The sequence below is a fragment of the Ischnura elegans genome, chromosome X (genome assembly GCF_921293095.1).
Source record: "Ischnura elegans chromosome X, ioIscEleg1.1, whole genome shotgun sequence".
In the NCBI taxonomy this organism is placed as follows: domain Eukaryota; kingdom Metazoa; phylum Arthropoda; class Insecta; order Odonata; family Coenagrionidae; genus Ischnura; species Ischnura elegans.
Window position 1 is genome coordinate 96,121,471 of NC_060259.1, and position 144,179 is coordinate 96,265,649.

A 144,179-nucleotide genomic window follows, 5' to 3' on the forward strand; every position below is an offset into this window, starting at 1 on the left:
ATGCCTTCCAATAGTATATTATTTGTTTCCCCGAGACTGGACGTAATATTTTTCACTAGTTGAGTAATAAACTGGTTCACCGGTGGGAGCTCGTGTGCATTGAGCACGTCCTTTAATCTCGTGATTAGAGAGGGATTGAGACGGAGGGATTTATTTTGAAAAGATTCCAGTTTATTTATTATGGGCATGGATTTCACAGCTGTCGAGTAGGGAAGGTCGGACTGTGGAGGAATACAATGATCGCACTCTAGATCTGTGAGGGAGTGGAGAGGCGGAGGAACATAATGAAAAAATTTACTTCCTTCAACGTTGTCTACAGGCTATTTTGTAATTTTTTGCCCCTCGTACTACATAGGAGAATGTATGTACCACACCCATATCCATCCGAATGAAAAACCACAGGCACTCCTGCAAAACTCCCCCCTTTCATGAACCCATCCCCATTCACACTGCCTCACACAACAGTTCTTTCGATCAATGTTTTTCCCTAACTTTCATTGAAGTTCTGCCAGAGAGGGCAACTATCATCGAGGTGAGAACGAGGGAGATGGCCCACATCTGGGTTGAAACGGCGTTTGAAACGCTCGGGCTAAACATTGCCCATTAACAGCCAAAGCAAACCCTATCCTCCCTCCCCCCCCTCTCCCCTTCCCCTTCTTCCACCCCCACTACTTCACCAAGGAGGGCTACTGGAGGAATTTCCCCTGCCTGTAGCAGTTCACCTTCGGCACCGAAGATAGCGGGTCAACCCGCTGAAACGTCTGCGATGTTTTTGTGAGTGTCCTTTTTTATGTGTTTCTGTGTTTTTCTAAGTGTCATTTTTGTCCGTTCTCCTCGATCGGCCACATACATATATTATCGCTTAGTGTGCTTTCCTCAAGACTTGATATATATTCAGAGGTATATACTTTTAGAAGCATATGTATTTTCCATGTTTTTACAACAATAAATTAATTTAATAATATTTTTAAAAAGCGGTTGAAGAAATAGGGACCAATGGTTTCTTATGATGTTTCCAATTGTTTTGCAACGTGTGCTCATGTTACCACCAGGCCAATGACCTACCTGTAACAATTAAATAATAATTATAATAAATGCAAGCTGGGACTCATTACGCGCATCTCCTCCCTCTTTTTCCTAACGACGTCGTTAAGATCGCCCGCCACCCACCTATTGCGGCGACTTGCGGCGTACTATGTAGATGTAGATAGAAGAAGCATATCCATCGGATCTTGGGGACATCTGCAACAGGAGGACGGTTGGGACGCAGCCGCTTACACTCTCAGCCAATCCGAAGATGCATCATTCATCTCCGCGCAAGCAAAGTATCTCACGCCTTGCACGCTGGGAAGACTCGAGCTGGCAAAGGGGGCATCCCCCCTCCAACCCCCCTCCTCCGGCCCAACAGAAACATTCCAATGACGCGCTCTGGGTGCGAACAAAAAAAAACATGCCTTAAGGATGGAAGCGCCAGCTACGTGGTCCCCTCCAGCAGCATCGCATGTAAAATGTATTTCCGGGGTAATGTGGGGGGAGTAAGATCAAAGTAACTGCGGGTCAAGTAATTTTAAAGAAAGACACTCCTTGATATCTTTAATTTTAAATTGCAAAATAAAATACGATAGCTTTAGCAGCTGGATAGTAAGCATGGGCGTAGCCAGCGAGGGGCAGGAGGGGGCAGCTGCCCCCCCTAGAAGCAAAAATCGCTAATGCCTTTAAGGAAAATAATATTTTTTCAAGCAAATAATTTTAAAAACTAATAAAGAGCTTTTACAGTTTCCTTAAAATGTTGATTTAATTCACCTTTTCCATGCTTAAATCTTACCGACAACTTGAACAACCATGGCTTGCCCTCCCTTAGTTTTCATCCTGGGTACGACCTTGTCAGGAAGCACTTCCGTCGGCGTCAAAATGATATGCCGCTCTACTTTGCAAATTTATATGTGCGCTTTCGCAAATGCTAAAATAATGAATAATACGCCATTTTAAATAAAAATTTATTCTTAATTCTTTTGTATTTTTTGGTTAGTGAAAAATTTAAAATTGTGGACACACCAGTGCAATAAGTGACTCCGCGCACCGTAAAATTAGCGATAGTGTGGTAGGAGAGCGGAAGAACGCACACTCATCGATTGATGGCTGCTGTAGTGGCTACAGTGTTGGCTTCCCACCGCGTGGGCTCGGGTTCAAATCCCGGCTGTGGCAGAGATTTCTCAGGGACTGCTCGATCCCTGCTTAAATGTTATGTGGAGGACATTTCCAGCTCAACACTCCGTCCGTCGAATCAACGGCGTACCCAGGATCATAACTAGGCGGGGGGAGGGGGCAAGCGAAGTTAAAATAATAACTACGCTTAATCCCATTGGTTTCAAAGATTTCCAAGCGAATGGCAATGCTAAATGCCCATGCTCTTTGGCAAATGGCAATGCCCATTTATGCCGCTTTTCATTCATTTGACCTCCATTGGTAATCCTGACCTCATTGCGGTGTTTTTCCCATTAGAGTCCTAAAAATATGTAAACTAAAATATGAAACTAACGTCCCCAAATAAAGGTTTTAAATGGTGAACAAGTGAGTGGCGTGGCACACACATCCATTTTGCTAAATTGTTAACCTCCTTAGGTCATTTTAGCATGGAAAAGATGAATGAAACCAACACTCTAAGAAAATTATATCAGCGCTTTATTAGTTTATGAGATTATTTCCATGAAAAAATAGGTTTATTTTAGTTACATATCTTATGCTAAGACATATCACTTTTCGTGGGTTCAAAGATTTTTTTTAATATTTCAGTTTCAGTTCAGTACTGATTTTGCTGAAAGGCTTTAGCGATTTTTGCTTCTAGGGGAGCTGCCCCCCACTACCCCTCGCTGAGTACGCCTATACATCGAATAGGACGTTAAGCCGTGGTCCCCTTGGCGCCTTTTGTTAAGAGCAAGCTAATGCCTACGCCGGGTTTCTCTCCACCCTTCCTTAAATACACTTCCCTTATGGTGAAAATGACCTCAACTGTCGGTCGCCTCCTCCAAATACGATACCAAACCAATTCTGGGGCCGTATTCTGTAACTCCAAACCGATCGGTGCGGCACCGATTCGTCGGGTGCGACGTCACACCGACTCCCGGTAAGAAGTCGTGCGATTCTGTACGAACCCGATCGGTGCGGCACCGACGAGAGGACGGGAGATCGTCGGTAGCCGTACCGACAGCAAAAAGGTGTCGATACGGCCACCGACTTGTGGGTTTCATGAACTCCCCGGTGCGCATTGTACGTTTTATTTTGTTTTTACCTCATCACCGAGTAAATAATGAGGTTTTCTGCAATGTTATCTTTTTCTGCCCCTTCGAATACGCCTCTATAATTCACTGTGTCATCATCTATATTAATTACCTTGACAGAAATATAAGATAATGGTTAATAAACATGAGGTTTGCTAACATATAATGACTTTCTCTCATTTATGTTACCACTTAAGTGAAATTTCACCCGCTTGTAATAGGCTTTATTTCTCTCTATCATCATTTATTTGCTCCTTTGACATAAAAAAGATATTTTTTATTAAATATGAGTTTTGCTGCAATGCTATCACTTTATATCACTCTGAATAGGCGACTGTTATTTCACTCAATCATCAATTTGGCGTTTCTCTAGGCATAGAAATAAGATCTTTTTATTTAAGTATGAAGTTTGTCACAACGGTATCAGTTTCTTTCATTTGTAACAGGCAACCATATTTCATTTCATCGTCAGCCATCGATTCCCTTGACGATAAAAGAAGATATTTGTTAATAAGTATGAGGTTTACCGCAATATTATCATTTTCTCTCACTTGGAATGCGCAACTTATACATATGTATTTCACCCAATCACAATTTATTTACTTCCTCGTCATTACATTTCTTTTAATTACACCCAGCTCCATATTTTTATAACAATTTCCTAACTTGTGCCTCTAATATGACATTTACATTTGCAATTGAATCCTACGTGCACGTTCCATGGTATGATATTTTCGCCTGCTACGGTGCCAATGGCATAACCTTCCGTTGATAACATTTAGACGGAACCTACTTAATGACAACTATATTACCAAATCATGAATAAATGGCAATGTACGGAACCAATATTTAAAAAAATAAACTACGATCTCAAGGATAGTTTCAATAATTCATTCCAGCAACAACAATCTCCATCACATACAAACTATATTGTGATGTTGTAATATTGTTTCCTTCGATTCTGTAGGTACAGCATTACTACCACACATTATATAAGCATTGTTAACAACCTATCCAATATCGATTATCTTAATCTAGCAATAAGTCGTAATTTCCGCAAATAAAAAGATTGAGAATGACGACAACAAACTGTGCCAATCAGTCTACACTCCTTTTTACCCTTCTCATTGGTGGAGACACGTTAGATGACTTCTAATGTCGGATATATTCGGATTTTCCCTGTTTCGAAGGAGAACAACCGTACCGACTGGTTTGATACCGACGACCATACTGAATCGCTGAATTTGCCGTCGTCGGTATGGAAACCGTCGTCGGTACGGAATGATGTGCTGTCGGTGGGCTGGGAAGGGAAACCGACCGGTGCGGTACAGACGAAATACAGAATACGGCCCCTGGAGGCGTCCGTCGTCGGTCACTCATCCCAGCGACGCATAGTGTACTGAAATCAAAAAGGGCTGGCCAAAAATTATTTTTTTCACTTTGAATTACGACAAAAACTATTGCATTTTTGCTTAATTCCCCGTTTACACTACGCACGTACCGACCGAGGTCGGAACTACTGGCGCGTTAACACGTCTAAAAGTTACAATCGTAACTCAATGATATCCCCGTGAAATTTTGTTGGCTAAAAACTGGCGACGTGACTGCTGGAGGAAATTGCAATCCAAGAAATTAAGTAGGAAAAGGATACTGACGTTTTCAAGTGCTAAAACATAAACTAGACCGAGCTTTTTGTAAAACTTTAATGAATGAAGGATTCATTAAGAGAATCTGACCAAACTTTAACAAAATTCAACACTTTTGCGATGTATTAATTACCATTTATTCTGAAATGATGTGTGCAACCCATCCTTGAATATTGCTCTCCCATTTGGTCAACTGCTTCTCCCAACACACTAAAACTACTCAACCGTCCACTCAATTTCTTCTTAGCAATAGTTCGACATCGCATACCTCACCTCAGATTCTCTTCAAGTGCCGAAATACTTCATACACTAGGACTGTTACACCCCACGCACCGCCGATTGACATCAGACATCAAATTTCTTTACCGCATCATGAATGGGTCCTTCAGATGCACTGATCTCCTGACATTCTTTTCACTCCGCGTTCCAGCTCGCAAAACCCGCAATACTGAAGCTCTACACCAGCTCAATTTCCGTCTGCCAATACCTCATAGATCCCTCTTTTACCGCTTACCTCCTATTTTCAATTCAATCTCAAATACTTCTTCTTCCCTTGACTTCATTGCCTCCCGCAACAATTTTAATAACCAATTGAAAAGACTATCTTTTGACACCGACCTTTTGTATGTATTGTATGTGCTGAAAATGGCTGTTATTTATGAATTTATTTTTATACATGTTTATTTATTATATTTACACCATTTATTTTGATTATAAACCCAATGCAAAGGCCTTAGTGCTGTTTATGGCGTTATATAAATAAATCTATGAGTGATTCATAACAGATAATACTCGCGATGTCGAGAAGTCCTTCTGCATTAATGCACCAAAGTCATGATACGTAGCACTATTTCTACACGAGTCCACCGACATTTTCAGTTGAAAACTAGTAACGCAATACAAACTGGCCACAGCTCATAGGATATATTCGGAAGGATTATGAGCATCACGTAGGAAATTATTTCAAATCCTTCGTAGATGTACGTCATTCTATCTACACAACGTAAAATGCGTCCATTGACATTACATCATCCTGAAGAGAACAAATAGAGTGTAAGTGGAGGTTTCTGGAATTGGGTGGTCACCGATTTCATGAACGGGAATATATGTGCAGCCGAAAGAAAGAAACAGAAATAATAAGATTTTAACTGCGAAGAAACAACTGCTGATATTTGAAATATATCGCAGTAATACTGAAATATATGATATCATATGAATTATAACGACAGCTAATAAGGTATAAATAAGCATACATAGCGCCCAACAGAAGGAAATGAGCCGGTAAAATATCATGCAATAACACCAAAAGCCTTCTTCATCTTGAACTAATGTAGTTCCTGCTTCCACCGCTTCACGCCCTCGTTTTAGGGCAAGCTTGAATCCTTATCCAACTTGTTGTGACAAAGGGAGTCTTCCAAAAGGTTAATATGCGTCAATAAATATCGTATTCGTACTTGGAAGACTTGTGGAAGCGCTCTGTCGCTAGAAGGCTCACAGAAGCGGACTATAAATACGGCCCTAAGTCAACGTAGGGGAATCAAATCTCTCCAAATACCTGTCTCAAAATTATTTTTCGTTCTCTTGCAAGTAAAAGAATATGACGGAAGAAAGTCCTCACATTCCCCGCCACGCGACTACTGATTAGAAAATACCGCATGGTGGCCATATTCGTGATGGGTTATTACGATGTAAGTGCAGCATTTACAGCAGTTACAATGAGATGAACTCGATATTTCATATGGTGCATTTGATTTTTCGCTCGATGTTAGCAGAGAACTGATATTAACTTGGCAACTAATTTTTGTGTATTTCTTCTAACAATTAACTTTACCCCACTGGCGAGTTAGACCCACTTGAGTTAGAGGAATAGCCACTGGGGCAGGCCCTTGCTGGACCCCTTCTTAAGGGCGGTGGACGGCCATGGCCAGGGGGCGCCAGCACTATGGAGCGGGAGGACTCCCGGGGAATTTGGGGGTGTGGAATATAAAAAATAAAGGTTGAAATTTTAATCCCTAGGTACCCTCTTCAGATTGAATTGAATCTTACCAGATTGAACTATGTTAATTTTAATTATTATTTTCTTCACCCAAGACGGTGTTAATTGAGTGGTTTGGAAGCCAAGGGGTACAAGTGATTTCTTTTTTCTATGCACAGTTAGGTACAGAAATTACGTATAGAAAACAAACGAGATTAAATCGATATTTCATATGGTGCATTTGATTTTCCACTCGATGTTAGCACAGAACTGATACTCACATGGCAACCAATTTTTGTATATTTCTTCTAACAATCAACTTTACCCAACTCTGCTGAGAAAAAAATCACATGTACACCTTGGCTTCTCACCCCCTCAATAGGGTAGTTTCCTTCATCAAAGAAAACGAAAGACATTGATTGCGATTCGTTACCCACCATCAGTATTCATAATATAAAAATTATTTGGTTTTAGCAATACCGGTTTATACGAATGGCAATGGTCAATTTTATCCTCATTTGATAAAGGCCAGATTGGCGCCCATGCGATGCCACTCCACGTGACGTCACAGGGACCTAGTTTCCATACGAGTAGATAGGAGTTTTACATCGTCTGAGATTACCAATGCATGCATGAGGCACAGAGCTCAGGGAAACATGTCTTAATAATCACTTATTAAAACTGCCTATGGTCGGAAATATTCCTTCTTTTGATAAGGTATTAATAATAATCCTTATTTAAGTCAAGCGCTACCAGCTAGCAGGGTACTCTGCTACCTGCTAGCATCCTGCGTCGTATCAGCGCTCAAAGCCTCGCCCCAAGGTCACCTCACTTGCGGCAGCGGGAACCAGAACGACGTCTCACGGAGTTTTCCCATCATTCACACTTAGCCGTCGCGTTTTTGCACGCTTGAAAATTTTCACATTTCATTTAATCGCGAAAAATAGATGTCGTCATTTAAAAATCTAAAAGCGTGAAATACGTACTCCAGGAGTAATAATCTTTCGATTTAGGCAATAAAAAATAATAGGAAACCTCCCTATTATGATGATAAATCAGACATGATTAATTGCTCAATGTTGGTATTCTGACAGCAAAACTATGCTGTCAGAATTCCAACCAATATACCAGGATACCAATACAAGATTCCCAGGCTGTAGGGCGCACCGGAATACGTCATCACCCCCGTACTCCTACATACTCCGTATCTAGATGGTCATGGGTACGTCCAGTGTCCCAGCGGCCCTGCACGGGTCTACACTGGGGGTGTTCCGGGTTACAACCCCCCTTTCCCTGGGGTGTTTCCCATACACCCTGGAATGGCCCCGGAATCTCCGGTAACACCCCCTCCCCCATTCCAAATCCTGGCTACTCTACTGAGTAAGAATGGGAACTTTTACTGAAGCGTAGACCAAAATGAAGGCTGAATTTACTTCTCAAACAACTTGATACATATCCTTAGTTTTCCATCGCGCTACGGTAGATGGTATCACGAGAAGAAGGTGAAGGATATTGAGAGTAAAACAGAAGGATTGGAAATTCATTCTTCTATCAAACCCCCTGCCAAACACCAGGGTATTATGTATGTGTACATCTACGAGCCATATTTACAGTGTTTGGTTGGGGGTGATCAATCACCAGTATGCAGTATGAAAGAGGATCCTCATATGCACACCACATAGTCATAAAAATGTTACGCATGCTAACAAAGTTCCTTCCGCATTCTAGCGGAGATAAAAACTTGCCAACTACTCATGAAGGCAATCTGCCTATGACGCTAGAACAAACACAAAATGCTGTTAGAGTAGCTAGGAAAATCAGAAATTTTAGTAGGCTACACTACAAGTCAACAAAACGTCTATTATTAGTGTATTTTATGTCGCATGGAGCGATGCGTGCTTGGCGGGAGCTCACACCGCCTGCAAACATAGGCACGCACTATGGCTTATAACGACATTTATGAGAAAAACGTTAGTAAGCCACACTCAGAGGCCAGAACTTCGAGAAAACTTTTAAGAAGCCCGTTTAGACTTTTATAACCCGTTTTATCGACACTAATTCATCACTGAGCAAAGCCAAGAGCGCCCATTTCAAATCTGAGCTAACCCAGTAAAGTAGCCGAAGCCTCGGCGTGGAAATGAACAGTTCGTGACGGCCAAATCATGCTCGAAACTCACTCAACTCACTGGTCCCAGAAAACGCATCTTAACCATATTTTCTAATTATAGAACAATCAGTTAACATATTACTGAAATAATTGTAGTTCTAACTCATTCTTTTAAGAGCAGGAGACGTTTCTTAAGTTAATATAAAGTGATCTCAAAATTTTTTCCCTATTTTTCTTTGAGAAAATTGACTCAATTGTTTTTGGTGAAATTGCGTTTTATTATAAATGCCTAAATTTAAAGCATGTCATGATTAAAATGAATATTTTTAGAATCCGTTGCAGTGAAAACTTTTACTTTTTTCATAGTTTTATCTACTTTTTATAAAACAAATAAATGTCCTATTTTTCACGTATTTTTAACGTAGTGTAGAGGAAAACTTTTTGTTTTTCACTTTGCTGCTCAACACCACATTACACCACATTATAAAAAGATGTCAACTTTAATTCTAAAAAGAAAATCCTGTCCCAACCTGCCACCCCATCTCTCATATCAAATGAAGTGTTTGAGTGTCCAACTGCCCGACGCGAAATATTTCAACGTTTGTTCCGCAAGCAATGGAGTAAAATTAATAATTCGGAATTTTTAAGGAGATTTATTGTTAGTACTATGTTTTTAGTTAATTATGAGCGAAATGTTGTTTACAGTCAACCTTATTTCATTAACTTTATGATTTGTTTTAAATATCACCATTTTTTGCTAAATTTTTTACTCACTGCTACAATAAAAGTAATTACCGACGCTTGCCGCTCATGAGATATTTACACTAGAATTTAGACTCGAGTCTATATTATTAGACAGGAAAGAAAAATCTTGCTCCAATTTACACCCGTCCGATTTTTTCGTAATAAATCAAAATGATGTCGGGAACTTAGCTTGACATGCAATAGCAATCCGTTTAAGGGACTAGATTTTCCCTAAATCTTGAGTGTATTGAACTCAGCTACTTATTATTTGCGGTACCTTTATGTTATGTGCCCTCTACTGTCGGTTTTACCCTTGGGTCTTTGGCCGGAAGCCGCGTGCGGACGGCAAACGATGACCTTGCGGTTCGCTCTCTACGCAAGCCCTTCGTCCTCTGCGGCTACCCCTTTAAGCTCATAAATTTGTTCTTTTACTTACAACACGTGTAAATGTTTCCATTCTACAAATTGAATTTTCCCAAATTGTGCCGTATAAGCCTACATAAAGTCTTGGCAAGCAGAGGAGGATCCGTGAAGCTGATGAAATCATTCCTATTACAATTTTTATACCAAAAGGTTTTTGTATCACATGCCACCAACTACCCACAAAGTTTTAATACATGGAGCGGTAATTGTGAAGCATGCATTTCTTCCTATTGGACATATTTTTAAAGAGGCGTTGGAAGCCTGGCACAAGTATAAAAGAAGATATCGCGAAAATCATACCAGAAATGTGTCTAGGATTCTACATCTACGTTATACCCTGCGAGCTACCTCTAGGGTGTTTAATCACCAGCATGTAGCATGCAATTGGAGTCACAAATGCACACCACACGGTCCAAGACACCACAAGCCTTCACCTTTTCAATAGGCTTCTAATTACATCAGATCCTCTTGCTTCTTGTTCAGCTGGATTTCCCCTTAATTTTTTTTAAATACTAGAGGATGTGAAAAATCTTCTGGTGAAAGAAGAAAATTATTTGGAATACGTTCGCGTTGTTTAAAACAACTTTTTTTAATATATTATTTATTCATGGGGCTGGTTGTATGATTATGGCGGTGCATCCACGGTGGCAACGGAAGGGAGGGAGGAAAGGAGTCTCCATCACCGTTCAACCCCACACCAAAGCCAAAACCGCGCTTGTTTCTATTTGCTGATGATTTCAGTCCTGCCGCTCAAACGTGGAGAAATTCAGATCCATGAGGGAAAAGGTGTTTTTTCGTGGTATTTCATGTTCTATTTCTCCCTCATTCACGCATTGAAATACTCTGCACCGAGTGTAATTGCTGTGGTGCTCTGACAAAAGTCGGAAAGTATTTCGGGGACTTGTTTGGCGCGGGGTAATGCAAGAAGTAAAATGAATTGCCATGATCCTGACTGCCAACCCAACCCACTGCCGCTCTTTTCCCACTTGTATTATTTTCTCCATTGGCAATGTAATGTTTCCACCTTATTATCTTTGAGCACTTTTTGAGCATCATCTAGACGCGGTGAACCCCCTTGTTTCTTCCTAGTTCTTACATGAATGAACTCCTGCTCCCACCATAATAAGCAAAATCCGGCAGGGGTCAACTCTACATGCACTGAAATTTGCAAGATGACGTGTTTTATACAATAATATGCAACGAAATAAGATCGTTGAGGTAAGTCCTCTTCAACGCGCTTATTAAACATTCAGAGAATATAGAAGATTACTCGTTCAATACTTCCGTTGGAATATATATCAAAAGAGTCTGTCTAGTGAAGACATTACCTTCGTTTTTATGCACACATTTCACATTTCTCTCATAAAAAGACCATTATGACCATCCATTGAACACAGTCATGTTAAAGAAACCCTTGTCAAGATGAGCAACGCACTAAATCCAATGAATTGACGAACTGAGAGCCAAACTTTCCCAGCCGCACACTTGACGCCAGCAGCCAGAACACATGGCGAGTGTGAAGAGGATGACTTTCGGAGAACGTGTATGGTCTTCCACTTAGAAACCAAGTCATGGAAAAATAAGCAGCTCTGAGAATTCGAGAATGCTACTACCATGATGCCGCTGAAAGAATGCTATAACATGGTGTAACAGTACAGTTGCCGTCCTCGGTGGAGGCGGTGTAAAGTACTCGCCTGCCAAAGAAGAGTTCGAGTCCCGCTAGGGTAGGTTGCCCCGATCCAGGGTATGGTTGTTTGTGAGCGTTTAAGAAATTATTGAAAAGCCCCGATGTAAAGGCCAACATGAGTTGTTTTCGGTGATATGAAAATAAATATATAAAACTGTCAGGTTATTTTCAAATGGAACACTTATAAGGATAGGTATATAGTCACGATCGTTAAATAATAAACCATAAAACTATGAAATGGAATTTTTCGATTGTTATACAAGAGGAATTCCACAAACATTTTCTTCTATAGGCGCTAGCAATAAGAAGTAAGAAAAGTGGAGCACTGGATAGGGCTATAGACTCACAGCAATTATTTGTAAGTATGCAATCGTATTTCAGAGACAATGATGTCAATCAACAATGCCTCAATATTTAAGCAGTGCATTTCAATGGAAATGGAGGAAATGCAGTTTTTCGCGATCTGAACCCTCGGAGTTATTGTTTAAATTGGTGAAATGAGTAAAATAGAAATCTGTGGAAAGCACAAAATGAAAGAAAACGTCGAAAGATCTCAAATTTCTTTGCAACTTTATTTATTAGGCGAGTTCACCTAGAATAACAAGGCCCAAGAAAATATATACAAGAAAAAATATATTTTTTTAACATTCCCATACCACCGAAAACAGCACAGCCTTCTACTTCGGAGCTTTTTCAACAAGTTAAAAATTACAAGTGCACCAACAACCATGCTCTGGATAGGGTTAACCCACCGGGACTCGAACACGCGACCTTATATTTGGCAGGCGACGACTCTACCCCGCAGCACAGTGGTCCTGAAGTGAAAATAATATTATAATTTTTTCGACTCTTTCCTAAGAATTTTTGGGAGTAGGTACTACTCGTAAACTGCACTATATGGTCCATGATATCGGCCAGTACTAAGGCTCATTGTAGTCTGTGGAAAATTGGTCCTAAGGGGTAAAAACGCCTGTCGCGTTAAGTCACTCATTTTTAGAGAAGTTCACCTTCATAAAAATAGCTTTCAGACAATTTATGGAATTAAAAAAACTACAGAGCATAAAAAGGTACCTTCGGGTGCAAATATCGATTTTTTTTTAATTTATATTGCTTTATAATTGGAAATAAAAATAGCTTAACTGCATGCTGTTTACCTTGAATTTTGAAATATATATAGCAATATCGTTTTGGGCGCCACCGAGCTTCGGAAATTTTGACATTCGAGGGCCTTTTTTTCAAGCTCCGATGGGTCGAATACAGAAGACGAAGAGGTTGATTAAAAATTATTTCATAGGTAAATATTGAGCCCTTGTGGTTTCCTTTCGTTATAATCGCCTCGGTGGTTGAGGAATTGGTCAGGCCTGTGGACACGCTTTGCTATACCTTCCTCATAGGATGTTTCCGCCGATGACTACCAATGATTTTTGCCTTTGTTCTGAAGCTCATCGCTCGTTCAAAAACTTTTCCCTCCAAGCCGCACCATAATTTCACCGTAAAGATGGAAGCCACACGGCACTCGGTCGGCATTGCACGGGGAGTGAACGAGAATGTCCCATTGAAATTGCTTAAGGACCAGTTGGGCTGGCTGCACCAGCGCTGAGATGAAGGGTGTCGTCATGGATCAGAACACTTCCAGAAGTCAGCATGTCTCTTCTTTTGTTTTGAATGGGAATGGACGTAATGTTTCACACTGTATCACACTCTAGCCACAGTGCATTAAAAAATCTCTTTATCGGCATAATGGTCGAGACATGTCAATGCTGAAGCTATTCGGCGAGTTTTCTGGCTGTCGCTCCGCAGTGCACACTTGACTGGGGAACCAATTGAGGCACTGTGGTTAATGAGATTACTACTAAGCGTAAACTAACAACATACTGCCAGAAACGAACTGAGCGTATGGTGCGGAGGACACGCAGTTGCCGTATGCGTACAGTACCCGCCTGTCGCGTGTATGGTGTTTTTTGCTGAGCTATCGGAGGTAGAAGAAAAAAATGGCCACGGCCAAAATTTGAAAGAGAGGCGAGCTAGCCAATTTGACTCTCGTCCAAACACTCATTCCGCTGCCTTTGAGAGAGTTCGAAATTTTCAAGGACGCAGTTAACCATGATGGAACTTATATTGTATTCTCTAATTTCATCCTCTAAACCTTTAAAGCCAGGAATTCTCTTTTCTTAATTTCTATTTTAAGCAATCTTATACTTAACTAGCTGACCCGGCGAACTTCGAACTTTGGAACAATTTTTAACTTATTTTCTGTTGACTTCAGTATTGGATCTGCTTTAAGGTAAAATAGGCAGAAATAGGCTAAATAGATTTCAAAAGCGTAGTTAGTTTCCTTCTACCACGTCAAGTTTTTTCACTACACCTTGTTGATGGTGACCACTTTTTGCTTGATTGAGCGTCGGTCACAGGAGGCATCATTGCTCTCTAATTGGCTGACATTAACTTTATGCGACTGTTTCCGGGTAACAGACGCCGCAGGAGGCCATTGATAGGTGTATATTTGTTTAGTTACGCAGGAGATCTTAGTGTGCAACGCAGGCACGTAGTCCAAAATTTGCTCAATATGGAGCTTTAATATCGAACGGGTTGCATACTGATACATTGGTGTCATTTCACGCGCAACGGCAAACCATTGCTTTCAATAAACTACCTATACAATTTGTTTGAATATTTCTAAAAGTTTAACTCATCGTTAGTTATTGGTAGGCATTACGAAATGTAATTTTATCAAAAAGTGGAGGGTAACAGTACAGTTGCTCCGGGGCTAGTTACTAACGTGGATTGCGAGTTTTTGCCTTTTTACAGGGCTAGCAGCGTTTAGTTTTTATTTACGTACATATGAGCTTAAAAATTTTCTGTCTTGTATTTGTTTTTTTCAATATGGAAAAATTCCAATCAATAACGCTGGGATATTCGAATTTCGTGTATGCCTGTGTTAGCCGGCGTCAAAAGACAAACAGCAATGAACTCGTCAGGCAAGTCTGTTTTGCCTATTTTAAAGTGAAAAATAGTAATCAAGTTAAATCATGAACACCTCACAAAGTGATCAAGCAGAAAGTATGCCAAGAGTTAACGAACCTGGGGGAAGGGAACACGATACATTCCTATTTGGTATCCCTTTAATTTGGCGAGAGCCCAAAGATCACTCACGTTGTTGCTATTTAATAGCAAAAAAGTCTGAACACAACCAAAAAATCAAATTTAAAATAGATTATCCCAATAGGGTGGTTTCCTATTATTTTTTTATTGCCTAAATCGAAAGATTATTACTCCTAGAGTACGTATTTCACGCTTTTAGATTTTTAAATGACGATATCTATTTTTCGCGATTAAATGAAAAGTGAAAAATTTCAAGCGCGCGGAAACGCGACGCGTAAGTAGGAATGATGGGAAAAAGTCCGTGCGACGCATTTCTGGTTCCCCCTCCCGCCTTGTGAGGTGACCTTGATCGAGACTCTGAGCGCTGATAGGACGCAGGATGCTAGCGGGTAGCTGAGTACCTTGCTGGCTGGTAGCGCTTGGCTTAAAAAAGGTTTATTAATACCTTATCAAACGAAGAAAACTTTCCGACCTTAGCCAGTTTTAATAGGTGATTATTAAGACATGTTTCCCTGAGCTCTGTGCCTCATGCATGCATTGGTAACCTCAGACGATGTATAACTCCTATCCTCTCGTGTAGAAACTAGGTCCCTGTGACGTCACGTGGAGTGGAATCGCATGGGCGCCAATCTGGCCTTTTTCAAATGAGGATAAAATTTGACCCTTGCCATTCGTCTAAACCGGTATTTCAAAAACCAAATAATTTGTGTATTATGAATACACTAATGGTGGGTAACGAATCGCAATCAATGCCTTTCGTTTTCTTTGATGAAGGAAACTACCCTATTATCATGAAATATACGCCCTGTGCTTCACCTAGCTGAAATCTCAGTGCCACTTTTCAGAGTATCTCATATCATACCTTTGCAATTACAGGAATACGAATCTGGTGAGGATAAATGTGATCCCAATGACGACTGTATTGAAATTGAAGATGATTCCGTGCGTAAGGGATTTGACCAGCATGAGTCGAAAGATTTGGTACGATATTTGAGTCTCTTTCAAATAGATTGTCAAAGATGACGGTCCATAGATTAAACATTCCATAAAAAAGCTAGAAGATAAAATATTTACCATAATATTTATGTTTTTCGTTTGGTAAAAACATCGATATTTCATTTGTCGCAAATTTTAATTGTAGTAAATGTATATAACACTGTTATAAATTAAATAATTCTCTTTTAGCAGTGTATAAGGCAAGATTTCCCTTAAAATTCCTTTGTATACACATTTTGTATGACACATGGGACAAAAAGAGGGTATGCTGCAGCTTAAAAAGTTGTCGTGACAGATGAACACTGAGGTTATTTTCGTATCCAGAGACTGAAAGTTAGTCAAAAGCATATCTCATATTTAACTTGACAAATTTTTTGTTCCCCAGTGCAATAAATGATCAGTGGCTGTACCGATTTTAATATTTTTGGGTTAACTTGCCCCCTTCATGGAGCAAGTTTACGCAACGCTAAGCCGACCGATTTGAATGACGCTCAAAATCAGGTGAGAATAGCCCCTAGGGAGCAGCATTAATATGTCATGACTTGTGGTGCGCTAATTTTAACTCAATTCAAAGCACTGCGTAAACGTGTCCCGGTCTACCCAACACATTCGGGTTTATTCTCTTGAGTCAAGTGTCTACTGATAAACAAAAGTTTTTGTTTTGTAATCAGGTGCAAGAACAAATAAAGCGGATGGTTTACCAACTCGTCAACATACCACATGTCAGTCAGCCCTCGTCAACTCGTCAACATACCACAACAGTCACCAGACCATGAGAAAAACATGGGTTTTCTAGATTCAGACCACAAACACTCACTTCTTGATTTGTTAATTCTCATCGCGAATGCAACACGGATTGGAAATCGAATTCCTTTAAACTATACATCATATCGGTTGGGAAATCCTCGGAATGATAACTTCCTCATCTTTGAATTTTCCTTTGAGTATAATTGTGTGAATCACATTGGTTATCAATTTTATTTTATCACCAAACGCGTTCCTTACGATAGTTTTGGTTGGTTTGGATTTCGAAGCATCATGATCACCAAGCCAGCTTTCAGCTGTAAATTGTATGGTCGTAAGCCAGGCATACCAAGTGATTGAAACAATCAGATGAATAGGTGGTGATGGTCTTCGTTTGTAACACAGTCAATAGATTTGAGTGAATACATAGTACCAACGATTTGATTCCGAATTACAAAGTTTAAGTCATCCGCATCTTCGTTCTTAGCCGCCAAAATTGCTCACTCACTCAAAAATTTGTGATTTTTGTGGTCATTATTCATTTTCGGGTACACTTTGTTGATGAAACCATCTTTCGACTTATCGAAATTGCAAAAAATCCGAGTAATAAAATCTATCTGCTCGATTCATCGACAGGAACACGGCCATTACCGTTAGTGAACAATCGCTTGGTGATTTGTTTATACACACACGGTAGTGACGTCTTCGCTGACGACTCAACTCGACCTGGGCTTAGCTTGAATTAAATTATTTTAATGTGTTTTAACTATCAAAACGTTTTTAATATTGATACGAGTCATTAAATTGGTAAAAACATAACAAATCATCGAGTTTTGAGCGAATTGACAGCTTTTGAAGTGTTGCCAACTCCAAAAACTCCAAGATAAAGTTTTATTTTTTCCGTGAACTTTTTCTATTTTTATGCAGTCACCTGGGGCTAAGGTGAATCCAAAAAAAAACAAGTGTTATGGAAATCGGTATGTATGGTCACCTGTGGTATGTGGTATCGGTATGGAAACCTGTCACGGTTCCCATCCAGGCTCGCGTTCACCCCTATCGACGGCGAAGGATTTTCAGTCATTTTTCAATATTTACAAGAGAAATAGCAGTTACTTTAAGGTTTAGTTACGTTTAAGTTTGTTCGAAATACAAGTGGTGCCTACATTTTGAATACCGCAACTTACTCCTATCCTGTAGTACAGCCGAAATCGAGTAATAAATGGTGTAAGTAACACGATTTTTTACTTTATTTTACATAGGCATATCGATATTCTTTAGAGCATTTCACAGAATAGTTCTAGGGGAGAGTAACTTCTAGCCTTATCGTAATAGCTTACCCGCAATATAACTTTGCATAAAGTAGGTACGCATCGATCTATTTTTCTCGTTGAGGGAGGTGTAATAAAATCGATGAGACATGATACGATACCTCTCCCAAACCAATCCTTATCTATTGACGGCTATCCTTAGCCGTTCCATGTATCGGCCATTTGACAATGTCGCAGATTATACGCGTACGGGACACAGGAAACAATAATTATATCAGTCTACAGTCACTTTCAAAAGTCGGTCCACATACCTGGCGCAGCCGTCTTCGTCATTCTCCCAAGTCGACCTTCGCGCATTGCTTACGCCTTCCTTGTCCACTGGGGATCTATTTGACTTCATTTGGTTGTGCAAATGGTGCAACTTGACTTCTTCAACCCCTGCCCAGAGCCCCAAGCACGATTTCAGAGATAGAAAGACCCCGTGAACCCTCCCCCCGCATCAAAACAATTTCACCGTCGAAGAAAGCGGAGAAGAATTTTTGTTTTTTTCGGCGAATAACCCATCGCGCAAGGAAAAGAGAGGGACATCTGAGTCTTTTGGTAGACTTATAGAGCACATATGGTACAAATAAAATTTTCGGAGAATTACGAGCATAATGCTTCAATATTTTTTCTCCTCATCGTGTTGTGAAAAATACGTGGTAAATATGTACGCCGGTGTTAATATTGTTTGCGTCACGGTTCCCATCCAGGCTCGCGTTCACCCCTATCGACGGCGAAGGATTTTCAGTCATTTTTCAATATTTACAAGAGAAATAGCAGTTACTTTAAGGTTTAGTTACGTTTAAGTTTGTTCGAAATACAAGTGGTGCCTACATTTTGAATACCGCAACTTATTCCTATCCTGTAGTATAAAATAAGAATTTTCTATTTAAAGTATTTTAATGTTTCACCTGGTTTCACCTTTTTTCAGTGAAAGAAGTAGCGAAATGTTTAAGGGGATTGAGTAAAATGACAGACTTAAGGACCACAATGCGTAGTAGGAAATGTTGTCCCTTTCTTTCTGTGGAATACTCGTATATTAGTATTTTTCAGAGTTTTTTAAGATTGTAGTACGAGCAATACCAGTGTAGTATTGTGAATCAACCATTTATGATGGTCATGGAAAAGCATAATTTACCCGCTCTTCTGAAATGAAAAAGGGAGTGTATTTGATTATTATTAAAGGTATCCTGTTAATGTTGGATTACATGGAAGATTTTACGAATCACCCTACCTACGCCACTCCCAACGTGAACTCCCACTTTAATTAACACTAACGCTCATTACGCTCTTTCATTCTATCCATATCCTCACTTTTATCATACCCTTTCCTTCTTATCGCAAATCTCTCCACCTTGGATGGCACTTCTTCATTCCTTTTCCTCCCTGTCCATCTCACCTTTCCTGTTCTTTTTTATACTCACATCTCGGATGCCTTCATTCTTTTCTTGTCTCTCTTTCGTCGTCGTCTACGTTTCCGCACCGTAAATGCGCTACTCCCAAGCAACATACTTGGTAGTTAATAAATATATGAATTTTGTATTGATTGCGTAGAAATAGTCATCGGGTACCCAACACGGTATATTTTTGTCTGATGAAAATTAAGCATGCGTAGTTTTGTGTTCTTAGGAATATGATAAGTATTTGTTCACCCGTAAGACTGACTCAGTGCATGCATTAAGTGAGAGTAAGTTCTATTTTTTCTGTGAAACCACTTATATATAATAATGTGGAGGATAACGAAAAAGGGGAAGGACTTAGCTTGACTTCTCAATGAAAGGGGCAAAGATAAAAGGCATACTAAATGAGCCTTAAAATTGTAAGAAAAAGCCAAACAGCTCATGTGCGTAATGTTTCCGATGGGTTTGTAATCATCGAAAATATATTTATGATAACTATTTAGATATTTAAACTTTCGATAAACATGAAGATGTGGGTTAATTACTTACTGACACCTGGAAAATATTGAGTATTTGCATTGAATATTTGCTAAGGGAAATGTTAGTAACGGCTGGGATAAATATCACACCGAAGTAAACATAATAATTTAGCTCACATTAGTACTTTTGATTTCTCGTGTGATGAGACACGTCAAAAACTGTAGGATAATGTACAACCACAGAAAATGCTTAGGAATAATGAATGCACCTATCAGATAAAATACATAAAAATAGACCAATATGCATCGATGGTGTTTGGTAATAATGTGCTAAAGGCATAATCTAGAATGTAATTTCGTAGGCAACTTTTAGCATACTCCTTCAGATGTAAATTCCGATTTTCGTTTCTTCCTTATATGTGCGTTGCGAAGCAGATACGTCTCGGTATTTTTAGTGCAAGCCAGACAACTCAGACCATCTATCTCAGAATTCTATATGAGTGAGATTCGCGTGACTGTGAGAGCTTGTGCTTTGCCTTGCGTTCTGGCACCAGGAGTCTGGGGAAGTCACACAAGACTCAGGCGGACGGTGAGAGTACGTCAAACTGCCCCTTTCAAGGCACAGAAGGCATAAGCAATACCCGAATTTCGAGTTCAGCGGAAAACGTAGTTGCTCGCGCTGGCCGTGGCGACCGACTTTTGAAAGTGACTGTACTTCATCCTTTGTGGGTCCCTCCAATGGATGCCAGCCTTACACCTCGGAGAAAAAATTAACACGAGTGAAATAAGGTGAACCATCCCTAGCTTCGATGAAAATGTACATAGCCAGGAAAATCCGAATGCTAATTAAAGTTGGGGAAATATATATCTTCGAAAGCGGTGAGTAGATTGATGGCAGTCAAATGAGTCAATCCCTTCAGTGGCGCAGCGAGGGGGAATTTTGGGGGATAATCCCCCCCCCCAGAGCTCAGAGGAATTTTTAAGTTTAATCCATTTTCCTTAATTGGATTGATATTGCTAATAGAATAGTGTAAGGATTAATAAAGTATCCCTCAGAAAGCCGTAAAACTCACCATTTTGAACCATTTATCTTGAAATTCCTCAATTTATTTATTTCGCACCTACCGCTTATCCTGATGGATATTCCATACCCCCACACACCCTGGTATTGGTTGCACCTAAACCCCCCCAGCCTTAATTCCTAGCTGCGCCCCTGAATTCCTTGGCGGGTTAACATACACTCTCCCTCCGGCAGATGATTTCCAAGTCATTTGGTTTCAGAGATACTTGTATTTTCCACTTCCAACTGTCATATGAATTCTCCTGTCTTCCAAATTTTTACCGTTAAATAGGAGTTGTCGAAATCAATTGTGCAATTGGTAAGTAGCTCAGTGATGTTCGAGTCTTAGACCAGGTTTCGTCGATATTGATTTCATTTGAACACTCATGTGAATGTCCTCACCTTGGCCCGTAAGTAATCAATCGGGCACTCGAGAAACAATGAGTGATCACGCGGAAAGTCCCTCGCCAATTGGATGGATGTGCGAGCTTCCTTCTACGGACGTCGGCTTACGTGGTCGGGCTTCCGGCCGGAAGTCGATGCGTGTGGGGGGGGGGGGGGGAAGGAGGGCGCGACGCAAGTGGGAAAGCGACCTCTTCATCCCTCGCCTCTTTCACAATCGGGATACAAGCCTTTGGACGGACGTTTTCACTCTGGTGGTTCTCCTTTTCTTCATAAACAGTTTATTCCACGACTCCAATGTGAAAACTCGCGCCGTCTAATGGAAGCAAGGCACTTATATAAAAGGGGGCCGAGGATCGGTATTGAGATTAAATTTGCCGCAGCATGAATAAGATTCATGAATCATGCGCCAAGGAATGGCCGCAACATGCAGCCATATGACGCACAATGGGCTGAAATCGAAAAAAGCTGGCCAAAAATTATTTTTTTCACTTTTTATTTTGGAATTATATTTCATTAGCATTGTAAGCATTATATTTTCTACAATGTTAGCATGCAAGTGTTACAATGAACACGAAATCAAAATGAACGCGAGATCCCAAACAGCCAGAGGAAATGACTGGCCTCCAAAAAAAGAACGCCCTCCGTGGAATGAATACTCTCCAAAAAAGTATGCCCTCCGAAAAAAATACCCTCCACAAGAAGAATGCCGTGGGGGAAAAGAATGGCCTCCGCAAGATGAATACCCTGAGAAAAAGAATGGCTAAAACGAAGCTAATATTTTGAACGGTGATCGAACCGTTCAGTAGCTATCCTGTTCTTCTTCGTGGATGGAGGGGAATGAAAGAGGAAGAAAGGGAGGAGCTCGGTCGTACCTGGTGCACTTCGATGGCCTTGAACGGTCTGCATCTTACCCACCATTTGTTGTAGTCACCAAGCACTTGATGGAGTAAGCTGCAGTTCAAAATACCTCTGGGTGAGCATACCTGATGGACCAAATATGCTGCACGTGTGCAGTGCAGTCATGAACAGTGAACTGGGAGTTTTAGAGAACTGTTCACTTTATAACCGGTTCATTACAGTGAACAGTTCGTTTTGGCAGTTAGGTTCTTTTTGACCCATCATCATCATCATTAGTAAACAATCCTAAGATTGGTTTGACGCAGCTCTCCATTTCTCTCTCCTATCCGCTAATCTCTTCATAGCTACATATTTATTCTCTTTTACATCCTTTATAATCTGTCCTATATAACTCATTCGGGGCCGTCCCTTGCCCTTTTTCCCTTCCACTTGTCCTTCAACGATTGTCTTCATGAGACCACCGTGCCTCAAAATGTGGCCAACTAAGATGTCCCTTCTTCTGCTTAATGTTTTTAGGAGGCTTCTCTTTTCTCCCACTCTCCTTAGCACTTCCTGGTTACTTCCTGGTTTTTGACCCATCTCTAGAAATAACAGACAACAGTGAACTGGCTCTCAACAGGTAGGGGCAGGTTGGTGGTATGTTTCCCCGCACAGGCAACTAACGTAAAAATTACCATGTCCATGAAAGGCATGAAATCAATGTCCTTAAGGACCAAATAATTGATTTTTTTAAGTATCTGTTTATGAAATGTATGGTCCACTAAAATTAGATACGCCCCTCAGAGTACAACCCCACACTGCCAATATGTGAGCTGCACATTTTACTTTCCCTTCTGCAGAGTTCTTCTCTGCCATTGGAAATGCATTGGATAGTTGATATTTTCATATTGTTTGCAAAGAATGTCATATTTTTCGATTTTATTCACAGCTTTTATCACTAAGTGGATCTTTACACTGACTTTTAGCCCTTTTTTATGCCGTTTTTTTTATTTTTATAAACCACAGTCTGGGAGCCCTATTCATTAAAATAGAAAATCAAAGTTCTAATCAGTATCCGAAGCATATCTAACGGATATTCACCTCATTTATTCATTATATTGACCCCTTTGGGTTGAAACAAACACTAGATAAAATCAATATATATTTGGAGGTTACCACTTTGTACTAAATTATTTAGTTATACATATTTTCTATTATATTTACCTACCTTAACAAATTGAAATAAAAATTAGCTCTTCACTTAGGGGCTTTTTAAAATGCTTTTGGTATGTTTCCATTCAGTGGCAGATCCAGGATTTTTTTTAATTACCATTCAACTTATTGGCTAAGGGCCATAAGGCTTACAGGCTGGGGGGTAAGAATAAATATTCACAGGCCAGATTGCACCTGTCAGTAACATTAACCCTTTTAATGCTATCCTTCTTCCCAGGGTACAGTCGAAAAATGCGGAGGGTATTTTAGTAAAATGTAGCAACTAGGAAAAATTAACATTATATAGTTAATTTTTTAGATATCTTTAAGCTGTTTTTTTTAATTAATGAGATTAAATTGGACAATAATCGCAAAATTTTAGTACGTTAACTGATACATAAGTTTTTTTATTTTAATGTCCTCAAATTTAACAACAATAATGTAAAAGACGATACATCGGCGCGCCGCACCTTTCAGCCGAGCGGTAAAAGCCGATATATCGGTGCGCCGCACTAAAAGGGTTAATGGTGTTAAAAATAGATTAAATGTATTAACTAACAGCTTTATTCCCATTTTGTGTACATGATCCACATCTAACAGAAATCAGTGCTGTTGGTAGGGTTTCCTTCACGGTCACAACTGAATAACTTTGAGAAATGCCCACCACGGGTATTCAAAAGACAATAGTACAACCAATGCAGAAACTATTTACATGATCAATAACACATCTACTACAGCCCAGCGAAACAGTGTGTCTATTTCATTCAGCACAAAATTTTGGAAATAAAATCAATATCAGAGTTACAAGACACCATAGTGCATCTATTTTCTCTGCTAAAGTTAGGTACTTGGTGTCTTTCTTACGTATGATACTTTATCCAAATCAACCATTCTTTTTCATGTTTTTACCCATATTTTATTAAAATGTGTTCTGTAACTGGAGCAGATATTACTAAGCCAACAGGTACTAAATCCATTTATTTGAGGTGGCAATCTAAGAATAACTCGAGACCTAAGTAATCTCGAAAAAAAATCGTAAATGAGAAATTGCCAGCACTTCATAGAAACATTTTACGAGGCACGCTTTTCAAGCACCAAGTTGTCTATGATGATCCTTTATTCCCAAGAGATTGGTAAAAATATTTTAGAAAGTAGGTGCAAAAAATATAGGAGAGCTAACTTTATCTTACATACATCTCAATGACATCAGGGGAGAGAAGAGCTTGAATCTAAAGATAAATATCACCAAAATTTAATGTCTGTGAAGTGCCTGCTTTAATAAAAGAGCACAAATCTCATAAGATTCATTAATGATCTCCTGCTCCCACTTTTCTTTAGAAAAAGCTCTCTTATCTCTGTATAAATTGGCTTTTTAGGTGATGTATCATTAATAAAGGGATGGCTTTCAATTGTTTACATGATATTTCACAGCCATTACCTCGATTCTGAAGAGGCTAGAGGCAGATATTGAACTTGCAGAGCTCCATATTAAGTTCTCATTCTTTTCTAAAGCTCTTTTAGCTATACAATTTTTTACCGCACCACCCAATCCTATCAAACAACCATTCCTCAACTCACACAGCCAAAGGTTAAACAAATGCAGCCTTACTTTGCATAAAAGCAAGCACACAAAATTAGGCAGCACAAAATTCTCAGTGCTTTGAGTGGGCCTGTGAATACATTACTCCAGATTTCAAGGCAATCCTTATCCACTATGACACCCAAGAAGCGATGACCAGCATACAATCTTTAATGTTCGAGGGGTCCATTCTGAGACTGTTGCAATGGATATTGCAGCTGCCATGAAAATAGCACTGACGCATGCAATTACTTGACAGCAGATGAGAAGACAAGAAAACCCAGCTTATTCCCATCATGCACAAACAATGTTGGAACATGCAATGGATCATAGGGACTCTTGGGTGATGCAATGACAGCTAATCGTTGTTCATGGACTCCACACAATCAAGCAACCAAAAATTCCCATACTTCCCAGGATTAGCATATGCTTATTCCACTCCAATAAATAACAACATTATCAACAGTAAAACTAAGAAGAGAGAGGTCAAAATAAATCCAATTGTTTAGTTCAGGATTAATAATAAAAACTAAATTAAGAACCTTGTCCTAATAATTTCTAAAATTATCCAAAAACTCTACCTCTAACTCTACCTAAGTACAACAAAATTATCCTTTGGGATACATGACAGAATGGACTAATAGTCCTGATGTCACCTTTTAAAGAAGATAAAAATAAATAAATCAATCAATACATCAATAAGTCAATCAACATATAAATATATAAATAAATACCTATATAAAATGCTGCTTTACGGTCCCTTTCATAATGGAAACAGAAAAAAAAACGATCAAGGGCTCTTTAATGTTGGATTTTCATCTTGCTGTTTCCAAAAAATGTCTGAGAGTATATAACAATGGTGACAAAAAAACAACAGAGGAAAGCAAAACTGCTTCCACTAAATTGAGATGCTCCACTCCCACAGTCAGTTGCATTCTCCTGCAAATAATTGAACTAAGAATTAATGTTCATCACATTATTAAATGAAATGATAAACAATATAACAATATTAATTGGTAGAACAATATGAAACAGAATGATATTAACCTTAGACATACATAAAAACTGGGTGGAAATTGAGATGGTTTTCCATTAAGTCTGCCTCTTCCTAGTTGAAGCTCTCAGCCAACTTTGCATACAGAGATGACCAATACTTCCATGAGGAGAGCATAGAGTTCTGTTTTGTGTAAGGCATGAGCTATTCCACCAATTTTGACTCTATTTTAGTGAGGGACTCGTCCAGTATAGTTAATGCTACCAAGGGAGGGTAAGCTTGACACTGATCAGAAATAGCCTGATTGCTTTCTTATTTCAAGCTGTTGATTCCGTTGTTGGCAACACAATGGGACTTTACTATGATTGAAAATTTTCATTCAGACGATGAGATGAGATCATCTAGTCATAGGATTGAAAAATTTCAATCATCAAATCCCAATCCCACCCAGAATCAACAGCTTGGAATGAAAACTGATTGGGATGATTGCAAACGAGGTCAAGCTCAACACCCGACCGATAAGGCTACATATAAAAGTACCCCACCATCATTCCAATCTGTAACTTTCAAGTGATCCTAGCAAATTTGTAGAGTAGCAGAAAAAACTAAGTTCATTGGCATCTGAATGCTGTCAGCTAAGTAATAAATATTTCAAGTCTTCCAAAATACTTCCCTTGTAATGTTCCCACACTACCGGGAATTTTAAAACCTATATATGTACTCCTTATACTGGGGATATTAATCATATCCGATGCAGTATTAAAATGCTTAATAGACGCAAATACTAACTCTTCCTGATATCCTCCATAGAATGCTTAGCCCACATCTCAATTAGAATGGAGTTTACTCCCATCGGGAAATCTGTAACTGCAGCTGACATATTTGGAATTGAAACTGCTTGAGAGCACAATCCTTCTGTTGCTGTAGTTGGTAAAGCATTTATAATTTTATTTAGCATATGATTTAGAGGTTCTACCAATCAACTTTCAGTGATGCATGATTTGATGCTGCACACACAATGTGACAATTTTTCTGATCTAAAAAATTACGTAGAACCTAGTACGAGGTCCTGAGGATGTCACATGGTTATTTAATACTTAAGTGCTTATTTAATTGTTGAATTGAGCTGAAATGTTGTTGTTGAATGAGTTGAAATTTAACTCCTACCTTGCATTACTATTTAGGCAGTTGACTGTGGAGTGAATTTTGGCTACATTTTCAGCGACGTCCAGCACCGCTTCAGTGCCTCTAACCATATGCTGGATGTGCGATACATCATGGACAATGATCCCTCTCCCATTTCAAGGGCAAATTCCTTGAAGTTCCACAGATCTGAGTGAAGTAAGAGTATCTATCCACCCAAACTCTTGAGTTTTCAATCTCAAAATTTTGGGTGTCTGCACACATATTTCATCCAAAACATTTCACAAATATGTGATTGAGTGAACAGAATTTTTGGCTTGGGCTTAAATTTCTGACAATTAATGCATTACTCATAAATAAAATTTTATACTCCACTATTATCGAGTAACTGATGTTATTTCAAAATCTTAGAAATATTTTCCTGTTGTCGTTTTCTGCTGTTCATTCAGTCACTACTTTCAAATAGAAATAATTTGTAAAATTTAACTTATTTTATGCAAGGGAAAGTGTCATTCATACTCAATGAAACCAATGTGCAAGGATGTTTTTACAATAATGTACTAAGGGGAACATTTTCTGTTAGAGATGATTACTTTTAAATATGCATAAAAATATCCTCACAATACACATTATTTCTGATATTTTTGTCAAGCCAAAAATTCACTTAAATTGCTTGAGTCATGCCTCTATGAATGTAAATATGTGCAAGATCTTTGTCAGAAGTTTGCAAAGTATGCAAATGGTTGATTGTCAACATTTTACCCCTTCAACCTTGAGAGCAGAACTCTCAGAGAGATGCATTCCACACAGTGCTGTAGTTGGGCCGGTACAGCGTACCCCCTAAAACCCAAACTCGTTATAAGTGTACCGGTTAAAATACCTTCGCGGCCGGATGTATAATACACGTTCAGCTGTTGGAATTTTTGGTGAGTACCGCCTAAATTTTTTTTCCAGCTACAACACTGATTCCACACCATTCACCTCTTAACCATCAGATAACAAGTGCGAGTTGCCCTCTCACCTTCTCCGTGTTAGCATAGCACATCAGTGGTTTTACACGAAACATCTTCTTGTAAGCACACCAATCTGGACCAGGATCTGGAAAAAAGTACTTTTGTGAGATAAATGATAATATGAGGCAACAGAAAATTCCATTCAAAATGAGTTGGATAGAATATATAAGCTTAAATCTGTTTTAAAACCTGAGTGGGGAGGACTGCCCTGGGCCACAGAGTTAAGGGGGCTATTTCTCTTTGGGGGAGGGGGGCTTCACACCCAAACTCTACCCCAGGCCACAAGAAGTCTGTGGGCAGCCCTGAATAGTGGTCATTATGGACCTAGATTGAATTATTGCTAAAATTAATAATAATAATAACTTATGACGATTCTTTATCTACTTTTCAAAGTATGACTTAAAGATAAATTCATTTGTATCTAATTGTTCTAATCATTTGTATCTATTAATTCTAAATCTATTGAGTGATGTCATTTCGTTAACGCATGAGAAGAGGAATTCTAGGGAATGCCTTGAGTCTGCACATGATGCCATCTAATTCACCTGGGTACAGGGACTCCCATTAATCCATCAGGCATTTGGACAATGAAAAAAGTAAGTGTTTTGCTTTCTTTGAATTTCCTTCATCGCCCTAAGAATGTCAACCCACTGTAAAAGAAACCTATTTTTCCACTGAGCCATAGTGGCAACATAAATTTTGTAGGGATAACTTTTTCCCATACACTATATTCACAGGGTAACTCCTCCTTGACTACTTTGCTACACCTAATTATCTGTAACCACTTCCAGGCCCTCTAGATTGAGGCCTCTGAGGTTGATAACCACAGCATTCAATACAGGAATAAACAATTGCTGAAGCAGATTCATACAGAATCTAATCATGGATTGAATTTACACCAACTTTTACAGGCTGCTAATGATTGCTCACAATCACAGACTTAGAATAATCAGGACTGGGCACTTAAAACTTCATCTGTCATCGCTATTGTCGCTAAAAAGAAATTATTCGCATAGATGGCAGCACTGTAGCTAGCCCGAAACATCTAAGAGTTATATGGTGATTGTACGCGAGTGATGTTTTTTCAGCATACATGCAAATACAGATGCTACTTTAAAACGATAAATTTTCTTGAGATACCAAGTGCATTGTATGAGGAAATTTTTCTAGATGAAGTGTTTTGATTCTTTCGAGATAAGGAAGGAATTTCTTGCAGTAGAATTGACTTTGTTGACATTTCCATATCTATCCCACAAGATTTTCAGCCTCAAACATTTTTTACTACCATAGTGAGAATCTTTATTGGAAGCAGCTAAACCTGTTAAAATAGGGCCTTTTAAGCTAGTATACTAGATAGGGCCTTATCAGTTTATTCTGCTCCTTCCGCCTCAATTAGTAAAACAACTATGACGAGCAATTATTTCCAGTCTAGCGTTCACTTTCATAGCATCACATTTGCCACGAAACGGATTTACCTGTTCACCACTCAGAATCTGAATTTCACTGATAAACTGTTGAGATAAGAATTAACTGTTGCTCCATTCAGTATGGTTTGTACTTAATTATACACTGTTGATTAACCTAATGAAATCCTTGCAGATGATATTTAATGATACACTATATGCGAAGTTCGGGGGCCTACACTTAGGTTTTTCCACAGTCCTATTGCAGAAAAGAAATATACATAGTGTGCTAAAAATGCTATTCATCTCCTTGAATCGGAATTACGTGCTTACAACTCAGGAAGTTGTATTCCACTGACAAGCTGTTGAGATAAGTATTACCTATAATCCCATTCTGTAGAGTTTGAACTTGATTGACGCCGTTGATTGATCTGTTTGAAGCCTGGCAGATGGAATGCAATGAGGCTGTAAATGTAAAGTTTGGGGAACTATTTCATGGTTTTCCACGCATTCATATCAGAGAACAAAGATTTTTGACTGTGAAAATACGTTTCAGTGCTTAAGTCAGTATTTAAATGATATAAATTCATATTCAGAACATTTTATATTACGCCCTAACCAGGTATATTAATAAGACCACACAGACTAGCTTTAGTGCTGCCATCTACGTTTGAAAGCATCGCCGGGCGGCAGCAAGGATGACATCGCTTAGCATTACCAGGGTTGGGGAGTTGATCTGGGCTGCTCACAATGAAAAATCACCCAAGAATCACTGTAATTTAAAAAATTCAAAGATTTGCAGTCATCATTGACTTTGAATGAAAATTAATGTAATATTTTCATTTCAACATAAACATCCAGGAAAAGTCTACCACTCCACTATACCACAATAGCCAAGGATCTATCTTTTCCTATGTACATTATTGAAAATATTTCAAGGTTGTTGCCAAGAAGTTCTGTTCGAAAGTCCCAAAATTTTTGGGAGATTTGAGTCTAAACAACACTGCTAGCCCATAACCTGAGGTATATATGTAAACTGCCAAATCTATTTTCAGGAAGTTTGCAAGATTTTACAAAAATAATTATTTCCACTACTTAATTTTATTTAGCACTGGCATTTTTTTAAATGATGCTGAAGATATTTTGGGGCTTGAAGTGGATCCTCTCCAGGTGAACTCTCCAAAAAAGCATTTTTGACAAAAGCCTTGGAACAATTTATTCCTAACTATGAACTTAATGTCAAGCCATGAAGTGGCTGGAAGGCGATTACCTTCGACTGGGAGCTGGTTCAAGTAGTGGGTAGGCATCAGGCAGCTGCATGGTGGTCCAGCGACCACAAACACAAGCGTGAGGTTAGGAAGGAAGGCAGCACGCAGGGGCCGTGAGCAGTTGTCACACTGAAATGCACCCGCGTAGTTGAGCTTGCCTGTGTGTGCATACCACGAGGCCTTGGTGGTGCATGCCTGGTCCACACGTGTTGGCTCCCACCCATATTCTAGTTGTGCTCCAGCATATGCCGGCATGCTCCCAACTATAAAGCTAAGAGGGAGAGCCAAGAACAAGGATAACCAAGTGGGGCCCACCAACAAAGATAGCTCATTCAAACAAGCAAAAGTGCTCATTGTTTACATTTAAATTCAATTAAATTATCAGATTTTATTGGTTTTCATAATCTCTTGTTTTAAGCTTTAATATTGCGACACTTGATTTGCTTTTCTGCATCTGTGATTACGTGAAAATTTTGCTGTGAGAATTTTTTCTCAATAATGTCTTAGAAACATAAAATGGATGATTAAACTTTTAAGCATAATATATCTTTCACTGAAATCATTTCAGGTATTCTCAGTCTTTCAGATTCCCCGTATGCTTCACCACAGACTGACACTGAGGAAAAATATAAAGGAAACCCTTTCGTTGAATATGAATGTGAGTTTTAGCAACATTGTACCAAGGACAGCAGTTACATTTTCAATTCAACACCACAGTAAACTATTATGCAACACAAAATGATGAAATCATGAGCTGTTGAGAAACTTAGGTCAGGTTTTCAAGAGTATTACGAGGATTTTTCATAAAACAACAACATTTGAAAACCCCATTGCAATGCTTACATCAAAAACTTCTGAGAAACCTTAACAAATCCTTCTAAAAACCTCTTCAAAGCATTTGCAAACCCTGAAGAGCACCTTTTGAAGAGGCAGTGCAGAAAATGTCCAGTAAGTCACTTAGAAACCTCTAGAAAACCCCTTTGTTTTCTGGAGGACTGGAGAAAGAAGCAGAGATAAGACAGCGAACTCAGTCAGTGGCGCAGCCAGGAGGTGACACAAGGGCACACCACCCCATCCCCAAACCAATTACTTTTACTAGATTAATATGCATGTTGTTCTCTAAAGAGGTTTTCATTGAGATTCACCAACCCTCTTTGATTTAAAAATACAAATTTTCAGAAATCTTTCGAAATAATTTTCATTGGATGAATGCTTACCTCGCAAAGACATATTGCAAGAAGGAAAAGAGCTGGCTCACATCGAATACCCAGCTAGTGCTCCACAAAGATGAAAACATGTGCATGAGCAAGTGAGGAATGGATGGGCTGAGGGCTGGAGCACCTGTTGTCACAGAGTCCTCCTCACGAACGCAACGAGCATGGAAGTTATACCGATCAATCTTCTCATACATTGATTTGTCAACCAGCTCAGTCATCAGTTGAGGGTCTGCTCTACCTAAAAAGGTGCCAACCTGGATACAATACATAAAAAAAGTTCGTTAAATATAGGGTATCCGTCATCTTAGGTAAGTTAGCATGAATGTAAACACCGTACATTAAAATATTAGACCGAAGAAAGAAGCAGAGATAAGACAACAAACTCAGTCAGTGACGTAGCCAGGAAGAGATACGCTTTCTTACTCTCCCCCTTATATGATGGTCGCGGGTTCGCGAAGTCTTAGTTTCGGGACCCAACAAAAGGGGACTTAGGTTGTACCCTTGAAATTTGGGAGCAGGTACCCGGTCCCCTCATATTATAACACCCCTCTTTGCGGTAAGGGACTGTGGTCATTCAATTGATCATTCAGTCAGTTTTCAAAATAAATAATTGTTCCTTTCTCAAAAAATATAAACTAAGAATTAAATTCTTTGTCTTTTGAGTAGCGCTTACAATTTTCAAACAAAATTCTACGATAAATATTAACTCACATCTCGATTTCAGTATAACCATCAACATGGAAATTGTTCCTGCACTAAATGCATTAATATATTGATGGTAGAGCTTCGTTCAAAATTTGATGATTCTCAAAATAAAATGAGGAATTATATTTAAAGTCTGCAATTTACATGCAAGCAATAATTATCCATATATGCTCTAGCAATTTACATGTAAAGTTCATCAGAACCAGTAAAACCAGGCTTTCCCTCCTTAACATGGGACTACTACTATACAACAAGCTTCCTAGAAACATTAAGAGCTTGGAAAAAATGTCTAGTTTTAAATTTAAGGTGAAGGAGTTCTTTTTGATACATTTATTTTATTCTATTGACGAATATTTAACTATGTACATATGTTCTGTATGGGTAATGTTTATTATTATTTCCTTAAATGTCTTTTTTTGTAACTAAACATTGACACGCCATATATCATGGAACATGTATGTACCAAGATCTCCAGGCAAATAAATATTATTATTATTATTTTTATTATAGCTACCGTATATGTCTGAATATAGTCCCCCATTTTTTTCCAAAAATGCTTGTGGTAAAAGTAAAGGGGGGGACACTATTCAAATGCATTTTTTTAACTTTTCCCAAAACTGAAGCCTCAAAATTAGGGGGGGGGGACTATATTCGGAGAAATACGGTAATTCATACAAACAAAGCATTCAAAATGACCACAGAGTACAACGAGAAATACCAGAAGTCGCCAAAAATTAACATTTTCAGTAGTAAGACACTAAACTTCTTACAACCGCCGTTACTTAGATAGTTACATGCTCACATCCATCATGTCATGTATCATGCTGGTAACTGTCATTTTATAATTTTCCCAACCTTTTCTCCACCATCAGTTTACAGTGCAATGGTGAAATTACTGTTAGAGCCAGGGTCAGTCAATGGATGCATAACTGACAGAAAATTTACCACCCAATTTTTTCTTGCCAGTGGGTCAGTTCTAACTTACTTCATAACATTATTGTTGGAATGATGGTGACAAAAAAATTTAATTCAGCTGAAAAATCCATCACATATGTAGCCAGCCAAACAAAGGCCTAGGGAACATGAGGGCAGCCACGGCTGTATAACCTAAACTGGTTTACACTAGGTATTTTTATTTTGAATGTATTTTGAAATTGCAAAATACTTCTCAATAGTATTTTAGTAACAAAATAAAAAATACTGTAAGAAATTGTTCTTCCCATGCAAAATAAAATTTACAAAGCATCGAAACAACATAATTTCCATAAATGTATTTTCAAAACTACCCACCTCTGAAAATGACATGTTTGCATAAAATATCATTTTTTGGTTGAGTTTTGTGTGTTTTAAATTTTCGATGAAATTCTTCAAACCTAAACATCAAAGGTGCTTTGTCAAATTTCTTGCATCTTCCAAAGAGGCTGATTGAAGTTGATAACACTGCAATGGTTAGCACTTTCAGCATCATGAAATGAGTGAATTACTTAAGGATCCAAATTCAGTTTCACCAGAGGTATGCTCTTTAGCAGGGACATAAACTTACTGTTGTGGCAATGCTTGCAATGTAATGAAGCGATAAGGTGACTGAAACCAGAATGAGTATAACAAAGTAATCCGAGTAGGAAATAGTTGCCAACTCACTGACAGCTTTTTGGACAGGCAACACCGCCAGGGACATGTATCCAGGTAAAAATTGGTGCATCCAGCAGTGATATTGCCAAGGGCCATGCCAGTATACAGCAATTTTTGCCTTATTGGGCCAAAGCTTCATGGAAGCAGTGAACATTCATTTGAAGGTAAGAATCGAATGGTTATAATATGTAGCATTGGTGATAACATGTGATGGTGTTTCAAAAGCCAAAGTTGCAATAATATCTAGAAATGATCATTGCATTGTTTTGTTAAGATTAAAAAATGATAAATCAACATAAAATACCTCCACATCTAGTTGATTGGAAGCTATGATAAAACCAGCATCATCTAGAAGATAGCATCTCAGATCATCTGTGAATCCACAGCTTAAATTCTCTCCATTTGCTTTTCCAGTTATATTTAAAAAAGCCATTTGGACAACATGCTTTCCAATTTCAGCTCCAACAACTGAAAATTAAAAAATTATCCTTTTCATGAAATATTCATGTGCAAATCAAAAATTTTATGTGTATTGAATAAATTATATACTACATCATTTAATGAGAGGCATTTCATTTTTTGAAACAAGTTCCACTCTAATCATAAAATAATCATAAATTACATATGAGCTTGAAGTAAGTCTAATATTACCTTATGCGTTTTGCTATAGGAGCAGAAAGGGCTGTTTGAATGGTTGCATGAATGCTTGAATTGCTTACAATTAGAGACAGTAATCTTTATTGCTATGGAAAATACATGGAAGTCGATACTTAGATGATTTTGCATCTCCCAACTTACAAAAAATAAGCTGCCATGGTCACAACAATCTTAATAAGGCCCAAGCTGTAGGCCTCAAGATGCTTTAATAAAATTCACACAAACAAACATGGGGATCATCCTCTCCAAAAGAAAGAACCAGTGATGCCTGCTGTAATGTGACGTATTGTTGGATAATGCATTCTTTTACAACGCGTCATTTAAACTTTATTAGTTGGCAAATAAGTTATGGAGATGATCTTAAGTTTTTTCTACAGAGCTTTCCTGCTAATTTACATCTTTAGTGAAATTATTTTCATTCACATCTTGCGGTAGTTCGTTTAAATTTGCCATTAATTCAGATAATAAGAGTTCATCCTTGGAACCAAGTATCAAGAACCGAGAACCGATTGGGGAGAACCAGACAGTTACCGAGAACCGAAAGAATTTAGACACCAATTCATCCTTAGTTTTCAGTGAACGTCTGTTCAGTACTGCGGGTAATATTTCTGTCAAAAAAGAATAGATTAGACCCAGATAGGGTAAAAATGTTGATTTTTAAAAATCCAAACCTGCAGAGAGAATCAGTGGCTGCCTGATGTAATGTGACACATTGGTCGATCAAGCATTCTTCGACAACGTGTTATTTAAACTTTCGTACTTGGCAAATAAAACTATGGAGACAATCTTAGGTTTTTTTACAGAGCTTTCCTGCTTATTTACATTTTCAGTAAAATTATTTTCATTCACTTCTGGAGGTTGTTAATTTAAATTTGCCATTATTCAGATAATAAGAGTTCATTCTTGGAGCCGAGTACCGAGAACTGAGAACCAATGGGTAGAACTGCACCAGTACCGAGAACCAAAAAAATTTAAGAACCGACTCATTTAGTATCCAATGCATTTTTCCTGGCAAAGAAGTTGAACTAGGCCTAGTCCAGGGATCTATCCTGGGTCCAGTATTATTCTTCATTTATATTTATGACCAGCCCAGAGTATTAAAATCTTTCCCAGGAGTAAAACCCATGAATTCGGGGGGAGTTTGATGATATGAAATGATCCCAGGTACTTACCTGCAGCAACATAGGATTTTCCATCTTTTTCTACAGTTACTTTGGTGGAAACATGGACAGTTTTGCTTTTAATTCCATAACGAGTAGACTCCATTACTGAGAAGATATATCCCTTCTTGAATGATGCTCTTTTGTAAATAGGATTATGCTTCGGATCTCGCAGGTACGTGTAATGATTCACTTCACTGCAAAAAAAGTCATGTAATCATTAGAGATGCAGAGAGGAGTTTACGGGTACAAAATATGATACATCTGAGTCATTCCAAGTACATATATAAATTCATTGCAATACACAAACTCCCTTTCACGCATCTCAAATTTTCATGAAATTTTTATGAGTATCCTTTTAAATCAATTCAAAATTAAGAATTCAAAATGGTAATCACATAAATATATGGAGATTTTGTGAAGATGCATGGAAGGCGCCTCATTAACAAACAAAAGCAAAGAAACTGGAGCATGGAGAGTGGCCAAACAAACCTCTCCAAGCAAATCACTTGGAAAATCACTCAGACAAGAAGTATGAGAGAGAGGGATTGATGGCCACTCATTGTCAGTGGGTGGAACGTCAGAGCATGATTGCATCATGGTCATGCAGTATTGGAAGGGAAATTATAATTTCATCATAACATTCCATAATATTTACAGAAAAAACACTCATAAATACAACTTTTACACTAACTTAACACATTAATGATGAATTTCAGATCATAATTAGGTAATTGTCCTTTACAGACAACTGCATACATATTATTCAAAAATTTGTGCCGGATTAACCCTTCCGCACTTCAGCCTAGTGGAGGGAAATTCTTCAATGTTACGAGTCCCTTGAAAATTTTTACTCTCTCTTGTACGAAGCCCTCTCGCATCAACATAAGGCAGAGGTTTGCACCCATCCTAAGGCTGGGACCCAACTCAGCAGGATGTCAATCCCTTTCCTCAGCCGCTGTCCGAGACCCTAGAAGGATTAAAAGACTCCTTCACAGTGCTAGTCCATGGTCAATTGACTGAAATAGCCGCGTTATATATAATCAAATATTTGTTGTTCCCATCGATATTTGCTTGAATTCCCTGAGTTGTTCCGAACTTGATGAAATTTTGAACAAAGCCCTGACGTTCTTACTGATAGATTTAGTATACAGTTGAGGACCTCAAATTCGGAATCCAGAAACCCAGAAAACTAGAAATCCAGAATGTTTGAAAATTCCTCTGCATAGTGTTTCAACTTGCTACCTCGTGGCACCACTCTCCGGGCCTTGTTCTGGGACAAGTAGAAAGTTAGCACACCCTACGAACATACACTAAAAACTTATGCAGGGACACATATGGATCTCAAATATTGAGCACAAGAGCCTGAACGCATTTATAAATTCATTAATTAACAAAATATAGAAGCTGAAGACCAGAAATCTAGAAACCCTTTGGTCCCAACCTTTCCGGATTTGAGGTCCACAACAGAATTTCTATTCTATAGATTGGTTTCGATCTGAACTCCATTGATAATAACAAACTATGTTTGAAATTTCCATGTGATAAGGGAAAAAAAATTCATTAATAATTTTAGATTTATAAGAAAAGCAAAAAATATTTGATTTGAAGAAACACGGCAAATAGCAGTGGGTAACTGCACAGAGGGGATACAAAAGGATCTATGTGAGAGGCAAAGGAAGGGCCTGGGCTCGCCCTAAGCTGGGTCTCGAGGGACGATCGCCTATCTGACTGTATTGTTTCCATGCCAGCCACTTTCCTCCACCCCATGCCACATATATGTGGCTTTTGTTCATTTGCGTCAGAAAATCGACACCGCACATGTGTGGCTTTCGTTGCTTTGTGAAGAAAATCCTTGCCATTTATGTGTGGCATTCGGCTTGGAAGGGTTAAGAGTGAATGTAAAAACATGAGGACCTACCTTGATGGGTACACCATAGTCAATCCTCCAGTTGTGAATACAAATCGATTAAAAATAATGCTTTTGTTTGCTTTCTGCCATTCAGTCCAGAGATTCCGTGTGTTCTTAACATCCCACATCAAATGTTGAACAAGAATGGAATCACCTTCAGAACAAAAAACGCTGAGCATTAACTTAAGAAATAATTAAGTCTAACACTACATATGAGCATCATATCAACATAGTTATAAGAGAGAAATCTTCATCTATATCTATTCTACATATTACCCCACAAGCTGCCTAAAAAAAGTATGTGGTAAGAGGTGTCAAGACACCACCCACTTATCTGTATGAGAATACTAAAAATACATAGGAGTGCATTGAGATAGATTTTACTTAGCATTTACATAATAATAATAATAATAATAATAATAAATTTTTTATTTGTCCAAGGATCTTATGAATACAACATAGATATAAGACACGTCAAAGTAATCAACATAACACTTAAAAATGTAAAAATGGTCAGAGTTCATTTGTCATTTAAAAATTCATTTACACTGTAGTAGCACTTATTAATTAAAAATTTCTTTAAAGAAGATTTAAATTCCCTATTAGAATTAATCAAATTAATACTTTTGGGAAGGAAATTAAATATTTTTGATCCCATTGCAATGGGACTTTTTGCTATTATACGTTTTTTATGGAGGGTAACATGGATGTGGCGATGAGACCTAGTTAGGTGCTCATGTACATCATTATTAATTGGTAAATCATTAATATTCTCTTTTATCAGTAAACATAGTTGGTATACATATATATACAATGCACTGTTAACAAATTCAGTTCTTTGAATAAGGGTTTACAAGAATAAGTACATAATTAACTTTTAATTAATTAATTAAAATTAATTAACTCCTATATTGTCCAAGGGAAAAATTAATTCCTGTACTGATTGGAGATCAATTAGTTGACATAATCATCCCTCGAGGGACCTGCAGACCTTGTTGATGACAATATCAACCTTATAACCATCTGGTTATGCATGTTTGCTATCTGGGTATGCAGAAAAAAACTCAGTGTCAAGTCAGGTCAACAAGTTGTCAAGTCAACAAGACTATACCACTGACTAGGGCACCCTTGAGAGCAGTGGCGTAGCCAGGGGGTCCAGAATCCCCCCCCAAACTATAAAAACACAATTATTTTTCTCCATAAAAGATAACAAAAATTTTTTTTAACAATTGAAGTTTTTTTCAATTATGAAAATTGTTAAAATTAGTTAAAAACCATCTACTAAGTATGTACCCTGTTTCTCAAAAAATTTCCCTCCTGATTTAGGACCCCACCCTGAACGAAATTCCTGGCTACACCACTGGCCCAAGGTTCTAAACGTTGGTAACTAACTCTCTCTTTTGCCACCCATTTGACCTTGGTGGTGACAACCCCAGCGACCTTACAAGGGTCATGGCTGGATTTTTTCAAAATTAAAGCATTTCTATTGTTTTCCCCATACCCATAACCCAAAATAACATTTTCACCAAGAAATTCAGCCTTTTTTCTATCTCAAAGTTTTAACATTGAAACCCAATGCAGTGAAATCAAAACTTGCATTTGTACCCACATTATGAGGTAAAATGGTGAGGCAAAATAAAAAGTACTTGTAATTATACTGATTATTATTTCAAACAGTGATTTATAATGTTAACAAGAAACAAATTTGACAGTTTAGTTGTACATACTTGAGCCAATTACATTTTTTCCATACTTTCCCTATCACAAAACTTCATGCATAATTATGGCCATAAATCTGTACACAAGGCACATTGCCTCCGAGATAGGAAAATTCTCTCCACTCACATGACTGCATTGACTCTGTCACGAAACTGCTTAGGTTCTGAAGTTGCATACCCTCCTCACAAAATTTCCATGGAGCCAACAACACACCATCTGGATAAACAAAGTTCAGATTATCTCTAAAGTTGTTGTATGATACTTTCCCAAAAATGTGGCCTTCTGGCACAGCAAGCCCAAGCCTGAAATGAAAGTTGTCATTTTAATGAGTAGGTTTCTGACAAAAATAAAAGGCTTTCACTCTAGCCATCATAGCCGATGGAAACTACAATTGAATAGCTATAGGTACCTGAATTTAGATTCTCCAATAGTTCCATAGTAGTAATTCATCCTCAAAGGTAATGAATACCTTTCATCAATTATCACAGTAGCAGACACCAGTGATGATGAACCAGTTTTCCCATCAATCATTTCATACCGAATCTTTTCCATGTCTACAGAATGCCCCTCTAGCTCCATCAAATCCACATCTGCAGCATCCTATATACAACATTGATTTTCAATGCTTTTCTTACCATGTTGCTTCAGTCAAAGGGAAAATGAAGTATGTACGCTTACCTCTGAATCAATAACTTGACGTTCTAACAATGGATGGAAGACAACGAAGCCATTTGTATTAATAGAAAAACCATAGCCAATGTGGCCAAGGTTCTGATAAGGAATCAATGATGTCAGCTCCGAGAGAGCAACATCAATTCCCATAACTCCAAGTAAAGTTTGATTTTCCTGTTTTGGAAATACAACATGAATGAATAATTATTGATTTATTACTATTCATTTACAAATTAAATATCAGCATTTACCAGAATGGAGTCTAAACAAAGCAGCTACTTAAATTTGATATAAATGAATGCCATGCATTACTTACATTAGCTGCAGATCGATTAGCTACCGGAAGAGTAATTGTTGCCACAAAGCCCAAGCCCTGAAGAGAAAGAGGGGAGACAGTTACCCAATGCTACAGATGAATGTGTTATTATACCTCAATTCAAAAAACAATTGGCCTTCAGGTTCCAATACTTTGATCACATATGAGTGAGCATTCACCTCAAATTAAATGGCACCAGAGCATTTGTGAAAAAGTGCCTTGAATCATATAAAAGGTTTGTTCACACAGATTCAAAATCGTAATAAATAAAAATAATTCAGTAGATGGAAGGATAAGATAAGTGAAGACGAAAAAATCCTCCCCATGCAGCCATTCTCTTATATGTTAAAAATAAGGAAACACAGAAGTTGCTGCTTTTCATGAATTAGTGATTTCATTAGATGCATATACTCTGGTTAATTTATTCGTTCTGGGGGAACCTTTCATTGAGAGACACTATCACTCACTAGAGTATAAATTACACTCAACTACTTGAGTAGAGCCTCATTCATAAAGCCAAGGAGTGCCTGGAAGGAGCAAGCTGCTTGTCATAATTTCATGGCATCATCAACTTATCAGGGTAAAGTTTAAGGTCATTGATTTTACATGGCAAATTGTTGGAGAATTAGGCATCTGATAAAAAGAAGAAAATGTGAGTCTGATTGATTTCAAACTATTAACACAACCAATAATAACAGAAAATTGGTGGAGAAGGCCATTGCTTATCTCTCTCCACCTAAATCTTGAGAAGACACAATTCACAGCTCCATATTGAGCTAAGACTTAGTTAAGGCATTTATAATCAATAAAATTGATCAATTTTATTTTCTATCATTTTTCTATTATAATGCTGAAAAATTCTCAAATACATTTTTTCAAATACTTCATCTCAGAATCTGCCAAAACCTTCAATTTGTAATCTAGAAATTTCTACCACACAATTTCCAAAATAAAATTTAAAGGCAGCAGATGACTGCATTTTTATAAACATTTTAGTCCTTCCTTACATTTTCGGACAACAGAGACACAGCATTTTTTGAGGTAGGTAATGCTTCAAGTTAACAAGACTACTCAGCAGGAAATTGCAATGAGTTAATCTATTTTTTCTACAGGTTTGTTCAATATGAAGATGTCTAAGATACCAACAAGGGTTGTACAAAAAGTAAGGTTCCCAATTAGCTACAATGTTGAGGGAAGGTGTTAGGGTAAATCCCTCAACAGTGCCGTGTACAGAGGTTCCCAAACTCTCGAGCCCGCCCGTCCCTGATTCACTACTTTGCTCCGTGTTGGCTTGGCAACCATCCAGAATGGAAGTGTTGATCCCCATTCCTGCCACATGTGAGGTTCGATCAGTAATCTGATTTCTCCATAGTTGAAAAAACTTTAATAGAAACGTTGGGTTATCACAAGGTGTGTGGTTGCTGGGTCCCCCGAGTGCTGACTGACAGACACAGGGAGCAATGCCTTGACAGTGCTATCAAATTTTTTCTACAATGTGAGGGAGGAGGCAACAAGGAGAAGTTGTTGGACTCCATTATCATGGGAGAAGAAACGTGGGCGTTTCATTACAACCCTGAAACAAAGCAGTCAGTGGCAGCCAGTGACAGTCTCGTCAGTGGCGTCACTCCAGTTCACCGCCACCAAAGAAATTCAAACAAACGTGGTCCGCAGGAAAGGTTATGGCGACTGTGTTTTGGGATTGGAAGGGGGGAATCCTCATCGATTTCATGCAACTTGAAATAACAATAAGCTCAAAAAGATACTGCAAAACATAACTAAACTCCAGCAAGCAATCCAGAATTGCCACAGAGGATGACTGATGGAGAGAGTAGTGATTCTTCATGACAATTCTCGGTCACACGCCGCTCGTCAAACTAAGCAACTTTTGAGGAAATTTGAGTGGACTGTTATTCCCCATCCCCCACACAGACCAGACTTAGCCCCAAGTGATTATCACCTCCTCCCAAAGCTAAAGGAACACTTAGTTGGCAAGCACTTCAAGAGCGACGATTAAGTCCGAGCAGAGGTCACATACTTCCTCAATGGGTTGGCGGGGGACTTCTTCAACTCAGGGATACAAAAGCTGGAGTGCCAGCTTCGAAATTGTCTTAAAAAAATGGAGACTACATAGGTAAAGGTGTTAAGCTTTTCAACTATGTGTAAATTAATAACAGTTAAAAATGTTTTCTATTTGTAAAAAGCATGGGAACCTTACTTTTGATACAACCCTCGAAGCAATAATTTTTGTAATTACCCCAGAATCCTTGTAGAAATTAGTCCATTGAAATAGTTCCTGGTTGCCAGAAATTACCAATGGTCGGCTTAGAATCCTCACGTAATCCTGTATAAATGTACAAAGAAATTAATACCATGAAAGTCAAGTTGCAACTGATGGCCTTCATAACACATTGATTGATTAAAGGTTCAGTAAATGCATACAAATTCGTCAAATAAAGGGACATCAATTATAAATGAATAAACTAAAGCAAGAAATCAGTTGAGATTTTTAGAAGTTCAGCCTTGATTTCTCAAAGATATATTGAACCTAAACCAGGAATTTTAAGGTCATTCAACATAGTACATAAGATGTAAGCAGTATTTGAGTCATAACGGCCACTTGTATTGATCGGATCACCAGAGTTGTCCCATAACAGTTAGAAGGAGAGGAATAATGTGTTCAAACCAGGGATGGCGATTGAAAAAAAAATTAAAATATTTCATTTCGACCCAGATGGTAATGGAAACATGAGGGCTAGGTTCAGTTACATTCCCAGAATTCCCACAACAAAAAACGAAATTATAATCACCGAGGGGATTAGTTTCAACCCAGACTGAAACTTTATGCCAGGGAATGAAACAGAATTAATCAAAGCTCTGCTGATAATAGGGTGGTTTCCTATTATTTTTTTATTGCCTAAATCAAAAGATTATTACTCCTGGAGTACGTATTTCACGCTTTTAGATTTTTAAATGACGATATCTATTTTTCGCGATTAAATGAAATGTGAAAAATTTCAAGCGCGCGAAAATGCGATGCGTAAGTAGGAATGATGGGAAAAAGTCCGTGCGACGCATTTCTGGTTCCCCCTCCCGCCTTGTGAGGTGACCTTGATCGAGGCTCTGAGCGCTGATAGGACGCAGGATGCTAGCGGGTAGCTGAGTACCTTGCTGGCTGGTAGCGCTTGGCTTAAATAAGGATTATTAATACCTTATCAAACAAAGAAAACTTTCCGACCTTAGCCAGTTTTAATAGGTGATTATTAAGACATGTTTCCCTGAGCTCTGTGCCTCATGCATGCATTGGTAACCACAGACGATGTATAACTCCTATCCTCTCGTGTAGAAACTAGGTCCCTGTGACGTCACGTGGAGTGGAATCGCATGGGCACCAATCTGGCCTTTTTCAAATGAGGATAAAATTTGACCCTTGCCATTCGTCTAAACCGGTATTTCAAAAACCAAATAATTTGTGCATTATGAATACCCTAATGGTGGGTAACGAATCGCAATCAATACCTTTCGTTTTCTTTGATGAAGGAAACTACCCTATTGTTAAGTTTCGATCCCAGAAAGAAAAAAGGGAAGAGTTTCGACCCATTCATGATTGAGTACAGAGAGAGAGTGGGGTTAAATCATAGCGATTGAGTCATCTTCATCATATTGCCATTGAATACTGTGTTAAGCATCCAGTGGTCACATCACTGTAGTTTATTTACCATTTTATATATCAACAGGAGTATATCGATAGCTTGGTAACCCAGGAGTGTTGTTCATTAGCATAAGGAAAAAGAGCGTATAGTTATACAGCAGACTCCTGAAAATCCGGATGCAGTATATCCGAGCTGGGGATTATCCGTGCATGAGTTCACACTCTTCGAAGTGTTGCGCGATCTTATAAAAAAATTAAATTGGACACAAAGGAAAAAATCATGAGTAATTTTAGAAAATTCTTCAACAGTTAACCAATAGTACATTAAGTAAAATGTTATCGACGATTTTTTAACGAACATTTTGTATCGTAAATGCACAATTATAGCCGTGGCCTTGCGTGTGAATACGACCCAAGGGAACTGGAGATTTCGTCGCACTCAGGCATGTTTACGCCATGAATAGTCAAGGTCAAACTGGAGAGGAAGGGAATAATACAGGTAATAATAGTGAAGTAGACAGTGAGGGAAGTGGAAGTAGAGAAAACAAGTCACAGCCAGGCACTCGCTTGCATAGACAGTTTTCCATAGGCCCTGGATTCCTATAACCGCTGCTGCATGACATCGTGATTGCGTGCCAGTTGCCTTCATGGGAGCTCTGTATTCTGGTTTTAAAAGCATGGCAGTGCACGATCGCCCTCAGTGATCCACATCCAGCAGCAGTTGCATCATCCCGAGTTGGTTGCATCCCGGTCAATTTGTGCGAGATGAGACTGTGCAGCGTGGTACCTGATTGCACAGTATTGCACAGTAGTTTTGAAGCATTCACGCCAACTACTTTTCCGAATCCATGACCTCACAGCCATGGATGAATGGTTTTCGGAAACCAGGTATTATATGGAGAAGTAGGAATACGAGTAAACAAGTAAAATCGCATTATCGCCACTAAAAAGATCGTGGTCGACAAAAAAAAGCTCTTAATGATTCTGTAAGCAATCTAAAATAACAGATCATGTGCGCAAATAATAATAATAGATTGCTTGATTTGCTTAAATTATGACCTTAACCCCTCAACGCTGTCATGCGTGCCCAGTACGCTTTCTCAACTTATGTAATGAACTTATGAATGAAGTATGTAATACTTTTCTCTGTCAGATTTTGTATTTGAAATTAAAACTAATTACGCTGCTTTTTGAAGAAATGTTTTTTCTTTCTAATAAAATATTCATAGTGATTTTATGCCCTCAGGTTTTTTTTAATGATTTGATGAAATTCTATTTTAAACCAGCGAGTTGACGAATTTGGTGATGAAAATCAACACCTTTCTTCAACTGTAGTATCTTGAAAACTGCTGCCTATCCTGTTTATGAGACTTCAAGAAGGGTCAACTACTTTAGCTTGAGATACGATATCTTCTTTATAAGCTAACTGCCTTCCCTCTGTCTTCTCCTTGTCAGTGGCGGCTTGTGAGTCAAATGCTTGGGGGGGGGCACACTTAACCAGGGGATCAAAGTTTTTGAATATTTTGTGTATTTTAGTGAATTTTTATGGCTATCTAGCTATTAAATTTGTTTAATTTAAAATAATACAATTTAAATACTTATAATAATAAAATTTAAACCAAAACAAGGTATTCTGATACTGTGCAGCACCAAGTAGATGCCAGATTATAATGCTGCCAGCCGTAGCAGCGATGTCGTCTCACTAGATACTTCGCTCTGTGCATGCTCGGACGGTGTCCCAAGACTTCCATAAGGCACAAGCTTAGACGTGTCATAGCACCAGCAGCCCCCACCACTACCACTCTTCATATAACTGCATGGCGATGGATTGGGACGTTCTGGCCAGTGCCCTGCGGCTACAAATGCGAACTTCTCGCACTATTTTTGCCAGTTTTTCCTACATTTTTGATGCATGCGACTGAAAAAAACACTTTGGTTAATTAGATGCATAATTATAATTGAATGAGTATATATTCTTTTTCTTTTTCAAATCTTTGGAGGGGCGGCGTCTGAGAGTCCTTATGGGCAATGCAACTGCTCCTTGTGTGTCATCACCTCGAGCCCTAAGTGTGTTTGGTCCGCCTCATTAGTATAGAAGCATGACGACTGGCCAAGCAACATGTGCAGATGCCAGAGTTCCCTGTCACCTTAAATCTCTTTCCTTGTTATGAGACAACGAGGGGTGATTCAACAATAAGCCATAATCTGCTGCTACAAGGGTTACATTCATCTCCACACTTATGGCAAACAACCTATAGCAAAATAGAGCTTGCTGAATGAGAATGCAATTTACTCCACCAGAAATAAGTTCACACCTTACAACACACTTGACTTCCAATTGGATGGTAATGCAATTCTATGGCAGACAATTCCTCCTCTGAAAATTGGTAAACATTTTTATGCAGAGAAATGGAGATGTATGTAAATATTAAAGGGAGAGTAAAAAATCAAAAGTTTTTAAAAGAAAGTACAGTCATACTACAATGCATTCCAACACAATGAAAACATGTCTCAATGTATGCTGTATGAAATTGGAACTCAATCGATTCTGGTCTGCTTCCTAGCTTCTAATCGACCCTCTATTGGATTTTGGTGAAAGTAAGAAATTTCTAATTTTTTACTCCTCAAGTTTAAAATCTTATGTACTATGTAGAACAGCCTCAAATATACATCCTAACCTAAACATATTATGACAACAATCATGTACTTCTTCGAAAAGATACTTGATGACACCTGATGAACAATATGTAAATATTCCTCTACTGTGTGCAGTCACTGACATAACATATGCAAAATAATGTTGAGTCTTTTCTAAGTTGACCAATAAGAAGGACACAAACACGAGGTGCAATGAAGACATTTAAATTATCTAAGAAATGGCACACATCAAAATGATACAAATGATTTTTTGATGCATGTATATGTACTTCTCAAGGCACTCTATTTCCATACATTGCAACTCAAATCACTAAGTTCTACACAAATTCCACAAACTCCAGTCCGATGTCACTATGTATTCTGTTTCCTGAAATTCCAATGGAGCAATATGATTGGGGAATAGCATAGGAAATAGTATTTTAACATGCTTGAGGGCGAGAGAAAGATATCTCTCCCTCACACAAAACGTCACTCAATCTCATTCATTCCTTAACTATTTTCATGATTTTAGAGCAGAATACTGATACACATCTAAAGGTAGATTTTATACATATATATATTCATGTTTTACACAATTATTGACTGTTACATCACAATACTAAATTTTAAAGTACTTCAGTCCATTCTTTTTCAACAACAAATATTAATATATGTAACAACCATTAGGGAGCTAGATACATGGAAACTGATGGACCAATATTTCCAGGTTAAGTTTTCTAAGAGGAATTTGCTAAAGGTAAGGGACTGTTTATCACAAAAAATATCTTTGATCCCAAAAGAAAGAAGCTGAGTATTATGATTGATTTTCATTAGGAGCAGATCAGCTTCAAAATTCTTGACATCTTGAGTGCTCTCCTGCTACTGGCACATATCCATAGATGGAATTATTGGCATGCTTATGGAGTCTCAGGATTCCCAACTACATGCAGTTACTAAAGTGGCATATTCTATATTGGTGGATTGAATGGAGGAGCATTCGTGACAAGTCCTGGCCCTTAGGCATTTCTTTGTCCATTGAGCCAACCCCATCTTTACCCTTCCTCCCACTAGCAGACAGTAGACAAGATCACCATGCTCAAGGTATTAATAGTATCCAACCTTAGCTTGGGCTGAACATTGGGCTAAACTTCAGTGATATTATGGGAACTGGTGTGTCAATGTGACTACATATGTAGATGGCACATCCTAAGTCTGGGCACTTGTGTGGAGGTATAGCAATGTCCTTGTCAGTCATCCAAAGAGGTATTTCTATCAAATTTTCAGGGAAAGGCTTATGAAATTTACTGACACTGTGGATGAAAAACCACTAAATATTGAGTGATCCACTGTCCCACATTCAATGAGGGCAAGAAAGAGAGTAGTGGTAGTGTTCAAGGCAAATCGGGGTAAATGGTGTACCTCAAGGCAAATCAGAGGATATTCCCTATAAAATAAAAAATAATTACAAAATAACTCCTGCCATAGGAAGAAATGGGCAACCATTGTGCTTTTCATTCCTGAAGAACTCACAGATGCTGGCAATCACCTCGCAAGATTGCAGGTGTAATTTCAAATCACGACAATGTTTTACAGCACTAATTCTAGAGTACAGAGGCAAAAGAATTCTTGCATTGCAAGCCTAACAGCTAGTAATTAAAGCACCAATATGCTAAACTAGTGAAAATTCAGGAGCTCTTGTCTAATTAAGAGGTACACAGAGTCAGAAACTCATGAAGAAAATAAAGAGTGAATAATATGCGGCCAAAAGTGACAATCTCATCAGCAGGGGATGAGGTGATGAATAGGTTCAGCTCCTGGCCCTTAGGTTTCACAAGTCCCATGCAGAATATAGAAAATCCTGATACAAATGCCATTTGTGCAATATGTTTATGTACTTTGAGTACACAAACTCCCTTTGTAATGTGTGCAGCTGGATATATCAGGCCCAAAAAAATTAATAACTGGTGGCAAGCATGTTTGAAATCCTATGAACTAGTAGAGGTTCTCATACTAAAGACATTGTAGTACCTATATTCAGAATAGTATTCTTGCCAAGGTATTTCTATTTGAGCCTTTTATTCTTTTGTACACAGGTAAAATACTACCATTCCTATAGTTCACAAGGATAGAGGAGAATATAATTCCAAAAGTTCCGCTTTGTTGGGTTCCAAAAGTTCCCTACATAAAAAGGAAGGAAACATATATTTTTCGGCATTTGATCGCTTGCGTAGAAAAATCACCAATGAAAATGTGCTGCTTTTGTCACCCGGGTCAAGAAACGTCCTACTGCATATTTTCCTCCGTAGTAAGGAAAGGGTTAACATATTGAATGGAAAATTAGAGATGCATGAGTGAGGTTTCATCTTACGTACGACAAGATTGTTCATTAAAAAATTGAATTTACATCAAAAGATATCAATAAAAAATATAGAATTTAGTCTATTGATTTCAAACTTTCAAGATGGTTGAATTGTTTTATCATCCTCACAATATAATGATAATATGTGTAAATAAATAATAATTACATTAAAATAAATCAGTTTATGACCTTTATAAATCATAACTAATGCTTTGATAATGTAAATCTTAAATACAATCAGTTAATACATTAAAAAAAACCTGTGGACTTACAGACACATTCCCACTACCCATATTAGAAATACAAGCACCACTGGTAGTGTGTCCAAGTGCTGGTTTTGACATGATACAACCCAGACATGTACAATGGAGGAATCTCATCCTTGGCAATGCCAAATAATTTTTAAGTGCTTTACCCCATAAACACTAATGTAAGCTTGAGTCAAATTGTACACATATACCTAATATGCCTTTGGAAAGTTATGGGAGGTTTTGCAGCTAAATACATTGTGGTTAACACTTAAATTATCTTAGCTAGTACTTAGGTCATATTGACCTTTTTGAGTTTCCTATGGTAATTCAACATCGATTAATTGATTCTCACCATGCTGTAACTCTAATATCAGCAGTTTTTTTATTTGTTAAAAATATATGCATCATTGTTTCCCGAGGGTAACCATGACTATCCAACTAATTAAGGCAATTTATTAACATTTCAAAAGGATCATCCCTATCCACTTTTGATCCTTAGTTTCATCCACAGTGAAACCTGCAAAAACAGCCAATTAAAATCCAGCATTTAACTCTATAATTGATGATTATTTCCCAAAACTAAATTTCCAGATTAAGCAGCATAAATATCCTCTCCTTTCAGTGACAACCTCCTTGAGCATCACCTACTACATAAATGGCCACCAATGATCTTTAAACTTATCAATCTGCACAGCATTAAATGAGCTACTTTGATAAAGCATTAGTTTCCTAAAGAGTGAAGGCTTTAAATTATTCCTAAGCAACGATAGGAAGACAGCTTTTTGATTGGGTTGAGTTTGAAATATATAGAACAGATTTTTAATTATTGGTAAAAAAAATCTTTACAACTTTTGCAGCCTTTGGGGCACTAGCATTTTTACCATATGCCTTTTACAGCAAAGGTTTGTTTTTTCTGAATGGAATCTTATAACCAATATCCTAACCAAATCCCAAGATTCAATAGAGCTGACTTTGGCACTCCTGATACATGAAGCAGTCATTAATTTCCCTGATAACCAAGGAACTGTAAATTACATATTAGAACGTGCTAGAAATACACAATCAATTACAAGGGAGAACTCATTTGACTCCCAAATCCTATATCCTGGCATTTATGCAAAACAAAGTGCTTTGAAGGCATGGGGGTAGGGTTTGTTAAAGGAGCTATACAAAAAATAGAGGAACAACACTAGTAAAGAGATGACATAAGGAGAGAGAACAGAGGGAAAAAGACAACATCAACTGAAAACTAAGTTACAGATTCTACCACCTCTTATGTTATTCGGAGATCACTGAAAAATAGAATTGCTTTCATAGCCATTGAAAATGTATACCTATTCCTGGAAATATGTCTCAACAAAGATTGTAAGAGTTTCAACCCTCACAGTGCTAACCATCTTCCGCAAGGAAAAAATGCCGAGGGAAATAGAATGCAATGTAGCACCCTAATAAAAAGCAATACAAAGCTACTTTTTATCCATGAAGCTAGATTTTATGAGGTTTTCTTGACATTATGTAAGTTGAACTAATTGATAGTTATAAAAATGTTTAGGCTGATAGAAAAATGAATGTAACAATTGCAGTTCTATAAAATGTAACAATATATTTAATATGAGTAATATATCGGCCTGCTGCACATTTTCTCTGAGATGCAAAAGCCGATACATCTGCATGCTGCACTAAGATGGTAAAAAGGTTATTTCACAACTGAATAACTGCTAATTTCCAGTCTGAACTTCATGATTGCACCACATTCACAACTTCTCTAAACATTTAATTTAAAAAAGAGAATGATTTCTCTGCAATCATATTTTGAAGCGAGTAGCAAGTAAGCTCCATTGCTTACCCACACCCCAACTCTCTGTTGTCGTATGATTGGGCGCATCCAGTTGATGGGGTGGTAGAAGTTTTTCAATCGCTCTCTTCTGTTGAGTGACGAGGCCCCATTAGCCCTCTCCCGTGGATCATGGCCTAAGGATCGGGTGCATTGAGTTAACCCCTCTATATAGTCCGGCCACCAAGAATAGTCCGATGACAGCCAGAAGGGCCTAGTTCGGGGTGGGGGTAAGGTTGCTAGGTAAGAAAGGGAACGCCCACGTTACTTGTAAACAAAATGCTTCTGTGAAGAGGGGAGCCGGAAGGGACGATGATCTTGAAGGACCCAAAGGGACAATAATCCCTTGTTTTGGTTTTTCAGGCTTGTTTCTTTGCTTTGTATGCATTTGACAGCTGTTGTATGACTAGGCGATGGTGTGAGGTGCATTTTGGGGGCAGTGACTGGCTGCAATCCGTGCTGGTGGAGGGTTCTCCGGCCCTCCTTTTTGGCTGTCATCGGACAACTCTCGCTGGCCAGACTGTAGTCAGAGGGTTTTCTGGAGAGTGATTGCGATGATATAAATATTTTACATAATGTACTAAATCTTCAGTTCCTCCGAAAAAAATAACCCTGGGCAGTATAAATGCCTATGACAAAAGCACCACATGGGAACGGATAAGCGAGGATGCATGTACTGATTTTCAAAATTCGGAACGGAATAGTATTTTTGACATAGGAGTCTTATATATGAGCTTTTAATCAATGCCAAGAGATTCAAAGGATATGGTTTAGGAAATAGCATTTTTTAATTGTGCTTGCATAGTACATAGCCCTTGAGAGTAACCTGCATCTAAGTTAAGCCATTAATTTAAACAAATTTCAGGGATTGTGCTGAAGTGTATCACAGTTTTGCTGATATGATGTGAAATTTAGAATCTTACAGAATTTTGGAGAGTACAAAGAAGAGATATTGAAGATTCACTATGATTGGTCGCTAAGAAGAGGATTTCTACCATCAGCACAGTAATTCTGCTTTGATAAATTTTTTTACAGTTGATTACTCAGCGGTGCTGAGTCCTCATTTGCTAACCTTTGATTGACTGTTATTTTACCATCTTGGTAATAATTGTGATTTTCCTTCATGGCAATAGCTGACGATGTCTTGGTCGAACTACATTCTGATGCACACATGAAATATTGAAATATGCATCGCCAGATAGCATGCAATGGCCGGTAACGTTGCTCTAGCTTTCCATAAGTCAGAAGTCAATGAAAGGTCGCCAATCTAACTACGACAATGTTGCACTTTCAATTTCCATGCCTCACACTGGAAAGGATGGAGGGTGTTTCTCTACAATGTAAGTTCCAGCTCTCAAGACGTAGCCATTTATATTATTATAACAATGAAGCCAGCCAAAGAGGATGGGGGGGGGAGGGGAACTAACTCCCTCTCCCACTGTCATCTTCCTCCCATTCCCTCCCAATGATAACTGGGCATACCAAAAGAAGAACGTAAAATGGGAGAGCACGGAGCGTACTCAAAGCCGTAAATCACATAAATGCTTGGACGTAACTGGCTTTACCTGTTGTAGATCTGACACATATCTTGTATTTTTAAATTAATAAACAGATAATACAAAGCATAGTAGTTAATGCCTGATCAGCGGCGCATCCCCCTCGAGGAATATCTGTCGTAAAACTGAGCGTATACAGTGGAAGGAACTTTTTGACCTTGCTAAATCCGATTTATTTTACATGTAAAACATAGGCCATTTGGCAGTACAAAGACTATCACTTGCAAAGGCGTGATTCTAGTAAAATGCCGTACTCGTAAAAGCAGGCTTCCACTGTACATTGAAGTGCTCCCAGTAAGTTTAAATGATTTCATCTTCTTCGACAGCTTAAAAATTAGAAAAATACAAGTACATAAATAATGTACTTTTAGAACCATCAAATTCATTCCTTAAACTTATGAATGGTGAATTGCAAGATTTCCATAAATTGAAAACTAGCGCTGTTACAAGAAAACTAAAAATCAAATTTGGATTCAGAGCATCAAGTATATGATGGTTAATGCTCAAGTTGAAAAGGTGCAAGAATAAAAAATATATGTAGCCACAAATACAAGAAATAAACGCACTTATAAATTTTCTTTGCATGCAAAACCGTCTTCAGAGGAGAAGAAGGCTTTGAATGTAGGGATGAAGGCTGGGGATCATGGGAAAAGAAAAATGAGGGATGCAGTTATGGTTAAGAGGAGGGGGGGGTCACAACGGATATAAGCTTGGGAAATAATTAGGGTTTAGTTATAAAATTAATTGCATTGTTACATGGGGAGGGGGTGAGAGTAATAATTGTATGTATTGAGACCAGGATAGTTAAGAGTAGGGATGAGTCGATCCCAAATGTCGATTCTCGATTCCACCGATTCTCGGGCATGGAATCGGAATCGAGAATCGATCGCCTAAAGTCGATTCCGATTCCATCGATTCCAGGAAGATAAATGTTTTGAGAATAGACTATAAGTTTGGGGCATAAAGGCTGCCATACACCTAAGCGGCCGCGGTGACAGCCTTGCCCGCGCGGAGGGTACGCCCGGCACGCGGGTGCTGCGACGAACATGCCTAAGAGGACTCGGAAACATGAAAATGTCGGGAAAGGCGACAAACCGACTAACCCTGAAATGGCGCGTGTTCATGAGCAACTCTCAGAGAAAAAAAAATTGGAAACCACTGGATCGGGAAGCAATGCATGCGTTTTCCGTTCTTTTATTAACCGCTGGTCACAGCAAATCAAATTATTGTGATTATGAATGATCATCGGAGAATTCATCTGGACCACCAATTTTAAAGTATAATAGATCGAAACATATTTTTTTTATTTTCCAATGATCTTTGAAGTCTCATGATAATAAAAACGTGCAGAGAGCGAGTTTTCCTGTGAAAAAAGTTTCTTATAAATACGCGCTGAGAGTGGTTTTTTTTATATATGTAACCTTTTTAGACTAACACGCGTCTGCGTCAATAATAAAAAAATTAGACACATTCGCGTTTGTGTAGCCTGGTTTCATCAATACAACCCTTGAGAAAGTTGATACTTGCTTGGCATAAGCCGCCGCGGCCTCCGTGCGGACTCGACAGGTTGCGTTCGGCCGCCACCGCGCACCCGCCAGGCTGTTCTCGTATGTATGGACGCAATGAACGCAACATTATTGTTTAGCCACCGCGGCCAAACGAGAATGTAGCCACCGCAGCTACTGTTATTTTTAGGGATGGTCGGTTCGGATACCTCGGACCCAAATATCCGCGGATATTGCCCTTCATCGGATATATGGGATCCAAAGTCGCGGAAGACATCGGATCTGGATCCGAAATTTTAAATAATAGCTTCAGTGAATGCAATGCCCCATCTGGGTGGAAAGAGTTCCGATTCTCTCTTCGAGTGCGTCGTCGCATGCGATTCTTGTCTAACTCATGAACCGTTTTGTTTGAAAGCTCTCGCAGAGGTTACGAGTAGAATTTCAGCCGTGGCCAGGATTTTCAGCCAGAAAACAAAAAAGGCAAAATACGACTGGCACATAGTGTGACTCTTCCCAAGAGATTGAACAATCATCGGAGGAATCTCAGAGCCCTACGATAATAACCACGTCAAAAGTAACTACGTCCCAGATTTCAGAAAACCACCCTCAGCCGTCCATCAGCCCGTGCCTCTGTATTTTTTCGTATCCGAAATCACACGGACCATAAATCATTGTCTTTAAGGAAAATATCAAATCACACGAAAACAATTGAAGCGTGTTTCATCCCTACCTCGTCTCACCAACTGACCTTTTTTGGCCTACCTGATTCAATTCTGCGTTTCTAGACGACAAATGCTCGGAAAGTGACTTTCTGGGCCCGAAGATATCTTGAGAGCTTCGACAATTAGATGACATGCACGAGACTTAAAAAAGAATTAGACCAAACGAGACGTATTCCTGACCATATTTCTGTTTATTTTTCAGCTCTAATTGATTGCCACTCAGTTTTCTATCTTCAATTCTACAATTAGACTTTACTGATATGCAAAATTGTCCAAACAGCACAATTTTCAAAGAAATAAGCGCAGCATTAACCCCTCAAACAAATTTTTAAACAACAGGGTACAAAGGAGAGGGTTTCAAACTAATTTTAACGCCCGTCATAATAGAAAAAACTTCATTTTTCAAAGATTCATTTTTTTTCATTTTTGTAAATTCATGATTTTTAAATATTTTGTTTCCTTTTATGAAGGAAAGTAATTGTGTTTTTATATTTTGGGGGTTCCTATCGCTACGCCACTGGTCAGTGGTTCATCCTAAGATTTTTCCTACTTTCATTTCCAAACCAAAGCGTAACAGTTTAGGCCCTGAGTATGTAAAGATGTTTTTAAAAAAACAACTTGAAAGCCCATAAAATAATTTTTAATTTATAAAAATATTAAAATGTGTAAAAAAAATATATAAAGCATTCCATTGATTGTATGTACCCACAATAACTTTCAATAATGAGTTTGTTTAGTGGCAGGAATTTGCAAAATGCATTTGGATTCGAAAATATCCGATTCGAAAGATCAGGCTCCAAAAATCCTGGGTCCGTCCATCCCTAGTTATTTTATTCCATTCAATTCTTAAATTTTAATGACAGCAATGCTACAGATAAATCAAAATCCCACCTGTTAGAAGGAGTAAGAATCGATGGAATCGGAATCGAGAATCGGGAATCGATTTGAAGGAATCGAAATTGGAATCGGAATCGAAAAAAAAGTGGAATCGACTCATCCCTAGTTAAGAGCATTGAACAAGAAGATGTAAGTCTGTTCTAGCCTGTTGAAACCATTTTTTGAGGATGAGGGGGGAGAGGAGCAAGAATGGTTACACTGTAGCATTTATCAGATTTTTTAGTGTGGGAGGCAGCATGTCTAGTGACTGGGAGGGAGGCAAAATATATTGGTATCGAAAGCAATCATTTTTCAGATTTTTCAGATTTTTTTGAAAAGGCTGAACTCCAGTAGTCATTCTTCATCAATTATGAAAATGTTATACGGAAACAATTATTTATGAAATCAAATCCAATCAAAAATTTCCACAAATATTTCAATGCATAAAATGATGCAAATGAGAATGATGCTATAGAAATGAAGATAGGTTATTTAACCCAGAAAAGAGCACGCAGGGTGTATATGTATCACTCTATTGTTCTTCTGTATTTAATACGAATAATTATTAGTATCAATTTAATTCAGTGGACCTAATTAACAAAAAACACAACATAACTATAACATTCCAAGGAAAGAGAATTAAATATTCTCTGTGGGGTGTCGATGGCACCCCACACACCTTCTGATGTTACATTTCACCACTTGCCCTCTCCTGGGTTAATGGTAATAATTTTTCTCAAATAATCATACCAAGAATGCTCTCTCTTTCCAAATCTGTTACTGAATATACCATGTAAAGGGAATCACCCACATGCCTCATGGGAGTCAAAATATGTTTTCAATATTAGGGTGGATCTTCAGAGGAAAAAGAGAATAAGTAATTGAAATTTTCATACTACCATGACTGGTCAATTGGAGTGCAAACGTAACAAAATGGTAGGATCTTGTTTAACTAGCCATAGTTTGATATGCTAGAAAGCTTCAGCAACCAATCCCATAAAATTCAAAACATTGGATAGGATTGGATAAATTAAGAAATACTATGCATAATCATTCAGCTTTTTGACCACAGAGGAAGAGTTTGACAGGTAATTGAAAAAGTCAAAGGCAGGCAGGATAGGAGGAACAAAAATCTCATGCAAATCTAGTGTTCAGATGTGTATGTATATCAGAGACTTATTCCCTGATCTAAAATTAAATAACACAGAGACACAGAAATCCTTTTTCAGGCAAAATGTGGTGAAATTTGTTGATTTCCTATGGTGACACTGCAATCTTTCAATACTTCAAGCAAACGATCAGATTGCTATTTTAACAGTATAAATTAGTCACTCAAATCGAGCCATTGTCTAGACATTTTAAACAGGCAAATCAGTGCACTAAGACATAAAAATTTTTGATGTTTTACAAACTCTTGCGAGGATTCCGATTCTATGGATTTCAATTAGAGCCCCATCTTTGGAATCTATCCTATTCATCTAAAAGACCTAAGGGTCCAATATTTGGAAGACAGTTATTACATACCACACGTATAACTAACTGTATACCTAATAATTTCTCAACATCTAGCATACCATTTTCATGTATGTACATTTCTCATATTCACCTATAACAATGATGCAAAACTAACTCTCATCTATTGAAAGATGAAAAAAATAGATACCTTTACCAGATTTGCCACCTTGCCAGGGAAAAATTAAGAATTCCATTCCATTATACAAACATACTTTAGATAGTATTTCAAATGCATTATTGATCAGAGGATCATATTGATCATATGCATTACAAACCCATGAACACAAATAAGTATGCCAATAATTACAATAAAGGTATCATTAAATCTGAGGTTAAATATAAATAAATACAAATATAAATTACCTTCAGAATAATGAAAATGGCAGATATAGACAATAATCTTCATGAAAGATTGTAGGCTTTCCTGGCTATTACTATTTATTTGTGGGTCATCCCACTTCAAATCAACAAATGTTTGTACATAAGGGTCTCAGATTTTGAGGAAAATTTCAGTATGGGTATATATCCACCTCAAACAAAATACCCCTGCAGAGGTTTAATAAAAAAATATTGTGCACATCTTATGCGCATTCTAAGTTGTTTGCATTTTTGCCAAAATCATGTACCTTGTTATATAATTTCTTTTTATTCACAATCAAATAGTCATAATATCATGAGTTAAGGCTTACTTCATAGCTACGACACAGTGTAAAAATTCATTACCTCGCCTTTGCTTAATATGTATATACATATGTAGTTATATTTAAATGTTTCAAAAATTGTTCATTAATTTCTCGAATACTCCATCTCACAACAGACCCAACTTTTATTTTGAAATCTAGATATTTCTACCTCACTGTTTCAAACAATAAAATTTTGTTGCAACTCATGCATGGTTTTTAGAAAATATTTAAACACTTATGTTGTTCTACCCCATGGCGTTCCGGCTCACACTTAAGAAATGCATACATACCGCAGGCTTATAACATATATGTCTATGGATATGATAACTGCTCCAGACCATAATAACATGGCCTACAGCTTCAATGATATATCTGATATCTTGTTGACCTCATTTCAAAGCTAATAAGATTTTAACCTTACCTTTCCGTAACACTAGGAGGACAGGAGTTTCTACTTGACTGAAAATTTAAATCAGACAACTCGCTGATATGACTTAATTTTCAAATTTACTCATGCCATAAGGGTTAAGTGAGTTATTAATTATTTTTTCAAATGATGAGATACTATTTAAACAAATTACCTACACCAATTGAGAAATTATCATCAAAATCTAAGGCCCAAAGGGAAAAAGGTTTGTTGATTCAAGATGAAATGACCACTATGTTATGTTTTCAGGTTCGCTTCGGTTGGTTGGTTGGTTGGCTTAGGGAAGGCTTTTTATGGCCATATATGTATAAACAAGGGACCAATTCAATGTCACGAGACTACTGACTAATTGCTGAGCTTGCCTAAAGCTGGATTTTTATAGTGGACTGAGGGCAGTCGTAAACCCACAGTTGACCATTTAATTTGAAATAAAAACCCTGCATAAAACAAACTAGGCGATCTGCCTCTGCCCTCATGATGATGAGTGAGTCCCTTTCTATTTCTGCTTTTGAAGCCTTACCTGGTGCCAAATCTGATCAGAGATTACAATCTTATCTTCATAATACTTTTAAAAAATGAATTCCAGTTCCTTTTAAAAATAGATTTTTTCAAGAGCACACCATGAAATATCATGCCATTACAAAAGACCATTTACCACAGGATTTGATCGCTAAGAGTTGATTTCAATAATTTATGTTACTGAAGATACACTATGAAAAAATAAAAGTAGATTTCCAATCATTATATTTAATCGGCAAGAATACAGTAGGAGTAAGAGTGATCTGCATTTTTCTATGAGAAATTTTATTTCATGAGTTAATATACTTCACCACATGTGAGTATCAGCACGACAGATGATGCCATTGTATGGTCAAACAAGTAGATGAGTAAAATAAAATACCTAATGGAAAAGTACAAATTATAGATCATTCTTGCTCCTTCCACGGATTTCCATAGGGTATCATCCACCAAAATTAATTTTTAAAGAATATGGCAGATATTTTATGGATTATGCTCAACCTTGAAAGTACCTATAAATAGAAAAATTTGGCAGAAAACTGCAATGAACTCAAATAATAGAATCACATATAGTGCTTCCCACATCATCGTGTCTTCAAATCAGAAAAATTGATTCCAACTCAGCGATACCTCATAAGGCCCAACTTAATGCAGAAATAATCATATCAACACTTCGGTTGACAAAAAAATCTATCTAAAACTACATGCAATCAGAACTTTATTACTTTTATTTTCTCCCCAGCTCCCTTCAGTAGAGATCATTTCATTGGCTTCAAATCATAGCTCCCCTGCGAGACCATTAAGATCATCTACTACTCTTTTATGCACCATGGGTCCATACGAAAGAATAATATTTAAAAAGCCGAACAGGAAAAAATAAGAAGAATGCTGGTTCATTACTATAGTTAAAATTACAAAAATACTTTTATAAGACAATTTACACTATCTTTTTCACACTGACGGGTGTTACATGAGGAGATCTGAAAAATCTAAACCACTAGTTTTCTTTCATGAACACCAAATCAAACAAAATCTAATCACTATTATCTAATTCAAAGTCTTCTGTGCTGCATCCTGGAAAGGGGCTCTCAAAATCATGGTCCATAGATTGGCGTGAACTTTAGCAAGCCACCATCCACCTAACAGAGCACTGACTTAAATTCTCACATTATTGCTGTGGCAGAGATTTTTCAGAGACTGCCCAAACCCTGCTTGAGTGCTTTGTGGAGGCCACTTCCACTACAGAAGTACACCACTCCATCCATCAGATCAGGCATTAAGCTATGGACCCCTTGCCACCTTTCGTTATGGATAATGCCAACGCTGGGTTTCTCTCCACCCTTCCTTAGGGCAGGCGCACACTAGCGCAACCATGACCACGGCCACGAACACGACTGATTTCTGTCGCACACCTTCCGACCAGAGCACGACCACGACCACACTCACGATAGCAAAACACATTCACCGTCCACTTGCTCAGTTCGTATGGTCGGGTCAGAGTGAAGTCGGAGACAGTGCGCGCCGCACCATAAGAATATGTGTAATTTCTGGCCGCAATGACCGCTGAGTCGGGGATGAGAAAATTAAAAAATTTTGGTCGGACAACTCGGGTCCGACCAACAAATCGGACTTGGCCTAGTGTGCGTCGCTCCATTAGATGTAATGCTATAACTGGTCATGTGCCGCAGGTCGTAGTCACGCTAGTGCGCGCCTGCCCTCAGCAACCCTTCCATCACAATGCTGATGATCTGTAGGTCACCTCCTCCAAATAGCATACCATACCCATTCTGAATATATGCCGCTTTTGGTGGCAGTTCATAAATAATTGCTCTAGAAGTATTATTTCCTTTTACTTTTAGCTTTGAAGCCGGGATAAATGATATAACAGATACATAAATGTCTACGAATGCAATTGTTTTAAATGGAGATTCATGAATTTTGGAAAGTGATATATGTAATCCTGTTAGAGAAATATATTTTTTGGACCACAATTCAAATTGTTTTCGATTGAAATAATTCATATTTCCAAAGAATACCTAAGAATTAACAGAATATGCTGTCTGAGAACACCACTTCAAGAACTATCAGAACATATGCAGCAACAAAAAGCATTATTGACTGGCATTTTATCTTGATGATGGGATTTTGAGGTTTCTTGTACTTCAGTTCTATTAACTCTTCCAATCTTGCAAAACTTCACTAGTGACTCCTGAATTTTTGCATTCAACATTATCAAATACTATATGATGAGATAATAACACATATTTTGTACAATTGCTAAAAATTATATAAGTTCTTTATGACAAACTTTTTTTTAATTGATTGAGAAATTACTATAGAAACCAAGAATCTACTGCTCACACTATAGTTGTGCGTAGCCATACCTGTATTCGAGTCCTAATGGCTCCCAGAGCTGTGATTGTATTGAAGTAACCTTTGGTCTCACAAGCGATGGTCTTGAGGATAACGGTGGGAATGGGATGAGGTCCACAGGCATATGTGAAAATGCGCACATTCTCTGTGATGGAATCATTGCGATAGTGATTGAGGATCTCCTCTGGCCACTCTGTTCCCCCATCACTGAAGAACATGATCACTTTGTGGCAATCCGATCCTTCCCATGGCCGCTTCCTCTCCTCAAACTACAGTGAATATGTAGACAAAACAGGATAATAATTAGGAAACAATTCAAATCGCCTTTGCAGTGGTATGACTTTTTCATTTGTAATTATATAAATACCATCATTGTTTAAGCTATTTATCATGGTACATGACTGTCTTCTTTTGTTTGTAGAAAGCTGCTGCCTTTTTTTAGCTTTGTATTGTAATTGGTTTTATTACTTTGTCTGTAGCCCAGGCTGTGTGTCAGCGTCTAACCACATCATGGTAACAAAGTAAGGTGTAATAGTTATATGTATGTACTTTCCACTCCTCTACTCCACAATTATTCACTTGAAAAGAAGAGAAACTGCATACAAAGGTAGAAGTACTGTAAGGCTCTTTGCCTGGTCCTGTACTTTTTCTAGTGCATATGTACATTTATTCTTTGATTAAATTTTTGGTCCAAGGAATTTGGAATGACTCACAAATGACATCATGGCATGAGACCATTTTGAGATCACCATGTAATTAACCTTCCTATGCTGGCTTTTGGGGAACTTAATGGGCTTAAGACATAATTTTCTTCAATAGAAGGCAGAAAAAGAGACTGGTGGAAGCTATAGTAAGAAATTTTGTAAAATATTCTGCATAACAGTAACTTGAAATTATAAGGAAAAAAATCATTTTTATAGCACAGAATGGTTGAAAACTGATGAATTGAGGATATCTGACATACCCTAATGTGCTCAACTGATATTACCCATGATGCTTGTGGTAATTAGCTTTATAAACCCCTAGAACAACATACCTTTCTAAATGCCTCAAATGCAAATTCCAGTGCAGTTGCATAGCTAGTGAGATTTCCTTCCTGAAGCTGATCCACAGCATCATATAATAGTCCTTTATGGTAGCTTGTTGCTTGAACTAAGGTATTCAAACAGGGAATCACCCAATCAACTTCATTGTTGAACTGTAAATGGAATTTTAGCAATGAAAAGATACACTAATGGAAGCTAATTACCATTAATTCACTTGCACACACTTAACATCATTTGAATTACATAACTTTTGAATGAAATAGAATTGAATGAAAAACAGAATACTTTAAGTACTTCATTAACCATAAAATTTTAATTATATGTTGATTTAGGTGGGCCAAAAACTGACTTTTTTTCACGATCAAATTTGCCCAAGGCAGGAATGTTGCCAATTAATATCAGGGTCTCAGATTTGAAATTTTTTCAAAATCTGATATTGTTAACCACTGCTGCCCAAGCCGTAAAGATTAACATTTTGTGAAAATTCAGGCCGTATTTTTGCAAATTTTCAGACAAACACCTATGGAGAATAAATCCCTACTACTAAGCTCATTTTCCAATAACCAATGATGACTATAACATTGAAGATTATTTTAACCTTTTCGCGCCGAGCTCCTTCACGGTAAGTTGCTTTTGGCTCTACGAAGGGTTTGAGATTTTCTTTTTCGCCCCGTACGGAGTTTTTTTTCAGCTTGGGACTGACCAGGTAGTCGCTTCCTCCCCTTAATGACCTTTCCTAGTGGGGTCCCGGACCCTTTCCTCGGCAACTGAGCAAATATAATCCTCGACCCTTTTCCCCGAAGGCAGCCCATCCCGGCGTACTTTTGCAGTCAGTTAATTGTTACCAGTGCAATTTTAATTTTTTTAATTGTTACTGTTGCATTAAATGTCAGTTTATCAATGTATTCCTTTCATTTTGCAATGCCTGTAGAACTTTTAAACGAAGTTCTACGGTTATTTTTAGTGTTTTCAGCAAAACGGCACTATATCATAGACCAACAAATACTTTAAAGGGAATGAAATCTGAGGTTGGTAAGAGGTTATTAAAAATAGTCGCTGTAATTTTGGCTCACGACAAAGAACTGAGAGAATCATATTTTATTACATTACGAGGGCTTTTTTTCATAGAAGTTAAATCGAATATTCTATCGAATTTCACCGCAAAAGTACACTTAGAATGTAGCTAACAGAGTAACGTATATTTTTAGATGTAAATCATTACAATATCGCTCCTATAAACTTGCTAGTGAGTTATAAAAATAACAATTAAACATCTAACCTTAGCGTCTCCAAAAATTGTTCTAGGTGATGATCAACTCCGTTAATATGAACGCTAGAATTCTGTTTAAAATTTGGAACCAATAAGCAGAACATCCAGAATGTAATTCCTCGCATTGATTTTCAATAAATGCAACCTGAACGTTTTTAGCTATTTTAACTTATAAACAAATAAGTGACCATGAGCACCTTCCTTTAGTGGGTCACTAAGTGCTGGAATGGGCCGAGATAAGCTCCACGCGGATAATAGGAAAGGGTCCGGACCTCTCGCGCCGAGGGACCCTAATGGTGGTTGGGACCCACTTGGCATGCTTGACCACGAAAACACGGCCTTTGGCCTTTTGCTTCGAAAAATTCAAGCCGTGAAAATCCGGCCTTCCTTCTTTAGCATCAGAAAATTCAGGCTGTGAAATCACGCCCTGCGTAGGGAAGATGTTAACAAAGAAATGATCATCAAACCTTGAGTGTATGCAACCCGCATGAAAAAGTCAGGTTGCATATGGCAACACTTTACATTTTGACATTTGGAAGTTGTATTAACGGGAAATTATCAACTTTTCCATATACTATCCCTTTAAAAATGTCTCAATGATCCTTCGGAGGAAAATAACTCCCTCAATGAAGCCTAAACAATAGTCAAATTTCAAAATAAATGTACATAAATTTTTAAGTAGAAATGGATATTTATTTATTCCGAGTTAAAAGTATTTGGTTTACAAAGATTTTAAATTTTAAAAATCTTGAACATCTCTTGAATATCTTAGCATCTTTTAATTAGGTGTGTGGTGAAATTTTCTAGAAATCAGCATGAAGAAATAGTTAATTGGTTATTATTCTCGGTCTGCCTGAACAACACTTTCCCCTCCTCAACTCCTTCCAACACCAACATCAAAGGATATGGGTGCACCGTGGATAGATTATTTTACTTTCATATTCATTAAAATACCTTAGTTTACTCCAGGGGCGGCTGGTGGTTTTATATCGAGGGTGTGCATTAGAGAAGATATACGATGATGAAAAAGGGCATGAAGTTCAAATGAATGCTGCCAAATGGCACTGAATGCATTGATGGACTAGGATCCTGATCGCAGGTAGCATAGGTGGCAGCTACACCACTACACTACCTGCGAGTTACTCACCAAATATGCGTGTGCACACTTGCACCATGTTGAGTCTGCTCCCAGCACCCATTTGAACATGGCATAACCCCCCCACTTATCTCGTCCCGCCCGTGCACCCACAAGCGATCACGTAGACCGAATATTCGGCCGGCACGATGCCACGGGATCGCACACTTGTAGAGTGGTGAATTCACCATCTCTGTGTGGATCTTTCTCTTAGCAAAGGGATACATAGTTTTCTCTTGTAATTCATTCACCTTTGGGGTGTACGTACTATTCCAGTAAACCTCAGCCACCACTGGTTTACTCTTAATCATTAACTTTTGGTTGCAATTCGAGCTATTAAGTATGGGAATGCCAGTCCAGTCCTGCTTCCGAAATAACACATGAATTTTGAAACAACTGTAATAACGTGACCAGTCCTTGAAACTTTTTCCAGAGCAAGGTATTTCCGGGCACATTTCCGTACCAAATAATTTTTAAATAAACAATGTTTTTGGCATCTAAATGGCAACTATTTCTCTCTAAAGGATCATTGAGGCATTTAAAGAGAGATTATATGTGAAAAAGTACTTAATTTACTACAAATGCAGCTTACGAGAGGCAAAATATGATGTGATGCCACACGCAGCCAGACATTTTGGGCGACGCGCGGGTTGCATACACTCGACATTTGGGGCTCATTCTTACTCATTGCAAAAGCATAAAATCATTCAGATAAACTTTCATCTTCATCAAAATAACCTTAAATGTCTTATGGATCCTTGGTTATTGGAAAAACGAGCTTAGTTGCAGTGATTTATTCTCCATAGGTGTACGCCTTGAAATTCAGCCTGAATTTTCACAAAATTTTAAACTTCAGGCCTCAGGCAGCAGAGGTTAACAATATCCGATTTTGAAAAAGTTTCATATCCGAAAACCTTATACAAGTTGGTAGCTTTTCCGCACGGAGCAAATTTGATCCTGAAAAAAAGTCAGTTTTTGGCCCACATTAATGTTGACACATGCCATGATTGCTAGTAAATAGATGGCTGTTAGATTGTTATTGTGATATCAAAATATGTACTTATGTATACATTGAATGACTTGCCTTGTGCAAAAATAAAAGTCCTATTTATTCTTTTTAAATTGTTTTGGACATCTATGTACTTCAATCATGTATGGTAATCAAAGCTCATGCAGTTCAAATGCACAAATAGCTGTGTGGCTCTGACTTGTTCGTTTACTACGGGATACCACCTACTGCTTGAGTTGGATTTGCAGCAACTAAAATTGTTATTATAATTACTTTAAGTTGTTCTTTTTTAGGAATGCATTCTCTTATACTTTCATGGCAATGGTATTAACCTAGCCAAATAGTTGGAGAGCCTGAAATATTTTAGGGCTTATCATTAACTTTTCCTCTTCACATTACTCTGTTGTGACAAAAGCATGGCAATTATAAAGAATAAATTGTAAAATACATGCATAACATACCCACATAAAAAATTCAATCCAAATAAAATATACAACCGAAAGATGTAATGCGATCAAGGGGGAAGTAATGAATTACAACTGCAATGAACCGATTAGTGATTCCCACGGCATTAATGCCAAGTGTCCACACCACAATCTAAGACTGTGGTTTGGCATTAGTTTTTATGCATGAATGAGCCAGTGAGTGAATGATGAGTGCATCACTAAAAAAGGAGAATAGATGATTGATGTCCGAGTCAACCCAAATCATTGGGCATCACTGCATGGAAACATCAGCAGTTGAGTGCCATGAATCTAAAAAATTCTGCGGCTTATTTAAGGCCCAAGCCTTTTTGTTTTCCAAAATCATACAGTCTTCTTTACATTTTTAAAAACTGTGCTGGGTCTCTACTTCAATCACATACAGGGTGACAAAGGCTCATGCAGATCAAATGTACAAATAGAAGAGCTACCGCTCTGACTTGAGCCTATGCTATGGGATAGTTAACCTCTGTCCACAGTATCACTATTGGAGTGACAACGATTGCAACATCTGGCTAACTAAAAGCATCTTTGACATCTTTGGCATCAAAGTTTAAGTAGGTGTGAAGCAAGACAGATCTATCTCACGAAGCAACAATATACCATGCATAAAAGCACTTAATTATGCATAAAAATATTAGGTTAGATAAACCTTAAAGACCATTCTAGTACATGTATTGGTCAAAGGAGTTATTTTCCAACTGAAGAAAAAAAACATCAATTAGACAAAAGGTGGAATCAAACAAACCCAAGCAACATTAACATAGTCATCTTCTCCCAATGTGTTCAGCAAAGTTTTCACAGCAATCTTCATTATATCAAATGTCTGCCCATGGACACTTCCACTCCTAAATAAAATTCATACATTTTAGAAATATCATACTTACACAAGAATGATATTATCTCCTAGCAGGCTCAATAATACTTACACATCTATTAATATGACTATATCTTTTGGAGAGACAGACCCTTGAATGTACCATGACTGCCGCCGCACGTCAAATAAATCTGGCAAATTTGGAATGTCTGGCCACCTGCCAAATGGTCAAGGAAAGGATACATTAGACAACTGAGCACTGTTTATAAATAACATCTTTCATGCTAAACTATCCATAGATCCCCACGAGAGAGAAACGCAATTTAATGAGGAATTCAGATTTCTGCATGAAGTTGTAAAAAAAGAAATAATTTTCCCATGAATGTATTTATTTCAGAAAACCACCTTTGGGAATGATTCACTTAATAATATTTTTGCAGTAATTATTAATTTACTTCAAAGCAAGCTAATAGTGCGAAGAAATGAAAAAGCACCCTCCCTGTGCCTGTCAGATCCATTGCACCCGACGGAGGGTTTAATGACAATGGTAATAGATGCATAAAAATTTAAAATCAATTAAAGCTTCAATAATTCATACTGGTTTCTGTCATACCTGAATGCAGGGTATACACGCATGAAACCTCGCTGGCTACCAAAATACTGCCACCTTAGCGATGGATCAAGGCGTACATTTTCCTCGAACGCCTCATTCAGAGCAGAGGTCCACTTCAACCCATTTAGAATTTGTGGATCTATGAGGGAAAGGTATTGATACTTCAGTAATACTAAAATATCCATTTCACTGAATCCCAAAGTATGCAATTTTAAATTGATACGAGTATCCATGATAGCTACTTACATAATTCCATGTGTAGTGTGTCTGATAATATTTTCAAATTTCAATTACAGATAAAATCATCTACATAGTAATCAAATTCTTTAATACTTATAACATCTTATTTCTCTGCCAATAGTTTCAGCAAAATATAAGCCAATACAATCCCATATTGAAACTGAACTATGATAAAAATGTAATGATTGAATTATTTTACCTTCCAAAACAGAGATTCATCTCAAATCAGCAACTCTAACAATTGAGAATTTTCTGTTTCATGATGCCAACTTATATTAAGGAAACTATCAGTGGCCTTTGAATTACATTAAATATAATTCAAATGCAACTGATGGCCATTCTATGCAATGGCTTTGAATTATCTAATTCATATCAGATTCACTACTAAGAAATTTCTCAGACACTTGTGAACATGGGACCAAGTACCTCAGAGCATTTGCTCTTACTTCTCTTTACTATTAAAAGCATAGAATTACCAACACTTGATAGAGCAAGTCACTGATAAATATTCAAAAAAATATTACAATGATACCAGCTGTTTAATATTGCCATAAATGTTAAAAGCTTGCATACCATAGGGTGCTTCAGTATTCATTAAAAGGGACAAAGATTTCTGCAGTTGGCTGTTACAGGCTGATGAATAAAAAAGCATGGTTGCCAAGGGTTGGCAGAGTGGTGGTATGGCACAATGTGACAAGGGCATCATCATCGTGACAACTTGTGGAGGAGGAGAGGTGGGAGAGGGAGTGAGGTGGCAAAGTTAAACAAATGCAAAACTCGATGCAACCTTGAATTCTGTTCGTCGGTTTCAAACGACTTGATGAACACATGCACAAATGTCTCTCAGGCTTCACACTGGGTCACGTTTTATAATAATGCCAACGATTCGAAAAACCACTAGTATTTCTTAATCTGTACATTTCCTTGCTCTGTAAGATTTCACAATAACGATGTAAAAATTTTCGAAACATCGGTGTTATGACAAAACATCACCCAGTGCAAAGCCCAAGAAACGTTTCTGTATTCATTTCACCATGAGAATCTTAAATCATTGATGAATGTACATTTGCAAGATGATTAATAAGTCTTTGGAAATAAAAAAATACACGGAAATATGATGATAATTATGAACTTAAAAGGCAAAGCTCTGAGTGCAATATGTGATCCATGTACATAAATGAAGCACTACAATTAATGTGCTGGAGCACTACGCTGCTGGGGCAGCCCCAAAACAAGTGAAAATCAACATTATTACAGCACACCTCACACCAGAATATGTTACCACTTACATGAAACCTATGAAATTACAAGCATTGACAATGCAAAATTCTAAGAGTAATACACAATCAACTACACACAATTTAGAATAGATCGGCATCAAAACAGGAATCCATAATGTTCGTACAAATTTCAAGCAAAGTTCATAATTATGTAGATAGTAAAAACATGTCTACAAGCGCAGAATATACTCTCATCTGCCAAGAGTTTTTATTAAATTATGAGCATAATTATAATTAATTTTACAAAAAATCCACTCTTGTTGACAACCTTAGGCAAAATTATTCTCAAACACAGCTATTCAAGCCCTGACTGCACTTAAACTGAAACAAAGCCTGATGTTTTATAGACAAATAATTCCTGGTACAGTAATCCAGGCTGATTTGCCTTAATTGAATATTTTATTTTACTCTTCTCTTAAAATGTTTAACCATTATAAGGGTTTCTAACTAGTAGGCTCATGATGTATAGAAATAAACAAACCCTCATACTTAACACTGATCAGAATATTTAATACTTTTTATCAAAGAAATACTGCAACTTCATAGAAGAGTTTTGAGCTCTGCCACAAACTCGGAGTAGTTTTTCATGAAATATGTATCCTCGGTGCTAGGAACTTATTTATAATGAGAAAATAATAGGGTCAGATTAAGAACTCAAGGCTTAAAGCCAAATGAATAAATGAAAAACAAAAAAAATGTTGTATGCAAGATGTTCACAAAGAACAATGAAGTTACCCAACCTAACACAGGAAACAACAGAGTTTTAAATGACCCCATTTTTATGTCACAGTGTAGTAATATGTTTACTTTGAAAATGTCCACATTAAATCACAGTCTTCATAATTAAGATCATTTTTGCTATTATTTCATATGGCATCATAGTTCTCAGGGGAAGAGAAATTTTTCTCTAGCAATCCCAGTTTATAAATTGCAGGATTAATAGGATTATCATATTTGATTTTTGAGCCAGGCCACAAAGGGGCCTAAAATAAGAAACAAGATGATGCCAATGTGTATTATGGAATAATGAACAGCATACTTTGTTTACAATTCATATGGACAATAAAACTGCAGAATTCATTGAACAAACTTCAAAATTCATCAACACAATATGGAGGGGATTATCCTCTATCAGTGGCGCAGCAAGAGGGGGTTTTGGGGGTTAACTCCCCCCCCCAGAGCTCAGAGAATGCGGCATATTTTTTAACTAATATTAGGGGGACGGATGACTCACAAACAATACATCAAACTATTCACAGAACCAAGTTGGACAGCTTGTAGGTGGAGAGGGTGGTGGGTGCGGGTGTGTAGCCCGCAGTCATAAAATTTTCCCTTGAATTAGCAGCACTGCAGTCACGCATGTGCCACAGTTGTGTTTTGAACTACTATGAATGAACGAGTCTGCTATTGTGGTGGTCTTACATTTCTACATACATATTATAAAATATCCCACAGAAAGCCGTAAAACTCACCATTACCATTTATGGTAAAATTTTTTTCTGGGGGAGGGCCCCTGCACCTTCTGCTTACCCTGGTGAGTATTCCATATCCATAGACCCCCAGTATTAGTTGCACCTAAAACCCTCCCTAGCCTTAATTTCTGGCTGCACCCCAGTCCTCTATTACCACTGAAATGCCTAATATTAGTATCCATGGGTGTTTTTTTACATTTGTACCTTGAATGTAAGCAAAATTTAACCTTAGGAGTTCAATATCAATTCATCCTCTCAAAATCTGGAAAATATTGCAATTTGAAATCTGTCCACAACTTTTCTGCATAGAGCATATTTGATTTAGATAAAAGCCCATGTAAGAGCATATATTTTTTAACCGTGTGCATTCCTGCGTTCAAAGTATAACTTGTATAATAGTATTTTGATGCAATAGCACTTATTGAGGCATAATGTAGGCCAATGATTCAGATTCTCTTCACAAGTGTAGCTATTCATAGATGTATTGCATCCTACATTTTGAGGCAATAACAAACAATCTATTGATTATGTATTCCCATATAATACAGCAGCAATTTTGCTTAACATGTGCTTTAAATGCTATTTCTATTACAAGAGTATTTCAATGCATGTCCTGTTTTTTTTTAAATAAAAAGAAATGTCACTTAGGCAATATATTCTAGCTAGCTTGCCTGCTTTTCCCTCACCCTTTCCTTCATACTTTGCTTTCTTCAGTGCAGTTGGACAAATGAAAGACTGCTTAGTTGCACAGTTTTTTGTACAATTTCTACTTAATGCATTAATTCAAAAATTTCCAGATACAAAACCACCAATAGAAACATTCAACATGAATTAAAATGCCAACTCTAAATATAGTTCAATACTGTAATAGAAATATAGATGTACTGGAGAGATTATGAACATTAAAAACAAACATAGAGACAGAAGGTGCTTCCAGAATTTGCAATGACACATTGTGTCTTAAACAGTTTTTATTAGGAGAATAAATGTGTCAATCTTATTAGTAGAAAAATTCGATTTTATAGATATGATTCCAGGAATTCGACCATAATTACCAGTATAAATGAATATGATAGTTCAACCATTCTTGTAATTACTATCCCATACTAGGACAAGAAAAGGCGATCCAGAAAAAAATTCAGTTTAACTAGAGCATTCTTCAGTTCTACATCATGTTCCCCACTGTCACGGCATGTTTTATCAAAATTAACAATTGGCTCCACACAAAATAGAGATTATTGTGGAATACATATACATATACTAAAAATTCAGTTGTAAAGCTTACTTGGCCCTATTAATCTGTGGGATTGCATGCAACTTTTTGCAACAATTCGTTTATGTATGTTAACTTCTATGCATGGTATTATAATTCAGATAGTCATGATTATTTGTGTTTCAGTAGTAGATATGCATATTAAAGTATGTAAGCCAAGAGACGTAATATCATCAATAATATGCAATGGATGTGATAATATTTGTAATTTGATTGCAATATGTATATAGGTATTTTTTAAATTATTTCAAATGGTATTACCTATTTTATCCTATAATAAAGCGCTAATTGCAAAAATCTGCAAAAAAGATGGTGCATTAAGTGATGCAGTAATTGTTTGGTGAGGGAACCAAAAATATAAGAGTAAACATATTGGCCCAATTTTTGGCTTTTCTCATTGTTGAAGAGCCAGGACTGCATGTAAGTTGCTAACTGAGCCACTGACATAAAAGAATAAAGGACTATAAAACATAATGTATATTCTAAGTGCCTATGTATGAAAACTGCCTTTCATCTATGAATCCTTTTGTGCGACAGGAAGATATATCAGTTTATGCTTCTTACATGAAAGTGCCATTGGCCTATAGGTTGGATCATATTAAATATGTATATTGTTACATTTTATGAGACTGCAGGCAGCGTAAAAGTATCTTATCATTATTAACCATTTCAATTTGATTCGTGTGAAAAAACCTGCAAATGGGCGAATAAAAAAAAGCTCCATCATATTTTTTCCCTAAGGTGCTACCTAATACTCATTTGCATTAACATTTTTAACTAGCACCCCAGGGCCCCAGAAGGTTAACACTTAAGGTTAAGAGGGCTTAGGTTAAGGGTTAAGGGGAGGGTTAAGGTTAAGAGGGCTCGTTGCTATCACCGACACCATAAGTCTAAACATAAGATATTAAAAAACGCGACCAGGGAACTGTAAAATTTGAACCATGAATGGTGGATCTTTATCTACTTGGGGTGTTATCTCTAAATCCAGACAGTGCAGTTTGGCTTTACAAAATGTGAAACCGTTATACAGGCACAAAATGTATTTTACTATATCAATACAACTGTAATACAATGGTAATATTTCTGCATATAATTTATGCATATAAAAGAGGATGTCTGTTTGTGTGTCCGCTATGTGTTTCCATAAGGCTGCCTGGATTACGGCAAAAGTTAGTACATGGGTGCATCTACTGAAACCCATAGTGCTACTTTTGGTTGCATCAGACGCTTCCTTTGCACCATTTTCTCATTACCAAATCCTACAAGTGCACTCAGCACCACCCCTAGCACTCATTCCCCTCCCTCTTGCTTGCTCTCCCATCTTCCCATAACATCCCCATTCCCTTGGTCACATTTGTATATCTTTGTGTGTGGTGTGTACGAGGTGAAGTCCAATTTGGTACTTTTTTTACCATTTAAGAGTAGCGTTCGCCATCAGAATGAATCATTTCCCTCCCGTATGTCACTCAGTGTAGGCACCCTTCATTCATTTAAATGGCAATTGGGAATTCAAACGGAGATTTAACCCTTAGAGTGCGGGAACGTTTTTATACGTTTTGCACGCTGACTGCAGAATTTACCCAAAATTTTAATTGCTACCTAGATATCTTGCACTTGGACACTTTCCCTCACCATAAGGATCGCTAAGGAACTTAACACTACCACACCAGCCCTCATGACAGGGGGCGCCTCTTGCACAGGGGGTCTCTTCTGCACTGGCTGGCAGCTAAAATCGTGGACTCCCACAGCCCAAGGGTTAATAATGTGATTAAAAATTTAATATACTTTTCATGAAATGCATGAAAATACTTCACATACTTTGCTCATTTTCTGGTAGAATGAAATAATTACTTCTCAGCAGGAAATATATACTTGCTTAGCTAGGTATTACTTCAATTTCCATAAATATAGATTCAAATTAATAAATTCCTTATAGGAAATAGATTTCTATTAAGAAATAAATGGCATTCTACATAAATATTCCAGCCATTATCAGGTCGGACATGGACTACTGTTAACCCCATTATGGCAAACTCTATCTGTGTATAATTGAAGGTTGTCTAACTTCCATCATATTAGTCTATAATGTATTTCTAGCAATGAACAAAGAAAATTTTTTCAAATAGATACACTTATTTGAGCAAACCTACCCTATTAGCAGTAGGTAGCTAGGACAACTACTGAATAATCACTGTGAATAAAGAGTTTGTTTCTTTAGGCGTTGGAAGTTGAAAAGCATCAGATGGTTCAGATATAGTTTACATAAATGCAGATGAAATGTCCATAAAAATCCATACACCATGTGTATTTCATTCTTGTAGCATATATTTTATTTCCTAGAATTCCTTTCGCAGTTACATTACGTCAGCATTTGATAAAAACTCTCTCAGCCTATGTCACTCCATTGTACAGTGAATGTACAATATTTGAGGGAGCACTACATGCAATGTTTTAATTCTCATGCACATTGCATGACTACGTAACGAGCATGCAAACCTGCTATGCTATGGGCATGCACACAGGCACACTAAACACGTACACACTCACGCACACACACACTAGGGCCGAGCAAGAGCGACAAAGGAGCAAAGACATACCGTGCCACCAGACCACTTTGTAGCGAGGCCCCATCCCTACAACAGAGACACACAGCACAATTCATATTCTGAGAGACGGAGGGCACGAACGTGCAGGCACATCCCTGCACACACATGTCAACACCCTAACGAGTAGATGAGTTGGTTTACACTTTGTCAAGCCTACTGAGTGTATGAGCATCAGAGAAAAATATTCCATCCAGGCAAGCTTTTACAATAACAATTATCAAACACAAAGGCATTCATACATAGTGGTGGGTTGGGGCACATCACACAGACATTGGGTGTCTTAAATGGCCACAACCACTATAGTCTCTAAAACGACAGCAGCCTTGAAAGATTATTTGATCATTCCAGGTTAGATTTCATGTAACAACTATAGCTATAAAAATATAGGGTGACACCCCAATCATATACAACAGAAGAGAAAATCTAGATTAACTTCCTTCAACAGTTCTAGTCTAGACATTTGGATAGATGAAAGAAGTGAATAACTTGACAATAGCCTATAGGAATAAATCAATTCTGACTTACCATTAAATACAATTTAGCAAGAATATTTTAATGTCAAAGCAGAAACCTATCAATAACACTGGTATTACATATCCACCACTATTTTTAGCTGGCTAAAAGTAGCTACAGACTCCATACGATGATAATTAGAATAAAACAGAGGAAATCACAGAGGTACTCATTAATATGAGCATGCGAAAATGGCATTCAATGAAAAATGCATGTCACTAAAACGTGTCATAAAACTCCAGAGTTAGAAGGTGATAATTTGCCAATAATGGGTTTTTAATAAAATTTATGATAAAAGTCCCTGCACTAGATCAGATGAAAGAAAGGGAGAAAAATTTCCATGAAGTTCTGACTTATTTAGTGAATCAGAAGAAAAAGTTAGAAAATAAATTGAGCAAAATTATGGCCATTAAAAATATAAGTGATTAAATAATAAAAGTTTGATAAGTTAAAATTTGGATTAACAAGGGTTAGAGCATTCGATTTAACCACCAACATGCAAAGTAACAAGTATAAAAGTGAAAGGGGACAAACTGCATACAAAGTTGAATGGAAGTATCATGCTACTAGGGCAATCATAAAATTTTGTGTTCAAAAAATACATAACTTTCAGCTATTTTTGAGAAAAATTCTTATGTTTTTGGAGGTAACGTAACTTGTACTTCAGGAACCAATCTATCCTGTTCAAATCACCTGCATCGAAGTATCCCTTAGCCTCGTGTAGCATACACTCTGTTTTACTTAACATATTTTCTCCACTCATATAGTTTCATGCTATACAGGTACTCTTCACACATTGTAAAATTCATGATGAAGACGAAAGAAAAATAGGATTAACGAGAGAAATAAAAATTAGTGAGTCATTGAAACAGATTGCTTTTTGAGAGATTACCCTCACAACAGTAAGAAAAAATCACATAAGTAAAAGTATTTCATTCGTGACAATTTCCTGAGGCAGGATTTATTAACCTTACCAACACTAGTGGCTAAATAAATTAAAATTAGGTATTCAGATTCAACCCTAAAAAATAGTCATCCATTTTGGGAAAAAAAGTCCCCTAAAAATTCACAAGTATTTAAATCAAGTGTACACAAGTCCAAAGTACTTTTGCAGTTTTTTTAGCAAAACTGACATAATTATTAGATATAAAAGCTAAGAAATGCTATGTCACAGCTTCGTGAATGGCCACTTTCAGAAAGTAAAATCTCCATTTTATTTGTAATAATACCTATTTTATTTTTCTTTTGAATGATGCTGTTGTTGACTATCACTTCTGTAGAAAAAGTACTATGTAAACTTAATAATGACCATTCTAATCACTGTACCTAATAAATAAATGTTAGCAATGATGAAATAAGATTATATATAGTATTTCTTATATTTTTGCATACAAAATTGGATTAATGAATTTTTAAAGGATGTACGTTAAAGTGTACCAATAGATACAGCAATGGCATCATGTGTAAAAAGTGACAGTTTTATGCGTAGTGGCCCAGATAAGGGAAGATATTTTTCCTTAAGCTCTGTCATTCAGGGAGCCTCTTGAGGCACCAAAAAGTTCAACATAACATAATTTCTGGGTTTGGGGCAGGCCCAGGGAGAATGTAGCTCCAGGTGCCTAAAAATCTCTGGATGGGCTTGATTTCATGACTTCAAAAATCATTACACCCATGTCCTATCACCCAAACGGCATGTCATGGCATGGATGAAAATATTATACATAGAACAGATCTGCTAATTATTCCTTAAAAATACCTACTAAAAACACACGACTCAAGGGTAAACCATAGAATCAATGGTAAAATATTGGTTTCACTTATGCCGTTAAATTCATTTGCCTACCATCTCAAAAACCAAACTAAACAGGAATTTGGTGTAGAAACATGCAATGTTTCAATTTGGGGGGAATTTTTCTCTGAGGATTGAAAAATGAAAATGTGTTAGAGCAGCATGGGCAACGGGTTCGGTTCCATGCAAACTACAAAATGTTGGAGGTGAGAGTAGAAGCTCCAGTCTCACTAAGGACACTTAAAAGACTGAAGCCTCATCAACAACATACTACATGAGGGAAATAAACCAGTGAAGCTTGATATAGAAAACACTCTAAAATCACTATTTATTAGTGTAGCCATTAGGCTGTACCCTATCACTTGTGAGAGAAGTGTGAAAGAGAAGCTGTTTGATGAGTGTACTTACTGTGGCCAGAGGGACATATTTCAGTGGATTTGAGTCCCACTATATGGTCAGCCTTCAGTGTCTAACGAGAGATTTTTGTCCACCCACAAAAATTCATCGATTAACTAGATTACAAAGGCATGAAAACCTCATGATAAAAAATATCAGAATTTGCTCACAAAAAGTCAATGGAAAGCTGGTTCTGCCATTAACTCTTCCATAATCACAAATCAAAGGTAAGTGTGCCAAATGATGACGCAATGATAGTTTTGAAATTGCCTCATTTATAAAATGTGTTGGTGTATGACCTGCACATTGATCATAACCACTAGTACTGCGAATTCTTTGATTGCTTGAAAATAGGAGGCATAACCAACTGATATATGTATTTCCTAAGAGCAGAGCTCCCAGCAAGCCAAATAGTTTTCTTTTCTATACTGGGAAATGCAAAAATTAAGGCAATACTCATGAATCTACCATTTGTATTTGCATATTAAAGTTGGTGTTTCCGATTGAAGTCTGCTACTGTCAACTACACATTTCTCCTACCCTTGGTACACATTTATCACTAATAGAGTTTCTAGAATATCCTCAATTTTAAAAATGCCTCCCACTGCTATCATGCAATTACTTAACACAGTATAAAAAAAATGACATGCTCGCTCACTGTCAGTGATCTTTGCATACTTCCTTCATGTTTATTCAATGGTATTCCATTCTTTAAAAAAAAGGAGAAAGTGGTAACTTTTACCACTTTAATGATACCACTAATTTTTATCACACATGACCCCGGTTTTAATATTGGTTCACATTATCATCAGGCCTGTACGTGTGTGTAATAAAACAAGGGGCATCAGTAGGAAGTTATTATTTTTTCCTCTCCCAAGGGATCTGGCAGAAGAACTTTGCAAAGAACTTAACTTCCTTGATAAAAGATGAATCCATTTAATTTACAATTCTTGGTGAAGAAAAAGTAGCAGGCTTAAGATATGAAGCACTTCTGAAGACTATATTAATTCCACTTTTCTCATATTCCAATTACATTGACACATGAAATGCCTCTCTAACCAGATACCACTCTTTTTTCCATAATAACACTGATACATGAAATGCCACTCTAACCTGATACTACCTCTTTTCCTAAATTATTTTCTGTGTGCCACGGTGGCACCAAGGTTAAGTCCTCCCTTGCTCACTTAGAGGTGTAAATCCTGCCTAGGTGGGTTTTTTTATCACCCAAAGGATGTATACTCACAATTACATATCTACGTAAATATTCAGAGCACTAAACATGTAGCCCTGATTATGCAATTTTAACGAAGATGAAAATAACTTAAATAATAATAATATATTAAATGCAAAATGGAACCCAAATACTTAAATTGATGGGTGCTGCGGACCAAATCTATTGAAGGGATTTGAACAACACGAGTACTGATTGGATAGTGGGGATTGCAAATTTACAACATACATATTTAGTATTTTGATCTTGCACTACCAACACTAAAAAGACAAACTTAACCTTTTGAGGTAGATTACATGTCTCCATGTTTTCCAGGAGTTCACTGCACTGGTTGTAGTCTATATATGAAGATGTTGCCAATAATCTCACCACCCTCTTCAAGTCAGAAGAGGAAATACATGCAGATAGTATAGGTAAATCTGCTCTAGTAGTGGTTTGCCAGGAATGCCAGCAAAATCGCCATATTTAGACGGCCACCAACAGATATACACCCAGAATACGTGGACACATTTTCCATATACTACTGAAGCCTTCACCAGAATGGTATTGTACGTGTTGAAAAAAGTGGCAGAAGTATGGGCTTCGTAGAAATGCAGGGAAACTGTTCAACACACAACAGATTTCACACTTGAGGAATGAAAAATAAAAGTATTTCTCCGAGTGCTAAGTGACCACCGTGAGTGTTGAGGAACACTCCTTTCCTAAGGCCACTCATTCGTTCCCTTCCCAACCTACAGAGCAATTATAACAAAAAAAATTATTTCTAAATGCATTAACAAGCTAATGCTGGAGCTTGAAATGCTGCTTAATTTTCAGTTCTTTCTCTGTCAGCCAGCTGTTGGCACTCGAGCATTCTTTCAAAGAGAGGTGAAATTTGCATCACCTTGCCACCATGGTTGTCTATGCGGCTGAGCCGCCGTACATGGACTTAACCTTTTTTCCTTGCATTTTGCCTTGTCAGCAATGAGATTGTTCATGAAGACCCAAATTGCAATTCATTGCAAGAACTCAGTGGAGGGAAAGAAAAGACAAGAGACAATAAAAAATTTTCTTCCCCATTCCGCCATTATCTCCCAAGTTAAAAATTAGGAAACACGAAATTTGCTGCCCAATTTTCATGAGTTGGTGACATCATTACAGTTCTTCGTCATAAACTCTTTCAGGGAGAACATATCATTGGGGAAAGGAATCACTAATACGAGTGAAAACCACAAGGAAGTACACAAGGCCCATGTACAAGGCCAAAGAGCAGCTGGAAAGTGCTGCCAGTCTATGATGTCATCAAATTTTCCATTCTTTTCAACTTTTTCACAAAATTTTCCATCCCAAACAAATAACTTTCTGTAAGAATCCAATTAGAGGCATCTATAGATTACTAGCCATACGCTTCATAGACCTGATTAAATGCCCCTTTCTAAATAAAGACAATATTCTACTATTAGTAATGTTGGTGCCATACACTTTAGCTAAAACATAAGGAGGTTTTTAAAAATGAAAAATACAATTAAAATGAATCAGAATGTGGCTAAAAAAATCCAATATTAATACACAAAATCTTGACTTCCGAAGACCCTGCTATTATTCAGGCACTGTTGTTTCAGTGTCTGCCATGCAGCTGCCTGTGCCATGACCCAGAATACAAGGCAGACACTACGACCTTCACAAAATTCGAGAAATAGTTTCACTAGCTTTGTTTCAGGGGCCTTAGCTCAGGAAGCAGGAAACAGCAGCTTTTTTCAAATCTACTTTCTGTGTTTAGAACAAAATAGCATTTGCATACTGAGCATCATTCTCATGAGGCCATTTTTAAGAAATATTTCATCTTGCATTCTAACGAGGAGATTTTGCATAAGTGATGTCAAGAAAGAAGATGAAACCTTTTTTGTGTGAAAGTAGACACTTAGATAGGAATACCATTGAAGGATTTTGTCCATTTACATCCAGGTTCGAGAGAAGAAAGCATTCAAAAAATTAAAAATACAGTCACGTTGAATTAAATCCAAAAATTCCACCCATTGATTCAAGTTTAATTTTGCCTAGCGGTAATGTACTATGTTCTCATTTTGAAAGACCAGGGTTTGAGACCCGGAGAGAGTAAATTTTTTCTGGTCTGCCACTTTCTCTATAATTTGTAATCTGTTCCATGTTTGTTAGATTTTTTTAATTTCAAAGGTTTTACATTTTTTTTCTTGACTTATTTTTGAGAATAAGCCCTAAATTGACATTCATGTTGCTAGCTAACCCTTGCTTCAAATTATTCTTTCCGTTGCTATGATTCATCCTAGCAGGAGTGATAAAAGTTAAAACTGTGGTGCTGGCATCGAAGCAAAGGGAACTAATTTCCAAAGCAAATTATTTTAAACATACTGTCTTTGAAGAGTTACCCATGTTCCAACTGCGTGTAGAGTTTTACCTGTCAACCTATATGACCAACTTTGAGTGAGTATTCCGAGTACTAAACATCGCCATTGCTATTCTTACATTTGTTGCTGTCCATAAGTCTATTTTTTAACATGGCAATTTCCAGGAAATGCCCTAGTAATATAATTTATGTTCTTAATAACTTTTGCCACATGTATTTTGTTGCCAAGAACCTACACAAGCAAATTCAATACAATGGAGATATTGAGTTCGAAGTTAAAGAGCCAAAATTTTGTGGGTAATAGGATTTTGGAAAGGTAGAAATAAACTTAGCCTTCAACACTTCAATAGTTGAAAGGCTAGACCAATAGAACAAAGTTTTTTAACACAAAATATCCTGGACAGGAGGTTGAAGTTCCGTCTTTATTTTTGTTGGCATATTGAAAGTCTCCAAAAAGCCATTTTTGGCCACCCTGCAGACCATTATTCCCTATTCCTCTTTCCCTAACCAACCGATAGGCGAGGTATGCTTTCCTTCCCCAACTCACTCTCCTCTCATTGTCAGTCTCCCTCTTTCCGAGTATTAAGGGGCCAAGAGCTTTCAAACAAGCTGTATAAACTGGGGAACGAATTGTCGATACATGAGAACTTTTTATTACCTGGACTATACTTGGCTTGGCCAACTAAAAATTGGTTCATGGCCCGCAAAACCTGAGGTCATTGCCCACATGATCGCACCGTTTTTAGTTTGGCTTGTCAGCTCATCCCTTCCCTTTTCTTTTTCCATGGCCTCCCCAGACTCCCACTTTCTGCTACTTCCTACACTTTTCCCTGCAGCACGATATTGCTCAGTTTTCTCTTCCCTTCATCAGACCTTACGCCCGCAAGAAATTGCTGTTGTACAAAGGACCATTAATTGAAGGAAATGCCTCCTTAATATAAGGCACCAAAATATAAAAATTGAACAATGCTGAAATTGGTACATCCTTCTCCAATTTTTCATTATTTATTTATAATTTCGTCCCTTAACATGAATTTGGATGATAATTTTCATAAAAACAAGAAAAGCACAAAATTGAAAAGCACCATGCACATTTTATAAAACTGCTACCTGAGCATTCGCACTTACTTTTTTTTAAGTCTTCAGGGAAACATGTTTCCTGTAAGACTTTAAAAACACTTCTATTTTCTACTAACTTCGTGGCATACCATGCACACCTCAGCATATCATTGAATGCTGGTTAGGACAATTGGTGATGCACAATTGAATGAATTTTCACTCCATCCTCACACGAGGAATTCTCTCTTTTCCCTAGAAGAAAGAAGGTACAGTTGTGGATTCATGCAATGAACTGCTTTACCTGTCTGTTAAAATATACATTGGCATATGGATGTGTACTTTGGTGGTATAATTTTAATGCAGCATATTGGTTCTCCTTCCTTGTCGATAAATAATCCATCATAAATGGCACTATTTGCGCGCCCCCCCCCCCCCAGCAATCAACAAGCAATAAAAATTTTCCAGATTTGGAACACACAACAGAAACATTTAAAAATTCACTCTTCAGTTTCTCCAAAGTTTCACAAACTCGCGGACCAAAATCACCTCCAGGTTCTTGCACGAACAAAAAAACCTCAAGAAGCAGCTCTCCTGAGGCAGTAATGGCATTCTGCACTGTATACGAATGTGCTACTTTGCTCACACTCCTAAGAGCCACCAAAACAATATTCTCTCCTTTCTTGAGGAGCATTCTCTTTATATCCTCCCGGCATGCATACCCGGTCTGATATCTATTAATGACAAAATCCCTATTATATTTGGATATCAGGCTTTTTTTGCCTCTGAAAGGTCAGTGCTGATTGCAATATTTCTTCATTAGATGCTTGTTTGCTTGCAGACAAGTATTTTGTAATTTTACGTTGTGCGATTTGGTGTCTCTTCTTGAAAGATGCACCCATGAAGCACTCGCAGAGAATTCAAATTGTGGCGATATGTGCTGAAATGACACTGAAATTGCCCATTACTGAAAAGTCTGGGTCATCGTCAGTTCATTCATGCTCCTAGCTTCCACAAAGCAATCGGATACCCATCAGTAGATCATCTCAAGCTTATCGAGTTTTGCTCCCCCTGATTGTATATATTTTTCCCATTCAGCCAGCATTCCCTTATTTTTTAAATGCATCAAACCTAGGTTTTGAAGGGTGGTGATGCTCCATTTTGAATGTTCCTTAGCCATATTCACAACTTTTATTTTAGCATCTAATGGGATGTGCTCGTGGGTCGACTTTTTGGGACTGGGTTCATGCTCACTCTGGTCCGTCAGCAATGTTTCATCACTGGAACTTTCTTCGCCTACAACTCCCACTCTCTCATCCAGCAGTAGGAGATTGTCCAATTCACTGTCACTAAACAGCACCACAGTTTTATCACTCCTGCTAGGATGAATCATAGCAACGGAAAGAATAATTCGACGCAAGGGTTAGCTAGTGACAAGAATGTCGATTTAGGGCTTATTCTCAAAAATAAGTCAAGAAAAAAATGTAAAACTACTGAAATCAAAAAATCTAACAAACATGGAACAGATTACAAAAAAATGAGAAAGAGGCAGACTGGGAAGAATTTACTCTATCCGAGTCTCGAACCCTGGTCTTTCAAAACGAGAATACGGTACGCTACCACTTTGCAAAATCAACCTGGAAACAATAGGCAAAATTTTTGGATTTAATTCAACATGAAAGTATTTTAAATGTTTAAAATGCTTTTTTCTCTCCAACCGGGATGTATATCGACAAAATCCTTCAACAGTATTCCTATCTAAGTGTCTACTTTCAATCAAAAAAAGGTTTCATCTTCTTTCTTGACAACACTTACACTAGGTCTCCTTGTAAGTAATAAACCACAAATTAGGATAGATGAATTCATGTGCCACATTCTAAGAGAGAAAAATCCATAAAATGTTATTCCAGTTTTAGAACCAAAAATACTACATACACACAACGAAAATCACAACTATTCATCAATGATCAATCGGATGGAATCTGGAAGTCCACCCTACTGCATATGATCAATGTGCTTGGAATTTTAACAATTTTAATGAATTACTTATTAGTCATTTAAATTTCACTAAGATATTATGAAACAGGGCCTGAGAACTGAAATCACCCTCATATTCATTCACGACGAAAACAAAATTGGTCGAGAAAACTTACATCCTTCATAGATTTCCAGGGGTATGTGGACACCTGACTCATTGAAGCTCACACTCTGCATAAACCTAGAGCTATTCTGCAGGCGATCATCATACTTCTTGATCTCTTTCATGTTCAAGAATTTCACATTGTCTAAGGAGAGGGCTGGGTTTTCCCTGTGATCTGCAACAGCAGTTTCAGCTGCCTTCACCAATCTCTGTTTAGATTGGAAAAGACAGTTTACATTGAAAACAAGACAAAGAAAATTTGGTAATAATGATTAAAAAAATGTAATAATATTTTAAGGTCAGTAATACAATGATAAAGATATATCCTGGCAAAGGTTGCTGTATGGAGGGCAATAGTGGAGCTCAACTATTTTACGTAATGAATTATAAGTAATTAACAACAAATTAGGATAAATGAATTCATGTGCCACATTCTGATAAGATAATACAAAAAAATTGTATTCTCTTATCCGTTTCTTTCCTTCTCTATGAATTTATATAAGTAAGGTAATTTCAAATTTTTAGTTTCGACCCACATTGTGAGGTCAAAAGGTAAAAATTATAAAATTTTGCTTACACTCAACAAAACTTAGGACCTTTCCTCATAATTATGCCAATTTTTGTGAATATTGCTCAATACAAAGTTACTAAAATTAGAGGTCAAAAATGACACACAACCTGTGGGACAGTCTGTATATATACCCCCTATCAAAAATACAGGAAATAATTGGAGAGTAACTTCAGTAGCACAGTGATCTGAACATCAGCTCAGAAAGCAGATGGACCAGGTTCGAATCCTGGTCGAGTTGAAATTTTTTCTGCCTTTTCAGCCACCATTCCAACCTTTGCACCACCAATGCAATGTGTATGTGTGTCTATCTCTTAGTTTCATCTTATGCTTATACAAATACTCTTTTACATATACCTGTGTGAATGTGAATTTAATGCATCATTTGAAACATAAATACAATTAGAAGATGAGACAAAGGAACTAAAACACATGGCGATGACACAGTGGTGGCATGGAGATGGAATGATGGCTGAAAACACAAGGAAAAAAATTTCACTTTGACCCAGAATCGAACCATAGACCTGCATTCTGCACAGATGCTCAGGCCACCAAGCCACCTAAATCTTTTTAATTATTAGTGTTTTCAGTGGAGGATTTATGCAACCAATTCCCCCAGATGTAATAGAATCCATTGGTCAATAGATGAGTCTGGGCAAAGTACCTGCCACCAGGGATGAAATAAACATAAGGGGAAATGAAATTAAAGATAGACACAGTTATAGCCATTAGGATATATACAGCAAATGTGCTTTGGTGAATGCTGTCCCAACGAGAGGAAATGAAGCATTCTGGTCACATAGACTTCAAATTTACAATCACACAGATTGCCATATTATATTTTAGTGAGTGTACAAAAAACAGAAGATTTTAGTGTGACAACCCATGCATTAAAATGTACTGGTAGGGGGCCGTGAATGGAATAACACCAATTATCAACGTTTAAAAGCAATTCTAAATTCCACTTAGGGGCTGCTATCTTGAGATACAGAATCAGGGGGGCATATCATTGCCCTCCATTAGAATCCAGTGCCATGATAGTCCAGCCACAATGTGTTACAGAATAGCCATGAAAATGCAATTAAGTGCAGGTCCAAAATCTTCAATATAGGTGAAAAAATGAAAAATAACAAAATTAGCAACAGAGAGAAAACTTGAGAAGAGATTGCACAGACCACAGACTAGACAACTAAACACATGAAACAGCAAAACAAATGATCGAAATAAAAAAGGAGACAATAGAAGCACAAAGAAAACAACTATCATCATACAAAAGCAGAAACATGGAGAGAAATTAAGAAGTATAAATGGCACCAACAGAAATGTAACGAGAGGAATGCTTAGACAGAGAGCAATAGAAGCTGAAAACAAGACAACAGCTGTGTAAGCCCCACCGCATATAATTTCCCACTGTGCAATGGCGTCCAGGAGGTATGGCAAGCTCTGGTGTCTGGAAAAGAAGCCCATACAAATGCAGGAATAGGCAGGGATGGTGACTTGAGCCCAAAATATTGGCATTTCAGTAGAATATCTGTCACACATCATAATAGATCTAGAAAAGGGGTGAATAAAATTGCAAACCACTCTAAAATGAATTCAAAAGAATGACATACCTTGACCGCTTCCTCCTTTTTCATTAGCACCTCAGCCATTTTTGGTATCGCTTCATTCAAGAGGTGCATGCCATCCACTTCCTTCAACTCTAAATTCTGTGAGTCCTTGTAATTCTGAAAAATAATCCATAAATATATCATTAAAAAATTCTAAATAAGACATGAATTTCTTCTACATCTACATACTACCCCCAAAGGTCACCTCAATAGGCATGTGGAATGGGTGCTAGGACTGGAGTAAAGAATAGAAAAGAGTAATTTTGAAAGTCATTTCTATTCGAATATTAGGTACTCAAAACTAAAACTAGCATTTCCCTCGACATCCACCGTATGCCTTTTATCACTCTGAGCAATTGCTCTAATTACCACTTACATATACATATATTATTGATTCCTTCAATGTCTCCACCTACACCCTAAACCTCTCATCATGTTATACACCATTTGAGCTGCACATGCATATGCCTCCCTCCATCAGCCCCTACCAAACGTTTTTAGTGTGATTCCCAAGATTAAAGTCAGTCTTAAGGCTAATTTTGCTCCACTTACATAGTTAGGAACAAGTTCACTCTCAAACTTAAAACTTCAGTGCCCACAAGGTTACAAATCAATATTCTCTTTACAATTTTTCCACTGCTGAGCATTGATAATAAATATTTTTTGCCCCTCTTCAAAGTACCATTCTGAATCGACAGAGGGAACACTACCCACTTTTAAGCAAACTCTATTCCATCACTAAATTCTCACTCTCTAAAAATCTATATGTATTTTAACTTTTTATTTATAATGGTTTAATTTTGAAATACAGGATAAAAAGCATCTATTGTTCAATTTCAAGCCTCTGTCCTAACACTAGAGAAAAATACTCTACAATCAGCATGAATAGCTGCATCGAATTATGACCTTAATCATAGCTATAAGGCTTAAATACTACATTCTCATCAATACAATTCCAAAAGTTCAATGCCATACCTTCCTTCCATTGGACATGAGTAGTTTGCCATTTCATGCCGAAACTTTTTCTTAGCAAGGAGAGATTAAATGTTCATGTCGTCGCTTTTCACGATGGCATGTGCGATTGCAACTGTTTTAAAATTAAATGAGAATTTAAAAATGTACATATCCCATGGGATGATATTATTTAAAAAATTGTAGCCCAATGGGATGATATTATTTAAAAATTTGTAGCCAATTAACCTTGCATTACACATGGAGGGCAACAGCCACGCGAACAATTGCTTCAGTGAAGCACAATTGAATGTGGTCAACACGAGTCGTTTTGTTGGTATGAGGCACAGAGAGATACGGCAATTGAAAAGACAATTTACAAGTACATACATATTAACAACCATACATACGTATTCGCTGCCATTAAAATATCCTATTATTTAGACCTGGGCTACGTTTTCACTCCCCACCCCTTTTACAGGCAATATAGGGCTTAAGAAAAAGTTTTTGAGTCATATCTACAACTCACATCACTAGACTCGATATCCGAATAACTCACCAAATCTTCCATAATTCGGCGTAACGCCCTGAATCTCTACTACCCAACTAGCACAAATACTTCAATTATTGCATATGTCACAGGATACAACCATATTCCTAGAGAATTATCATTTCATTAAACCTTTCACCAATGCATTACGCCACGATATTTCATCATCGTTGGAGTACCTCCTATACCAAAGTTCACACAAGAACACTACAGCTACGAACCGTTTATATCCCCGCCAATTTTTAACATCGCAAAAATTGACCTTTGAATTCAAGTTTAGGTTATTCTTTTCATACAATTTGAGATTTTAAATTTTTTACCTTGTAAATAAATATTATCAAATATTTCTATATATTTATTAGAAATGAGGGCACTAAAATATTCATTTTCCGACTATGGCTTAAAAAGCATTTACATACAGTGATTTAGCCACAACCGAAATATCCCACACGCCTGGTACCACTAATGGCATGGCGTGTTTTAAGATAATATCATGAGGCGACAGTAGAGTTGGTCCACTTCTTCGTCACACCTCTCATACTACTCATTTTTCTTAGGTTGTTTTCCATAAGCCATAGCATAGGTAAATAGGTGACACTTAAGATTATGTCTAAAAGAAATATACATTTACATCGATCATTACGCTTGAGTTGACTATCGACGATCCAACTACGCAGGGAAAAGAGAGACCCTTGGCGAGGCGTACAGTGAAGCAAACAGCGATCTGTGAAGCGCTTTCTCAATCAAAAGTTTGTTCTCACAGACATGGGCGGTATGGTTTAGTAATAAGAGGAGGCGACCGTCAACTATGATCGCCGGCGTCATGAGCTATGAGTGGAAGGCGGACTGGAGAAAAACCTATTGTTGACATGAGCCTACTTTTAAAGAAAGGCACAAGGGGATGACAGCTTAACGCCCCATCCGACGGACTATATACTGAACTCGAAATACCTTTCACAAAGCACTCAAGTTGGGATCGAGCAGTTTTTGAAAAAATCTTTACCACTGCCGGGGTTTGAACCAAGGCCCACGCAGCGAGAAGCCAACACTATAGCCACCACGCCAGACAGATACTTGCATTCCCGCGTCAGGCTACTCAAATATGTCATCTGATAGTCAAGCTTTCAGACGGAACGCAAACTTTTTTACAATTGAAATATACCCAATTTAAAAAAATATTTTAAAAGTATCTGCAGGCGTAACACATTGGGGACTGCACTTGCAAATTCGACCATGCCATATAGGAGTGCCGAGTTTACCTTCGAGAACAAAGAGGCTTGTCGCACTCATACAGTATTCTTGCTTCCTCAGAGAAATAGATCCACGATGCATGGGCTGCATAAGGGGTCGGAATAAATAGCGGCTGCTATTCCGCAGGTCACTATTACACCGGACCCGTATTCTGAATGAAGGGGTGCAAGAAATTTCTCCGGAAAAGCACTGTGCTAATTCTTGCGCGAGCTATTTGGAAGCTCCGCCTCCTCCCGTATGACAAACTTTCTGAACAGTTTTCGCAACCAATGAGGGAGATGAGATTTTATATATTTTTTTTATTCTACGGAATATTGAATTGCGAAGATTAGTAATGGCTTCATTAACTTTTAAAAATTTAATTAAAACCTTGGATAAATAAAATAAGCTTTGAAAATCTCATTCAGGAAATCAGCTGTTTGTTGTTGTATTTTGTTTGGATATTTCACAATCGCTAAGTGCAGGTGGGTTAGGTCATTATTTCATAATAATAATAATGATTTCTTGGGAATAAATAATGAATATATATATTACCTATAACCGTTGTTTTGTCCAAAACAAGATATATGTAATTCGAGGTGATACTTGAAAACAAAATATGTTTGAAGATCTTCAGAATTGTGTTAGGCTTCGATGTCCGTTTCTTTTTTCCATGTCAAAATAAATATGCATCTACTTTGCTTGTGTTGCTCGTGACGATATATCTTGACAAAATGAACTCGATGATTTTGTTTCTAATGATAGCTTTATATGACTCCCGAAATTTTAGTGCTTATACTTTGTTTCGGCAATGTAGATTACGACGTTAGCTATGTTTTCATGCATAATGATGGAATAATCTCCATTTTTCAGCTTCAGATGTGGAAAAATGCTAAAAAAGCAGAGGGAGGTGATGGTAAATTTGAGGATAGATGGAGCACCTGTGAACAAATGAATCCAACACTAGTGAGTCGTATCAGATAAACACATTCATGGGCCCCTAAAAAAAGTTGCATTATGAACTTAAGACGTTTTGGAATTCATGGCTTCAACTGGATTTTCAACCTTTTCAGCCACGTCAGCGCTGCTGTCTGCTGAAGAGGACTTCACCCAAGCAGTGCTGCCTTTGCATCTTCTTCAGCCATTCTCTGAGAGGATCTAGCGCTTGAACCCACACCAGATGCTAATATTCTTACACTACAACTTGCACTCAATCACTACTTGTCCATCCAACGAGATTTCCTCCCTCCACGCATTAGATATCCATAGCTGAGACCACATGACCACCTCTTTTCATTCCATCTCAACGATCCCCACTGATCTGCTTCAGTTGTGAACGGGTTGATACGGAGGCTAGAAAGTTGGCCTCTCACAGCGTGGGTTCAGCGGAGATTTATTTGGAGAGCACTCCGCCGGTCCAATGTGACGTACTTCATCGTTCAGAGCAGGCCAATGTTGACGCGCCTCACACCTTTCCTTCCCACCATTGACTGTCACTTGCCTCCTCCAAATACCTTCCTAATCTCTTCATCTTGCAAAGCATGAAAGAAAACCCTTAATTTTTCACAAGTCCATTAGAGGAGCCTTTACTCTGTGGTTTTGTGGCATTTTTTAGTGTACCCCACCCGAAATTTCTGGAGCTTCTCCAGAAATTCCTCCGAACTTATCCGCAGAACTTAGCGTGAAAAGTCCATAGCGGGAGAAGGTTTTTCGCGTAAGTTCTTCGACTCAAAGGCTCGGAGACTCTAAGTCTCGGAACTCTGCTCTCCGATCCTGCCATCTTAACCTGCCATACCAGGAGATCAAGACTAAAATAGCAGGTGCGGCGGAGGAATACCTGGATCTGAAAATCCAGGGGAGGTTGGTGCTGAGCATAATCTGCAGTTTGGACTGAGAAGTACTCCACTTTTCACCTTTCAAAACTCTCTCTCCCTCCAAGACCTCATCGTACAATGCCTTCCCTCTCCTTGACTTCCAATGGCCTGCCTGAGCTATTGATCACCCCACTTGGCTGTCTCTCCATCCAGAAGATAGAGAAGAAACTCGCCGGTACGCTGTTCCCCTCCAACCCCTGCTTGGACGACGAGAATTATTCCAGTCTCTCCTGTCAACATGGCCCTGTTGGACTGTTGGCGCTGACCGGGATTTTGGGGGTGGCTTTTCCTCAGCTTCGAAGTAAGCCTTCTACTTCGGCGATCTTTCCCCTCCGGCCGTGCACCCTGCCTTGTTCTGTTCTCGCTCTCTCTCATGTCGGCCTTGGGCGTAGTTATATCGCTCGACCTCTGACAGCGATTCTCAACTAAGGATTTTGGTGCTGACACACTTACCTTTTGTACTTAGTTTTTCGTATAGGTTAAGGTTCGTTTTTGAGATTATTAGTTATTAATGTTAATTATCGTAATAATTCTTATATTGAATTTTTATACCTTCAAATGCTAGTTCAATGAACACGACATCTAATTTTGATACAATTGTTTCTCGCTATTATTCTTGTTTTTCCCTCACCCGATCAGTGACAAATGAAAGGAGTTCCCTGTGTCTGGGCTTACGTTATGCATTGCCAAGATTTGACAACGTAACTTCACAGTTGCATGGAATAATATCGAAAAATTGAGACACTTATTTGAGATATTTATTCACTATTGATAATTTCAGCAACTTCAAGGAGCTGAAGTAATTTGGTCTAGGTTGGCGCAACGATATTACTATCCTATTAGATACATAAAATTTCTAAATAAAACCTATCATCAACCTTGCTACACTCATCGAATAGCTATTTTACTCTTAAATGCATCCCCAATAAACGAATTACTTCAGAAAATGCAAAGACCATCACACAGTGTTACAATGCCACACGGATGTTAGATTTTCTTAATTTCTCATATAATCTCCTAATTATTATACCCTCCGGAAATTCGATCCCCGATCAATGAAGGTTGAGAATCCGCCTGATTTCATACAAATATCCAATTAACGCTGAATTTCGACATGCTCAAACGAACTTTTACAGGAGCTCAGGGAGAATAAACTTCTCAGGGCTGCTTTAATATTCCCGAATTCCATTCCATTATTCTCCACAAAAAATCTTCATTTCCATGGCTTTTTTTACACACTCCTTCCAACCGTAATGCATCCATTTTTAATTAGTGGGAATACATGAACTACAAATTTATTTCACAAATATCTGCCCTTTATCAAACGTATTCCTTCACGATGAAAACGTATAAAAAATCAACTTTCACAACCTATTTCAGTGAAAAAGTCAAAATATCGCGTAAACTTTACAAAACAGCATCAAACAAAAAGAATTTAAAGTGAACGCATAAAAATAGCAACTTAAATAACTTTATTTTCGTACGGAGATAGGTAAATTTTAAACTTACTTACAGTCAAATTAAAGCAAAAATATCAAGTCAAATTTAAGCTGAGCGTTTGGAGGACTTCGCTGCGTGTGCGAAAACATTAAATCGCCCCAATAAAATACCCCTAACTACCTGAAATTAGCCTATGTTCACCCTATCCACAAAAAAGGTCCGCATGCTGACCCTAACAATTACCAGCCAATATCAGTGCCTCCTAGTCTTTCCAAAATGGTTGAAAAGTTTTCCCTAATCGTATCATTAACATTTTGAAGTCATTCCAATTCTTTGACCAAGCCTAGCATGGCTTCCTAGCTGGGAAATCCATCACCACTGAACATGCTGTATGTGAATAACCTGCCACATTTTAGCTAATTAACCATATCCACAAGGCCCTTGACAGTATCAATGCTACACTAGGGATCTTCTACGATCTTAGTAGGGCCTTTGATAGCATCAATCATAAGAAAATATTCTCCAAAACTTTCACGGCTAATGGCCAATGCTCTTCTTTGGATAAAATCTTTGCTATCCAACCAGCAGCAGCAAGTAAAATTTTGCAACCAATCAGACAATGGCTCTAACATAAGTCTATCCAATCCACTTCAAGTATGCCACGGTTTCCTCCAAGGCTCAAGACCTCTGCTCTTTGTAATTTTCATAAATGACCTTCCAAGTTCAATTTCAGTTGGTGAGCTACTTCTCTACGCTGATGATACACCTGTCTTTTACAGTAAAAAAATCAGCTAAATTTGGGGATATTTGCCAAACTTCCATCTTGGATAAGAGCTATTGGTGCCAAACAAACATACCAAATATTCTCATAAATCTCTTCACCTGCAGTTCCACCACAAAAGGTTCCCTCCCACTTTCAGTTCCTTACTTCGTTTAAATAATAACATCCTCATCAGATCACATGCTGTCAAGTTTCTTGGTCAAAAGATCAATGAAAACCTGGACTGGTCTATTCACATACACTACAACATGAAAAAAATTGCCCTCGGAATCTTCTTAATTGGAAAACTAGCTCCAATTGTCGCTCTGGATACATTGAAATTCCTATTTCACCAAAATATCCAAACCTACATTTTATACGGCATCTTATTCTGAGGAAATGACCCTTCCCACAAGTTTTTTCCCTCCAAAAGCAGGCGATCAAGGCAATGCTTCACCTCCCCCTCCGCACCCCTGGCAGACCTATATACAAGAACCATACCATCCTCACACTTCTACTCTTTTCTATACTTAACTGTACCTTATTTGTCAAACAAGACCCCCAAATATTCTCCTCTCACCTTAATTTGCACCCTTACCACACACGAAATAGTACTGACATCCACCTATCCCAAGCTTCCACTTCCCTTTCTCTCAAGGCCGTAGTAATCAAGGGGGATTGATCCCCCCCCCGAAATGAAAAAAATTAAATAGATACTTTATGCTCGCTTGGTGTTCACACGACGATATTATATAGCAGTGCATGGACATCTAGTAGTCCAATGCGACTCAAGTCAATAATTACCTAAGCGAATTTGTAGGTGCAGTGTGTGAAATAATAGTGCTGTGAATTAGTAGAGAGGTGAGTGACTTACGGGCCTCCTGAGGGACCGCAGAATTGACATCGACACCGAGGAGTTAATTCATTTGGTCGCTGCAAAAAAAGCTAGAAGGCTAAATTCAATTTTATGATAATATTTTTATATTTTCCTTTAAGGGTTTATAATAAATATGTATATTTAACCGTATACGCTATTTTATTTATCTTATAAAAATAATTTTATGTTTGTCTACTATTCCATAAACCCCCCCGAAAATATTTTCTGGCTACGGCCTTGCTTTCTCTACATAGTCTTCATCATGCAGCTTCAATAATCTATAACAAATTACCATCTGATGTTATATTGTTTTCTTCTCTGCCAACATATTCACTTTATTCATTTTCCTTTGACAATTTCTATATTACGAGCTAACCAACAGAAATAAAATCATTATTATTAATATTAAATATTTGTTGATAAATTAAAAAATACGCAATGCGATGTCAAAGGAGCCTTAATATTCCATAAAAAGAAAAAAAAATCGCTTTTAAATCGAATGAATGAATTTTCAGAGGTAAATTAACCGTATATTACCGTGTCGGAGACGCAAGCCATCATCTAGTCAACAGCGTGGCAGTTGGTGCGTCGATTCCCCCGGAAGCACCCCTTACAGGACATTTCCCGACCTCTTCCTCATTTCCCATTTCATTGTCTCTTTTACCTGCGATTTCCCTGGCCTGTGACAACCGCGGGTACTCATCCCTCAAAGAAATAACTTTGACACACAAATATTGCTAGATAGCTTTTCCACTCACTCTGTGCTTCCTATAATCACGAACGACACAAGTACGACAAGAAACGGGAAACAATTGATTTTGAAAGAAAATTCGGAGATGCCATAATGTTTATCCTTCCGCGAAAATTCTCGTACACACTAAATCCCAGGATTTTAAATATTTTATTTCGCCAATAATTCGAAAAGGAGTCCGTCAACGTACACATTTCACGGTACATTCGAGAGTTTTTTCCTCAAAAATACGATAATTCGGTCGATTTCTAGGTAAAATAATGTATCGCTCAAACAAAATATTCATCCTATTTCACATCCAACGAGAGACTGCTTGAATGATCTCCTAACTCCCGGAAACAAAACGAGGATAAAGACGCTTTGAATTCTCTTGCTTCGGGTCATCTGCACAGGATTCAGCCCGCGACTGAATTTCTTACGAGGATTCGCTACACTCAGTTCAAGTGTACCACCGTTCACGCAGAAAATTCGGTTAACAATACCGTCCATGCACCGCGTTCCCTACTTCCATGAGCATTTCCAAAGTTAAAGCAATCCTATGAAACCTACCACTATGAAACCTGTGAAACCTACCACTGCGCTACCTAGGTCCTTGGATTTACATTTAACATCTGGTACCATGATCCTGGGTTCAATTGCCGAGGGAATCGAGTGGATGGCTGGTATATAAGCAGGTGTTGAAAATTACAAACATGTTCAATACTAACATCACTAATTTACTGAAATTAATATAATACATACAGTATTATATAAGAATCTTGATGCATACCTAAAAATTCAATGTAAGCGCCTGTGGCATCACCAAATCGTCTCAAGCGGCCAGGCATATATTTTATATTACCTAGTCATATACCTGCTACCCTGAAGATAGCGTAGTGATCTGCGCAGTGGCCCGGAAATCCAAAGATCCGTGGCTCGATCCCAAGTCTAAAGAATTTCTCCTCATGGCAATTCTCGTACAATTCACTGCCGTTCACGCGGCAGGTTCGAAATATTATACAATTCGGTGAGGCAAAAGCGCCTATACATTCTAGCTTCCATCACCACCACGTTGAAAGCACTAAATCTGTTAAGTTAAACATACACCAGGTAGGATCTGCCTTCAATCATGATTCCAGGGAATGAGAAATTTTGTGGGACAATGTTCACCGCCCAAAAACACGAGCATTTCGATACTCGCTCACTCATTGATTCGACCCTAAGATTGGTGTGGATAGGCAACCCAGACTCAGCCACAAGCATTGGCAGACATGCAGAATAAAGGCGCAGATCCTTTCCTTGGGCTTTTTGGGTGGGGTGCACCAAGGGCTTGAGTTTGAATAAACACGATTTGAAACGAAGATCCCACGGTCAGTAGCCATAAGAACAAACCATTTAGCTACCACGCTCTCGGATTTTAATACAGATGAATAAAATGCACGACGCAATTTCCCTAGTTCGAAATCAGAATAATATTACCACATAAAAGGATAAAATGAATCAATAGGGATCCATTAAAACTCCGCCTCTTCAGCGACCAAGCAGCGCCTCAGAGTAAAAATCTGCGAGGCAGCATAGAGAAACACATTATAAAGCTACACACGACTGATATACACAGTACGAATGCAATCCCCTTGACTTTCCGCGACTTAGCTCTTCAGCCTATTAATACTGTCACCAACGAAGGCCACACCAACGAATTCTCAGCCATTATTTTCCGGTTCAACCCACTCAAATTTTAAGAAAGTATTGCAGAGCGGTCGGCAGCAATTCTTAATGGAGCCACTCACAAGTGCGAAAATTACACAGAAAAAAAAATAATTTGCACTTGCCTGGATTGGAACCATGAAGGTTTCGCGCCAGATACTCTAAATTTTCGAACGCCTTAGTATTAAATCACCGTTCAAAACAAATTGACTAGACATAGATTTAATGACATTTGCTTGCATGCGTGTGTGTGTGCGTGTCAAATATAAAGCTCAGGCTGCGTATCAATCGGTCGAAGAGAATCCACTAAAGTTCACTGGAGAACAATAGCACACGACTGCCTCCCTTGGCAGTGGATAGGAGACCTTTCAACTCCGGGCCATTCCACGGACGGCGCTCTCAGTTGCTGCTGCCCTCGAGCAGATCGCTGATCAGTTAAGAGAGCGCATCATTCCTTTTCGACCGGTCGCATTTCACATCTTTTGGTGACGTATGCTCGTTTAATACTCGAGCTATCAATTTGTAAGTTTCATGACATAGAGAGTAAACCCTTGGAAAAATTGGTAAACCCTCTTAAGTCACATCCAATTCAATTAGTTTCAATTCAAGTTAATTCTAATATCCGTGGTCATGTTGCTGTGACCGACGCTTCAGCTTTTTCGGCTTCAGCATTGAGACTGTGTCACATGATGAAAGTGGCTTGGGCAAAGAGTATGAGGGTTCATGGCGAACCCTTCGAGGATACAACGCACCGGGGCCGGGAACCAAGCCAGTGGCTTATAAGCCCGATCACCCGGGGAGGGGCTGGAGAGGAAGGAAAAGGAAAGAGGCGCCGCCGCGATAGGAGCCCGACGACGCGACGCCTCTGGGAAAAGGATAGGAGCGGAAGGAACGGGACAGGGAAAACACCTCAACGCTATAGAAGCGAAGAGGGCCCTACTAAAAAGCGAAATCAAGTAAAGCTATTAATGTTCTAACGACTTTGAAGAATGATCCAACGATCAAATCGTTAGATAAATTAATAGATAGATTTGGCTTTGACAGCGGCACTTTGCGGATACTCGGTGACTCTGCTATGCGGACGAAGATGCTTCCTTCCAATTACAGTAGCATCTCCTCTCAAGGCGCCAATAATTCAAAGGGAAGTTAATTTTTTGGTTGATAGAATAAAGTAAAAGCACTTACGTTAGTAGTTTCCACAAAATTTTAATATTTTGCAACCGGTTTCGACGGGTCCTACGTCATTTTCAATCTGGACTGCTATCTCCAAACAAGCCAGAGTTCATTTTATACTGCAAGGTGGGGGGGAGGGGAAGTAAGTAATGTGGATAAGGGGGAACGTTTATCACATAAACTGGTTCGTACCTTAACCAGGAAAATCACCTCCTTACTTGACGCGCCGCAGGCGCGATACTGCTGTCCCGATGGACCATATTCACCTTAACCAGCCAGTTCACAAAAGAATAATTATTTTGCGCCAATGAATGTGTTGTGTTTGTGTGAACAGAAACTTACATCTAATACAATTTTATTTGACATGAGGAAAAATTTTAAAGTGTGTTTTTATACAAATATGACCCTGGGTAAAGCGATGTTTAATTCCAAAGAGCAGGTGAAGAATATACAGAAAAGTGGTGTCTACCTTCTTCGTTGTAACACTCCTGAATGTCACTGTTTTCTTGCTGGCCAGACAGGCCGCCAAATAAAGACTAGGGCCCACGAACATTTTAATTCCTTTTTAAACTGTGACAATAAATCGGTTTTTGCTAAACATCCATGTGACATGTTACACGGGGTTAATTTTGATCCTCGTATTTAACACGCTTGTGACAAAGGAAAAAAACTGGACTTTTCAGAAAATTTCGAAATTGTGTCGTATTATAAACTATGTGGCAAGATATTGGTTAATGACATTTTGCCAACCCACTTGTCACCCCTCCTCAGCATTAACCTCCACCCTCCCATCAATACCTCCCAATTCCACACCCGGATCCCAATAGTACGTGACCACTCAAACCACCAACCTTCACTTTACCTCCTCATCCACATTACCTACTTCCCCTCCCCTCCAACCTTGCAGTATAAAATGAACTCTGGCCTGCATGGAGATGGCAGTCTAGCTTGAAAATGACGTAGGAAGCGTCGAAACCGGTTGAAAAACATTAAAATTGTGTGGAAAGAACAAAGTGCTTTAACATTATTCTGTCATGCATAACTTCCACAAAACTAATTCTCCCACCATCAACTTCGATGTTTTGGTTGTTTAGATTGCACTAGTTGCAAATCGAGATGTTCCTGTCTCTTATTCAAGGCTAATCCAATGATTTTCCAACTCTCCTGAGTTTAAAGAAGGTTTGATTATCCCTCAAGAAAAAATCGAGAATCGGTGCAAAAGGTATTAAAAGGATATCCTATACATGCTTAAATTGTGCCCAAAGATATCCCAAAGAATTTTCATTTACCAAAATAAGAGGAAAACGGACAAAATTGTGTCCGAATATGAGGCGTTCAATATATGAATATGAAAGAGTTGATGAGAGGATCGTCATGCAAGAGAATAAAGAAAAGGATAGTGAAGAGTCTGATTTGGCGTTAAGCGATTTACGGTGCGTCTCCGAGATGAGGGTGTGGAGGAATGCCGAGAATACTTCTCTAGAAATCGTCAGACAAGATTTTACCTATCATCGGCGGGAAAATCAGCCCCCTGCCACCTACCCCCATTTGCCTTGACGACGTAACACCACCCCCTCCCCCAATGACTCACGGAAAATCAAATCCCCCCACTCTCTCGCCAGCGGCGTGATGCGTGAGGAAGCCGTGTACATGGACCACTACTCCCATCCTCATTCATTCCAATAATTTCGTTAGCATGCATACGAGGACGTGAAAATGATACGAGAAAGACTAATAGAGAATTTAAATACACGATTGCGCCATTACCTATATGCCAAACAGATATTTCAGGAAATTATTTTACAATCCCCATGCCCCCAATCGATAGGAATGCCCTGGACATGAACTGAAATGTGAAAACTGTGAATTATGACCTCTAAGCTCAAAGAGGCCTAATTAAAAAATACAGCAGCAGAATGTAAGGCGAGCTTGGGGAATAAATGCGAGTCCTCAGCTTTTGTTATTGGCCAACTCCTGCGGTCGAATCAGCTACGAGCCAGAAATTGTGTCCTTTAGCGGGAAAGGTTGGAATGGGAATTGGGAAGCCGCACCCTTCCAAATCATGCGAGCACATCTCATGCCGACTTCCTCCATGTCCCTCCTCCTCCAAACGCCCAGTCGCGGGAGCAATTTGAACAAATTTGGCTTACCAAGATATCCACCACCAAACGAAGCGCCTGGGTCGACGAGTGATTGGCCAAATCCTCCCGACCCATCCCCAATATCAACTACCCACAATATGAAGGGAATCTTTTGCAAATCTATGCAAGGTTATTTTGTAGACTTAGACCCAAACATTCTATCAAACTGCACGAATTTGGCAAAGATCATTTTGCTTATAATGTCAACAGCAAATAATGACGGAGTTAATAGTTTATCTCGGACTCTATGTGCCATACTATCATGGTCTGGAGTAATTAGCACATTCATAGACTTTTATTGTACTCACGTCTTCAAGAAAATTCAAGTCACATTTTTTTGGAAAAATAAAATGTGCAGTAATCGCAAAAAAAGCATTTTTCTCACAAACTGGTTTTAGGTCAGTGAATTTGAGGCAAATGTACACCACATGTTTTTACCAAAATATTAGACTCTAAGGGTCAATCGTAGTTAAATTGAAGTGGATTGACACATGCATACGAGTATATAGTATTTGTGCCTGAAGAGAGCTCGGCAACGGAATCGAAGTCTTCAGACCTCACTCCTCCGAGGCCTAGTCCAGACTTCAGGGTTCTCGGCAGCCCTTGCGGGCTGCACCGTGGTAAGGACGTCCACTCCCCAGCCTAACAAAGGGTTTGGGAAGAGAGAATGCAGCGCCGCCATTGGAGCAGCGCGAACCACCACTCGCGAAACGTGAGATTCCACGTGCCCAGAGAAAGGAAAGACCATCCATTCTACTCTAAAAGTGATGATCCAGAGATCTTCCTCCGGATAGCTTGGCAGACAAAGAACCATTTTTACTTGCTATTATATTAAACTGTGGAAGTCTCAATGGTTACTTCGCCACAATTCCCAAAACTCTAATTGCAGCAAAATTCCATATTTATAATTATGGAATTTCAGCGGGCACTCCAAAATTGAAATAGCCATTAGTTCATCAAGAATAAACGATTGTGGGAAAATTTTAGGGTGAAAATTTAAGAACACTGAATTCAAACGCAACAGACAGATTTATTACGTACTGCTGAATGAAAATGAGACGCCCAAATCTAATAAATGTCCAAAACAAGCGACTAAAAAACCTAAACCACAATAAACTAGTGGGCCCACCAAGCCCCTTTCACTGGCACCAGAAAGTTGGCAACCAATCACGTGCCTTGGAATTGATTGCTACGAGACATTTCTACAATAAGGAGGGACAATACTACTGGAATAGCCACAGATGCAGAAGTTTCGAAATGTTCATGGGCGCTTCAGTTTTAATGAGCCACACCAAAATCAAAGGAAGGAAATATCGCCTGGGGTGTGCGCAACCATTTTTGGAGGTGCGAGAAAACCTCAACGAATCAATACTGCAAAAATATCGCTAAAAGGATTAAAATTATTATCGAAACATGACCACCGAATTTTCAATAGTGCGCCAAATTTACACGGAAACTGAAGTTGTCAGCTGTACATAGGATGGCGCAGCGGGTGGACCCTTCTCACACACTCGTTGAGCCCTCCTGCCAGGCGCACATGTTTACTCTCACTGGATGATTCCTCCTGCGCAGCGACCAGATATGTCATGTATTACTTTTGAATGACAAGACAATCAATACACTTAATATGCATTAACTTCACTCGTATTCAGGTATACTATTGATGCACAGCCACACGAAACAACACGGAAAAGTATGGACATTTGAGCTTAAATTCAAATTGCTAAGGTAACGATCAAGAACAGGTGAGTTGATATGCGGGCACCCAGAACGCCTGACGTAATTTCACCCTCTCGAAGTTGACAAGTGAATACTTCACAAGAGAAATAGGCATCCGAACTCCAGGCAACTCCACCTCGAGCGCATTATAAAGAAGGCCTTGCACAACCTACACCTCGATTCGTCTAAAAATGCGACGGGTGTAAAAAAAAGGCTTTACAAATATTTTAAAAGTATTAAGCCAGGAGTCATTAGATACTCGGAGACTGAGCGCTAGGCTGATGTTGCTGGAGAATATAAGAATAGATATCTTTTACAATGACACGGAGAACTTCATATAACCACCTCACTAAATTTCCAGGTCCGGCACAAATGCTACATTTAGAGAGACATTTTGCCGGACGAATAGGTAGAGGTATCCCCAAACAATAAAGGACTTAAATGAATGCAAGGCGGAACTTCGTGCAAGCATTTCATTTTCTGTTAATACGGTTTTCCGCAGTCCTACGCTAACACCCCCCCCCCCCCCCCCCCCTACATCTGTCGAGGCGGCTAGCGGGCTGCTAAAAAAAGATATGATGAACCTGGACGGAGGAAGAATACGCCGCTCTTTGATATAACGACACGAATTCTGCGCTCAACATTCACCATATGCTTCAAAAAGAAGAGCCGGATACCATTTAGTACTTACCATACTTACCATTTAGTGATATAATTAATAGCACAAATTTTACTTCCAAATAGGGTAATATATCACCATACTATTACGCTTTATTTGCATCAAAGAGGATCAACTGAATTAAAAGGTGAATATTCAGTCCAAATAGATAATAATACCAGAAGAGGAGAAATTGCTTCAAGTATATAAATACGTAGTATGCCTACGAAACTCACAGGCTTAAAAATAGGCTAGCCGGTGAAAACTCGTCGGCGAGATCTTGACTACGTGAGAATGAGTTTAAAATTTATAGCGTGTATTTAAGTGATTACTTAGCGAAGACGGCCCAATCCGAGGAAAATAGGAGAGAGCGCAATTTTTGATAATCAAGTATCACCCGAGTGCGACAATGCTACTTCTACGGGACGTACAGGTAACACTCGATGTAATTATCGTGCGCCATGGAAAATTCTGCCATGAAATTTCACGTCTTGGTCATCACTTTAGACCACTTTATGTACAAATACAAATAAATAAATACTTACTTCTATTTTAATACAAAGAAATACTTACAAATATAACTGAAAAATCGAGCCATTGCGTGAGTTTCGGCACTCTTTAAGTACCATCGCATTGAACCAGACAAATTAATATTTTTCTCTAAAGATGCTACTTGAAAACAAAGCACACACAAAAACTTCGAAAATTGTGCATCAGTGGCCATAACAACACTACACTACTGTAGGTCTATCTACCAATAAATGCAAAAAATAAATGAGCTTTACCTCTCTTAAAACATCCACACCAGTGACTGACGTCAACAGACGTGTGAGCTGACTTTCTAGCATGAAGTTCCATTTTGATAGCCTAAAATACAATACACATAACGATTTAGTTCACAATCACAAGGGATACAGACATTAACAAATACTTTACCCATTCTGTACAACGATATTTTATGCATCAACATGAATAATCAATAGGGAAAATCGAATAAAAACGAACACTTGGTGTCATTCGAAATTGCTAAATAAATCATTAAATATTTTCAAAACTCAGTGCCATTCCCGTGTCACAGATTCCTGAGGTTACCGATTAGATAGACAGTAAAAGCTGCCGGTAAAAGGAGCAAGAGGCGGGGAGTGTTTAATATGTTCAATATCCATTCTCCTCTCCGGAAAATCGGCGTTCCCCTTCCCACAACCAACAATCACCAACCAGAAGATACTCATTTCGGAGCCCCTCCTGATAATGTTTGAAATACCAATTCCAACTCTATACGTTGCTATGCAGGGCCTAACCTCGGATACGAGAGATGATAGCGCCAAGTCACCATACGTGAGGAATAACTGTTGAATTCAGGTCAAGCGATTTCGACCATTCAGCGAATAGAAATCGGAGGTTTTCTCGGAGCACGATATGAATAAATTGTTGTCGGGTTGGCAGGCTCTCCATTGTTGCCGAATGACGATAATGGAGAGCCTGACTCGGCTCCAAACCCGACAGAAAATTTTCATTGTCGACCCTCGGGATTGGCATCTCTATTTCTCGCACGTAGTCAGGCTCTAAATGGTTAGCAATAACTTGAGTCGATGGATCATTAGCAGGAGGGGCCAATGAAAGGGTTACGATAACTCATTTTAAATAAGAAAAATGTACCCATTTTACTTTTGATTACAGACGACTCATGATATACCTACTACACAACGCATTGTCACTGAATTTCCCAGTCATCCCCTGGAATATGATGCAATGAACAAATTCCTACTAGAATACTTGATTTATCTCTTGTTATAAACACCCCCTGCCACCAGCAATACCACCCCAAAAGAGCAAACGAGGCCCAGAATGACTCGATCGGCCCCTCCTCCTTTTAGGGGAAGAGAGGTGGAGTGAAACCCGGCGTCAGCATAATCCTGCTCTTGACGAAATGCGCCAAGGAGATCAAGGAAAAACGTCCCATTTGACGGTCGGAGTGCTGCACTTGCAGTTCCCACCACAAACCACTCAAATATAGGTCGGAAAGTGATGAAACGCCACAGCCAGGATATGAACCCAGATCCTCAGGGTGGGAAGCCAAAACACTACCCACGAAATGATCTCCCAATACCATTTAACGCCGGGACCGAGCTAGCAAATTTAATAAGGACTTTCAAATAAGTTTGCAGCAAAATATCACAGGAGTAAAAACAGGAACGAATGTTAAAAGGCGACTAAGGTCGCAGCTTCTGACACGCGGTAGCGGTCAGTGATAATCACTGAAAGAATCAAAATGCTGTGCGATGGTGGTGAATAGCATGGGAACGTGAAGAGGTGGAATGCATAATGGGTCATGACCCATCAATTTTCCCTACGGATCTCTGGTTACCAGCCCCTTGAAAGTTACGAGTGCTCGGATCCGAATGCCAAAAGAAAATCCATCGGGATTTCTTGCTCACCACGGCCGACGCGAGGTATTGGCAGCGGCTAACATCCACTACCGGTTGGCTAACCAATAACATCGTTCACCAGGAATCAGGGATGCTGACTTACAAAAAATATTGGGGGGGCCCAAACCGGGGATCTCGTCCCGGGAAATTTTATAAGTAGTGAGTTTTAAGTTTTATTAAGAATTTTAGAAGAGTTACATGATCAAAATTAGAACCCTGTTTACTCGAATCTCGATATCTGGATACTCCGGGGAAAATCGACAAGCCTGACACATTTTTTCCTCACGCCCATAACGAATTTTTGAGGGGGCTCGGGCCCCCTCAGGCCCCATGGAGTCGGCGCCGCTGCCAGGAATGCAGCACATGCCTCCACTTACAACGTAATTGAATGTACTACGGGGGGAAAAAAGTATCCCAGCACAGTTTGTGCCGCCACCATCGATTCGCAGGAGAATGGATTCCCTTTCTGACGGTATATAATCCTTGGAACGAGACGAGGAAAATTCAAGAACAGTATTCTTCAGCCACCAAGGTGGTGATGGTGAACTTACCAGCCTCACACTGAGACTCGAACGTATTTCGTACCCGCCAGAATGTTGGCACATTCGATATCAGCTGTTGTGCCTTCCTTTTTCCCGCTATCTCCCTCTAACCCTCCTTTCCTTTCCTTCTTCGCACCTACTCTGGCACTCGTCCTAAAATTCAATTAAAGCCCATATCCACTTCCTCATTTTATCGTCTCTGAAAATTTACGGCACAAATATTCGCCAGATGTAATCTGCAAGACTGCAATGGTGAGGAGCGATTGTAAGCAATAGGAATCACTCTAAATACCTGAACAATCATCATTTTAAAAGGTTTTAGAACAATTGCGACTGAAAATATTTCCTCAATGCATATGCACACGATTGCTACAAATTTAAATGACTATGTAAAATTAAAACAATTCATGACATTTATTGCTGTCAAATTACTTTTGACAATATTAAAGGGTCAAATAAAATATCTAAATTAATGGACAAAAAATCAAGGCACGAAAAACGTACTCCAATAAATTCATATCACTTTGGAAAATATTTCCTCTTTTATTAAATTCGAAATCTCAGCAGCACTTTGAAGTATTAAATATGTACATACTATATATTTTTTTCGCAACACCCGCATTCCCTCAAGGTAGCAAAATTGTACCTTCTCTCCGGCTCACTTAGAACTCAAAATCAGAACTGATGGATCTTAAAAAGCCAGCAGAAACATAGCGTGAAACTATCACTCTTTTAAGAATAAACAAGTACGGAAACAGAAAATGTCAGATAGTAATAAAATTGTCCTGCAAAAATTTATTTATTTAGTTAATCCAAAAACAGCACGAGGCCAATTGCAGAGGACTGGAGAAACAATTTCATAATATTAAGCAACGTAACCAACAATAACAATAAATATTCAACAGTATTTACAAATAAATAACAAAGAATAAAGAAAGAAAAGAAAATCCAACATATAATACATCTTCTAATTATAGCACTAAAATCTGGATTACCACACAAAACAAATATTTAAAAAAATCCATTTTAAAGTTATTCTTGGAGAGCACACGACAGTTTATTTTAGCAAAGTCCACGGTGTGATCATAGAACATGGGAGTAGGGGTGGCTATGAATGAACGAGGCCCTTACTTATGGAACAGCAGGCTTCGAGCACAGAAAATGAGGGAAGCAGCTCATTAGCAGTCATGAAGGCAGAATAAAAAGATGAGAAAGTGAAAATGCAAGCACAGGTCAGAGGAGCCATCGAAAGAGGGAGACCATACAATTCTTGGATAGAATAACAAATGAGTTTCTCTAATCCTGGATCACAGATTTCAGAATTCCAGACACAAACCAAAAACACTAGCAATAATATCAACATGTTATAGAATACGAAGTCTCTGCATTGTAGAATAACCAAACGAAGTAGCCAATGATGGATGGAACAAAAAAAACTACACCTTGTGCATGAAAAAGCTTAGCACAAATCAAATGCTTTTACAATAATACCTATTTTTTGTTTTATATAGTCATCATTGAGGTTAAGTCGAAACATGATTGGCAATGGAGAATGTTTTTTTTTTACTGATAACCCTTAGTTGCATCTACTTCTCTGATGTCAAATTACATTACCTTTTGGGGCATGCCAATTTAAAAATTTGAACCCAAAGAAAGTTATTACCATTCCCAGACAATCGAAAATTAAAGAAATTACAGAAAGCGACCTAAGACAGAATAACACTACCTAGCTTCAACACACAGTTGGGAGCCCAATAATGTCAAGCTTCCTAGAATTTTCAACATTTTTTTAATGCATTCAGGTAATATTTCCCATTGCAGAAACAATTAGAAATTTATTTCATTAAAGAAAATTAGATAATTATAATAATATCATCATCAATATTTAATTATAGATAAATATTTATTGCATTAATAATTATTTATTAATTCTTTCTTAAAATTTTATTTCAATTTCTATATTCAATAATATATTAATAAGTAAGTCTAGGTTAGGTCCACAAGTTAGGAGTTGAATATTAAATCTGAAAAGCACCAAACACAATGTCTGCATGCTAAAGACACTTGAAGAGCAAGGACAACTTACCTGAAAACAGTAATGCAGAGCATGACAAGCAAACCGACTCTAAATAACACATTCAACGCAGGAAATTGTTTTCTACCTTTAAACATGGATCCAACCACATTTTCGATTCTTAAACTGGTCTGAATTCAGGTCTGAAATAGACTAATGGAATAGGGGGAGCCAAACTCAAAGAAAGATAGGACTTTTAGACTTTAACCTTTTCCCTACTAAAGACTAAAATATACGTGTGGACATTTCTTGACCCGGCAGACAAAAGCCGTATATTTTCGTCTGAGGTTTTCTTACGCAAATGAACAAATGCCAAATATTTATTTTTCCTAGGTCTCCCCCTTTTATGATGGTCGGGGGTGTAAAACGTCTTTGTTTTGGGACCCAACTCTGTGGGGTTTAGGCTTTACCCTCAAAATCTGGAAGCAGGTACCTGGACCCCTCGTCAGATATTACCCCTTCTAGCAGTAAGGGACTGTGGTCATACAATTGTTTATCCAGTCAGGTTTCGAAATAAATATTTCTTCTTTTCTCAAGAAAAATATTAACTAAGAATTGAATTCTTTGTCTTTTGAGCAGTGTTTACAATTTTTAAACAAAATTCTATGATAAATATTAACTTATATCTCGAGTTCTGTATGAACATCAATATGGAAATTGTTGCTGCAATCAATGCGTTAATATTGACCTTAGAACTTTGTTTAATATTTGAAAATGCTCAGAAAGAATGAGGAATTCCTTTCAAAGTCTGCAATTTACATGCAAGCAACTATTATCCATGTGCCGAATGCATATAAGCAATCCATAAGCTGACCACAAGTCAATGCCGCAGGTAGTGTCGTAAACCCACAAAGGAAGGAGCACAACTACTCTCGGAGACCGAGATAATGCAGAGTCCCCGCTAGGAAGGGTGGAAAAAGGTTGGAGCTGAGAGCTTGTGATTAACCCCGAGACCTTTCTTTACGGATGTCTCCAAAAATGCTCCGTACCAGGGGAAAGAAGAGTCTCATTGGGCTCCGTACAGCAGTCATACTTAGACGAAAAATCCACCGTCTCGAAAGGGTTAAGAGGAAGGGTGGAAAATTTTTCAAACAGGGATAGTGAAATAAGCTGAGGTTGATTGGATACAATAAGAGCTAAAGGATTAAGAAACTGTGGATCATAGAAGAGAAAATATTGCATAAGAGGTGGTGGAAGAATGCAGCAACAGAGCACAGCAGGAAGACATTTAAGGAAAAAATCAATTTAAGTGGGTATACGAAGAGAGCAAGATGGGGCTTGAAGGAAAATTTAGATCAGCAAAATGACACAGTTTCAGGGAAAAGGTGGATGAACTGTATGCCAAGGCAAAGACATTACTGGCAGTATAAGAGGAAGCCATAACAACAATAGGGCTAAACAAGGAAGCTATTACATGAGGAGGAAGAGGTTCAGAATAAGAAGGAAGAGCATATTTTTGATCAGTAACAGATCAAGGAGAGATCAGATAGACTGAACATGAAGGAAGAAAGTGCAGTGGGCTAGGATGATTAAGGACCATTAATTTAAGGCATTGAAATAGCTCAACCCCAGTGATATGAAGGCAAGGAAAGAAGCGGAAATGGACAGGCACCTCTTTGAGCTACTGAAAGATTTAGGGAAGATTTGGTGGTGTGTGCTTATCACAAGTATCTACCAGATATCTAAAGAAGTGTTTAGCCCTGAGGATTTCATGAAGACAACTCTCATTCCACCACTGAAAAATAGGAAAGCAGATATGAAACCGGCAGGCTATGTGGCTACTACTCTCATGTGACATGATGTGTCTGTGGAGCTGATGACCACAAACAGGCAAATAGAGGTGATGGTAAATGACAACTGGTGCGATGATCAGTTTACATCAAATTAGGCTAAGTCTACCCAAGATACAAAAGAGGCAACTAGGACCACAGAATACAGACTTGACATGAATATTTGCTTTATTGGATTCGAGAAAACATTTGAAAAACTAACATAAGTCAATATCATGGGCATTCTTAAGAACCAGATGAAGAATGGAGGGATAGAAGACATATTAAAATTTGTATTTTTCAAAGTTCTCACAGTTGCAGGAAGAAAACAAATAATCAGAGTGGTAAAGCATAGGCTGAGGTGTAGCTTCCTGCTGCAGCCCTTGCTACTTCATGTGTACACCAATAATATGGTAAGGCACATCTGAGAAGAGTTAAATGGACCTACGAGTGAAAGAATACCAGATACCAGTTCATGGATGATAAGGTTTTGATGAGCCAGTCGGCAAAAAGGTTGAAAGCACTGGTGGATGCAATCGGTTGGCATTGCGAGTACTAATGCAATATGCACTGTATACTACAGCCACATACAGATTATTGGAGTAAAACATAAATCACGCAGTTTTATGAATCTACAAGAGCAAGGAAGTTGAGGGTGACCACTGACCATAATATCATACAGTTACAAACTTGAGAAGGTGCAAAGAAAAGGGTTGTCCATTAAATGAGTTTCCCAAAGATTTTTCACAATGAAAAACAAGCTTTTTGGGTCAATTAATGAACCTCATGAAAGCTTTGACTTTTCCCTAGTTTTTGACCCCATTACCATTTAAATCAATGCAATATTTCAAATGGTGTACTGTTTTATTTGTGCCTGACTCATTAAACTCTTGCTGCACCGCTAAGGTAGCTTAAAATCCCTTCTCTCAGCTCCTCCATGATTCTGGAATACATCCCACCAAGGTACTTTTTCAATTGATGGAAGAGATGACGGTCACTTGCAGCTACATCTGGGCTTTTGGATGACTATATGACAGTGTCTCAAATTCAAATTTGTTGATGAGATCAGTTGTTGCACGGGAGAAGTCAGGCTTCCGAAATCATGTGGTCTTCCGCAGGCATTATTGGAGCACCTCACACAAACCCTGGCATCCCTTAAAAGGTCTGTCAAATTCTTGTCATCGCAGATCTTGCTGACATTAGGGATCATCTCGCAGAGCACCTAAAACATCAACCCTTAGAGCTTTCATCATAGAGCCTTTCACATTTGCAGTTGTTTCATCTGGAGCCATCCAGTAATCTATTAGCAAAGAACAAATCTACATTTGCCTTTGAATTCTCTGGACTTTTTGCAGGAGTCTTGTTTGCCCCTACACTCTACTCTGTAGACTTAAAACATTTAGAAATGAATGTCAAACAGCACATCATTTTTTGTCCAGAAAATCAAATCACAGCATTTGATTCGCACCTGGCGGGAGAAAGGAGTGGAAGCTCTGTCTTTAATGGTTACCGAGCCAATGCTGATTGTTGCAGACAGTTAACTTGGTTGGGGACTGAGAGAGGAGGAACCAAGCTACGCACCCATGTCACCAGATTACATAATGTCTCGATCTTCATAAATGCAGCTACGTGGGAAACTTATGTTATTAACAACCCTTGTATTTCAGAATTATAAGAAAATGGAGATAACACTAAAGATTGATTTGAGGTTAACCAACAAAGGTAGCCAGAAGGGAATGTTGATGAATTGTAAAAAGTTGATGAGAGAACCATTGTGCAGTAGTGTTAAGAGAAGGCCAGCAAAGATTCCCATGTGGAGCGTACTAGGTGGAAATGAAGATGACAAGGAGGGAGGATGTGAATAGGCTGGAGGTATTTGATACACTAGTGTGGTGGAGAGCAGAAAAGGTGACGTGAAGAGACAGAGAAAAGAATTGGGGAAGTTCTAGACATGGTGTATGAGGAGTGAAAATTACCAAGGCTATAATGCCGAGCCAGAGACTCTGGAGTGAGCATGTGCAAAGGGGTAAGGAGATGCTGAAAACCATACTAAAAGGAACTATTTAGATTAAGTGAGGAAGGGGGAGGAAGAGAACTGGGTACATGGATAGAATGAAGAGTGGTTAGTCATACGCTGACCTGAACTAGAAAAATTCAATGGGGGAAGGAGTACAGAACAATATTATTCATAAAACTCTCCAGATACACCTAAATTAACCTGAAGAATGGCAGTAAAAACGAGTAAGTATTGAACTTGTCAGTTATATCTTATGTCCCTGGGCTGCACCAATAAAGTGACTCCAGAGGAAGATGTCGTCTTCTGGGAATCATTCCTAACATTAGTATCAACAAGCAAGGCTTGCTAAATGACTGCCGGAATACACTTAAATGCAGAATATCACATGTTAGCGCCAACCTACCCATTCAGTGACGAAGAATGAGCGAATACTATAAGCAATTAGGTCTGTCGTTCGAACAAGTGGTAATAACAGACACATGGGAAGTAATTTAGTTTCAGTTTCAGCGGTTGCGGGCAGAAGAAACTAAATAGTAAATAAACGCACACAGCTGCACCTTTTTGTTGACTCACATCAGTTTCTGGGTTCAGTATAGGTTGTCGTAAAAATCAACACAAATTTCCATCAAATTCATGCAATGGATCAGTCATACCGAGTCCTTTTCCAAGGCTGACAATGTTAAACAACGGGCATTAGGCGATGAATTGAATACCTTTAAGCACTCCCAAATATAAAATACTAGGGTCGATAACACTACATTCACATAGAATTCTAAGCATGAAAATCGAGAAAGCCCCTCAGCGTGCACCGAATGACACGTTGAACTTAAAATTCTTTATTAAGTGCAAAGAACAACGGCATCTAAAGGCAAATTAATGCACTAAGGAAGACTTTTAAGCATTCGATAAGGACATGCTTGGAATGATCCAACAAGATTCACTCTTAACTCTACACCTGATTACTTACGTTTGTGTATCCGGCAGCTCTTTGGACTGGGATACAATCCACAATTGTGAATAAGTTAATATTTGAAAAACGTGACAAATAACCTTACAGTATTCCATCATCAATCGCTCAATTTATAAAACCCTCGACCTGATGGCCAGGCTCATCGCAACAATATTTACTATGTACAAACACTCGCACATCGAGGCGCAGTATTCAAATTAGCTCACTAAATCACAGGTAACCATGGCATTTAAGATAGCCTAAACAGGAATTATTCGTTTAGTTTATTTGACAGCCAGTCCCAGCGACTTCGGCAAATCGCATTACGATCGTCGCGAAGTGAGGATCAGGAGCCGGAGGTACTAGATCATAAGGCGAAAAGGCGACTGATCCGACGGGAGGCCTGAAGTTAGTTCCATATTAGCCAATAGGTGCGCTGTTCAGAACATCATTTGTGAAAATGATATATTAGAACCATGATTTGTGAAGAAATGGATGGATGGAAGCTGAAAAATACTATGAAACTTAATTTATTTGCAATTATGTTCTCTTTGACGAATTGCAATGCAAAATGCCGTTTGGAATACAATGTTTGAGCAAAATTCTTCAAAATATAGCGTTAACTGCTCTGGGGATGCAAATCCTCCATTATTGATAATTATCTTCTCATCGGCAAGAACGAATATTTCCTTCGGGGATAGTTCACCATCTTTTATTTTTCTGTGATCAATGACCTCCTACAATATATGTATTTTTAATGGGACGGATCATTCGTTATTTTGAACCTAATGCATTGAACTTTATGGACAGTAAGTACCCTAGGGTACCCAGCTGGATGTTTTCCAGGATTAATGCATGCCTTGCATAAAATAATGTTAAACCACTACCATATACCTTCAATTAACAGAAAATAGCTTCAAAATAAATATTTTTTAATCCTATGGATTGTTGTCCAAAGCTTTACGATGAAAAAAAGCAGTCAGCATTGAAAAAAAAATTTCATTCTCATGCGCGAAGAAAAGATTATTGATACATTCATATACTAATATACCACAACATGCTTCCACTAGATAATATGATGAAGTGCCACTAGCCTTTCACAAGGCCGATCGAAGTTTTTTTTTTCTAGTATCAATCAAAGTAACCGCCCTCCTCCATTAGAAATATTCCTAAAGTAAGAAGTTGTGGAAAGAAATATAGACATAATTACATTACCAGTAACGTGCGGTCTGAGAGACCGCAATAAATCAAAAATTCATAAAATGTTGCAACGCCATTTTTATTGTTTTGTTTAATTTTTCTTTAAATGATTAACTATTCTAAAACTTATATTAAATTTTTTTACATTCCCAATACGAACCAATTTGTCATTAAAAATTGTTATTTGAAGCAGGATCATAAAACTGATGCAAAAACACTTGAGTTATAATTATCATTTTATGTATCAACATTTAACCAGATTTAAAAATAAGGCCTTCAATGTTAAAGTTGAAAGGCTAAGTAGTAAGTAGCCATGAAATTTATCCCACTTATTCCTTAAGAATGAAGAAGAAAATTTTCTTGATGCATTCTGTGTGGGCGATCGAAATTACAATTTTTCACAAAAGCACACTGGCTTTTTGCATTGGAAAAATAAGAAAGAGGTTTTCCGTGTTTTTGTAAGGCGGGAAAAGTTTACGTATTGTCCGCATCTCAAACCTTTCAACGTTTTCAGCCTCTTACTACGGTAGATGGAGAATTTGCGCAACAATTTATCCTACCTATCTCGGGAGTCTTACATTTGACATTCTCCTTCTCGCATGGAGTCTAACGAGATCTCCACCATTGATATAATACCATTAAATCGTTTCATATCTCTCTTATCTTTATCAGACTGCTGAAGCACAAAAGAGTCGAAAAAGCAAATATTTATTACTCCAAAAATACTGCCATTGGCAACCTCCCGGATGTGTATCTACAGTACATTTTGTCAAAAATATCTACGCCACCGTTGTTAAATGCAAGTACCACTGGTTTCCCTGACTCTATATCATCACTCACTTTATAGTGCATAAATGAAACTAAGCAAACAGCCTTATATATTTTGGGGACATTAGATATTACAGCCTCGTTCGCAAAGAATCCATAAAATGAAGAGCCCATTATGTGTACTTTAGATGATGCAAAATCATTAGTCCCTTTTATTTTTTTCATCGTACCAACGTGTTCAATTGTAAAATTCGCTGATCAAAAATTTGAGACTAAAAATCAAGAGGATCAATATCCCTACGTAGTGAGGTAATGTAATCCTTCAAACCAGTGAAACCAATGAAACACCTAGACGCGCAAAACTTATTAATGGGAACTCAACATGGATTCAGAAAAGGCAGATCGTGCGAAACTCAGTTAGCGCTTTTCGCCCACGATATTTTAGTCTCCGGGGAGGACAACATTCCAGTAGACGTGATTTTTCTTGATTTCAAAAAGGCATTTGATAAAGTACCCCACGGAAAGTTAATAATAAAACTGAAATCTTATGGTCTAGACGAAGATGTCATTTCCTGGATAAGAGAAATTTTGAGCGACCGCGTCCAAAGAGTAGTATTAGACGGTGCAGTCTCCAATGAGGTGAGAGTCACTTCTGGCGTTCCTCAGGGTAGTGTCATAGGCCCACTCCTATTCCTTCTTTATACAAACGACATTGGCGAAGTAGTACACAGTAAGTTACGATTATTTGCAGACGACGCTGTAGTTTACAGAGAAATCCGTTCCAGCAAAGATATGACCTTGCTGCTATCCAAGCGTGGTGCGATGCTTGGCAGTAAGAATTAAATTTGAAAAAATGCGTCGTAATGAATTTCTGGAAGAGGAACAACTCCCTACAACGTAGCTATATAATTCGGGGTACCCAATTAGAGACTGTTGAATCCGTGAAATATTTAGGAGTTAGACTCAATAATGACCTATCGTGGAATAAACAAATTCGAGAAATAACCGGTCAAGCTAATCGTAAAATGGGTTTTGTTAATAGAATATTAGGAAAGTGCGACGACAAAGTGAGAGAAATTAGCTACTTTTCCCTCGTTAGACTACATTTGGAATACGCTGCCAGTGTTTGGAACCCTCATGAAAAAGGCTTAACAACAGAGTTAGAACGCGTGCAAAGAAGAGCTGCCAGGTATGTGAAAGGTCGTTACGATAGTCTTGTTAGTGTAACTGACCTCTCAGATAAACTCGGATGGGAATCTCTGTCGGACCGTAGATTGAAAAATAGACTAAACCTTTTAGATAAATTCAAGAGCAGTGTCTTTTCTGACGAAGTTAACCATATCTTACGGACGCCAACATACTACGGAAGATCAGATCATTCAAATAAAATAAGAGAGATAAATTGTAGAACAGACAGATTCCGAATGTCATTTTTTCCACGATCGATAAGAGATTATAACGGCAGCAATAGAACTGGTAAATAGATTGCATGACTTGTAGTGTAGCCTACTAATCTATGTAAAAATTTATGCATTTTTCTGAATTCAATTATTATTTCTAGCAGCATATAGTAGTATAGTTTGTTAGTATACAGGACGTTTTTTGGACGGTGTGGTGTGCATGTGGGAGTCCAAATGCATGCTGCATGCTGGTGATTTATCACCCCCTGCCAAACACTCTAGAGGTGGCTCGCAGAGTATTATGTAGATGTAGACCAGGTTTCTTAATAACGGTGTTATGGAAGGCTATAAGAATTCACCTCTTTGGCTCATTTGATGACGTTTATAGCGATTTCCCCTGTAAAAAATTGTTCTTGCATGGGGAGATCTTTTACCACATCATTTCTGTCATCGCCTGTGCTCCCTCCTGCACTATCAGTTGTATTTTCCCACATTTGTCGACAGATTTTCGCACTACTTCAGAAACTACGCAATCGAGGGTTTTCTGGTTGCTTGAATAAGAGGGCAAAAAAACGCTTCGAACAAATGTAGATTCAACGTCACTTGCATTTCGACGTTTTACTTTCGGTTTTTCCTAGGATTTCTTTTATTTCTTCTGGCGGTAAATCTTGATGCTAAGATGTTCTGTCCCCAAAGAGTTAGGAGGAGACTGACTGTTGAAAGATACTCGTAAATAAATTTTGCGCTCCAGCCATTGGCGCGCGAAATTTCGGGGTTCAATTGATTCCAATTTACAAAGTACATTATGTGTTTACTTCCTGCTAGGGGAACGAGAAATTCCCCACTATTTTATCATTATTATTATTGATAACATCTATAAAAATGTTAGTATTCACAGAGCAAAATGAGTGATATTTCCAATAAAAACTGGATTTCATTTGTTTTGCGTTCGCTTTCAGAAACTACTCGAATGGTCATTTATTCTAACGCAATGAATTTTAGAAAAAGTGCTTAAATATACACTTTGTACAACTAAAGATGCTTCCTAACAAAATATTAATTATTCTTATGCTTAATAAAGGACTGCGAATTGTTTTAACAACATTTTGAATCATTTCCACAAACATTGCCTCTATTGATTTTTCTAATTTAGTGACGTGCGGTCTCACAGACCGCTAATCGAATTCAATTGCATATTTATAGAAATTAATGAAAGGAACGTTAAATTTTAAGGGTGCGATGTCCTTTATATGCAAAAAATGAAGCTAACGAGGACTATAGATATTTTGAAATGTTAATTTTGAAAATATTCATATTTTTAGAAACGCAGCCGACTCTCAGAGCTTAAGGTTTAGGTAAAGGACAAAATTTGTGGCAAGCATGTAAACCGACTTCCCTCGGTCAAATTTGTATCCAACTGGATGGGGTCTCCCACCAGGGGTCTGGCCTGGTCGGCTGGTCGGCTATCGCCGAGGACCCCGAGCTTAGGGGCCCCCCACAACGCTCGCATATATCGTGAAGAGTAAATGAACGGAGTAATTAAAAAAGACTCATGTTACTTGAATGATTTTTTTTTCAACTATAAAATAATACGTTTTCCGTAGTTGCTTTATTTAAAACATACATAGCGTAAAAATATCACATGAATAATAAATAAATAATGTTGCCAGAAGAGAAAAGAGAACCTGATGCTTTTTGAAACGGTTACTTAAGTGATTTTTCTTTAGATTTCAGAGCAGTTTCAAGGAATATTTTCACTAAATAGATCTTAGTACCATAATACATTATTAAACCTTATTAGCTATGAAATTCTCACCTTTCATTGTATTATTCCTTACGCTCCTTCCTTTCCTTACGACATTGCCATTTTCAACTTTTATCTAGCTTTTAAGAGCCAGAATAGCGTCGAAATCCATTTCCAGAAATTATGGTTGGAAAATTTTAGGAATATGCATACCCGGAAATGGATTTTGACGCTATTCTGGTTCTTAAAAACAAGATAAAATTGAATAAATAAAGTTTTGTAATAAAAATTACTAAGAAAAATGAGACCTTTCCTTAACTTTTCCGAGTGAGGGACCCCGCGTCCCCTCAGAAAGGAGCCTAGCCGTTCCTAGCCGAGGCCTCATGAGGCCTAGCCGAGGGCCCCCAATCACCCCAGACTCTCCCACGATGCATCTCATTTAGATCAAAAGATGGAAAACAAACGGAAGACGATATTTATGACAGTATAAACATACAAAACAAATACAAACATTACAGACAACATAAACAACTGTGGAAGCTTGTGAAGTGGAAGATTCTGTATTTTTTTAGCAGACGTAATCGTTTGATCAGGCCTATTGAACATTAAAGAGGCAAAAAAAGGAAATGGAGGGAGTGTTGGACTTGGCCTTATCTAGAAAGAGGAAATGAAAGCGTTGGAATAGGCGTGCTAACCATGTTGGAGAAGGAGTTGGTTGAAAGAAAGAAAAGAGAAATTACTATGAAAAGTGAGAACTTTACAGCTTATAAAAATTTAATTATGCATCACGGTTCTATTAGTGAATTTATTCTTTGAAAATGTCCTGGAAGTTAATAAACCTTTAAAACAACCTTTCGGAATAACCGTTTCTTAAAGCAAAACTAAAAATGTTAAATATTACGAATCACATTGTGGGGCCAGATAAAGGCTTGTGGTTGTTATCAATTAACTATGTCTAATTAATTTTTACATGGTATATAGATATAGTCACTAGTACGTAGCTTTAGATAATCCACACTCGTTGGTCATTGTTTTTAAATGTAGATAAAATCTTCTGCAAAAATTGAGGTACTAATTTTGTAGAAAAATTTAAGTCTGAATAAACGAAAATAATTATCTCAATCTATTTCTTTAAGGATAATGTTTAACAGCTGGTATGGGGGTTGCCCCCCGCGGACTCTCCACCACCCCCCCAGGATTAAAAGCGTTAGCTTATTTCCTGGGGGCCGCTTTTTCGTGTTTATTCCGTCGTAACTCATTTTTATTGTTTATTTTCCCATCGACCGCGGTCGATGGGCCAGCTGTCCATAATGTTTAACAATTTTTTTTTCCAGATAAATCAGCTGACAAACTAAAACTGTCGGGTAGAGAAGAAAATATCAGGTGAAATATTAGGATACAGTAGCCGTGGACCGCGCACGCGGTAAAAACATCGATTTTATTTCCTTTGATGCCAACGTTCGAAGTTGATTTATATGGACGTACGATCTCAAAAGTTTGATGTAATTTTAATATTAATATCTCGATGTAGCTCGGTGATCCTTTTTTATAATCGCACGTGAACACAAAGTTTTGACAGAAAACAGGGTCCACCATTTTGCGTCGTATCAACGATAAATATCGTAAGACAGTGAAGAAGTTAGGTCATATGAAATGGAAAATAAATGTGGCACTACTACATTACATCTTATATACAATCCACATGCTAAAAGATTCCCTTTCCAGCTTCCGTCGAGCACGGTATTCCCCATGGCCAGCAGCGAGCTCGGAACAGTGCCGCACGTTCGAAAAATTGATCTTAATTACGGCGTCGCAGGCGGTCGCAATTCCCCTTTAGGTATCACACTCGACAGGCTCTTTTTCACATGAGGTGTAAATATCTCGAGGTAAGTCGGTGATCTTTTTTTAAAACCCTACATGAACACAAAATTTCTACGAAAAACAGGGTCCGCCATTTTGTATCGTATCAGCCACAAGTACAACAACTGAATCGTGAAAGTTAACAATAATTAACAATAACAAACCACTTAACAATATTGTAAATTGTTGGTGTTATTGAATAACTACAGACATTTTGGCATTAGTTTTGACATGCTGAATTTCGAAAAAAATTCAATAAGGGTATTTTTGCGAAATTATTTAACTTTGAGGCTAGGTAATTTGTTGAAAAATGTAACCTATTAGAAACGGTTTGCGTAAAAAATGCACCAATGTATTGTAAACCACTGAGCAAATTTTCGAATTCCGTAGATACTAAAAAAACATATTGGGTGTTTTGTCCAGCTTTTTTCGATTTCAGCCCACTGTGCGGCTCTTGGCTGAAGGAAATTTATGTAAGGAAATCACCAACTGCATTCTAAACTTCGGACCTGAAGAAGCAAACTGCAACGTTTGCGAAACATGCCGTCGCCTGAGATGGACAGACGCGGGAAAGAACCTGAAAGCAGCCAATCATCGACACCACTCCGCGGAAGCCTTCTTTCCAACAAATGGTAATTTCTACACTGTTTATTTCCAAAACTCAACAACCGACCATGGTTTCAATACCTACATTGTGTCATTTTCATGACACAACCAGCACTCTCAGTATTTATACCCAGGCCAAGGTAGGAGATGGGGGCATGTGGAATTAGTGTGAGGGGAGTGGAAGGGGAAACAGTTTGGGTGAACAAATGAATGAAGGCCGGTAACAGAAAACATACAACAAGTGGAGCGTGAGTGAAGGTCAGGGTTTTGACGTCATGGAGCTTAACTTTAACAAAGGTGAGTCAGTACAAAATAAAACGCCAATACAAAGTCCATCAAAGTCCTATTGGTAATTTCGAATTTTTCCGTAAAATTTTATTTAAGCCCTTTGTCATTACAATGCAAAATATCTATATCAAAATTGCTAAATGGTTATTCAGGCATAACTGGTTAGCAAAACAAGATTCTCTGTCATTGTATATAAATCTTCTTCTGTGTTTCTTCACTCTGTCTTTGAACTCTCTAACAGTCTGGTCAACATAAAACATACCACAGTCCTCACAGTTTACTTTATACACTCCACTTTTCTCCATTCGATCATATTTGTCCTTAGAATTAAATAAAATCTGGTCAAGCGTCAATGGGTTATTAAATGAAAAATTGCAGTTATTTTAGGGAAGACATTCTGGAGTTAATAAGAAATGTTTATAATGAAAGGTAGTTTGACCCAGCGGGTAATTTTTGTCGGGACCGTACACAGATACGTCAGTAACTTTTTGGTTCTTTTGGAGCGATAACGTTTAAGCATCTTGTCTAAACACAGGATATTGAAGCCATTTCTTACTGCTATTGTTTTTATAATTTTGAGTTCTTTATCAAAGTTGTGGACAGTCATAGGAATATTCATTGACCGGTGGATCATACACCTCAATGCAGCTAGCTTATGCGTGTGGTGATGAGATGAATCTACCGGAATAAAAACACCAGTAAAAGTTTCTTTTCTGTATAGATCATGCTTACGACCCTTAATTGAAACATTTAGAACTAAGAAATTGATTTTGTCCCCACCATATTCCGGCACGCACGTTTCACAGCAAGAGCGGTAAGAGGCGGCCTTATCTATCACCTCAAGGGGCGGCCGGGAATGTTCGGGGGCCCTCGTCTAGGGCTCACGATGGGGCCCTCCTTACAAGGGAATGATGGGGTCCTCCCCCGGAATAATTTAGGAAATTGCACTCTCAGAAATGGATTGTCACGCTATTTTGGCTCTAAAAAAATAGATAAAATTGAATGAAAATTGCAATTTTGTAAGAAAAATAATTGGAAAAATGAGCATTTTACAGCTTACAAAATTTAAATGTGTATTATGGTTCTACTATCTATTTTGTGATTTTTTCCTTACGACTGCACTAAAATCTAAAATATACTTTTCATATTTAGTAATAACCCTTTCATAAATGCATCAGGTTCTCTTTTATCTTCTGACACCTTTATACAATTTTACAAAATATTTTACTCTGAGTATGTTGTAAATAAAGTAACTAATGACAACTTATAAATTTATAATTGCAAAAATCAAAGGAATCATTGCATTTTATATGAGCAATACTTTGTTTCAAGTAATATGAGTCTTTTTATTACACCTTTCATATTCGCTTCACGATAGACGCGAGTGCTGTGCGGGCCCCCTAAGCTCGGGGCCCTCAGCGATCGCCGACCAGCCGACCTGGCAAGACCTGATAGCCTCGGCTGATGCTTGCGGTCCACCTTGATTCACCGGCGGCTATTCTCACTTGCGAAATCTCAGCCAGATACAGATGACGAATGAGCCGCCTATGCCTCTAATCTATGCCAGTTATGCCAGCCAGCATATTATCATTAAGTATGTCCATCAACTTTACTCAATCCTCTTCACCAAATGCTTTCTCATAATTAACGAACCAAACACACACGCCCTGGTAATATTCTAGGTCCCTCATAACCGCTATCGTATCATCACCAGTTGACTTTCCTTTCCTGAAACCAAATAAATTGTCGTCCGAATACTCGATTTCCCTCGCCTCCATTCATCTTTTCATAATCCTCATCTTCACTTTCACCTTGATTTTATGCAAAAAGTCGTAATCTCCGCATTGTACAGCTTTCTTCTTTTTCAGTAGTGGACATAAATCTGTATTCACGACATTTTCCGCCCAAGTCTTACCGTTTATTGTCCACCTCCACCGAATCCTTTGTACCCTGAAGGGATCTCTCGTGTCGGAAATCCTCAAGCCACCAGTCTCTCCTCTCCTCTCTTCATCCTCTCGGCGTTTCATTTTCCAGCCCTTCCGACTCTCTTGGCCTTTCGAACCTTGCGTCTAATTAGCACAAGGTTGTGGTCTGAACCCGCATCTGCCGTGCGGAAGCTCCGTGAGGTCTGCACACCATTCTTAAACCTCTGTCTTACCGTAATTTCATCTATCTGATATCTCCCTATTTCCACGGGGCTCTTGCAAGTGTACAACCGCCTATGATAATGTTTCAACTAGGTTTTTTATAACTAGCATGTTCCCCTTCTTCATCCTCTCGCTCGTTTCCCATTCCTGATACGAAATTTAGCATTATAAGAGTTTTAGGCGATTTAAGTGTTTTAAATAGTGCAAATTATATCAACTTACTTTCTGATCTCAAAAGACCATGCGAATAATTTTATCGTTCAAAGTATTATTATCCTCTTTCGAAGTCGTAGAATCAGTGCCGTAATCTATTTCAAGTTTCTCCGAAAAGGTTTATAAATTTCATAAACTTTCTATTCCCAATTTCAATAAAATCAAAGTTAAATGTCGTTAGCGGATTTTATTAACATATGTGCGATTTTTTGTGCATTGCGTCAAAGCAGAGAGGCTTCGAGTTAATTTATGTTTATTCGCTGTTTTATATATTTCTAGCACCGAACGAAAAACATGCCTATTTAAAACCAATCCCTTGATAGTAATTTATTAAAAAATTTACATGGTTAAGATTTCTGCGTTGAATAGCGTAAAAAGTAACTGAAACTCATTGTTTGAAAAACCACGAGTTTCAAGACTAGTTTTGGAGGAGTTCTCCTCTCACCTGTGCAAATTAACCCCCAGGTTTAATTTATTCTTGGAGAAAAGTGGAATTGATGACTTTGGTAGCTTTGAAGATGAGTTTGGAGGAGTCTTCGCTGCGTGGGCATGTGCTGTTTTTTAATTAACCCCCACCCCTACTCCTCGCACCACCAACGGTCCGTTTCCTTTTCGGCTGATTCACTCGAATGCCTTGGGACTGCTCTCTCTTGCCGAAGGAACAATGCGTTGTGGCCGCAACGGCAACTGTGGTGGGCCACATCGAAAATCTGCTCCCCTTATATTTCCTGGCAGTTTATATTCAAATTCCGACATGGCGGGATATGACCTTCTCTAAGACTCCTCACCAGCTTCCAAAATCTCTCGTTCCCTCTTCCGGTTTATTGAATGATTAAACATGCCTATAGAATGATAATTTGAATGTATTTTCACAGAAATAAGCGATTTATTTTCAAGGGGCCTCCCTAAAAGATTTGCCTCAATAATAGCAATAAGTTAAAAAACTTTTTTACAAATTTAAGTGGAAAATTTGGATGATGGATATTGTTGACGTGAGACCACTATGAAAAATTGAATTTAATATCATAGGTTTATATCCATTGAGATTTTTTTTCTTAACGCAACATTTCAGCTTCCGAACCCAAAAAAACAACCATTTGACTTAGGTTGACTTCAGCCCCCGATGTGCCTTTGCACAGATGATCTCGGTTGAAATATCGAAACTTGAGCGCATATTTAGAGGAATGTTGGATCATCTTATGACTACATGTTACTAATTCAGCATCAGCATTAATTTAGCATGTACCAACGCACCATATCATTTTTCTAACGAGTTCTTTGAAATAGTAGTAAATGTGTTGAATATAAATATTCTTCCTTCAACGAATAATGACTGAGCACTGGATTTATTTCATCTTATCATAATGGTCTGAAATAAAATCTCTAAAATATAATCAGCTCATTGTGAATATTTCTGTCACACTCCTTATGCGTAATGATTTCATTGATACATGCATATTTGCATGTAAAAATAAACCTAATGAAACCCTAAGAGACTACTCATGACGTTCGCCATCACAGAATGTACCGATTCCGATGAAATTCTTAGTTTTCGTTTTTGATGTTGACACGCGGAAGTTATTAACTTCTAGGCAGAAATAGACCATTATGTATCCAAGTTCATTAAAATTATCTTATATTTCAATTCCCTCTCTTCCACGATGAAATTATATACTCTTTCAAGGTATCTTGGTAATCCTTTTCAAATGTATGCTACGTATCTAATCTTAGTAATTCGGACCTTTCGACGAATAGAGCGAGGCCAACCGCTTGACGCCTCACCACGACCGTGGCGCCGTTGGCGGTGGGAGTGGGAGGCTGGAGGGTCAAGAGGCTGCAGTCTACTTGAATCGGCTAACGCGCACTCATTAACAAGAGGCTCGCCTCAACAAATTGAAGCCGCATCCTCACCGTCTGCGGCAAAACAACGCACACGTGAGAATGGTTTATTCGCGCTTTTACGGAGCCCAATCCCAAGGTTATCGGACATTATTTTCTGTTGGAATCTGAGATCGCCACCGGAAGGCGTGAAGGATGATCTAATGTAGCTTCAAGGAATTTTGAATTGAATAGTGATCGATGGTAGCAGTAGCTTTAGTAGGTAGGCTTCACTGACGATTTGGAACAGACAACTAGCTAGCATGGCTAAATTTTAAAGTCTACTCATGCCATAATGGTTAAGTAAGATATTATTTATTGTTTTGCAAAGTTGATAAATTGTAAAAACAATTACTTTAAACATCGTCAAACAAGATACCTGTATAAAAATGACTAGGTTCATTTCTATATTGGTCAGCATTGTTTTAGTTAGAAGTTAATTTTAATTCGACATTTTGAATGTGAATATTACAGCTATTAAGTGGCAACATTTTCATCTGGACCAATTCATCATCCAATGCATTTTCATTCTAAGAATTTATTTTTTGATGAAACGCAGACTTCCATGGGTTAGTTATCAGTTTTTTTTTCTCTTTCCCACTTCGTTCACACAGTATTGTTTGATTTGGGGAAATTTTTACCTTGACACAGTCAATTTTTTGCGTGGTTTTTAATTTTATTAATATGATAAAGGATTGGTTATGCCTTTCATAATTGACTACACGATATCATTCCACCTACCGTATGAGAGATCCAGAAGACGCCTAAATGTCTTTCCATGGTTAAATCGAAATCTTTATGGATATATACTCATAAAGGAGAAAATATAAGTATATATAAGTCAAATTCACATTCACACAAGTCGTCACAGGCGAATATACAAACATAATTACAGATGGAAATTGAAACAAAGAGATAGACACATAAACACATGACGATGACACAGCATGTCGAGGAGATGGAATGAAGGCCGAAAATTTCACCTCGAGCGGGAATCGAACCACGGCCTTCTGCTTACCGGCCTTCCTCATCTCGTCTGCCTCCCACTAGAGATGAAGGACCTGGAGCAGGCGTGCAGTCGGGCTTTCCGTGCGTATTTTGCACCGGGGATCAACCGCGCCACTAAAGCACCACCAATCCCCGTCAACCGCTTCTCCCTCCATCTTTATACTCTCCCCTGCACCCTTCCTTCTTCCCTCACTTTTGCTCCTCTTCTCACCTATCCCTTTCTTTCCTTGCCTATTAATTTATTTGTATGCTTGCGCTTATGGCGTCGTGTGAATGAATGAAGGAGTGCATCGGCCATTTTGGCTAGTTTCGTTTGGGCACACCGTACCCCGAAGCGTATGTTCCTGTCTCTTTCCAGCTTTCGTGTGAGTGTGTATCTTTCCTTTCATTCTTGTGTCCTTCTCCTTTTCTTATGCTCGTGAGTGGTGAGCTGCCCCAGTGCCTTCTATTGTTCCCTCTTGTGGGCCAAAGCGAAGGGCGTTTTCTAAGCATAAAGCCCCGTCGAAATCGCAGTAAATCTAAGTGTCCTTGTATCGCCACTGGTAGCGCACCCAGCCGACATCCCGGAAATTCTGGGTTTCATTCGTAGGCACGCCGAATTTTTACCCTGTGATTTCTGAAATTTTCCATCTACCACATCCCCGTCCTTTTTCTATGATGTATTCCTATCCCTTTATTTCCTTACCGATGAATTTATTTTTATATTTGCGCTTATAGCGTCGTGTGAATGAATGAAGGAGTATATGTATGTATGTGTGTGTGATTATTAAATTGATACACAATAAAGTCAGAAATAATGCGAGAGTAGCACATGATAATATTTCACTAGCGAGTCACTATCACTAAAAACAGAAACATATAAGATCCTTGAATCTAAGGTGATCCTTGGAGAAGTAGGGAAAATTTGGGAGGTGGACTTGTGGTTAGAAAGAATGGGGTACAAGTCCTTCAGGATACCCAGTAGGGCATGAGCGCAAGGAAAATAGGTAGTGAGCAGTGAGGGTAATGGGGAGCAATTTTTATTAGCACGGGGTTTATTAGAAATGTACGATTTTTTCTTCTTTTATTAATCAAAAGTTTTTCAGTGTACACACGGTGAAAAAGAGAAGTTTGTAGTTTGGAGAGGAACTTCTGAAGGTCTTCGGAGTTATTGCAAATCTTATGCCCCCGGATGGAGAGAGAATAAGGGATGGAACGGTTGATTTGTGGTGGATGGCAACTATTGTAGTGGAGGTATTGCTGTTTGTTAGCCGCTTTGATGTGACCGGTGTCTTGAAATTTGTAATTGCTAGAAATTGTATGTCCACATCCAATAAAGTGATATTAGAGTTGGAGATTGAAGAAGTAAAAGACACAGTGGCAGAAGAGTTGAATGAAGATACAAAGGTGTTAAGAGAGGTGATGTCATGAGACCAGAGGAGAAAAATGTCGTTTATGTATCTAAGCCGAATTAGAGGTTTTAGGGAGTAATTTTTTATAAAGTTTCCATCGAACAGGCCAAGGAAAAGATTGGCATAAGAAGGACTAAACCTACACATTAAAGTGAACTTTTTAAAAATACAGTGCAGTGAGCTCGTGCATTAATCATACTCGCATCTACAGCGAGAGGAATTGAAGTTTTGGCTTTGACCTGCATGTGAAAACTTCAGGTAACTTTCTAAATTGAGAATAAATTTTTCATAAATTAAATAGGATTCGATAAAAATACATTCATAGCTTTTTAAAGCGTCTTTCAACAATAAGATTTCTTAAGCAGAAGCGGTAATCCTTACACTTATACTCGGAGGCGTTCTGAATCGCCATAATTGAAATTGATGCATTGAATCCCTAAAGTTGACTTTCCTGCAAAGGCCCCTCCGTTTAAGGTATTGATTAGGTATTTCTATTTGCCTAGTTTGATCAATATTAGGCGTTTTAAAGTGACTTAAAGGTGCATTGAAACGAAATTCATGGCATACCTAAGACGCACTTTATAACACCCTCGAAAGGAATTTTCATTCGCTATCTTTAAGGAGCATGCTTTTCTGTATTATTTTGGTGCCTTGATTGCAGATTCGGAAGGTGTATATTTTAATTCGAATTCAATGGTTTGTTGCAATTTTTCCTTGGGAGCTGGCGTAACTCGTCAACATTCAACATTCTTTCATAAGCATGATTGAACAATACCTGAAGTAGTTTATGTTGTTTGTCCGAGAAAATACGAGGAATAGCCAAAAATGCAGGCATGACATCGAAGTCTGCTGTTTAATATTGTAGGTGAAATGGTGTCCACATATTCGGAGACGATGATGTTGAATAAGAAGCTAAGATATGCAACAGAAAAAGTCGGCAGATAATCGCATTGTAGGAAGATCACTGAAATATTCTGAGGCCAATTGGTATGTTTTTTGAAAGAGCTAAGAAGTGTCGCAAAAGGAGCGAGAAATCGTGAAGGGCATGCATCCCTCCCACTTGAGGTCTTTTTCGTTGCGAAATGCCTACACTATCAACTCGAAATGTTTAGAATGCGTCAGGTAGGCCCTGGCTAAAATTTTCCAGTATCACAAAATTGACATTTTTACCTCACATTTTTGTGAAAAAGGTAAATGTTGACAACGGTCTAATTTAGAAGAGGACAGCGTTATCCTTTGGGAGTTACTCACAACTATTCCTGCTGTGTTGTGTGAAGTGCGCGAAAATTTACAGTGTTGTTTAAAAAAAATCACCGTTCTCTTCACTTTCGAAATAAAATTGAATAACAGTATTTATCTAATGCAATTCTGACAAATGCGTGCAACTTTTTCCTAGCCTCTATATTCATGGTAATTACTTTCTATAAAAAATATCGGAAAACTACGAGACGGTCAAAAGTGACGCAGGAATCGAAAAATTGCATGACTGTTGACCCATGATTGCCTGAGAAACAGAGAATGCAACAAGTGATTCCGCAATTTCATCCAGCAGCATTGCGGAAGTTACAAAAGCCAACTCCGAAAACATTCGTTCGATACCTGCCATTTACTCTGACACACTCAACGGTTTTTGTTCTCTAGCAAGATATTCTTGCGATGCCTTCCTCGGTCACGCAACTTGGATGAAAGCATTTTACTCCACCAAAGCGGCCCAATCAATCATGAAATACAAATTGAAGTATTTTTCGAACATTTTAATTAGAATTCCGAAAATTTTAAATGCTACATTTTACGAAGAAAAAGTTGCCGGAAACGTCACAAATTTTTTGGAAAAAAAATATCGATAATATCCAAGGCACTTACGTCGGAAAAGTGCCAAGTTCAGAAATATACAGTTCTGGTAAGAAGAGTCAAGAGATAGGAGTAACTACCTCTTAAAGTTGTAATCCACATTTTTAGAGAGAAATATTACTAAAATATGCCGATAACATTTCATTTATTTCTTAAGTAATGTCATAGTTGATTCTAGCTTTTTGTGGGCAATCTAGGCAAAAGTTAATTTTTTCACAAACTTCTTATGTTCATCTTTCAGATGAACAATTAGCCTAAGGGAAGAAAACTTAGCAACAACAGCAATTTCCCCAGCCTCCGGATAAACATCGCTCACCCACAGAATATCACTACCTTCCCAGCATTTGATACGTGAACACCTCCGAGATAATCACGTGGAATAGTTGAAAACAATGTCCGCAAGGCAACGGTTGACCCAATACAACACCCAAACGGATTTATCAGCATCAAAGGATTTCCACAGTATCCACCATGTTGGTTTGGAATTGGAAATAATATTTCAGGAAACTCCCTGAAATCCCGTAATATAAACCATTTTATCAAAAAATGTAAACCCTACCGTAAAATATGAAATTACTTAATCATAAAAATAGTTGGGTAACAACTGAATTCAACAGAAATTTCTCCCTTAGGCTTTGAGATTACGATGAAAAGTCGTTATGGGTATTCATTCACACAATAGGCCGAGACTGTTTTTCGAAAATCTAATTTTGAGCGTTGGGCAGATATTTTCATTTTTTCGCGTTTTTGCCAAAAAACGTGCCTCCAATTACATAATTCCTTATATTTTATCACCAAATTGTGATACAGCCATGATTTAAATTCTATTTTAAAGATAAGACTTTTACTAAGGCACAAAATGTGTCTTTCTTTTTTATTTCTTAAATTTTAATGTTTTAACAATTGTTAACTAAATTTTATTAAAAATTTCATCTCAGAATTGGCACAATTTCATTTTATAACCTTGACACAGCTACCTTGCTATTCCAGAAATACAATGTAGTGGCAAGTCATAAATGGATATTTTAAAATATTTAAGCATAACGTTTTTCTCCCACTCCGGCTCTCTATGCTCCGGCTCCATACTGGCGTAGGCATCTGATACAAGCCTCTGGACGTGATAACTGCCTCAGACCATAATAAAATGACCCACATCTTCCATTATGAACTATCAACGCCGCTAATATTTTCCATCTATATTAATAACAATATGCTTTTGACAAAGCTTGTGCAAGAGCATTACTGAAGGTTTGGATCTGACAAACAGCTAGTGTGGCTTTAATTTGAAGGCCTCCGATGTCATAACGATTAAGTAAGATATTCCTGCATAGGTTTCCGCGGCGTTGTTCACGATGACTGACAAATTCCGGGTTCTCCAGCCGCGTCTGTGGTTTTTGATTCTCTACAGTTTCAAAAGCCATCCTGCAGGCACAATATTGAATTGGAAAAATCGTTGTCTTATTATAAATAAGAAGAAAATTCGTCTACTTTTCTACTGAAAATCGTGATATACTGTATACATTTAATGATTTAATGAAAAGGAAAGGGTACATAATACAATATTTTTTACAGAACGTTTGCGGAAAACCATTAGGATCTACCGCCAATTAAAAGAAATAATGAAAGGATTCGTATTAATATCGATGGCTACGATTCAACGGAAATATAGGACTAATTTACCCCACTACAAAACTATCCAAATTCAGGTATTGTGTAAAACACGGAGGAACAAATATTTTTCCACGTAAAAAGGGCCATGCTTGGCTAAATACCACGCAGCAGAACTTCTCGTGCCCACACTCCCAATAAAACCTAATAATTAATTTAAGAAACGAAGAAAGAAATAATGGAGAATACTGTCTTTTTCCCTTATCTCTGATTGCATTTTTGTCATTCATACTGCTATCGGGTTAAATTTTAATTTTTGCACTATGATTGGGTAGTAATACAATACAATTAAATTAAAATTACTAGAATAAAATCCAGAAGCTAAGGATAACTGTGGAAGGCCTGGTTGAAGCTAATAAAACAGAAAATATTGACTCCAGCAGATTTTACTCAACTATTTTGGTCCTTAGGCCGTACATCTAACCATGGAGATGGCCAAAAGACGAGAAAATGGTCGAACTTAGAATTATTTGTTTAGGAGGTAAATACATTACTATCATTAGCATGAAGTACATTTCCGTCTCTGTAAGCGATGGAGGTTTGAATTGGCGGCGTATATAAAGGTAGTCGTCCCAGGCGGCACAACTGAAGAGCGCGGCTCGGGTGCAGGCGTGAGCGCGCGCAGGCACAGGAGGAGGGCGTCGATATCCCGCTGCACCCACACTTGTTGCGCGGCGCGTGCGCGGCTCCCGCCTGCTCCCGCCGCGCCCACGGCTCACCGCAGTCTCGCGGCCCGTGCCACCATGGCCGGCCACGCCCGAGAGCCGCGCCGCTGACGATGGTGGCATGGTTGCTGTTGCTGCTCCTGCTGGCCGTGGGCCGCACCCAGCCGCCCTGCTGCCCCGAACGCTGCGAGTGCGGCCCGCGGTACAGCGCCGCGCTAGGCCGCGCCGCCAAGAGTGTGTGGTGCGCCGCAACGCCACCCGCCTGCCTGGGCGCCAGCGCCGAGGTGCTGGTCCTCCGCAACGCGACGGCGCGGCGCTTCGACTTCGCCACGCTCCACCGCGCCTCCGGCCTGCTCGTGCTCGACATGACCGGCAACGGCGTCAACGAGCTCGCGGGCTCCGGAAAGCGCCTGCCGCGCCTCGCCGCGCTCGACCTAGCGCGCAACAGTCTCCACGCGCTCCCGCCGTTCGCCCTGCGCGACTTCACCGCCCTCTCCACGCTCAACCTGTCGCGCAATGGCCTGCACACCATCTCGCCGTCTTCCCTGCTCCTGCCGAGCCTCGTTGTGCTCGACCTCAGCCACAACCGGCTGTCCATACTCAAGGAACATTACTTCAGTGACACCCCGGCTCTGCAAACCATTTACCTCTCCAGCAACATCCTATCGAGGATACCCGCTTTTGTCTTCGGAAGGAATCTGCACACACTGGCCCTGGCGAGGAACCACATAATGCGCGTGGAAGAGAGCGCCTTCGAGGGCATAAACATCACGGGGGCGCTGGACCTTTCCTCCAATGCGCTGCGGCGCGTGCCCAACGTGGCCCTCAAGCGGTGCGGTAGCATAGACACACTGCTGCTCGACGAAAACCTGTTCGCGGCGCTGGCGGCCGGCTCCGTGGCGGGCCTCCGGGTGCGGCGCCTCAGCATTTCCCGTCAGCGAGACTTGCGGCTAGTGCACCGCTCCGCGCTCGCTAATCTGCTCGACGTGGAGGAGATACGCGTGCGGGAGAATGCGCAGCTGGCCTACGTCCACCCCGAGGCGGTGGTCAACGCGCCTCGTCTCGCCATCCTCGACCTCTCCGGCAACGGCCTGCTCGCGCTCGAGGAGGGCCTGACGCAGCACCTGCCCCGGCTGCGGCAGCTGCTAGTCGCCGGCAATCGCTTTCGCTGTCACTGCAGCCTGCGCTGGCTGCAGGAGCGGCTCAACACCTCCGTCTTCCCGGCCGACGCGGCATGCGGTGCCGCCAACGGCTCCCTCGTCCCGCTAGCCCTCCTGCCGCCGCTCCCGCGCTCTTGCGCCCCCCATATCCTGCCGCTCTTCCCCGCCGAGCATCGCGCCACGCTCGGCGGCAATGCCTCCTTCCCATGCCGGGCCCTCGGCGCGCCCGCACCTAAGGTGCACTGGTTCTCGCCGGGCGGCGCGCGCCTGCTGAGCGGCGAATGTTCGGGCCGCGCCTGTGTGCGCGACCACGCGCTCGGAGTGCGCTTCCTGCACCGCGAGGACGGGGGCGCGTGGACGTGCGTGGCGCGGAGCGCGGCGGGTGCCGACGCCCGCGCCGTCAGACTGCTCGTGCGGGACGTAAACGTGCGGCTCTTCCCGCTCGCCGTCGCTTCTACGTTCGTGACACTCGCCTGGAACCTGTCCAATGCCGTGTCCAGCAGCTACGCGCTGCACTACGCCGAGGTGCGCGGCGGCGAGGCGGCCCGCTCCGTCACCTTCTCCGTAGGCCTACGGCTGCACTCGTACACAGTGCACGGGCTGCGGCCCCGCGCCACCTACGACTTCTCCCTGAGTATGCTACGTGGTGCGTACCGCATCCCTATGTGCTCGCTGCGAGTCACCACCAAAGGCGAGGCCTTCCTGCTCACCCTCGGCATCCGGCGCTCGTACGCGGGCGTCGTGGTGCTGGGCGTGGCGCTCGGCGCCGCCGCTGCCGCCTGCGCCGCCGTCTGCGGCCTGCGGTGCTGGCGGGCGCGGCGTCGGCGCGGCGCGGCTGCGGCGGGCCAGCAGGGTGGCAAGGACGCCGTCCCGCCGTCCTCGTCGACGCAGTCCGACATGGCATTCATCACATACATCAACTTGGCTGAGGACGCGGCGGAACACACGGAAAGCCAACTAGGATACGCGTGAGGGAGCGAATGCGCGGTTGTGCATATTCACATGGGGGGACCTTGAGCAAACGCCTTGAGTAGCTAGGGAATAATGTGATATGATAAGTTCCATACGTGTAGAGTATTTTGTTAATCCACTATACAAATATTTGTATATTTATAGGATTTTAAGGCATCAGAGTGATGGCACTCATTGCCCCGGAATTAAGGGAACGACGCCTGCATTGCAATTGCAACGACCAATGCAAGTGATTGTGAGTGGTGCGATGATAGTCTCTCCGCCGCTCCGCCGCTCTCTTCCCCGCGAATCGTAGGGAACGACCAACACAAACACTCACACACAAACAGTGCTTCAGCCTGTAGGTTGGTTTGGATGGGTAAGGGTGAGACTCGACTTGGACCAAGCCGCATGCGTGTGCATTTCACACATTCAGGGTAGTTCTTTTCCCTGGGCCACCTCGCACTAGGAGGAAATTTCAGAAAGGGAATTCCGGTTGGCATTACTCAGATGGGAGACCCTTATTCAGAAGCCAGGAGCTCTTAACACCGAGCTCCCCATCAACGACCAACACGAAGTGTCTAAGACTAGCCGGAGCCCCTTCCATTTCGTGGAGTGGCTTCCATTCGGAACTCTGTGATGGACCAATGCATTTCCAACAACACATCTTCGTATTATCGGATTCCTCCCTAATTTTGTAAAAATACATTTCAATGTGGTGCGAGGGAAGAGATTCCATGCAGTGAATGAAGAATTTTTACTCATTTACTAATTTTTTCACTACAATTAGATATCGATTCAAACAACGGTTTCTGGTAAGTCTCCGGCGTAATACAACCTCTTTGAACTTTTTGGTGTAACGCCTTGTAAGTTAAACGATAAATTAGAAATATCATATTTATATACAGTTCCATGTAGATACCCATGGAGATGACGGGAAAGTACAGACAGTACTATAGAGAGAGGAGCTTTTGTATCCATAATATTACGTTTTGACCTTTTCGTCTACTTGGAAAAAAATACTATACCAATCTTTTCAGAAGTATTTTATTCATCTGGCTTAAGGTTTTGAAGCCAATTATTCTGTTTATCGTCTTCATTTCATCAGGAAATTTAATATTCACACGCTTTATCTATCTTTACATTAGAGATGTGTTCTTCGTCTCTTTGTAAACCTTCGTCCGAAAAAAAAACAATCAGGAATCGTGGTGGATTTGGGTGCCGAATAATAAAAATTCAATCATTACTAGACCAGAAAGTGAATTTGACGTAAGCGAGCAGCCAACACTGGAACAAACATATGATTCTACAGGGTGTAATGTTATTATTCTCTTGGATTAGCTGTAGCGTCCACGCAATAATTATCATTTCAAGTCTATCGACAATTCATTGAATGACAACTAACTAACGCTAATATGCCATTCTACCCCATGTACATAACGTAGTGGCCACATTTGTGGAGGCCGGACACGTACGCGTGAAATGACCATGAATTTGATACATAAGTTGTGAATATATTTTTGTTAGCTCTTTTCCGCGGAGGGTGAGGCGCCCTGGCTGAGACACATATCAGAGGCTACTGCTTTGCTCGTAGGTGCTGCTGCTGTTGTGTTGTCGCTTGCGAGAGATTGAATTGCTTCTTGGAAATGCCAACAACTTTTTTTTTAACGGACACACCGAAAAAAAACTAAATATTCTAAAAAGAATCAGTAGCTGTGTTCCCAATCTGGGATTGTTTGTGATACTCTACACGTTAATGTGAAATAAATTGATCTTTTTCATTTCAAGTCTGTTTCATTTATTCAATTCCCTCATGAATGCAGACCCAACTTTCATTAGATACATATTTACGCGCATCTTAGAGCCAGCATAGAAACTACTTTCCCCCGAGCACTTTTGCGTCCGCTGACGGAAGAGTTGTATGACTATGAACTGTTGTAGGTCAACCAGGAGTCCAAAGGTCAACCAAATTAATTTTCAGCTTCGACCTAAGGTAACATGGGTGCTCCTTGGAAAGAAATCTCGAATGCTATTTCCCTGAAGCTGTCCAAAACTACAGGCTATCCAAAAGACTTTGAAGTCCTTTCAACCCTCAACTAATCCCCAGAGACGACTGCGGCATCACATAACCGCATACATTCACTAAAGAGTAGTAAGGTAGGTAAATGGGCTGGGGTCTTAGTAATGATGAAAAGTTGATGTTATTCAGAATGCGTTAAAATAAATTGTCTTTCGTTTACAGTGTATTTCATGGCGGTAATTAAGTAAGCTACCCAAGCATGAAATACTTCATACTCGACTGTCTCGATTTTTTGCTTGGACTACAAATCACAATGACAGTCACAGTGATCACTTGGCGTGTATGAGGAGGGCCATTGGTCGAACGGCCTCGAACCGCGAGGGCAGAGCGTACCAATAAGTCTTTCACGCTCTGCTCCGGTCGAAAAAAAACACCGTTTCAGACACCTCCGCGTCAAATGACCATGAATTTGATACATAATTTGTGAATATATTTTTTTCTGCCTCTTCTCCGCGGAGACTCATTGGTCCGAGGGTGCTCCAGCGGTTTTGCTCGTGTGTTGTGTTTGTGTTGTTTGTTTTGCTGTTGTGTTGTGCTTCTCCTCACACCCCCACTCCCCAGCATAACATCCGCTGTTTATCCCACTAACAAAGAAATGCCTTCGACAAGGTTAAAATTACAGGATTCAGAATTAAATGTCACTCCTTGCCAGGCTGCGCCACAGGGTGATGAATTGGAAAGATACGTGGCGAGCGGGGGAGAGGCAGCTGTCCTTGGGCCGCCTTTACCATGCGAGGACGACGTGTCCCAACACTCCCGCCAGGAGTCAAACATTGAACCTATTATGGCTAGCCAAATTCTCTCCCCCCCCCCCCCCCACTAGGCCACTAAGAATACCCGTGAGAAATATTGGGGATAGATGAGGGTTCTATCAAAAACGTCTTCAGTCAAGGCCAATGCCTCAAAGTAGTGATGATCGCAAAATGTGCCACATGATGCTATGACAGCCGTAAACAAGATAAAATAATATCCGAAGCGTAGGTGTTCGACAAAGGAATTTTAGGAAAAAAAATTATCTAGCTCCGCAACATCTGAAACTGAGCACGTAAAAGATTAGCAGTTAAATATTACCTGAGCTCGGATATTACAATGATACTTTTATTCCCACAGCTGATGGATATATTTTACTGAACGATCAATTTCGGGTAAACAACATTGTTGATATGCATTAATTATGGCAAAGCAAGCATTAGAGATTACGTACACATATAAATGGGTAAATCAAAGCAAATGTGATTCATCAAGACAAACCAACGTGTCGATGCTTCCGCGTAAACTGGCATGCAGGAGTGCAAACAACCGCTTTCAGCCGCTCCCGTCAGGTACATGCGGGGAAGGGGGAGAGAGTTGGGGGTTCGAAGGGAGATAAGTAAAGAACGTTAAATGAATTTGGATAATAAATTCTGAATTCGTGAGATGTAGTATGGCAGTTCATAACGATGATGAGATTGAAGAGGACGCATCAGTCAAGCTCCGACGATCTTTTTTCGCGACGAAGTAATAGCCCCAAACTTATGCTATACTCTTGAAATTTTAATTGTAAATAAAGTAGATCCTCATTAAAATGTAACTTTATCTCGCATTTGAAAATGTTACCTCAAAATTTGATCTTGTTGGTAATTTCCCAGATGTCAAATTTTCATATTTGAGACACAGGCTAATGCTGACAAAGGTTAACCCGATTTTTCACCTGGAAATACAAGTCCAACGCTGGCTTCAAACGAGTGATTCGACGCGATAAAGACAAAATAAGACCGGTCGAGAGGGAGTGTTGCGTCCTCTTAAGGTATTTTGAGAACGCCGCACGCTCCTCCATCGCCAATGCAATCAATATTCCGTGCTATAGAGCTGTGATGTTGCACTACACACCTGATGGGTCAAGGGACTTGCCATGTTTACACATCAATTCCCTAAAGATCAACTCGCAATGCCGGATCCTGACTGAGGCTGGATCGATGACTTTTCATACCTTCGACTTGGTGCTCTCGCCTGCTGCCTACAAGTGTCAGGCAGATTGAGCATGGTGTGGGCGCAAAGGATCAACTTGATCGCTCAAAACGGAGTTCTAGTCGATGTCAACGATGGCTTGAGTGATGGTCTCCCACCGACGGAGGGACCAAGTTCAAATCCCAGTGGTAGTAGAAACATTTTCGAGATTGCCCGCTACCTGATAAAGTGCTTTGCAAAGGGTATTTTCAGTACAATACTCCGTCCGAATGATGAGTCGCTAAGTCATGGTTAAGCCTTCATTAGAGAGAATATTAATGCCGACGCCGGGTTTCTCTCCACCCTTCCTTCAGAGTGCGAATAATCAAAGCTGTCAGTCACCTCCTCTAAATACCTTGAGGCATAATGCAAAGGAGGCCTAACCATGCAATCTTCCACACCTGATGGTGGTTTCCTTCATTTTCCTGACTCAATCCCGCGTTCAGTGTTATTTGTTAGGCATAAACAATTAACTAATGTTGAATTTGGTAGATTTTTTCAATCATGATGATAGAGGGACTCACAAACCTCTGTAATTTCCCATACTTAAATCAAACTTACTTCGACAAGGGTAGCGGATAACCATAAATTTCAAAACCTTTAATTTTTGAAAGGTTTCGCAAGATGGTAACGAGCGCAAATAAAACCTGCCACATTATTGGAAAGGGCGCGGGTTGGAGTTATTTGCGTCTTATATTCCTTAAAGGTCTCGACCTAGCGCAGTGTGCGTAATTTCGTGCAACATAGACGCGGTGACCCCGATGACGATGCGCAACGCCGCAAACACCAATTTCAATCGCACGCAATTTTATGGATTTTTCAACGCGCGTTTATCACGGTCATAGAATCGATGGAATCCTTTTTTAGCTCTTATCTTTGAACTAGATAACGCTAAATACTCATTACGGCCAGAATGATTACGCATTTATGTACGTTTTTGAACCAGAAGCAATATGTTATGAACCTTACATTGGTATTCAGTCAAAAAATACGAGTGCTATTGAAATCCCTTCTGCATGAAATCATTTCACACCGTTTACGTTCCTGCAAACTTCCTAAAATGCTCAAAATGCTCACTCATGTTAAAAAATCAAGCGATTTGGATGTGCTTGGACATTTCGAACCAGGTGCAGTGATAAGGGAGAATATTATTGAAACCAAATAGTCAGTGGAGACGAACCCTGGGTTCAAAATAATGATGACGGTCCAAAAATCATGTGCAAGGTTTTTAAGACAGATAAGGGTTTCTGCTCATTGAATTTCAAGCCAAATATGAAATGGTAATTGCAGCACGAGACCTAGAGACTCGAAGGAATCTTCGAGGTGTAATGCACAACAAAAGGAGAAAGATTCTCAGCAAAGGAATTTTAATGCTTCGTGGTAATGCTCGGCCGTATGTTGCAGGTGACATTCATTTATCTTTTCCGTTAGGAACAATTCAATAATTCTCTCTATATTCCAGACAAGGTCCCATCCGAAGACCACCTGCTCCTACACCAAAAGCGTGCGCTCACTGGTAAACGCCTCCAAAATGACTGCAACCAGAAACACTTAGTGCTGCTATGGTTGATATGATTGGCGATGTTGTCCCATGAGGAAATACTAGATAAGCTGATCTCCCGCTACAAACTAGCGTCTAAACAAACTATGAAGAAAGGTAGTGATTTTTTTTCTTTCGTATGGCAATTATTTTTCCCTAAAAAATGTTCGCTTTTTTTTCAAAATTTAATTTCATCTAGCATATTCTTATAATATTACACTTTAATCCCAATATATGTGGAAATTGAATCCACTAAAGCAGATAATAATCTTTTTTATACATTTCTTAGTATCTCCGAGTTTCTTAAATTCGTTTTTTACACTTAAAACTAAAGTAAAAGCTAACTATTATAGGTAGGGAAATCGCCTAAACTAATTATTTGTCACGAAGGAATATGATAATTTATCAGCTCAAGGAAAACAAGCAAATTGGGCGCAGTAAAAAATTTAACATAACTTGATGATAGAGTACCCTGAAAAAATGTGCATGAAAAAATATTTCGGATTACCTTTAACGATTTAATGTGATAACTTAGTTAAAGTATAGATGATTGAACGATCTATGGCCGTTTAACAGTAGAAAAAAAATAAATTCCCCAAGATCTGTGCAGAAAGGTTGTCTTTGATCGATGCGAAGACAATAGAGTTGGTAAAAATGGAGTCCTCTAAACCCAGATTCCGAATATCCATAGTGCGTCAGCAAATTCCTTGATTTTGAGATATGTAACTGGCATAGCCTCATTTCGTGTGTGATAACGACGCAATCGAAAGGAATTTTTAGAAATATATATTTCAAAACAGTGAGGGGTTCCTATAACAAATTACTTAGTTGCGGAAACGTAGTCAAAAACTAATTATCTTACAGTAATCACAAGTTACGTTAGCCTGAATTTTTCAAGATTTGCTGAGCTATCCAAAGAAGTCATAGCATGAGGTCACGGAGATATGTGATATTTGTCCCTCGGTTTATTATAGTGAAATGTAAACTCATGTCATAGACTTTAAATTATTAGTTAATTAATTTTGAAAAATACCGAACACCTCAACTAATTTCTACCCATCTGTTTGCTAAAATCTATATAATTAACAACGAACTTACTAGGTACAAACGCTTAAAACACAGATATTCAATTAATATTCATATTAAAACTCTGAGGAATAATCCACGTCACTTTCGTCATCATTCCACCCCGAAACCTCGCCGACAGTCGGAAGCTATTCACCTATTTAAGAAATTTGAACCATGCATGGCAAAACAATAGGCTCTTGATGTGTACAGTTTCAACTTCAACCAAGGCTGCAAAAAAGATCCCTTGTGTGTCTCTCGTAGTTATACATCGCTTATATCAATTTTACCTTTTGCATATGAAATTTGTGAATCAAAATCAAGCTGTTTCCAAAATCCAACAGGGTTAATTAAAGAGTCGATAGAGCACAATTAATTGAGTTACTTTGAATGATATTAAATTGTACACAAGGGTGGATCGGAAAAATCGATCTTTCCAATACATTTGGCCCAATGAAAAAATGTTGTGGGGCAGATAAAAAAGTAAGGTATAAAACATTTGAGACCACTAGGTGAACCCCTGACCTTAGTTCAAATGCCATTTGTGGAGGGAAGGGTTACAGATCGAAAAATTCAATATTTAATGGCCATTTCCTTCCTTCAGATCAAAAATTTCGTTCATTTTGACGTATTGACCATCATTAAGCCACAACATGCAGAGATTTTCTGATGACATAGCTATCATAGCAGAGACAGAAAAGGATTTGAAAACGATTCTGATGAATATAGGTATGATAGTGGGTATATATCAGCTGAAAATTAGCACAAAGAAAACCAAGATATTTGCGTGCAGCAGAAGAGAAGAAATCAGTACTAGCACGAAAAAATGTTAAAAAACGTAGATGTAGATGAATTATTTTACTTGAGAAGCCGAATAGCTAGCCATCAAAGAAACAAGAGAGAAATTATCAGCAGAATAGCTCAGGCAAAGAGAGCATACCTACTTACTAAGAAGAACACTACCAAAAGAACCTTTACTACCTAAAGAAAGTTCTACTTACAGCGGGAAATTTGAACATAAAAGTTAGGAAACAGCCTATCAGAACTTACATTTGGAACATGTTTTGCTACGGAAGTAAGACATGGACAATGATAGAAACGGAGAAATCAAGGATAGAGGCTTCCGAAATGTGGTAAAACAGAAGAATGATGAGGATCAAATAGATTGACCACGTTAGTAATGAGGAATTCCTACGGGAAGAAGGGATGCCTCGTGAAAACATTGATAAGAAGACGGAACAACTATATTGGCCATATCTTGAGACATAACGGCCTGGTGAAGACAAACGTGGAGGAACAGGTACATGTCGAGAACGGAAAAAGAATACCTTGAATGAAATATATGGAACAGGTGAAGGAGGACTTGGGAGAGAAAAAATATCTGAGTGTAGAACGATAAGCTGACAGGAGAGTGGAGAGCTACGTCAAACCAGTGGCATAGCAAGGGGGAGGTCCTGGGGGTCCGGACCCACCCCCGAAAAACAAAAACAATTACTTTGCTTTAGAAAATATAACAAAATATCGAAAAAATCTTGAATTTACAAAATATTTCTTTGTAAAATGAATTTTTTTTATTATGAAAAGAATAAAACTTAGTTTTAAACCCTCTACTTTGAACCCTGTTTTAAAAAATGCTCTCTGGTTTTGGACCCCTCCCCCCCCCCCCCCCCCCCCCCCGAACGAATATCCTGGCTACCCCACTGCGTCAAAACAATCCTAGGATTCTTAAGCAGAGATAATGAATGTAAAAGCAGTTATAGTATATATATTTCATTATGCCGTTTTTCTGCTTAAAATGTTAACTGCCTTATTCATTCTGTGTTAAATTAGGAGGGGTAAAAAATGGTCTTTTTGAGTTCTAACCTTTCCTGCGATACCCGGTGCCGAACTCACACAAATGATTCGCGCGTTGCATATATTTTAGGATGTGCACCTTTAGTGCGCAATAGGGTTTATCGAAAAAATGGATTCTTTTTCAGAATGCATCTAGTGATGAAAAAAAGTTGTGGGGCTGATGAAAATTAAGTTCAAAAAAGATTTGACCTCTGGGTTAACCGCTGACCCTCGCTGAAATAACATTAATGGGGGGAGGGTCACAAATCGAAAACTTGAATATTTAATGGTCATTCCCTATAGATTTTGCCGATTTGCTTTCCTTCAGAGCATAACTTTCGTTCATTTTGATGTATCTGCCACCGTTAAGCCACAATTTGGCAAGTTTGAGTCCGCCTTCGTGAAGAAAATATTCCAACGCCCACGCAGCGTGGCTAATAGAAGAGCGGCAGGCAGCTCGCGTCCCTTACTCGCTATACTCCCCCTCCCACAGCGAAGTTACAGCAAAATTCATCCTGCGTGTGCTCCAAGGAGGGCGTTAATCTTTGATAGTGTAAATCGGTATATAGTAAAGGTAAAAAAGAATGTCATTTGGTGTGACTTAGCCCTTTTTTAACAAATTGAGGTTAACAAATTTTAGAAATATCGTGAAATATTTTCGTATTGTTCGCGATATTTTTTCGACACAAGAACGCAGGCAAGGAGCCTACGGTCTATGAAGTGGCCACTCAAATACCTAGAAATGTGAGCGGACTTTGGAGACGCGCTTCTCTTCCCATAATGTCGGAGAGAGCTGTGACTAAATGGATTTTGGATTGATGACGCTCGCATATCTTCCCCGCTCGCCTCTCTCCCCTCCCACGCCCCAAATGCACCAAAATTCGCACCAAGTGCGTCTTTTATCGCTAGTGTAACTAATATTTGATGTTTTCAGAATTGCCTGTCGAGGAATACCCACTTGAGATCAATGAAAAATACCGTGATCAAAACCAAAGTTGGGAAAGAAAATTCCCTTATTTAGCGGAATGTAGCCTATCTTTTATAATTTCCACTTTCATAAGCGAAATAATGCAACAATAAATAGCAGAGCTCACCGAGAGATGGTACCTGCACGTTGATATGCCCCACCCACCTACCTATTGGTGAATAACATTGAGGAAAGCGTTGCCTCTATCAGGTTAAAATACTTTCTACAAATAATGAAATGCTCATGTTGTAGTAAAGCCTCCATAAATGTACAGTGTTGTAGTAAAGCCTCCATAAATGTACAGCACGATCGTGCATGAAATCATCCAGCTCTACAAAAAAACCAGACACCCGTAAGTGTAAACATTTTGAATGAAAGTTATTAGATCTATTAAATTGGCGCTTGGGTTTCTAGTGGATACGTAGAGCCTCAGCAGCACCCTATTGGCCAGCGTGAATGGGCCACTTTTCTCGACTCACACAACTATCAATCCCTGAGGACTTACCCCGAAAAGCACCAGAACGTAATACAGATGTTTTCAATACTTGACAGAGCAGCTTAAAACGCCTTAGCTCTATGGTCAAATAATTTATATGTATTAAGTTTGTAGCGTGTCAGCGGTCTGCATTTTGCGCCGTCACACTTTAGGGTCTATCTCAGTTGTACCAAGGGCTACAGGGATGGGTGTGATGAGTTCGACGAAGAATCTCTGCGCGCACATTTTAAACTTGGTCTCAGCGCTGTAGCTTGACATTGTGAAAAGTTGCGGGCAAAAAACGTGCAAAAACGGAACATAAATTGGCCTGTCCACAAAACTGGAGACAAACAGTGGTAAGCCACAATTAATTCCTGTCTCCCCACTGCAGTGGTTCTCCTTTGCAAAACTATGGAAAAGGAAGCCAGTCAATGGAATGCCGCAATTAATTCCATTTCCCACAAACCCACTGTGGCCATTTCTCGCTAATGGCCCATGATTCTCGCGGATGGGCCATAACAAGCAATAGGGTAACAACTGGTAGCCTAGCAAGGTCAACCTGAGAGCAGAGCCGCAGGTGAGCACTGTTATCTGTTACTTATTGATAAAGCCTAAAAAAATGATTTGTGGAATACCAGTATTAAATAAACATTAAAACGCGAACCAAGATACTTAGAAAGCTAATGTATAACTGTTATGTACAATACTGATTAGTCATCGTAAAAATTCCATTTGCAAGACACATCCTGGAGAAAAATGAAACAAACTCAAGGTAAAAGAGAAAACGTAACGATTCGTAACCTGCGAGATGGCTGGAATGAAAGCGATTTAACGGCAAACAATGTGCAGTATTGTAGACGAAACGTTACGCTGTAACTAACCCGGGTTCAGTGACATGGAGGGAAAAAACAACCCGAGAGAGGACAAGGGGCGTGCTGCTTTGCAGTATTGACGACGACGGCCATGCGCAATACACCTCGAATTTGAACAAGCATTGCTTTTAGGACCTTCTCCCCTTTCTCACCCACTCTGGGTTTCAGGTGACCTTTTCCCCTAAACTAAACTGTGGTGCGTCTTATTCACGTCCCCAATATACTATTAAAGATCACATCCAGTGCTGGCTGGCCGCGCAAACATAGACTTCAACGATTCCCGAGTCGTCTCGTCGGGGCATGTGTTCCTTTTTTTAGAAAACACTCCATCCAATGCCGTTTATTTAATTTCATAGACTTC

The 144,179-nt window shown here is 38.8% G+C and overlaps 2 protein-coding genes across 4 annotated transcripts; one reads left to right on the forward strand and one right to left on the reverse strand.

The window, feature by feature from the left end:
- Window positions 1-23,953: 23,953 nt before the first annotated feature.
- On the reverse strand, window positions 23,954-112,536 carry LOC124170871 (voltage-dependent calcium channel subunit alpha-2/delta-2-like). Of its 3 annotated transcripts, XM_046549883.1 has the most exons (23): window positions 112,221-112,536; window positions 103,208-103,289; window positions 86,616-86,729; window positions 84,448-84,643; window positions 74,936-74,971; window positions 68,074-68,212; window positions 67,573-67,677; window positions 67,392-67,491; window positions 62,738-62,899; window positions 61,713-61,970; window positions 57,848-57,865; window positions 43,050-43,136; window positions 40,796-40,852; window positions 40,486-40,653; window positions 40,217-40,407; window positions 39,934-40,109; window positions 38,098-38,242; window positions 36,189-36,373; window positions 34,664-34,827; window positions 32,023-32,276; window positions 30,808-31,076; window positions 28,143-28,219; window positions 23,954-25,923 (listed from the first exon to the last, which is right to left on the reverse strand). In XM_046549883.1, the coding sequence occupies exons 1-23, from the start codon at window positions 112,319-112,321 to the stop codon at window positions 25,786-25,788; spliced, it is 3,222 nt and encodes a 1,073-aa protein (XP_046405839.1). In that variant the 5' UTR covers window positions 112,322-112,536; the 3' UTR covers window positions 23,954-25,785. The 3 variants fall into 3 exon arrangements, with proteins under 3 accessions (XP_046405839.1, XP_046405841.1, XP_046405840.1); XM_046549885.1 differs by lacking the exon at window positions 74,936-74,971; XM_046549884.1 differs by lacking the exon at window positions 57,848-57,865.
- An 18,718-nt stretch (window positions 112,537-131,254) lies between these two features.
- LOC124171214 (leucine-rich repeat neuronal protein 3-like) lies at window positions 131,255-133,021 on the forward strand. The gene has a single exon (XM_046550355.1). It carries the CDS (start codon window positions 131,255-131,257, stop codon window positions 133,019-133,021), a length of 1,767 nt encoding a protein of 588 aa, XP_046406311.1.
- The last annotated feature ends 11,158 nt before the right edge of the window (window positions 133,022-144,179 follow it).

Excerpts from the sequence above, each read along its gene's own strand:
- LOC124171214 (XM_046550355.1), top strand. The coding sequence starts at position 131,255 with ATGACCGGCAACGGCGTCAACGAGCTCGCGGGCTCCGGAAAGCGCCTG.
- LOC124170871 (XM_046549883.1), bottom strand. The coding sequence starts at position 112,321 with ATGATGGAATACTGTAAGGTTATTTGTCACGTTTTTCAAATATTAACT. Across the intron at positions 68,213-74,935 it reads CAAAGTGGTCTGGTGGCACG|ATCCACAAATTCTAAATGGG; the intron begins GTATGTCTTTGC and ends TTTCCCTCATAG. Across the intron at positions 67,678-68,073 it reads CGTGTATACCCTGCATTCAG|GTGGCCAGACATTCCAAATT; the intron begins GTATGACAGAAA and ends ACCATTTGGCAG.